Genomic DNA, 139209 nt, shown 5'->3' with positions numbered 1-139209 from the left:
CACTCACTGATGACAGAGGCTGTTATGTGAAGCATCAGTATTAAACAAACCAATGAAGCAGTTTTTGGGACATGTAGCGTCGGGAGCTCCGGTCTCTGCTGAGCCCACAGCCGCCGTCACTTTGTAAATGTAAGGATGTTGTTTGTCCGCAGACTGGAGCACATGTCAGCTGAGTCCGAACGCCGTGTGCGGGGGCGGCATCAAGACCCGGATGCTCGACTGCGTTCGCAGCGACGGCAAATCAGTGGACATCAAGTACTGCGAGGAGGTGAGACAGAAAAACACCTCTTTCTTTCTTTCTTTCTTTCTTTCTTTCTTTCTTTCTTCCTTCCTTCCTTCCTTCCTACCTTCCTTCCTTCCTTCCTTCCTTCCTTCCTACCTTCCTTCCTTCCTTCCTTCCTTTCTTCCTTCCTTCCTTCCTTCCTTCCTTCCTTCCTTCCTTCCTTCCTTCCTACCTTCCTTCCTTCCTTCCTTCCTACCTTCCTTCCTTCCTTCCTTCCTTCCTTTCTTCCTTCCTTCCTACCTTCCTTCCTTCCTTCCTTCCTTCCTTCCTTCCTTCCTTCCTTTCTTTCTTTCTTTCTTTCTTTCTTTCCTCAACGTCCTCATTTCTCTTAATGCCTGAACCACATCACTCATTATTATATATTATTCCACCCTTGCACTACTATTAGGCCCACAGGAACATGAAATATTCAGATCTGTTCCCACGCTGAGATTGTTGTCATGGCTTCAGGCGGAGGGTTTAATTCATTCCTAATGTGTCTCTGCTGCCTGTAATTGTAGCCGGCGGGCTGCGGCACAGCGTCCCCACAGCTATTTAACCCTTGGCCCACTTCATCATCTGGCTCGTTCACAAAAACACATCGTGTCAGAGAGGCTTTCACCGCCGCTCCTGATGCTGCTCAGCAAACTCTCTCCACAACAACAAAGGCTTCTGGGAATTGCAGTGCGGAGAGGTCAAGCAGGTGTCAGCCGGTGACAGATTGAGTCGGCCGTGCTGCGACTGAGCGTGATTTGATGTTTTTTTTTATCCCTCTTCGTTTTCTCCATGTTCTTGCAGTTGAGATTGGAGAAGAAGTGGCAGATGAACGTCTCCTGTGTGGTCGAGTGTCCCGTCAACTGTCAGCTGTCCGGGTGGTCGGTCTGGTCCGAGTGTTCACAGACGTGTGGATTAGAAGGTGAGCTTCACAATACACAGGGGCAGCCTGCGATCATTATAAACTTTCCAAACTGTGCCTGACATTTAGCTGACATTTTTATCCGGGGAAATTGGCGTCCGTGGTCAAAAACTGGGACGGGAGAGAAATCAAATCAAATCACCAAACGAGACGGCGTCTGTGTTCGACGGGTTCGACGTATCTGCCTCATTCACCAAATCTCCTCAGTTTGATTTGTTGGAAAGTTCATAAGAGGCATGATGTGTTCTTAAAGGCGAGGAAGCTGACAAGATGTGAAAAGTAACACCTCGTCACGGCTCTGCCTCCCCCCGTCCTCCCCCCGACTCGTTTTATCTTTCTCTCTTTTTGACTCACACAAACATTGATGTGTCTTCTTCGTCCTACATGAGAGAGCTTCTGGAGGTGGGTTTTATGAGGGGGGGGGGGGGGGGGGGGGTTAGAGAGCATGCATGGAGGGGGCTTTTTTATTCGATTTTCAATTCGGCAGCACTTGACACATACAGTGTATCCATATATGGTCATCGGGAGGTAGGAGGAAGTATGTTTTCCACAATGAGAACAACAACACCCGACGGCTTCTACAGCTGAACCGTTGTCACCCATTATCCTTCCCCATCCACTGCTGGAAAACAAACATTATGAATAAAAAACAAAATCAATAGATTAAAAAAAAACAAAGTTTAAAAAAAGGAGAAATTAAAAAAATAGGAGAAATTAAAACGTTGACAAAAACACCCCCGAGGAAACGAGGAAAGATTGAAGGAAGCTGTTGAGCCTTCAGAAGGAGACAAGGTGCCAACGTGAGGACACAGTGGTGAAGTGAAGGAGCCTTCTGATGACCTGAGGGATTGTTTGGGTTGTTTGGACCGTCAGCGTGGTCACCACCGTGTGTGTGTGTGTGTGTGCGACGGGCTCCTTGTGTTTATTTTAAATCAAACTAAGATCGATTGTTGATCGAGCTCCAGTGTTTCTGGGTTTTTCAGCTCTCTGTATCTTTCTCGGTTATCGAGCAGTTTATCTACACAGAATAAAACGATTCTTCTTGATTTGCTCGATGCCTCCGGGGAAACGCTGTAAAGCCTGTTTTTCTTTCAGCCCGCCATCGTTCGGTGTAGTTGGCGGCCTCCAAGAAGCTCAGCTCGCCTCGCTGCCTACATTTTCTCCCAAAGAAACATTTATATCAAAAATATGTGTGCTGGGGATTTTGTGGCCATGGATGTACTTTTTAATTTTTTTTTTTGCTGACTTGGAGATGGAGCTGTGTTTTTTCCCCAGCCTCAGTAGGTGGGTGAAGAAATGCATCGGACCGAGGTCAAGGCTGCTGCTTGCAATGCATTCTGGTACATTAGGTTTACCGCCGGCACAGCTCCAGAGCAGGAGTCGTCTCGGACAGAACAGCAAGCTCTGAGGAGTGTACTGTACTGCTTTATTTCACTGCATGTACCAGCAACACACAGACTGTGATAAATGTTCTGATTTTAACACTTTTAATGTGCGATAATAAGTTAAATTGACGGAGAAGGCAAAGTTAGATGGAGCAGAGTGAGTCGAGCTGAGGGATACATAACACACATACTTTCATTAAATCCACTTTAAAGAATACAGTCGATGTGTTTTGAAGGCTTTAAATAAAAGATGAGGGTGAATCAATCAGACCGAGCTCAGCCGTCATGATGGCAGCTCTCCAAACACATCGAGTCGATGAGCTGCAGACACAAAGGCCCACTGAGTCAGCTGAATGGGGTTAATCTGTGAAGGCTCACTGGTCTGCAGTCGGTTCATGCTCTTCATCCAAACAGTGCTGACGATGTTTTAAAGATGTGTTCAATATGATGCCACTGACATGAGGTAATAAAGGTGTTAAAAGAGAAACTCTGAAGGCGGGAGTTATCTCACTGCACTTCATCTTTCCTGTGACAGTTTCTGTTTCATCTATTTTAGATTCACTGTTCTTGTATCAGCAGCAGCTTCAGACCTGGAAACAGTTTCACCAGAAAGAAAAATCAAAGACCCGCCCCTTCTTAATTTTGATTGGTGGGTGAGGGTGAAGTGATTCTCAACATCATCATGGTTACATCGTCATGGTAACACTCCCAACATCGTCATGGTTACATCGTCATGGTAACACTCTCAACATAGTCATGGTTACATCGTCATGGTAACACTCATCATCATGGTTGCATCGTCATGGTTACATTCTGAACATCATTGTGGTTACATCGTCATGGTAACACTCATCATCATGGTTACATCGTCGTGGTTACATTCTCGACATCGTCACGGTTACGTCGCCATGGTAACATTGTAATGATAATATTGTCAACGTCGTCATGGTTACATCTTCATGGTTACATTCTCAACATCGTCACGGTTACGTCGCCATGGTAACATTGTAACGGTAACATTCTCAACATCGTCACGGTTACATCGTCATGGTAACATTGTAATGGTGACATTCTCAACGTCGTCATGGTAACGTTGTCATGTTCGTCTCATTGTGTCGTCCTGCTGTATGGTTTTAAAGCTGTTGAAGCTTTTTATCCGTCAGCTGCCGGTTGATAAATTAGACCGTCGTGATTTCAGCTCCACTTCACTCCCAAGAACAACAATGATAATGAATCAGGGTCAGATGCTCCTCTGCTGTGCCTGGAATAAACATCATCATGTTGTCGAGTAGGTGGTAAAAACATTGTTAATGTGAGGGGGCAGACCTGAAGTCTGTTATCATGATTCTCATTATAATCCGTCTAATTGTTCTGTGGGTGATGAACAGCTGGCTGCTTCCTACACGATCATGCTGGATATCGTGTTTCTGCACAAGAACACCGCGCTGAAACAATCGGGACTTTTTGAGCTGCTTGTATTTCAGGTGAAATAATGTGAGGGATCCTGTTTAGTGACACGGTGAGCTGCTGCGTTCACACGTAGTTTAGTCTCCTCCTCCTCGCTCCGAGTCGTCACGGTGATCGCTTTGAACGGTAGCTTCAGTTTGAGGATGAGGAGGTGCAGAGGGCTTTTTAGGACTTTCCTCCTGCTCCTGTTTAATCTGCCAAACAAACCTAACGTTCATTGTCTCATGGTGTTCCTTCACCACCAGCCACCTCTCCATGTTGTCGTTGTTTTTTTGCCGTTACATTTAAGTCCATGTTTGTGGATCGAAGTCGGTGAACAGAAGTCTCTTCATCGCCTTTCTCCTTTTCTTACCGTAAACAGAGCGACTGCATTGACAGTTATTCCTCAATTATAGTCTTTGAATAGAGCGGTAACCATGGCAACCGCCTCCTTTGCAGAGCAAAGATTTTGAAAACGACACTTAAACTACACTGGGATGTATTAGCTCATCTCCTCAGGTTGTTGTTCCCCCCCGCATGTTGTCGTGACTACGGTCACACACGGAGGTCGTTTTCTTATTGTTTTGATTGAGCGCCCCCTGGTGGCAGGATTTACATTCTGTGCGTTCGAAACACAGATATGATGTGAGGCTTGTCTCAAGTTGTTCATGAAATGTTTGAATTTGATGCAGGAAGGTGCAAGTAAAGAAAAGCACACACAGGTCTGGAGGAGCCTGCGTGCATAAAGCTTCAGAAAATATTCGTTCTCTCCGTAAAGACTCATTTATTCCTGGTTTGCTTGAAAGAATCTTATTTCCTCACCGCTTCCTGTGCGTGCGTGTGACTCCACACGGAAGGGCTTTAAAGTGTCGTGTGGCTGAGAAAAAACATGCATGCTCAGCAAAACTAAAAAAAAAAAAAAGTCCTTTTATCAGACACTTCCTGCTCTCACTGGAGGCATTTTGGCCAAAAAAAAAAAAAAAAATCACAGAAAAAAAAATAGACAGAGTGTTTATTTTAGAGGCGTTACAGTCTTCCCAAATGAGCAGTGAAAATGTGTTGCAGGGTTGTTGTTCCGGCGGTTCACAAAAATTGATTCTGTCCCATTACATCTTTTCCTGCTCCTCGGGGCTGCAGGGAGCGCTTTGAAGAAGAGGCAGCGCAGCGATAGTTTCTAAATCACAAGGAATAAGATAAAAGTTTAAGAAAGGCTAAGGGAGCAAGAGGGGACCTTATTTGATGTCTGTGTGTGTGTGTGTGTGTGTGTGTGTGTGTGTGTGTGTGTGGGTGGGTTGTTCTCTTGGTGGAATACAAAGGTGTCGTTGTTTGGCAGAGGTTTACTCCGAGGTGAGCAGATTGCTGGCTCGGCGGTGTGAAAATGAAAGAGGGATGTGCAGCAAATGAAGGGTTGCGAGGTTGACGAGTGGGTGGTTACAAACAGGTCGACTCGAGGGTTACATCTTCAGAAAAAAAAAAAAAAAAAAAACGTGCCGTTTCTGTGCCGAGCTAATTCATATCAACAGCTCTGCACTTAAATCAGACGACGAGCCTCTCAGGTGTTAGCTGCTATAATAATTCATCAGGTTTATTTAAAGAGCTCACGCTGGTTGATGTGGGAGAAAAAAAACATTTGACTTGAGTGTACCAAGATTCAATCGAGACGGCGGAGAGGAAAAAGTGCAGCTTGTCAGGCTGTTTGCAGAAACTCCTGCTCTCCTCCGTGACTCCAGTTTACAACGCCACACTTTCACACGCTCGCCTGTTTACCGGACGAGTGCTGCGTGCTAAACCGCAGCGGTCACCGCAGCGAGCCAAATGAGCTGTTTTGCTTCAGCTGTTCAGCGTGGAGGTTAAAGCGGCCTCTTAACGCTCTCTGCGAGTGTGTTATTGGTGCAAAAAAGAAATCACAGAGCTTTTGTTTGTTTCACGCTGACGGAAAAAACAAAAGATCGAAGTTCACGCAGCTGAAGTTGTTTCAGTCTTAATATCCAAACCAAATTGTTTTATTGAGCCGTTTCAGTCACAAACAGTTTCATGGCGAGACGAATCCTTTGAATGAGAATAAAAGAGACTCCCAATGTTTCCTCTTAAAGCAGCACACAGCGCTGACATTTGTTTTTATTTTTAAGTCAGTCAACCCGATAAAAAAAAAACCTCTCGACGTGTTAAATGTGTGTTTGCAGTAAAAGTTTAACATTTATGAATTCTTCCATCAGCTGTGGGAAGATGGATGAGGGAGTAGCTGAGAAGCAACTCAGAGATGTAAAGCGAGTCCTGGTCCTGGACTCGGACACGTCAGAACAGAACTCGAGTCAGGATCTTCTGAAGTGATGCTTCAAATGTCGACTTCTTTCAGCCCTTAACAAACAAATAAAAGTCTCGTTCTTTGTGTTTCCTCAGGTAAGATGTGGCGGCAGCGGGCGGTGGTTCAGGCCTCTCAGGGCGACGGTCGGCCCTGCCCCTCTCAGATGGAGCAGTGGAAGCCGTGCCCGGTGCGTCCCTGCTACCGCTGGCAGTACAGCGCCTGGTCCGAGTGTCGGGTGGAGGTACGTCAATGAGTCATCACATCACACAACAATTATTAACGAGCACATCGACCACTGTCGGATCGGAGACGTGCAGCTTTGACAGGTCCCCGCCTCGGCTGAGATCGATACGCACGGGATGTTTGAGCCAACAGGATTTCAGAAGACAGAAATCTCAGCACCTTGCAAAAGAAATAATGGAGTCTTTAGCATTGATGAACAGCCCCATCAAATCCCTGCGCGTGCACTTATTCTGTGAGACGCACACTGAAAATCAATCTAATGCACTTGTAATGCTGATCCATTACAGTAAACTGAGACCCCTGCCAAGATATCTGGCAGCAGTTAGTCGTCCGTTTTGCATCGCGAGCCACCGGGTCAGAATAATAAAGCAGTCTGCTGCGTCGTGTGCTGACATAAAACCAAACTTCTCAGGCGCGTGTGTGTGTGTGTGTGTGTGTCGCTTTACGGGCACACGGAGCGGCGTGTCACGTCCAGTTATTCATTAAGGTCATTTCTCTAAATGAAGTCCATCAACTATCCTTCACTCTCAGTCCTCTCAGCTAAAGGACGACGAGAGACAGAGAGAGACACTTCATCAATCCCAGGGGGGAGATTTGGTTCTTACCGTTACCTCAAAAAAAAACACACACACAACAGAAGTGAAGAAATAATTTAGACTGTAGAATAAAATAGACGAGAGATGGAGATGTTTGATTTGGAAACAGCAGGATTCACCATGGTAACGGTGAGAGCACAGAAATAGCCTGACTACAGTGCTCTCTGTGCAGATAGAAATAAAACAGAAGAGAAAGCAGTGTGTGTGCGTGTGTGTGTGTGCGTGTGTGTGTGTGCGTGTGTGTGTGTGTGTGTGTGTGTGTGTGTGTGTGTGTGTGTGTGTGTGTGTGTGTGTGTGTGTGTGTGTGTGTGTGTGTGTTTACACTGCAGCCAAACAAACTCGAGTTGTTTTTCAGGAAGTCGATACAAATTTAATTTGCTCCTTAAAATCTGCTTTCTCAAGTCGTCTGGGAGTTAAAACCTCCAGATGATCCTGAGGTGTTTCTCCTCCTGCTCCTCCTCCTCCTCCTCCTCCTCCTCCTCCTGCTCCTCCTCCTCCTCCTCCTGCTCCTCCTCCTCTTCACTCTTCTTCTTCTTCTTCTTCTTCTTCTTCTTCTTCTTCTTCTTCTTCTTCTGGCGGCTTGTCCCTTTAGTCCTCCTCCTCTCCTTCACCTTAGTCCTCCTCCTGGTTATTCTGTTATTTCTCCCTCTCTTTCTTCTCCTCCTATAACAACACGGTGAAGTGTATGTTGCGTATCATGTGACCTTCGACCCACCGTGTTGTCTCGTGTGTCTTTATTCTACGAAAAACACGGATTTCAGATTCTCCTGATTCTTCCACGCCGAGAAGAGGAGAAGCACCGAGCCTCTTTGTGCAGATTTTAACATGTGAAAGTTTTTTTTTAATCTTTAGAATCTGAGCTGAGAATAACGAGGAAGTGAACGGACACGCCGTCACCGCTCGCTGCTTCTGATGGAGCATCAAACGTGTTGACCGTTACCTTCTACTGCAGCTTTAAAAAGCTTGAATGTCTCATTAATATTACATGCACGTTGTAAAAGGCAGCATGCATTAATAACATCAACATCCACTTTAATGTGTCATCATGATTACAGAGCCGCTCTGTTTGTCCGAGTGAGAAAGATGGCAGCCGCTCGGACCGCTTCGGGTTTTCTAACCGTCGTTAACTCACTTTTCTCTGATTGAAAAAAAGCCAGTGTTTCTTTAATTACCCATTTTTAACTTGCTCCATGTCTGCAGTCTCACTGTGATAACTCCTCCTCTTCCTTCTTCTTCTGCTGTGCTGTCAGAGTGTGGTGTGCGGACACGGCACGCGCTACAGGAACCTGTCCTGCTTCGTGTCGGACGGCTCCAGCGAAGGCGACGGATTGGTGGACGAGGAGCTGTGCAGCAGCCTGGAGCTCGCCGTGGACGGAGACAAGCAGATCAAGCTGAGAGAGGCCTGCACGCTTCCCTGCCCAGGTAACACGGCTCTTCACATCCTGCTTATTTATGAGCTGCAGGAGCAAAAACCTTCAAAGTCATGTGATCCAGACCCCCCCAGCTGTCAACATCTAGTCACCCTGAACTTCAGGAAGTCTGACGCCTCTTCTTGATGTTTCTTTTCAGTCTTGTCGTTGTTTCCAAGTATCCATTTGGGAACCATAAATGAACTTATTTTACATTTTTGAGATCTCGTGTCAAACGGCGTGTGCTCTCACGGTCTGCTCGAGTCCTCCAGTGTTCACCATGACTGTGCTCTCCCACGCTCGTCCACTGTGTGTCCAGCTCGAGCTCCTTTTGCTTTGTCCATATAAACGTGTAAATCATCTTTATTGACAGACTCAGGAGTCCATTAGAAACAAATACAGACTCCACCCACGCTATAAAAGACAGCCGTACCAGTGTCTCTACTGGGACCACTGGTATCACACAGACTTATGAGTGTGCGTGTGTGTGTGTGTGTGTGTGTGTGTGTGTGTGTGTGTGTGACACTCATATCAACACTTTGCTGCAGTTTCATTTGTTTCACAACGCAGCCGGTCCTTTTGTTACCGGGCAGATTAGATGATCTCTAAGCAGCAGCCCTCAGCGTGCATCCTGACCTCCAGATTCAGAGCCCACCTGAAGGCACAATAAATGGACTCCATTAAGGCGGCTTGTGTGGAAGTGCTGTTTAATGCGAGCTGTATTTCATGGCCTGTAGGTTTCTACGGAGAGCCCGCCGCTCTCCTCTGCACGGGTTCCAACTCTTCATTCACCTTTTCCTCTTTCCCTCCACGAGCTGCATGTTGTCGGGCTTCAGCTGGGGTTTGATTCTACGTGCAGAGTGTGAAAGTGTGCAGCGGTCACACACACACCTGAAAGCTGCTCCGGTCGTGCTCGGTGAAGTGGAGGCGACACTGTCAAGAACTTTCACGAGGCCGTTTAGGACCTCGTGCTCTTACTGCAGGAGTGGAAACGAACGAGACGGCCGATCCGAATGAAAAAGCTGTGACCTCTTAAATTCAACGTGTTTTGATTTGTACAGTGAAGGCGGCGAGATTAAATCGACACAGAAGAAATACAGATGAAGAGAAACAAAGATGGAATCAATCATCTGCGTGGTCGAGATAACGAAACCCTGAGGGCTGATAAAAAATAAAAATCACCTCCCTGAACATCAGTGTGGCGTTGTGAGCGTGACGATGACGAGCGTTGTGAATGGAGGTGCTGATTGAGCGGAGAAAAGAAGCGTTTTCTTGCTTCATATAAAAATAAATGCAGCTCCATTTGAATAAAAGCAAGGCGGGTGATGTGGAGCATTTCACACATGAAGGCAACGCAACCTGATTTACATATTCAAGGAAAGACCAATCAAGACCCAGCAGGTCACAATTACACCTCTTGTTCGGGCAGAATTGGCTTCTTAACGTTCAATTTAAAACACACACACACACACACACACACATTGAGTAATCACTGCATCGTTACGCACTGCTAATTAGCTGGAGATGCTAATAGTTCACCTACATGCACAAGCAGGATCCTGTGTGGACGTCCATATGATCCTATGGAGAGACATCGGAGCGAGGAGGCCGGTGGGTTTGACAGAACTTAAAATAAACGGTCCTGTAAGCGTGTTGTCATGATTTAATTTAATGACATCATTTTGAAAACAAACAAAAAGAAAACAAACTTTGTGACTTGCTGAAAACGGCAATTTTGCTCCAACGTAAAAAAACCCCCCAAAGATCTGACTTCCAACCTTTCATTCTTCTGTATATAAAAAGTTCTTCTTCATTAAAAAAACATTTTGTTTGCTGTATAAACTATAAATGCAAACATTTAATGACACCTGGATCGATCTGCAGAGAAACCGTCAGGACAAACACTCTCGAGTCCCCGTAAAAAGACCTGAAAATATTCTCTCTCCTGAGATCTGAATCCGTCCGTTTGTAACCCTTCAGCGTGTGCCATGTGGTCGACGCCTCCTCCCTAATCACCCGTGCCATGTGTGCACACATTTTCAGCACGAGTAGCCTCTGCGGGTAACAAACCCTGGAAGCTGGCAGCGTGGTCGACCTGCACAGGAGGACTTTCTTTAGCTCCGGTGACTGATCAGGTCTCGGTCGCCGTCTTTACGCTGAGCTGGACATCTGCTGTGACGTACGAAGACCAACGACCCTCCGAACCTGTGAAACATAACACGGCACACGGATGTAGAGTTTGATGTCATTGAGTCAGTAAAGTGGTTTATTGCCGTCCGGTCGCCCAGCTGGCAGTTGAGTCTAATTAAACTTCTGCTTTCTATGTTTGAAATAAATAGCTTGAAATCCGGAGCATGTCAGACCGCCAGGTGTCCTTCATGCTCGTCTTCACACGGCGACCTTCAGAAACATCCACGCTCGCCAGCTTCCAGTTTATTCAGTCAGAATCAGAATCGGTACATTCACACGTACGAGGAGTTTGTCTCGGTGCGAAAGAAAAGACGAGGCTAAAATAACAAGTATAAACTATGAGACGCAATTTAAGATATATAAAGTAGAATTTAAAAAAAGTCAAATATAAATAAAAGATCCTGCAGCCTTTCCCTTCCTGTGTGTGTGTGTGTGTGTGTGTGTGTGTGTGTGTGTGTGTGTCATTGAATAACACGATGACTCGACTCTCACTGTTGACAGAAGAAGTTAAAAGTCGTGTTTGTGAGCGAACTGTGACGAAGGAATCAGAAACTGAGACCGTGTGGATGATCGGCAGCTCGCCTGTCTTAGATCAGGACACTCTGAAAATCTCAGTGAGTTTTGTTTCCTGGTTAAATAAAATAAATAATAAATCAAAAGCATTATGTAACTCGTCCCTCAGTGAGCTCAGATATTTTCAGCTCGCAGGGCTTCATGCTCTCGTCTTTGAATCCGACTTGAACTGCTTTCACGTGCTCACGTCGTTCTGCTCAAGGCTGAAAAACAAAACTAGCTCAAAAACTTGAAACCTGAGTGAGCTGGGAGGAAGAGGAGGAGGAGGAGGAGGACGAGGAGGAGGAGGACGAGGAGGAGGTGGAGGAGGATAGAGTAGGAAATCTGAGAGAGGACAGAAATGAGCAGAGTCGAACCGGGGACCACGACCTCCGTACATAGGGTGAGACCAAACCACTAGGCCAAAGCAGTGCCTCAAAATGACCTGTCACATCGTATCATAGATGCTTTTTATTCAAGTCAAATATCTCGAGGCTGAAAAATCCTGAACAGGTGAGTGTGGGAACGTGTATTTATATCAGAGTCATGCTCAATTAAAAACGTGTTTTAGGCGTTTTAAACTCTTAGCTGGGATAAATCCTCTTCAGCTGCTGTAAACCAGCAGGAGCAGAGGTAACCATCGTGCTTTCAGAAGACTTCATCACGACACACTGATTAACAGCAGAGGAGGGGAAGCGCCCTATCAGAGCGGCAGACAGATTCTCACTTCACAGGTTCAGAGTGATGGAGGCTTGTCAGCTGCAGGATTTGATGGAGCTTTTGTGGTGTCGAGCAGAGCAGACAGGTGAGCTCAGAACAAAAGCTGCTGGACTCCCCGTCCATCCACCCGTCCCTCCACCTGTCCATCCATCCGTCCATCCACCCGTCCATCTATCCCTTCATCCCTCCATCCCTCCCTCCATCCATCCCTCCCTCCATCCGTCCATCCCTCCATCCGTCCATCCACCCATCCATCTATCCCTCCATCCATCCGCCCGTCCATCCATCCCTCCATCCGTCCATCCGTCCATCCACCTGTCCATCTATCCATCCCTTCATCCGTCCATCCCTCCATCCGTCCATCCACCCATCCATCTATCCCTCCATCCATCCGCCCGTCCATCCATCCCTCCATCCGTCCATCCACCCGTCCATCTATCCCTTCATCCCTCCATCCCTCCCTCCATCCGTCCATCCGTCCACCCGTCCATCCACCCGTCCATCCATCCGTCCATCCACCCGTCCATCTATCCCTTCATCCCTCCCTCCATCCGTCCATCCGTCCACCCGTCCATCCACCCGTCCATCCATCCGTCCATCCACCCGTCCATCTATCCCTTCATCCCTCCATCCCTCCCTCCATCCATCCCTCCCTCCATCCCTCCATCCCTCCATCCATCCATCCCTCCATCCATCCCTCCATCCCTCCATCCATCCCTCCATCCATCTATCCCTCCATCCATCCATCCGTCCATCCCTCCATCCGTCCATCCACCCATCCATCTATCCCTCCATCCATCCGCCCGTCCATCCATCCCTCCATCCGTCCATCCGTCCATCCACCTGTCCATCTATCCATCCCTTCATCCGTCCATCCCTCCATCCGTCCATCCACCCATCCATCTATCCCTCCATCCATCCGCCCGTCCATCCATCCCTCCATCCGTCCATCCACCCGTCCATCTATCCCTTCATCCCTCCATCCCTCCCTCCATCCGTCCATCCGTCCACCCGTCCATCCACCCGTCCATCCATCCGTCCATCCACCCGTCCATCTATCCCTTCATCCCTCCCTCCATCCGTCCATCCGTCCACCCGTCCATCCACCCGTCCATCCATCCGTCCATCCACCCGTCCATCTATCCCTTCATCCCTCCATCCCTCCCTCCATCCATCCCTCCCTCCATCCCTCCATCCCTCCATCCATCCATCCCTCCATCCATCCCTCCATCCCTCCATCCCTCCATCCATCCCTCCATCCATCTATCCCTCCATCCATCCATCCATCCATCCCTCCATCCATCCCTCCATCCATCCATCCATCCATCCATCCCTCCATCCATCCCTCCATCCATCCATCCATCCATCCATCCCTCCATCCATCCATCCATCCATCCATCCATCCCTCCATCCCTCCATCCATCCCTCCATCCATCTATCCCTCCATCCCTCCATCCATCCGTCCCTCCAGGGTCTAAAATATGTAGCGAGTGTGTTTTGGATATCCGTCGTCACAAACACAGAGTCTCTATGAGCGCGTTCACATGAAAAGGGGCGGAGCTTTGTTATAACCTCGAACACATACTGGACAGTAAAATCCTTTTCATAGAGCGCCGTCATTCCAGCTGAAGCGTCCGTACTGTGGAGGAGTGAACAAGTCTGTCTTCGGGTAAAAAGGTCGAAACTAAAACTGAACGCAGAAAATAAAACTCTGCAGAGTCTGTTCTTCTCCGTGTTCCCTGAAGGGAGAATTAGTACAGTCAACCCACCATTCGTTTTTTAAAGTACGACACTTTGAATTTCTTTTATTTTTCAGGAGTGCGTCGAGTTTGTTTCCACTCGCACATTTCTCATTTCAAATAGTAAGAAGACTCATCAGATATCTGCTGCTGCTGCCTGAGATGGAAACACAGAGAAACACTGCTCCAGATAACAAGCCAGTCTGACCTCTTTTCTTTTTTTTCTTTGCTGAACCTCAGGAGCGCTGAAGTATCAAAACGGCAATCAGAAGCACAGAGCGCTTTCTGAGCAGAGAGAGAGAGGGGCTGCGGAGCAATCTGGAAGGAAATTCAGGCGCAGTTTGTGCAGGACCGGGGACAGCTTGGGAATCCTGGCATCCTGACACACACACACACACACACACACACACCTTCATGCACCGCCACCCTTGACCCGTGTTCGATTTCCCCTGCTGCTTGATGAGCTGGAGTTGTCAGCTGTGATCCAAACCAAGCTGCCCTGCATCCTGATCTTCCACCTTCCTCCTCTTGAAACTCTTCAAAGCCTCTGATCCGTCCTGATAAGATAAAAACATATTCTCTGTCTCTGCTGCCGACCTCAACGTCTCCACCTGATTAGACCGGGCTCATCTCTTGATTAAGAGGGGAAAAAATTGCTTTAGTTCGACCTGAATTAAAGATCAGATTTCCATAAGGATACCCACACTGAGCCTGTAATGAAGGCAGGTGAGGAAAGCCAGAACAGATCTTTAACTAAAGATGTGAAAAAGAGACAAAAATCACTCCAACAGATTTACAACAGAGTTGAACTCTGAGTGAAAACTGGAAGCGTGTAATCTCGTGTGTCGGGCCCTGATGGATAAATCCTGTTCACCTTTAAGTCTCGTGTCTGCACACCGTCCTGCAGGAAATTAAAAGATGTGTGTGATATGGCTCGAGGCCAGACGGAGTCATATTTTCAGACACGGTGAAGACACGCCAGAGAGACGTGATTCAGTCAGCTGTGATGTGGTGAGCTTTAATTACATCGAGCTGAATGTATTAGCGCTGTGAGGAGGTTGCTGGTTTGAATCCCCGTCTGACAGGAGCCTCTCTGTGTGGAGTCTGCGTGTTCTCCCCGTGCATGCGTTCCTCCGACAGCCCAAACACATGCTCGTTATGTTCCCTGCACACTCTGAATGGCCTGTAGTTGTGAAAGTGTCAGCTGTGTGATTGACAGGCGAACGGTCCAGGATGTAACCCCGCCTCTCGCCCAATCACAGCTGGGATTGGCTCCAGCACCCCGACGACCCTGACTGGGTATCACTGTGGTGTGAAGGTGAAAAGCTTCCTCTGGAGCCTGTTGTGGATCGTTTCCTGTCGAGTTCATTAAAGCTGAAACTCCTCACATCAGAGAAATTCATCAGAATCAGAAATACTTGATTATTCCCATTCGGACGTGAGAATATCTGAAGAACAATAAGCTAAATAATGTGTAGAATTATAAATATAGAGAGTGTAGAGGTCGCTGCACAGAAGAGCAGAGGGTGTGTGTGAGCGAGTGTTTACATTAATGAGGAGATCGACGTTCCCCGTTAACAGAACACATCCTTTAAAGCAGAGGTTCTCAACCTGTGGGTCACAGATCTGTTTTCTGTGGGGCGGGAAAGTGTGCGTGTTCTGTCACCTGTGTTTACCACCTGAGCTCCAAACTGCATCTGTTATCTGATTGGTTGAAAAGTATCTTAAACGTTTGTCCCGAGGCTCCAGCAGAAACACGCTGCTTTAAAATGCTTCTGTCTCTTTGTTCTGTTCTTGCAGGTGAATGCTACCTGATGGAGTGGTCGGATTGGAGCTCGTGTGTGAGCATCTGTGTGAAGGGGGCCGGCGTGGACTTCGGTTCCGTTCAGGTTCGCTCTCGAGCCGTTTTGGCCCAGGAGCCTGAAAACCTGCAGCTCTGCCCTGACCAGGCCTGGGAGTCTCAGCCCTGCACAGGTGGGAATCTAAACACAGGTATCTCAGCAAACATTCAACATGACAGAAACACAGAAAACACAGAAAAAGTGCTGGAAAAAAAAAAAAAGGTTGTTTTTTAAAGTTATTTTTTGACTCTTTTGGCTGGAAGTCAGGAAGTGTCATCAGTATGTGTTGGTGTGTCGTGGTTTGAGAGAGTCGTGAATGATGAAACCCAAACGATCATTTTAAAGCTTACTGTGAAAAAAAACAAAAACATTAGCTGCAAAAAATCAGTTTCCAAAAAGTGAATCGTCTGTGTAACTTCTTAAACGTTAGACGAGGACTAACTGAACGTAGCCTCCGCTCGTGATCAGAGGCCGAACATGAAGCTCATCAGAGCGGTCGAGCGCTCACATTTACAGGGAAAGGCCTGGAGGCTGTTTTCAGTCCTCTCTGTGTCTCGCCTGAAGACACAGAATCAGCAGCAGGAAGTCGCTCTGATCTTGTGTTTGTGAAGATCGGGAACGCCCGAGCTGCAAAAGAAACACAAACATCGACTATGACTTCGTGTTTTCCTGTGTCACTGGGTCAATTGGCGCTCTCCCAGATGGGATTTCCACCAGCCCCCACACTCATTTACTGTAGTAATATCTGCAGCTCCGCAGGCGCGTTAATCACCCATTAGGTGCAAAGCAGGCTGTGAATCACCACCAGCACCACCGAAGCCATCGGCTCCGTGTGTTGAGCAAGCATCAACACCCCCCCCCCCTCTCCTCCCTGGCCTCCTACCCTCCTTCCCCGCCCTCCTTGGCTACTCCACAGCCTGACCTGGTTTCTCAGCATCGCTCGAGGAAGAGAGAGAGAGAGAGGGGAGGGGGAGGAGGAGGAGAGGCCCCGCCAAGGGCAGAAAAAGGCGGGGGAGGATGAGAGAGGAGAGGGACAGAGGACGAGGAGGCTGGGGACAGAGGACGCCAGATCAAATAGACACATCAGAAAAAGACTTTTGTGGGGGCGCTCTGCTCGCCCTAATGGTTAAGGCACATACCACAGGACTCCTTTGATTCACAACCATCTCTCAACCCACCATCCCAGTCCGTCCTCGCTGGACTTTATTCATATTTGTTTTCTCAAGAATGTTCTTTAAGCTTTTGACTTTCCTGTTTTCTGTTTCATGGGTTTATTAAATCCATGCGTTTCATATCTCATCATTCGAAGGTAAATAAGAGTCAGAGCTCCTCTTCCTCATGTGTGTGAAGTGTGTTGTTGTAAATCCACTCTGATCCTGTATTTGATCATGTCTATAAACCCCTCTATTTCAGCCCTGCTCAGAACAGGCTGTTTCTGTGTCTGTAGCTTTAAATATGTAAATGAGCTGTGTCTGGCCACGCCCCCTCTCTCTGGAAGGGCTCGGGTGTCTCTGGGTTTTTACAGCCCAGATGAATTGAAGGCTTTTTTATACTTAACCCTCTCTGAGTGCGTCAGACTTTTTCCAAAGCTACTCATATGTTTGTTTACTTAACGGGGAAAAAAAAAAAACACGCGACCTGTTTCTTCAACTCTCTGTGATTTGTGCTCCTAAAAACAGCCGTGGGAATGATTTTAATGGAGTGATCTCAGTTTAAACTGTCACACCTGAATTCCTGCGACTTCTGTGTCTCTCTTCTGCGCTGGCATCGACAAATGAAGTTAAAAGTGGCTCCTGACATCCTCCGAATTTTGTACAAAGTCTGTTCCAGCGAAGTCTTTCACATCATACTCCCACCACTGCTGGCTCTGCTTCCACACACACACACACACACACACACACACACACACACACACACACACACCTCCTCACAGAGCGAGCTGCTCCTTTCTCCTCGTCTTCCTTATCACCTGCTCACAACCTCTCTCTGCCTACGTCTGCACATCAATGTATATATCAAATTGTAAACGCCGACTGCTGCGGCGCTCCGTGTGACAGCTCGGGACGACTTCTTTATTCTTCTTTTAGACTCGTGGGTCATTTCAGGAGCGTGACCGGCTCACTCTGAAATCTGATAAGCCCTCGAGGCTCACAGTGTGAACGTAGAGTGAGCGCAGCCCCCTTTCTATCAATGAGGTAATAAAGAGGGTTTTTAAAGTTAATAGGCTTGAAAATCAGCAATCTCCTCTCGAAGCCCCAGCAGAGACTTTGGTTATGTTTCAAAGAATCCTCTGAATTTAATACAACCGCTGAATAATATCAGCTTCCAGAGTGGCTCTTCCTCTGAGAAATGTTGCTTTAGTTGTAAAAAAAAAAAAGTCCAATCTGCTGGTAAAAGATGGTGGGAAGCTTCCGGCTGAAGTGGGTGATTCAGTGATAAATTTGTCTGGTTTGAGGAAGCGGCCTCAGATGAACCACGGCGAGAGAGAGAGAGAGAGAGAAACAGGCGAGGGGGGGGAAAGAAATGAGAAAAGTGGAGAAACACAAAGGGTGGAGCCGTCTGAGCCGCTGATAGAGCCGCATCATCGACTTCAGCTGCGATACTGTACCAAGCGCCTGAGGAGAACAGATCGGGCCCTTTTGTCCAAGGTTAAATTGTTCATTTGCGCTCGCCAAATGGGCCCGGCTGATGATTGGTTACACAAGACTCCGTAGGGAACTATGGTCATTTACTGCACTGATGGAGATATTGATAAAGTCATAATGGCATTGATAGAAAGTCATTAAGCAAAAGCTCTTACTGGAGATTAAAACATTGAACCAGACCTTTCTGTGGAGATAGTTTTATCATGTGACAGCAGCCTATTACACAATCATAATTCAGCAGCTGCTTTATGACTCTGTCACTCATGTGATTAACTGTCTCCGCTCCCTGCACAGACTTTAGACCTGTTTGTTTTTGATCTGGTTCTCAGGGGGCGAATGTTACGAGTACAAATGGTTCAGCGGTGGAAACTCCAGCCGGCCTTTCCTCTGGTGTCAGCGCTCCGACGGACTCAATGTCACCGGTAAGAAACTCTTCCATGCAGCAGCAGTTAAAAACTGGTTTTATTAAAGGAGCAGCCTGTAGCTCTGCCCCCTACTGTTTAAAATGTGTACTGCAGTCTAAACTCTAAACATCACAGAGAGCTGTCTCCGCCCCTCCTCTCACACAGGTCAGCATGTGGTGGACACTGTAGCTTCAGTGTTTAGCCAGCTCTGCATATGGTGGGCACTGTAGCTTCAGTGTTTAGCCAGCTCTGCATGTGGTGGACACTGTAGCTTCAGTGTTTAGCCAGCTCTGCATATGGTGGGCACTGTTGCTTCAGTGTTTAGCCAGCTCTGCATGTGGTGGACACTGTAGCTTCAGTGTTTAGCCAGCTCTGCATGTAGTGGACACTGTAGCTTCAGTGTTTAGCCAGCTCTGCATGTGGTGGACACTGTAGCTTCAGTGTTTAGCCAGCTCTGCATGTAGTGGACACTGTAGCTTCAGTGTTTAGCCAGCTCTGCATGTAGAGACACTGTAGCTTCAGTGTTTAGCCAGCTCTGCATGTAGTGGACACTGTAGCTTCAGTGTTTAGCCAGCTCTGCATGGGTCTGTAAAGCTTGCTGTGTTCTAACCTCTCTCCATGTTTCATCTCCAACATTGATCCTAGTTTGAGCAGCTTTCTGCTGCTGGAGCTTATTAGAAACATGCAGAGGCTTTTTAGCTCGGGTACAATCACTTCTATCTGAAGCAGTTCCACTGCCCGCTTCCATCGCTGCAACACCTGTTCACCTGATAACTGCTCTCATATCTGGCAAACCCAGGGGCGTCCAAAACGGCCTTCAAAGCCCCGCCTACCTTCTCTGGTCCAATCAGATCCAGAGCATTCAGGAGCAGAATCTAAAGTTAGAAGGAGGACATGCTGGCTGCTGCATTGTTGTCAGAGAAGCTTCAACACAGCAGGTTTCCTTAATGATCACAGAGGAAGAGAGCAGCTCTCTGATTGGCTGATTGATCACAGAGGAAGAGAGCGTCATCCTCTCACTCTGTAGATATCTGACATCATGCTCCTGGTTTAAAAACCTGAAAATCAATAACGTTTGACTTTATGTTACTGCTAACATGTCAATCTTAATCAAATCACTGTTGTACAAACGAACTGTTCATCGATTGGCTCATAAAGTCAGTCTTAAAGAGAACGTGTCGAGCTGTTGTGGGTTCAGCTCATTAATTCAGGGTCTTTTTGTTTCGGCTGAAATGTGAAGACAACGTGAAGCTCTGAACTTTTCATTTCATGATTTATAGTGCGGCTGAATTTATTCTAATTCGGAGAACGCAGCCCCTCGACCAGCAGCTTTATGTAGGAGGTAAAATGCATACGAGGAATGTCAGCTCCACTGTGTTAGTAGCAGGGACCTCTATCTATAAGGAGCAAGAGGCGGTGGGCGAAGGCAGCCTGTGCAGCTTTTCAGCTCCCGAACATGTCGACTCTGAACCTCCCTGACTTTTCCTTTCATAAAGGAGGGAACGAACACACAGGCTGAAAAACGCCGCTCAACGCCGCTTTTCAAAAAAAAAAAATTGTTGGGGGGGGGAACCTGAGGACAGCTGAGCCTGCACTTTTGTGGATTGTCTGTAACCACGGTAACTGTGCCTGAGTTGGAGGTGAACGCTGTTTCTAGAAGATGAAAGAAAGTTTCAGTCGACTCATCTCCCGAGTTTTTTTTTTGTTTTTTTTTTAAAGCTAAATCTGCTTTCTGGATTACACCCCGGGTCGTTCCCTTTGTGCTGCATGTGAGATCCCTGCGAGGGGAAATTTCAATTTTACTCTGCTGTTTGAACATGCTGAACACACACTCACACACACACACACACACACACACCTACAGGATCCTGTGGATATGCACGAACGGGGAGATGAGGGAGCGCTCCTGAGCTGCTGGAGGTTTTGGTGCCTTGCTCAAAGGAACCTGGGCAGAGCTCAGGAAGTGAACTGGCACCTCTCCAGCAACAAGACCAATTAGCAGACTTGGTCCCAGATCTCGTTCTGTCGGTCCTGACCCAAAGCTTGTGACCATCGGTGAGGATAGGAACGGAGATCGCCCGGTAAATCCAGAGCCTCGCCTTCCGGCCTCGCCTAACCCTAACTCTAACCCCCCCCCCCCCTTTCAATGCTTGTTGAAAGAGTCTGTCGTTGTCGTGGTCATGTGTGGGCGGTTACCCAGCAGGACGCACGTTTGTCCCCTTTGTCATTCGACTGTCTCTGTGTGTGTTGCAGGAGGTTGTCCTCCCATTTACCCCGTGATGGACAACAGCTCCTGCGACCCTCCGTGTCTCATGCCCAAGTCTTTCTGCAGCGAGGTGAGCACATCGTCATCGTCATCGTCATCGTACCGACAGATTCATCTGCACATACGAACACGTGTAAAAACAGAACACGCACCAGAAAACACAGGTCACATCTGAGAGATGTTCGACCCACTTCCTGTCGTTCAACTCAACTTTAATCTCAAAGCTTCATATCATGTTTGTTTATTAAACACTGAGCTGAACGTCGACAGAATAAGCAGGTCAGAGCAATCTGATGCGGAGCAGGCTTAGCACCTCCGAGGTCACGAGGTCAACCCCCGCGGACAAGCAGGACACCGCTACACCGAGACGCCAGGTCATTAAAGGGTTAATCTGTCCAGTTGAACCTTTTACTAAAAATACAGACAGTAGATGAGGTTTAACCTGCAGCTGAGGAGCGAGCAGCGAGGCCGAGCACCATGTAGGGAGACGATAGACGTCCTGTTCATGATGTCAACACTGAGAGACATCATTTAATTTTATTTACTGATTTAATGATTCAGATATTTTAACTTCTGAGAGGAAATTCAGACCTTGTTTTTTGTTTTTTTATGTCTTGAAGTAAGATGTTTGTTTGGACCGCTCAGGTGGATGTGGCTTATTGTGAGTCAAAGTATTTCTGGTAAGATCTGAGTGTTTGCGGTGCTTGTTCTGTGTTAAGCTGAGACTAAACGAGTTAAAATGACAGGCAGGGGTCATGTGATCAAACTGAGACCCTGCCTCCACGCCTCGCTCCGTTACAGTATTTTCATCTCATGCTGACTTTCCCCAGAACTCTCACTGTCTCTCAAACCACTAACGAGTCTTTTCTGCCCCCTGCAGGCCAACGTCTGCACATGCGAGGAGGGATTCACAGAGGTGCTGTCGCCCACGGGTCAGCTGGACCAGTGCGCCCCCATCCCCGTCCTGGAGATCCCCACGGCGGGCGACAAAAGAGGGGACGTGAAAACCAGTCGTGCCATTAACCCCACCCTGCCTAGCACCATCCTGCCCGGACGCACCGGCCGGACCTGGTACCTGCAGCCCTACGGACCAGGTCAGACCTCCAGAACCACTCAAGTCCTCCTCAAACGGAGATTAGAAAATACAGAAAATACGAGCGAGACACGCGGAGCCGGAGAGAATTTGCCAAAGAAGTGTTTATGTGCTGTCAAGTGAAAACCTTTAATCTCTAAACTGTCATGTCTCTGGGAACTTAGCCTGCCTTAATGCACTCCTCAGAAGCTCCTATTTTCCACTTGTCAGGTCGTAATTATAAAAACCACCTCACGAAAACGCTTCTGAGTCACGAACGCGGAGGGAGGCGGGAGGATGCAGACGTGGTCGGTTTATAGTTTTTGGCAAACGTTACTTTGACAGTGTAATTAATCTTTCACAACAACAGGAAGAAGAAAAAAAAAAAAACAACCTCCACACAGTGACAGCTTAAAATATGGCTTATATTTATTTACTGTCAATGCAGACGAGCAGTCATCGCTCTGCAATAAAGGCCAGAACATCACACATCACAGCCTTTAAGACTTTTCCTTCACGGGAAAGTTTAGAAGCAGGAACGTCGAATGTTTTTCAGAGGACACGACTTCCCTTGAAGCTTCTCACTCATTTTCTCAAGCTGCAGATCACAGTGTAACAGCTGAGGGACGAGCTTTCCAAACGACAACACAAGAAGACCCTTTCCTTTCAGACGCAGCGTCGTCTAATTATCAGCATGTTTTTGTTCCGTGCGTGCCGTTCGACTCGGCGCATTAAAAACGAAGATTTGCTTCGCACATGTTCTCTGTCTGCTCCAGTCTGCTCTGATGCATGTTTAAACTTCGCTTCCTAATCTCAAACTGCTGCTGTACATTACCTCTGGAGAGCTGCATCTGCACAGAGCGCGGCGCCCGATGGTGCACGACAACAACACAAACATTTGGGACGCACGAGTGCAGAACAGATTGAGTCAGCGTCTGTCAGGAGCAAACGCTCGTTCGTCTTACGGATGTCTTTCCATCACACACAGCCACAAACGTGTTTTTAACTTTCAGGAGAAACACAAAGAAACACATTTTAAGATGATGCATTATATCACAAAAACACAAAAAAACAGGAAACTTTAAAGGAAGAGTGTGCGACTTTTTGATCCAGTACATGAAACCAAAACAAGCTGCTGTTTTGGCCACGCCTCCTCCAGAGACACACCTCCAACCCGTCTCCACTCATCAGTTGGAACGCGCTATAACTCCCACTAAGCGCCTGTGTCCTGCTTTGTTCTGTTAGCATGCTAATGTTAGCGCTCTTCAGTTAAGTGATCTAAAAAACGTTTACGTGACATCCAGATAATCAGTGAGTGTGTTCTTCTTCTTGACTCAAACAGCTTTTATACACAAGGGGAGGAGCCGGCCGTGTAAACACAGCTCTGACAACAACACAGTTTCTCCCTCACTGTAGACAGTCAGGACACACTGGAGTTATGAGTACCAGGTCTCACAGTCTTCCTTTAAAAAAACCCCAGATCAGAACGGGTGTGACACTCGAGTCTTCTGTATGTAAACACGCTGTGTGTGTGTTATGAAGTGCTGCTGGAGGAAGAGAAGAAGCCGTGTGTGGGGGGGGGGAATGTTTTCTGCGTCTGTCTAAAGACTGAAGTGCTGCAGCTTTAGTCGCTCAGCGTTGATGTGAAACACACAAACTGACGAGCTTCCTCCTCCACAGATGGGAAGCTGAAGATGTGGGTGTACGGTGTAGCAGCTGGAGCCTTTGTGCTCCTCATATTCATAGTGTCTATGATATACCTAGCTTGGTGAGTTGAAGAGTTTAATTTCCCCCTTTTTTATCATCATCATCCTCGTTCATTAAACCAATCCCTCATTTCCCCCCCCCCCCCTCGTCTGTCGTCCGGCCCCCCTCACATCAATATATATTTTTGTTCCTCTGTTTGTGCCGTGTGTCGTCTGTGAGGGCAGCAGCTACTGTGCCAAACTGCATCGCTCTCTTAAAGCCCAAGAGTCCGACGCCAACGGGACGGCGGTGTGGTTGGGCCAAAATGCACACGAGATGACTTACACCTGTCCCGACTGCCAAGAGCAGGCTCAGAGCAGCAGCAGCAGCAGCTAATGAGGATGTGGAGGCTTCACACACACACACACACACACACTCACACACACCCCTCCTCTCAAACCGCAAAACACAGCCTCCAGTGTAAACACCTGCAGTCCTTGACCTCTCCACCGTGACCTCTGTAAAGAGTCACACGTCCTGCCTGAGTGTCCTGAGTGAACGTGCTGGTGAAGGTGAGGACAAAGACTCGTCCACCCCGTTAGACTAGAGCCCTGTAGAGTGACTCGTTAGCTGTCGACTCGATCACCTGTGATGGTTTATAAAGTGACCGATACCTGATCAGTGTTTACCTCAAGCCAGTCACAAATATCACTGCAGGGACACGAACTGAAGGCTCCTCTGTTCGTCCCTCCTGCATGGTGTCACACCGCCCTCTTGTGGCTGAAAGAGGAAGTAGGGCATCACACCCCCCCTTTCCTCCTTCCTCCTCCTCCTTTTATTCCCCTCTCATTTCATTCCCTGCCAAATCAAGAGCTCATTATCCCTTTCACACATTAAACATATTGATGTTATTACTCTGTATCCAGCTTTGAAGAACCAAAGTGTTTAAACTCTGAGCAGAAATTATTTTTAAATCAACACTAATGAGCTTCTATCTTTTATTTCGGGTCATTTTTGGAGCATAAAATGTGAAATATGCTCATTCCAGCATCAAAATACAAATTAAAAAAAAATGTATGTGTATGTTTGACAGGAGCATCTCGTGCTCAAAGAGAACGAGAACATTTAACCTCCTGTTCATAGACTTTTCTGTATCGGCTGTAGAGCACATCACTTTTAGTCCTGGGACATTTTCACAATCATTTTAAGTATTTTCAGCAATGTTATGGATTTTTATAAAAAAAAAAAAAAAGGGGGAATAATCAGCGGAAACAATCCATACTTGGAGCCTGAGTAGTATTCCTGTCGGTGTTTGTGAACTTGACAAACGTCGCCGAAAGCCACAGGGAAAAGATGGGGGCTGATTTGTGTGGCAGCGGGAGAAGTGTGCTGACGTGTGCTGACGTTTCATGTTTACTGTGCAGTGATTCTGTCAGCTCATCATCACACGGCGTATTCAGAGAAACGTCCCCAGAGAGCTCGTCTGATTGTCTTTATCCAAGTCCCCAGAAGAGTCTCTTTGAAGAATCTCGACGCTCAGGAGACCATCGTGTCACCTGAGTGTGTGCTGCTGCTTTGAGACTAAGTTTGGGAGAAAGTTTTTTCCACGTTTGGAAGTATTAATTGGACTGTCCTGAGGTGCTAAGTGACGAAAATAAACTATAGAAACAAGGTTGTAAAGATTCAAACTGAAAGAGCACGACTAAACATTAGCTTTACTGATTATCACAGCCGGTCTCTGGAGACTTACATTTATCATGAAGCGTATTTCTTTGTGCTGCTCTTGTTTTGAACACGGAGCTGAGAAGTAGATTTCACATTGTCTTACCTTAAAGAGGACATATTCTCCCCCCTCCTCCACCTTTTCAAACGGTGCTCTAAATGAAACTGTGTTTCTGAGCTTTGGTCCAAATATAACTTGAATCCAGCAGCAGAGGAGGTTTGTGACCCTGCAGAAACCTGCTCTCTCAAAACGCTCCGTTTTGGTGTGTGTGTCTCTTTAAATGCAATTAACTGAATCCCACTGTGACATCACAAGGGGAGCACATTTGAAGCGGAGCATTTCTCCCTGAGTTGTCAGACTTCTGCAGAACACAAACAAAAGGACTGGATGGATTTATTTCACATTTTTGTGGTTCTGTAGACTCTCAGGTTTCCAAATAAATGTAGAAGTAGATTTTTCAGAACATCTCCCCGTTAAAAGGTGCATCCCTCCCCCACAAGCTATCAGCTGTCACGTGCATGCAAATTAACTCACTAATACTTTGAATGTTTTACTCTTGAAGTCACATCAGGTCAAGGTAGAGAGTCGTCCTTTTCTCCCGTTGTTTCACTAAATGTTTCTGTCATAGTTCCCCGTCGTAACGTTATGACGTTACGTTATGAGAATCCAGAAGTAAGCTTAAGATGTCTGTGATGTTTCAGATCATGAAGGGTAAATCTGAAAAGACTGATGGTGTCTAAAACCTATAAGGAAAGTGCTAATTGTACCACATACTTAAGAAAATAATAATATTGTTTTGGGGTTTTTTTTAAAGCAAAGAAATTGCTCTGATGCAGATTCAGTTTTTGAACCAGACTGTAAACATGTTTGTTTCTAATGTAGACATTGACATTTTAGCATTGGTTTAATTTTTCAACACTCGAGGATGCCGCTTCATGCAACCAATGTGGTCGCCCCCTGCTGGCCTTTATTAAAAATGCAGGTTTAAAGTACTTCACCGTTCGCTTTACTTTTTAAACCAAGCTACATCCACTTCCTGTTTAGTCTATGTGTGCAAAGATACAGCTAAATACTTTCCAATAACAAATTATAATTTTAACATCTCCTGGGAATAACAGCCCAGCAGGAAACGTGACTTATAACTAAGATCGTCAGATATCTGATGCAACAACGTAAGCTGAAGTCGGGCAGATTTAAAGTAGGAAGCAGTCACTGGTAGGTTGGCGTGACGTTGATATTTGAACCTGACAAACAAAGCGTCAGGTTCTGTGACTTCATGGTAAGTGTCTCCTCTGACTCTGTTTTAATCTTTCCTCACAGCAAAAAGCCAAAGAGACCTCAGAGACAGAGGCAGCAGAACAACCGACTAAAGCCTCTGACTCTCGCCTACGACGGGGACACGGACATGTAGTCCTCCGGGAGACGCCTCGCCCAGCACTTCACCTGTCATAGAGACCCACTTCATCACAGCCATTGCAGTGAGGGACATGGATGTTTGCAGCGTGAATGGACACGTCACAGAGCGGAGAAATTACAGAAAATCCTCTTAGCGGAGACACTGCCGGGGTTTAACCGCTTCAAGTCGAGCTCCATTCACTCCCCGGTTTGTTTGTTTTCTTTGCTGGAGCCGTCATGACCTCCACCGTGTTCAATGAAATGCCTTTTTTTTTTTTTTTTGGCCCCTCCATCACATCTCTGTAAAGAAAAGACTAATTTCAGAGGCAGAAAAGACTCTCCTGCTGTCTCGGAAACATGGCGGCACAAGCTCCAACTCTTCCCCCACGCTTTTCTGCTTGTCCCTAAAAATGCTGAGTAGCTGGAGGCTTAGGATGCTCTGACGGTTCGTACGTTGCCAAAAGTCACCGCAGGGAAGAGGAGGAGGAGGAGGAGGAGGAGGAGGAGGGAGAGGAAAATCTCCATAAAAAGGTTTGGATTCCTTTTTTCCTCAATCCTCAACTGGGGTTTTGACTCAAATCTCTTTTACAGTCTTGAACAAAAGGGAGCCATTTCTTCTTCTTTTTTTTGCTTGATTTTGAGGCGCACAGGCCTGTGTTTGGGATAAACTGATCTGTGCGATGCCGATGGCCTGCAATCAGTTGTTCATGGAGACTACTGCCTGCCTGCCTGCCTCCACTCTTTCCTGCATTTCAGGCTCTACATTGCACTATATTAGTGCAGCATGATATGCACATGTGACTTCTACCTTTGATTGCCATAAAAAAAACAAAAAAAAAACACTGCCTCTTCCACAGACAGACACTGACATAAAGCAGAGGATCATCTGCGTAAAGGTCAACTCAAGAACATTCAAAAAGGGCAAAACGTGTCACAGCCGACAAACACAGGTGTGAATCTCCGGTAAATATATGTATAGATTTGGTTTCTCACAGCTGACTTTTTTTTTTTTTTTTTGGGGTTGTAGTAAAGTACATTTTGTGGTTTGTAGATCTCGTCTGGTGTTACTCACTTTAGTTTTGCCCCCGAGGAAGTTAAAGATGCAAGTTATTTTAACCCCACTCTAATCGAGACCAAGACAGACCCAAAACCAGAGTGCTCCAAAACCAAGACCAAGACCCATGAGACTGAGTCCAGACCCAGAGATATCAGAGAAAAGTCCTCATCTTGTGTGCCGTGTCACTCGCTTAGACCGTGACCCCGATGATGAAAATCAAAGTACAAATTAAATAAAGTTTTTAGTTTTTTTAGAAAGAGGCGTGTTCCTTCTAACACCAGAAACAACCTGGACAAATAGCCAATCAGTGGTGGTCTCCAAGACCTTTTTAAGAAGTGGTCTCAAGACCAAGACCACTTTGAAGTCTTGGTCTAACCTTTTATCAAAAAAACCTGAAGTTTTGTTTTGAGAAAAAAAAAATAACAGGCCGATAATTTTTAACCCTTCATGTCATGCAAAAAAAAAACTAAATACTAACATTCGTGTGACAGATGTTGATAGTTGAACGGGGCGAGCAGTGCTCATTATATTCATCACTACATGTCGACATGAAGAGGACTCACTCTTCTTTTCTTCTCGAGGTCAGAGGAGCGACGATAAAATCACTGCAATAATGCAACTTTCCTCAGTTTGTTCTGATAATTAACAATCATTAAACCCAGTGGTGATTATTTCATCAAATTATTCGGGGCCCCCCTCTCTCTCTCTCTCTCTCTCTCTCTCTCTCTCTCTCTCTCTCTCTCTCTCTCTCTCTTTTTTAACTCTTTAAGTCCTCTTCATTTCCTTCGGTGACTTTCGTTGACGTTGGTTTTTAAGAGAGAAGATGCACGCCACACCTCGCAGGGCAATGAGAGCGATCGCCGTCACATGGGGCCCTTTTAGGGAGGTTTTCCCATGATGCCTTCGTTTCCTGTTGACCAACAAGCTTCTGATTAAACAACAATTCACCGTCCGCTTTCTTGGACTTCCACTGAGGAGCAAAAAAAAAAAAAAGCTTTAAAATGTAAAAGAAATGATTTGTCATTTATCGATATCGACTGACATGAAAACACTTTGAGTCACATGACTACGACTGTGCCTGACTGACTGTGCACCTCACAGCCTGTCTGGTGGGAGGAAGTGATGTCACGAGTCAAGACATGACGTGAAAAGAAGGACGCAGAAACAGAATCAGACGTGCACGGAGGTTACACGTGCACGTGTACCATCGTGCCCCACGCGTAAGACTTAATCTTCACCCCCCTCCCTGATGCTCGTGGTGAACTTCCTGAATATTTCCTGCTTTCTTCTTGCGTCACCTTATCCGAAGATCGAGCTGCAGGCAGGAATAATTCCAGTTAAAGTTAAAAATGCAGAGTTTTGTGCAAGTGTGAAAACACCACAGTATTATTTTTTTGGTATTTTAAAACGTTCTCATGTAGGTATCCGTATCACAGGTACTCAATCAGTCGACATACAAGGTGGGGTGGAAAAGAAAAGAATCTGTACAAACGACATGTGAATAACGAGAAAAGACGTTTTTAACGTAAAAACAACCTGGTGTGGAGAATGTTTACTTTTTTCTGTTGTGGGATTTGTAAATAACAACGATTTTTTTATTTTTTTGGAGAAAAAAAAAATCAAAGTATGTGTACATTTATTTTGTATCGCACAGAAAATGTTTAGTTTGAATATTGCATAAGTCGAGTGTGTGATATCGCTGATCGTTGTCACCATGATGCAAGCTGTGTGTTGTGGGAAAAACAGAAAGAAAGGGGGGGGACCACAAGAAAGAAAGGAAGTTGTTTTTGTACAGGATGTTTCTATGTATGGGAAGAACAAGAGAAAATAAATATGGACACGGTTAAAAACACAAAGTTTCAGGACAATTTCTGTAATTTGCTTCAACATTTTAGATCTTAAAGTTTCCACATGAAGCTAAATCCTCTTCAGCATGTTCCTCTAACATGTCGACAAACCCCCCAGTGATGAGAAAAGTCCATCCTCTCCGTCTTCTGCCTGCTCCATTTTTCAGAAAATGTGTGCTCAAACAGGCAGGTTTGGAGATTTTCCCCTCATGACATCACAAAGGGCAGTAGCCCCTCCCCCAGGTGGGTGACACTCCCACAGCTAGGTGTTTGTTCTGCCCTCTGAGTCTGCCTTCTCACCGTAAACAATAGGACATGGAGCCAGAAAGCAGCGAGTACACCCGAGCCCTTCCAGAGAGGGGGCGTGGTCAGACACAGCTCATTTACATATTTAAAGCTACAGACACAGAAACAGCCTGTTCTGAGCAGGGCTGAAATAGAGGGGTTTATAGACATGATCAAATCCAGGATCAGAGTGGATTTACAACAACACACTTCACACACATGATGAAGAGGAGCGAGGACACTGATTTCACCTGAAGAGGAGGAGATCATGTGACCTTTAAAGTAGAAGTGATCTTCAGACGTAAAGACATAATTTAAATGTTAGTCGCAGCAGTGACTGTCAGCTGTCTTCTTCACTTGAGGAAGTTAATATGGCAGCTTCATGCTTGTCACTGTTTCTGCACGTGTAGAGGATAAAAATGGCCACTAGATGTCAGCCAATGACGAGGCTCAAAGAAAAAGTTGCTTCTCAAAAACTCCATGATGTGAACCTCCTTCCTCTGCTCCCCCCTTTTCTCCGCTCCTCTCCTCTCCCTCCCATCTTTTCACTCACTCTTATTTGTCTCTCCTCTCCCTCCCCCCCTTCCTCGTTCTCTCTCTCTCTCTCTGAACCTCAGAGCGCGCTGTATAAAACGTCCCTGCACACGGACACTCAGATGTACGATCACCTCGGTTCTCCTCGCAGCGTCTCCAAACCTCACTTCAGAAACTAAACACAGAAATCTCCTCTAACCAAGCCACGTTTTCAACAGCTATCGTGACTCTCCTGAATGAGCCTGAGAAGACTCCTCTGTGCTCTCTCGCCTCAGGACCTCCTTCCCTCACTCTTTATTTCTCCTCAAGTTGGGCAGCTGATACCGGCTCAGTCAGGAGGAGGTGGCTCTTTCTTTTCCTTTTTATTCCCCCGGCTGAGAAGATCAAGGACAGTTTGACATGAGGGGAGACGCTCCACAGAGAAGAGGCATGAAGACCACATGTCTGCGGGCTGCTGCTCTGCTGCTGTCACTCGTCTCTCTGGTGAGTTAAATGTTGTTCTGATTTGACCTTTATTTCATTTGCACTTCATTTGACATCTCAGTGAAATGTGTGATGAGTGTCAGTCTGGACGCAGGACTGTTCAGGGATCTTTACAAACACAAATATTAAAAAAAACAAACAAGGACGAGGTCTTAAATTAATGATGCAAATTCATGTAAAGTGCAGGCTGATGTGAAACTTGTGCAGATGTCCAGCCCCTCCTCTTCAGGAACATTTCACAGGTGTTACGGGAGAGTCAAAGGCTGATTATTAAAATCCTTTGGTGACACATCACGCCTAAAAAGAAATATTTGATTTGTATCTGCTGAATGCAGCGACTCATTTCATCTCGGCACAAATTCAAAACGAACACAAGCTTTCAAAAATCCAAATCTGCATCTTGACAAATCCACCCCGCAAACAGCCCCACTTAAACATCTCCCTCCTTTTTCAATCCTGCCTCTTTGCGTCCCCCCCCCCCCCCTTCCTCCTCCTCCTCCTCTTCCTCCCATTTACAGACGCAGTTGAATGAGGATGTATTTGACAGAGCGGTCGCAGAATCAGCCTGAGCCCATTATGACAAACACACCAGAATGCTCCTAACTCAGCGCCTTGACAGTTTGTGACAACCCAATTCCTTTAATCCTCGGATAGACAGTCACCCCTCACCTGCTGATAAATCTGTCAACAAAGCAATCAAAGGCGAACAGGAGCCACTCCTCGCTGCACCCCCAACCCCCCCCCCCCCCCCCTAAAAAAAAAAAAAGAAGAAGAAAAAAACAATTCCCATAAACTTAATCCCCGCAAACTTGACTGGCCTTAAAAAGCTCCCGTGGTGTTATCTGTGTTTAATTTGCATAGTGATGGAAAGAAGTCAATTACTATTAATTATTCTCTACAACTTAATACCCATTATCGAATTGAATTCACCGTCTTGAAAACCATAAACTCAATTTCACAGCTGACTAAGCGCACTAATCATTTCACCCCCCCCCCCCCTCTTCTTCTTCTTCTCCTTCTTCTTCTTTTTTTACTTCGCGGCACCTCGAAAGGAAAACAAGGGTTCTTTGATTTTAGGAGCAATCAGGCGGACTCTTTAATTGTCACAAACAAAGACGAGCGTGACTCTGTGAGTACGGCTGCTACACGTCCGCAGCGTTATGGTAGTGCGAGCTGATCTCACTGCATCACTAGATGGGGAAGTGTGTGTGTGTGTGTGTGTGTGTGTGTGTGTGTTTTTCTCTTCTTTTTTTTTTTTTTTTTTTTTTCTCAGACTGGGCTGCCAAATTGCTTCGCTATGCTTTAATGGGATGATCATAATTGTTTCGTACTCGGTGCATCCTAAGCTTTCGCCTGCAGCTCCTTCAACAGATTGACAGACCCATGGGAACCTCACAAACTTATTTTGGCCGCCTTTGAACCAAGTCGTGTGTGAAATAATATGATTATGCATTTTTCCTCTGGGTAAGTTGAAGAACTGGTGGCTACGTTTTTTCTTCTTCTACCCCCCCCCCCCCCCTCTCTCTCTCTCTCTACCACCACCACCTCCTCCACCTCCTCCTCCTCCTTCTTCTTCTTCTTCTTAAACTGCCCGGCTCTGATATCCCGCAGTCTGTCCGCGTACAGTATTTATCCTCCTCAGAAGTCATGGTGATAATTGTGCCCTGGCCTCTCCGAGCGCTGCAGCAGTGATAGCGCTCGGCTCCATCCGCAGCTGCCTGTGATGTCTTGACACACTTTGTGATTTGTCATCATCTCTGACCCCCCTCAGGTAACACTTTGATATCACTGCCAGAGTATAGACCTAAACTCTTAGCGGGCATCAAAAAGCCCTAAGTTGATCCATCAGCTCGGCGACGGGGGGACCTCATAAGGCGAGACAAGTTAAATTCACGGTAAACGACTTTGACGACGATCATTTCCCCCGAGAGCGCCGCCGGATCATTCTCCTAAAGACGGCGAGACCCGTAAACACGCAGCTCATGTGGAGGAATATTTCTCTGTCGCAGAGACGCGGCTCCACGTTAAAGATATTTCTGAACTTTTTCTTCTTCCGAGCAGATTTGAGGAAGAAGAAACTTGTGATTTATGGCACCTGGAAGTCATAATTTAGATTTAAATAAGATTTGTGCCGCAGGCGTTTGGAGCGAGACTTCAGATATCACTCACCCGAAAGGTCACAGGTTTGATCCCCACAACATGTCCTTGAGCCAAACTCTAACCTCTCATAGCTCGTCACACTTTGAGCCTGTGCAGATAAGAGCTCCAGTCAGCTTTCCTGCACAAACACTGTTAAAAAGGCCGACGTGCACATTAATATCTGAGTGCTGCAGGTGAACCGTGAAAACACGCGGCGTCCAATCGAGCTCAAATCTGCCATCAGCCGGCTCCCTCTCCATCTTAACCAGCAGCGCCGCGCTCACAAATCGTCCCCGCACAGCAAGCATTCAGGTAAATGAAAACTGACACGCACTTTCATTCTTCCTCGCGAGTTGTTTTTTGTGTACGACCCGCCGCAGAGTCATCCGGCTCCTCCGGTGGCTCCATTAAAGGTGGAATTTGTTGGCTGTTCAGGGGGCCGGTCCATAGAATCTCCCTCCGAAGCTCCCGAGGGAAGCCGGGGGTTGTTTATCTTCCTGTTTCAAAGAGCGGACGCCTGCGCCTTATCACTGCCTCGCCAAGAGGAAGATAGCATTTATGTTCGTCCAACAGCCTGCACGCACGCACGCACGCCACATCTGGCAATCTGAGAGGCGCTTCCTAAAGGAGCCGTGCACGGCCGCAAGGTTTGTGTTATCTTTGTGGAGGGATTCTGCCTCATAAAGCCACACGCGGGAATTATATGAACAGACAGTTTAATGGGGTTTGCAGGACGGGAGAGTCAGAAAACAGGTCAGCAAGTTGGAACATCTCGGAGAAAGGAGAAGCCGAGAGGCATGTTGGAACACGTCCTCACCAAAATATCAGATTAAGCTTCTGTCACAAATTACATGTTTGTACAGCTGAGCTTGAACCGAGACGATTCCTCGCTAAGTTTTTGTACTTTTTTTAAAGTTTGAAGATCTAAAGTTTAAAAACACAAAAAAACAATACGGACAATAAAACAACTTCATCCTTCTGCGTAAAGAATAGTCAGCACATAAATCTGAATTCAAGAAAATGAAACGAACAAATCGAGTATTTACATCTCTGCATTAATACACACACACACTCTATATATACATTAACACACACAAATATTAAATTCATCTTTCACCATCACTGCACTACGGTCACCGTCGTGATGATCATGATCGATAAAGTTTTGTGTATTTTGAACGTAAACCAACAAAGAGTTCATGAAAAATGTTAATTTCAGATTTTAGATTCTGCACTCGCTCACAAGACTCTTCCTCACATTACCGGCTCTTCAGTCTCACCCAGGTCTGTTTGTTTGTGTGGATGTCTGAATGTGTGCGAGGTGACAGTAAAGGCGTCCTTTTCTATTTCTACACAGAGTCCAGGCTCGTTGGAGGTAGTGTAATCACTTATGGGGGGGGGGGGGGGTTGTTATTTGGTTTGCAACAATCCTAAAAACAACACCGAGACATAAATACAGCTCTATGGATATCAGCATGATGGACGCGTGAGTGAACGGTCACAGTACGAGCAGCTGGAGGGACCCGGGTCGGTCCCGATGCGGAGCAGGATCTGGACGTGGGTCTGGAACCTGGAGAGATCTGTGTGAAGCAGCCATCATCTCTCCTCTCATGCTTTTCTACACGTTCTGTTTGTGCACGTGTGTGTGTGTGATTCAGCTTCTCACTAACAGAGCGCCAAACCAAATATTTCCTTCAGGGATTATTGAAGGATATAAAATAAAAACAGACATGTAACATCTTATTTAAAAACCCAGCTGCTCAGCTGTCTGCCAGATTTCGACCTCCAAACACGAGTGAGCTTTGTCCCTGACGGCAGAAAGTCGGCATGCTGAGTGTCCTCCAGGATGACCTTTGCCCTCTGAGTGGCCATTCAAGTCGACGCGGGCAGCAGAACCTTCTGTGCACGGAGTGGGTTTAGGATTTATTTCTATATAGCTGAATGTGCAGACTACACTGCAGCTCCTCCACAACTTCTATCTTCATTTTCTATTTAAGTCTGTTTGTTTTTTTTCAGCTCTCTGCTGCTGTAACCCCGCACACGTCTCCGTCCTGCGAGGAATAAAAAGTTTATCTTATGTTATGAAGTCGAATCTTCCACTCGAACAATCGTCGAGTTTGATGAGCTCACGAGATGTTTCAAAGTCCGACCTGTGAGTGCTTTTAGAAATCTAAGTTAAATAAATAGATTACGCTGCAATTAATAAAGCCAATTAAGTGCAAAGTAAATGTCACTTTCGGGTTACAGCCGGTCGAGTCAGCCGAGTAATAAAAACCTCATACTGACAATCCAATATCTGTTAAACCCAAAGTGATCAAAGTGTGACTGTTGACCTTTACGCTGCCATGTTTGTTTTCCTCCCGCCCTTTATCCACCGCCACTTTTATTCCTTTTCTCCCTGCAGTGTCTCTCTCAGACGCGCTCGTGCGTCTCACACTCTCTTTGTGCCTGCCTGCATGTTTTTCCGAGCTGGCGAGAGGTAAATCTTGGCCCTCCGAGTGTTGGTGCAGTCAGTCGGGGTGTTCTGGATATAAACGTTGCTTCAGTCAGGACTGCCTCTGATCTGCCTAATCTCCCCGGGTTGGATTACAGGTTGGGCCTCTAATCCGTGAAGTGGGGGTCTCTGTGAATGTGCCTCCGAGTGCTCTAATCCAGAGACTGTCAGGTGCTTTAGATGAAAGCTAATTGCATGTCACAGTTTGGGGGACCATAAATAACGCCGGTGACAACAGAGCCAGTTCGCACAACAAGGACTTGGGTCTGATGATGACTGGGCACGCGCTCCAGATGCGCTGTGTAATTTTGATAATCTCGGGAGGAAAATGGAGAATAAAATCCCTTTAGGGGAAAAAAAAAGAAAAAAGATTCCAGCGACACCTTCGCTGACGAAAGTATTCATAACGGAAAGTTACGGAAAATTAAGGTGCTTTTCAAAACAAACTCGAGGAGGAAATCTAATTTCCTGGCTGACAAAATGATAAAAGGTGAACTCACCGTGTGCTGAACCTGCTTGGATCGGCATTGTTTCGGAAGTTTCTATTTCAGCCTCCACCGCCGAATGCTGAATCTGCAGCGTCACTAATTAGCCTGACAGTCACTTAAACCGGCTCAAAGCGGTCCCCTAATATCCCTTGATCTGGTTTCAGGACTCCGTTGAGACTGAAACTCAGTTACAGAGAGACATCAGTAATTACTGCGCGAGAAAATGATATTTCATGTGATCATGAGAGACTGTGGTCTTATCACGACTCAGAGAAGCAACACTCACACAAAGTGAACGCAGCTAATCGTGGGGATTAAAGGTCAAAGGGTCGTCTATCTTTTTGGGAAGTGTGTAAAGACTGAGTTCACGTTTAACTGAGCAAACAGAGTGTTAGGAATCCTGTTTGACACATTCTGCTCCAGTGTTCGAAATAATTTCGCTTTTGAGAAATATATATATATATATACTCAACAAAAATATAAACGCAACACTTTTGTTTTTGCTCCCATTTGTCATGAGATGGACTCAAAGATCTAAAATTCATTCCAGATACACAATATTACCATTTCTCTCAAACATTGTTCATAAATCTGTCTAAATGTGTGATAGTGAGCACTTTTGCTTTGCTGAGACAATCCATCCCACCTCACAGGTGTGCCACATCAAGATGCTCATCAGACACCATGATTAGTGCACAGGTGTACCTTATACTGCCCACAATAAAAGGCCACCCTGAAATGTGCAGTTTTGTCTCACAGCAAAATGCCACAGATGGCGCAAGCATTGAGGGAGCGTGCAATTGGCATGCTGACAGCAGGAATGTCAACCAGATCTGTTGCTCGGGCATTGAATGTTCATTTCTCCACCATAAGCCGTCTCCAAAGGCGTTTCAGAGAATATGGCAGTACATCCAACCGGCCTCACAACCGCAGACCACGTGTAACCACACCAGCCCAGGACCTCCACATCCAGCAGGTTCACCTCCAAGATCGTCTGAGACCAGCTACTCAGACAGCTGCTGAAACAATTGGTTTGCATAACCAAAGAATTTCTGCACAAACTGTCAGAAACCGTCTCAGGGAAGCTCAACTGCATGCTCGTCGTCCTCATCGGGGTCTTAACCTGACTCCAGATCGTCGCCGTAACAGACTTGAGTGGGCAAATGCTCACATTCGATGGCGTCTGGCACGTTGGAGAGGTGTTCTCTTCACGGATGAATCTCGGTTTACATTGTTCAGGGCAGATGGCAGACAGCGTGTGTGGCGTCGTGTGGGTGAGCGCTTTGCTGATGTCAATGTTGTGGATCGAGTGGCCCATGGTGGTGGTGGGGTTATGGTATGGGCAGGCATCTGTTATGGACGAAGAACACAGGTGCATTTTATTGATGGCATTTTGAATGCACAGAGATACCGTGATGAGATCCTGAGGCCCATTGTTGTGCCATACATCCATGAACATCACCTCATGTTTCAGCAAGATAATGCACGGCCCCATGTTGCAAGGATCTGTACACAATTCTTGGAAGCTGAAAATGTCCCAGTTCTTGCATGGCCAGCATACTCACCGGACATGTCACCCATTGAGCATGTTTGGGATGTGCTTGACCGGCGTATACGACAGCGCGTACCAGTTCCCACTAATATCCAGCAACTTCGCACAGCCATTGAAGAGGAGTGGACCAACATTCCACAGGCCACAATTGACAATCTGATAAACTCTATGCGAAGAAGATGTGTTGCACTGCATGAGGCAAATGGTGGTCACACCAGATACTGACTGGTTCTGAGTCCCCAGACCCTCAATAAAGCAAAAACTGCACATTTCAGGGTGGCCTTTTATTGTGGACAGTCTAAGGTACACCTATGCACTAATCATGGTGTCTGATGAGCATCTTGATGTGGCACACCTGTGAGGTGGGATGGATTGTCTCAGCAAAGCAAAAGTGCTCACTATCACACATTTAGACAGATTTATGAACAATGTTTGAGAGAAATGGTAATATTGTGTATCTGGAATGAATTTTAGATCTTTGAGTCCATCTCATGACAAATGGGAGCAAAAACAAAAGTGTTGCGTTTATATTTTTGTTGAGTGTATATATATTCTAAACAAGTACATTTTGTTTGCTTTATTTATGTTCTGCACAAATTGAAAAACAAACAGATAAAACTAAGAACGATATGACATTTGAATGTGAAGGGCCTTCAGAGTGTCGTTCCCCTTCCACAACATTAAAGCAACAATGTGTAGAAGTTCTGTTTGGTGCGTCTTAGAACCCATGCAGTGTCGTTAAACTTTCCACCTCGTTGACAATGTGCGTTAGCTGACAAACAGCTGGAAAACAGACGCCGAACTCCGCTGTCCACTGACATGCTTCAGTGTCTCCTCTGAGGCTACATCTGCCTGTTGATGCTACGACTCCGCTAGTGTCTGCTGCCCGTTGATGCTACGACTCCGCTAGCGTCTGCAGCCCGTTGATGCTACGACTCCGCTAGCGTCTGCAGCCCGTTGACGCTACGACTCCGCGAGCGTCTGCAGCCCGTTGATGCTACGACTCTGCGAGCGTCTGCAGCCCGTTGATGCTACGACTCTGCGAGCGTCTGCAGCCCGTTGATGCTACGACTCCGCTAGCGTCTGCAGCCCGTTGATGCTACGACTCCGCGAGCGTCTGCAGCCCGTTGATGCTACGACTCCGCTAGCGTCTGCAGCCCGTTGATGCTACGACTCCGCTAGCGTCTGCAGCCCGTTGATGCTACGACTCCGCTAGCGTCTGCAGCCTGTTGATGCTACGACTCCGCTAGCGTCTGCAGCCCGTTGATGCTACGACTCTGCGAGCGTCTGCAGCCCGTTGATGCTACGACTCCGCTAGCGTCTGCAGCCCGTTGATGCTACGACTCCGCTAGCGTCTGCAGCCCGTTGATGCTACGACTCAACTACAAACATCGGCTCAAGCCTCGGTTCGTGCCACGTTACTTAGCGATGTGCAGATGTCTGTCGGCAGGAACAAAATCAGCCGATACCGACGCAGCGCTTATCATTGGCAATTCAGACCAAATCATCTTAAATTTATTTCATTTCTGGACTGAGAAATTGGACAAACACTCGCTAGGATTTGAGTTTTTACAGTGTGCATATAAAACATTTATTTGCACCTTTTTAAAGGAGAAAAAAAAACCTTAAACGTCTTAAGAATAAAGACTGAACTGTAATGTCATAACGGTCTTTACGGCTTCCTCGCCGACACTCTATAAGAGACTGTTTCACTGCTCTCTTTTACATCCTAAGGAGCTTTATGTTGGACTATAATGGTGCCAATAAATCCTGCACAGGAAGCCTCCCTCACCCTCAGCCTCACTTTATCTTTTTACAATACATCAGCAGCGGGGCGACATGACAGACTTTTGTTTCCAGCGATGGAAGACAAAAGGAGCAGTTCATTAATACGTTTAACTGCCCCGCTGTGCACAAATTCATATTCCTCTTCACCTCGTCACTGCAGACATTCTTCCTTCGTTTTATCTTTCACAAAACAGACGCACTGCAAAGATCTGGCTTCCTCCAAATGTGGATTTTTTTTTTCACGTTTGAAAGGCTTTGATTTCACTCTGCGTATCATATTGCATTAAAAAAAAAAGGAAGAAAAAAAAAACAGGCGACTTAGGCGACGTCCCTTTTGTCTCGAGAGAGAAAAAGATGCAACAGCCACTCAGCCAAAGTCTCCACAATGCCACAAACGGTTCATCCGCATCGGGTCATTTATCATCGAGGCCTCTGCAAAACAACTGGAGGCCATCTTTTCAAAGTCCTTCACTCTGAAGTTCATAAAACGAAGGCGCGCTCCCTCAGTAGAGTTAAAACGGGGGGGAAAGCTCGGCACGCTCTTTGTTCCAGCGCCACAATGTCACACGGTGAACTTTGTGAATGAGAGAGGAGCTTATTTTCAGAGTATCGATCGCGAGGTGAAGGTGCAAAATGTAAACGCTTCGACCAGATAGATCTGCTGTCACGTTCCTCGGCCGGGGTTCGAACGTCACTGTCACCCGGCTTCTGCAGGGCGGCGGCGAGAAGGGGGGGGAAGGGGGGTTGGGATCTTCGCTCTCTCATCTGTGTGATTGTTAGAGGAGAGACACAAAATGAATCATCAATCATCCATTCAGGCCACATTCAGCAGGTAATAGTCTGCTGTTGCATCACGTCTGCAGCAGCCGAGGAGCGCTTCATTCATCTCGATGTATGGCAGGAATACTCTTAATCAAGATTAAGACGCCCTGCGCACGCTGTAAGCATCGGTTACAGTGTCAACGCCGTTTGTTAAAGGGGCTGACATCCAACCCCTTCTGTGTCATCGTCTATTCTTCCTGTTCGCTCGTTTTTTAATTAGAAGAATATCTCCCTCATATTTCAGCAGACATGTACAAAGAAGCTCATTCATGTGTCTCTTTAACGCCAGACGTCGACATAACGTCGCCCCACGATGGCGTTCTGAAATATCTCTGCGTGACTCAAAGACCGAGGTTAACTTCAAATAAATAAATAAACTAGATGGTGCTTCCAGAAAATTACCAACTAAAAACAGCTCACATCAATAGCTGGCATGCTTTGTGACACATTTCATATTCATGGTTTATCAGGCAGACATGTGCTCACACATTTAAGGTAACATTGAATCCTGCGACTCGGCACCATCAACAAGTGTCTAATTGAAATAGTTCCAAGTGGTAATGAGCTGCTCCACAACACGTACGCAGGAAACACTGATTTTATAGAGAGATCTTTAATTAGTTTTCATTTCAGAAAATACTTTGAATATGGACTGATTATTTCTGTCGTCACATTATTATGTTCCTGTAACATGTGTCTCTAGTCCGTCTTCTGCCTGCTCCACTTGTCAGAAAATGTGTGCTCAAACAGGCCGGTTTGGAGATGTTCCCTTCATGACATCACAAAGGGCAGTAGCCCCTCCCCCAGGTGGGTGACACTCCCACAGCTAGGTGTTTGTTCTGCCCTCTGAGTCTGCCTTCTCACCGTAAACAATAGGACATGGAGCCAGAAAGCAGCGAGTACACCCGAGCCCTTCCAGAGAGGGGGCGTGGTCAGACACAGCTCATTTACATATTTAAAGCTACAGACACAGAAACAGCCTGTTCTGAGCAGGGCTGAAATAGAGGGGTTTATAGACATGATCAAATACAGGATCAGAGTGGATTTACAACAACACACTTCACACACATGATGAAGAGGAGCGAGGACACTGATTTCACCTGAAGAAGAGGAGGAGATCATGTGACCTTTGACATTATAAGTCGCAGCTGATTTCTAACAAAACAGGGACAAGAAGACACCAACCCAGCAAAGAGCTTTACAAACTACGGTCTGAAATTTTACAATAAAGATTTACCATTGCATTCGAACACTTTCAGCCAACGCTCACATCAGCCGTATTGTTTCCAATAAAGTATCCTCTGGAGAATATTGAACCGGGTTTAGAAGTCTCGAGAGAAAAGTTTATTTGAACGTATGTCAGTGGTCATCTCTGCGACCAACGTTATCCACAACATGATGATTTCAGAATGAGATTATTATCTGTTGCTTTCTGCAGCCTTGTTGGTGTTATGGAGCTTGATGGTTGATTTTCTTTTTGTCCTTTCAGGTTAGCAGCGCCGATTCATCAAGTTCAGACAATTCCGAGTTGAGAGAGAGCTTGAAATCCAAGACGAAGACCTACTGGACTGAGAGCAGCAAGGCCTTCTCCATCAGCCGCCTGCTGTCTCAGACGCTCTTCGACAAAGAGAACTTCACCTCTCTGGATATGAACTACGACGACGCAGAGCTTTACTCCAAACGGGAGCAATGGAACTGGCTTTACAACGCTTCCAACCAACGAGATCCTCGCTCCAGGACCAAGCGGAGGCCCATCGTCAAGACGGGCAAGTTCAAGAAGATGTTCGGCTGGGGCGACTTCCACTCCAACATCAAAACGGTGAAGCTGAACCTCCTCATCACCGGGAAGATCGTGGATCACGGCAACGGGACGTTCAGCGTCTACTTCCGCCACAACTCAACAGGTCAGGGCAACGTGTCCGTGGGCCTCGTGCCGCCAACGAAAGCCGTGGAGTTCCAAGTCCAGCCGCACCAGCAGGTCCACCACCATCACCACCAGCAGCAGCAGCAGCAGCAGCAGCAGCAGACGGCTCTGGAGACGAAGGACACCAAGCTGTTCAACTGCAGGGTGGAGTACGAGAAGGTGGAGAAGGGCACCAGGAACTCGCTGTGCGCCCACGACCCGTCGCAGAGCTGCCCGCAGGAGCAGACGCAGAGCCACGTGTCCTGGCTGTGCTCCAAGCCCTTCAAGGTCATCTGCATCTTCATCACCTTCTACAGCACCGACTACAAGCTGGTGCAGAAGGTTTGTCCCGACTACAACTACCACAGCGACACCCCGTACCTCCCCACCGGTTGATCACATGAGCAGACGGAGAGGAGCAGGAGCGGGAGGAGGAGGAGGAGGACGGGAGGAGGAGGAGGGGGAAAAAAAGACGCAGAGACGAGATTTCAGATCCTCGGTGGTGTCAAAGTGTTCGGATGAAAATGGAGTCAGGACACTTGAAACTTGAGATGTGGACTGGCGTTACTACAGCTAACATATCCGGGTGTTGCTCCAATGAACAGACCGACCCTGAGGTCGTTATGAGAGCGTTTATAGGCCTGCGATCCTCACATCATATGCATAGCTGCTTGCCTGCTTACATCGAAAGGAAACTCTCAAGCCAACCGTAAAAATATGTTGATTGTATTTATGTAAATATTACGGATTCTACACAAAGACCAGAAAACAATTTTATTAATGTTTTCTCCTGCTAATTTAGTTGTTTACGTTGATAGTGTGTTTCCGTCTCAATCATGCTTTCTGTCTTTTCCAATCAGTCTCGGGTAATCACCGCAAACGCGTAAATGTCACCGCAAATAAGAAGAATCTGTCAGTTTGCATTAGAGGGTATAATGGGAAAAGCAAACCTATTCTGAGTGGTGTTGTTTTCTGCAGTGTGATCGTTGGAGCGAGTGTGCACCTCTCTGATGTTGTCGTTGGATTCCCGTCCATGTCCGTGCATGAACCGAGTGTGATAAACAAACCGAATAACGTCCATCTATATTTTTGTGTTATTGCAGCTGTCAGAAATAATCTCCATCAAGTCGGAGGAGAAAAAGACCAAAAAAAAAAAAAAAAAATGATGATGTTTAAATGATGTTGTTGTGTTTTAGCAGGTTTTTAAGGCCACGGATGGTGCACGGTAATCAACACCAAAAGAGAGAGCTCCTGTCAAATCACAAATGAGCAACAACATGTCCATAAATGTGAATAAAAAGAAGAAGAAGAGACAAAATGACAGAGGTACTGAACTGCTCCTTAAAAAACTCAAACGTTCCTGACTGTGCTTGAATTCTGCAGATTTCTCGGCCCCCCCTGCATTTCCTTTTTTTTTTCTGTTGCTCATATTTTTACGACTTACAACAAAGTTCAGTCCTCAAACTTTCAACCCCGTGCATCACTTACACGACAAGAAAAGTGTCAGAGCCCACAGTGCCCCCGCAGAATCCCAAAATAACACCGGAATAATCATCGACACAGAAAAAGTGCTTGATAATGAGAAAACAAAACAAGGTCAAGACGAGTTCAAAGTGTTCGAAAAATAGATATTTGAACAAGCGAACAAAAAAAAACAAAAAAAAAAAGAAGTGATGGAGGATTGAGGATGGTTTTTAAAGTTCATGTATCAAAGACTGAATGAGAAGAAAACACTTGTTTAAAAAAAAGTGAGATGTTGTGATATGTGAAACTGTTCCAGGAAAAGGAGGAGGACATACATTAAACCGCAGGTGCTAATCACACAGCGTTCGCACCTCTGGTTATCAGGAGGAATAAAAAAATAAAAATCCTGGATGAGACTAACTCTGGCTGTTAATGATATTGGATGTTCCAATTGGCTATAAAGCTTCATTACACAAATTGGGAGCCAGTGGCTGCATGCGAAGCATTTAGAGGAAATGAACACGGTGTAAGTGGGAGCTCTGCAGAGTCAACACCACAGAAAGAGTGAATTAAAGTCCTGATAGAAAACCTGTGGGAACAAAAAAAAAAACACAAATGTGCACCTAGGGGCGCAATCTCTGCTGCCTATTTAAATTCAGTGCAGTTCACGATGGCGTTCTCGACACCGTTACTGCTAATGGCGGCCTGGACGACATCCAATATGCCAACGCGGGGTGTGTTTTTGTGACGAGGCGGACCAGCAGAGTCGGGGTCCGCCTGTGGGATGAGTGAGCATAAAGAGGAATTTATGATGTGGAGGAACAAGGCTGGCAGAAATCACTGGAAGCACCTGACTCGTAAATTGAGAGCATGTATCTGTCAGCGAGAAGAAGGAATGACTAATGTCTCAGATCGCTGTTTGGGCCAGTTCTTTCATCTCAATAAAGTGACTTTGATTTCTCTCCACCCCTACCCGAAATGTGCCGGGGACAGTTTGTTCAGCTTCAAAGAATTAAAGCAGCACTCTGCCGAGACAATGCAGCCTCATTATGCACGTAATCTTACAAGTGTAAACAGTCTGCCACAGAAGTGTTTGGTGTGAGAGCTGCTGAGGGATGGAGCTGTTTCCTGTCGTCTGAGGGGAAACGCTGCCAATTATCCACCGCGCTGATTAAGGCTGAATCAACAATGACCTTATGAAACACACGCTGTATTTACACGTCTGACTTAAAGCTGCACAAATCAACACTCGCACATCAGACGTGGATGTTTTACCTTAACTGCGTTTGATTCTCTTAAAGGAATCAAATGTATTAGAAGAGACGCCATTCGTACGTTAACGTGGACTCGGTCGCACGGAGGAAACCGGGTAAACACGGATCTTAATGATGTTTCACTTTTACACACAGGTGTAAGTTGCATATTTGGAGGTCTGGTAGGAATGAGACCGCTGACGGTGGAGCACGTCGTCTTTGTTTTGCTGGTACGTGACGAGGAGGAGGAGGAGGAGGAGGAGGAGGAGGAGGAGGAGGACGAGTCTGTGCAGGAAGTCAGCAGCAGTCAGAAACCGGGGAGAAATGTGTAAACGCTTTGTTTGTTTTTCTCCAGGTAACAAAATCAGGATGGCGGATTATCCCGGTTTCTGAAGTTGGTCGATGATGTTAAGATGCACAAAAAAAAAAAAAAAAAACAGGATGTAGTGGCGCCGTCAATTATTGTCAGGCAGCCGGGGGTTACAGTCGGACTCTTTTCCCACTCTAAGGAATATTTTTAAAGTTATAACACAACAACTCTCCGAGTGGAAGTCGTGCACGTCGCACCAGTCTCTCAGAACTGAACTTTTCTGTGGCCATATCTCCTCCGTCCCTCAGGCGCAGCGCCGCCCCTCCATCCCTCGCATGTCGGACTGATCCCTCTTCAGATTTGAAGCTCTAAGATGATTTTGTTCTTACAGTAGTTTGGAAAGTTGGTTTTCCTTTAGTGCTCATCTCGCGTCCCTGAGTGTGTAACACTCGCTGGCTGTAAACACAGATCAGGAGGGCTTGTCAGAGCCGCTGCTCGTGAAGGTCACGTGCTCGTGTCAGAGACACAACTGTTGTGCTTTTAGCAGCTGAAGAGGCGAAATGTTTCCCTCCAGGAGTTTACAGACAGGAAGTAAGCGAGAACCTCGGATGAGTGGACGCTCGCGCTTCTCGCTGGAAGTGTAAATAAATTCATGATGTAAACGTTTATGAGCTCATTATTTGTCGTGTTTGCAGATCAGCCGAGGCAGCTTTTACAGTTTGTGTGTGATTCAGAGTTTTTACCTGAAGAAAAGTTTGAGTTTTACCACATTTATTTAAGAACACAACAATTTAAAATCTTCAGCGTGGGGTTACTTATGTTAAGAACTTCACCCCATGTACGGCCCCAGACCAGTAGGGGGGCCCAAGAGGACCGACAAACTTTGGACCCAAGCAGAAAAAAATGTGCAAATGTTCCTCTGACAGTAAAAAAAAAAAAAAAAGGGGGATCCCCAACAAACCCTCGGATCCGACCTGTGGCTCCTTCCTCACGTCCTAACCCGACTCTCTCTCTCTCTCTCTCTCTCCCTCTCTCTCCGTGACCTCGGGCTCCAAATGAACGAAGGCGTTAAAAGCCAGAAAATAAACCCGAGACAGAAAAACTTCGTCGCTCTTTAAGCTACTTTTCTGGGCATGGCAGCAGTTTCCCAGTTTTATGTTTCCTCTTCTTGTAGCGCCAGGGCAAATCTTTTCACTCTCAGCCCACTGATTGTACCTTCAACAGAACTTAATGAAGTGATTACACAAAGGGGATATAAAAGTCGGGGGGGTTATAATTAAAACGTCGGGAAAATGGCTTTTTTAGGAATTAAATCCGAACCAATCTCAAATATCTAATAACCAAAATTCAGCCGCAGATTTGTTTCCTGGAGACTCATTTGCACAAGTTGAGGACGGTGGGTTCTTTAAATCCTGTTTTAAAGCACACGCTCGTCTTAAATTATGCTAATTTTAAAGAAGAAGTAAAAACATCAGTGCCTCTCTCTCTCGAGATGGCGTGCATTTAACGAGCTCAACGCCGATGAATGGAAGCGGCAGCGTTACGCCGCCGCCGCAGTGTTTGGACCTCGGAGTTATCTCCTCCCCTCGGTTCAGCCGTTCCTGGACCGGAGCCATCCACGCTTGCCGTCTTCTCCCCGAGCTCGCCCACAATCCCTGATTAATGTGGTCTGGGCGGGAGCTGTCAGAAATGGCAGAGAGAATCATGGGATTTCTCCTTCAGAGTCCCAATGACACCCAGCAGCTGCAGGAGTAAACAGATGACTAACCACTGGCCTTTTGGCAGCCTGTGGAGATTCACACGGAGGGAGGGCTGCGAACGTAGCGTTGACATTTAGGTGGATTAGAAAGTTCTTGGGTTCTGCTCTCGTGGTGTCAGAGGTGGTTGGCATAGTAATTATTCGCGACTTGGTTTTTCTTCCTCTTGTGACCCCCCACCCCACCCGACCGCCGCGAAACGTAGAGCCTCTTTGTTTCCACACGTTTGTACAAATTGTGAAAGTGTGAAACATCCCTGCCATCCTCGTGCATAAACAAATCACATCTCAATTCAGCAGGAGGAGAGAAAAGTGCAAAAACAACATTTGTCTCTTCAGAGCTGCTGCTGCAGAGCTGCTCTCAGAGCTGCTGCTCTCAGAGCTAACCCGAGGCTCAGCTCGGCTGTGTGAGGTATTGACGTATTAAAGGCTGTATCAGACAACGGCTGCTGCTGTGGCTTTCTCTTTTCTTTTTCAAATCACAAATAAATTACTCTCTTCAAAACACCATTACTCCTCGGGAAATGAAAACTCGCTCATTGTGAATGTCTCATATCAGGTAAAAAAAAAAAACTAGAGAAGAATTAATTAACCTTTGTCATTTTAATTGCTTTAGTGACAGCTGTCCTTTGGTGCCGGAGCTATCCTAATGCACATACTGTGGGCTTGTCAATTACTTTCCCTGTGAATAGATTAAAACGCCACAGAGGATAGAGTCATTTCATTAGTCAGACTTAATGCCCCGCAGACATAACCAGGTACGAACACTTCACCCCTAAATATGCAGGAAAATGAACAATACAATTAAGCCCATATGAATCGAATGAATTGTGCAAACATGAAATTAAGTTTACGCTCTATTTAACTCCGTCCCGCTGCTGATATCACATTTGTTCGTACACGTTTTCCTCGGAAGGTCGTGGAAATTAGGAATATTTTGAGGCTTTTAATGAAAGGTCCGACGGACTAAAGCGAAGTTCACCTGTGTGTGCAGCCATAATTGCTCTAATGGATGTTAGCATCGCGGCGCCGACAATTCAAGCACGGTGGATAATGGCCGACAGCAGCGACTGTCTAATCCCCCCCCCCCCCCCCCCTCTTCTTCTCTGCTGTTTGCACATCTCTGATCTAAACGCTCCGCAGCTCATCATGAATCTGAAAGAAAATTAGGCCGCTCTCAAATATGTGTCAGCCGGATGTCTCGGCTGCTTTCAACACCAAATGCGCTCTTCGCCACATTATGTGAAGACAAGAGACGTTTTCACATTTCATCAGGGTGCTAAACCCCCTTCCCCTTCCCCCCCCCCCCCCCCTCAATAAGACTGGGACGGATTGAGATGTAGAGTATCATGAACACTCTTATGGAAAACACAATGAGTGTAACAGAGAAATGAGCCGTCCGATTGTTGATGCTACAGAATCACAGAAAGGTGAATTACAGGCAAGAAAGCAACAGTTTGAGATGTTAAATCTGTCAGACACGAGAACACACACACACACACACACTGCGCGGTTCTGCGCACACACACAATATTGGATTAACTTTGAGGCAGGGTAGGAAACCATTCATGCACCGATCTCCAAACGCAGCAGAACAGGTTGTTTTCTTTTTGCACAAAAACACTCAGATGTGCCGAGGAGCACGATGTTGATCAGTTTAAATAACCAGTTATTAAACTGGTAACCAGAGTCGCTGCAGGCGAGGCCGATGTCTGCTTGCTGGCCAATAGGGAGGTGGCCCCTCCCCCCTCCGAGTGCCCACAAACTTTGAACCGCTGCAGTGTGCAAATTTTGCAACGACAGCAGGAAACCTCCCTGAAGGCGCTGACACACCGCGGAGATCATGAGCTGTGGGTCCTGTCACCGTTGGCGTTGGTCGGTGAGAGGAATCTCTCTGATTGGCCGTTTCATTTTTCTCCAGCTCTGCACACAGGTTCAGCCTGTAGTCGCCATGCTTTCACCCATCAGTGTGGTTTCTCCTCTTCTTTCCTTTTTCCACTAAAAGACCAAGAACGGACAACGCCAGCGCCAATTTCAAGATAATAATCTCGATTAGAAGAAGTTATAATACGAGTGTTGAGCGACAGCGGCGGGATCATCTCCTATCATGACAACCGCCACCTGCTGGCCTGGCGAGGTATTTCCTCTCACGCATGTGCAGGTTGTAGTCTTCGTGGTGTGTTCAGGTGCAACTTTTTGGCCAAGACAAAAGTGAACGTCAGCGTCTGGGAGTAGAAGAAGAAGAAACAGGAAGTGCGTCGAGCAGCTGCTGGTGACCCGATTGTTCCCCGGCTTTGAGTAAACAGAATTAAATTAGCTTTATGTTGACTACGGCTGCAATTAAAGACGTTTTTATCACCAGCAGCATTTTCCAATAATTCGACCTTTAATGGGCTGAATGATTCATCAAGTGATCATTAAATGTTTAATTAGTAATTAAAATAACAGTTAATTGAATCCCTATAAAATGTGAGTTTAACAGTAAAGGAGACGACAGGGCGCCATCGTGCTCTTAAACGTGCAGTTTAACCTTCAGAGAGCGTCGACTTCTTCTTCCCTCCGACTTTACCCAGATCTGATCCTGCAGGTCTCCGAGAGAGCGAAACATGTCTGAACATATTTACATGTCAGTACTCAGTGTTTGTAATGACAGGGATTTGAATCGTCCGTGTTTGTGTTGTTTTGTGTTTTTCAGAACATTTGGACGGTTTGAAGAAGCAACTTAAAAACTCAGCAGTACAGACGAGCCGTCATGTGACCGCTAAACCCTTTTTATGTGTTTCCTCTTTTGTGTGTGTGTGTGTTTTCCTGATCCTTTGCCTTGTTTCATCACAGACTGTAAATATGAATGTGCCGTCACCCGTCTGTTCCTGCAGGGGGCGCTGGAGGCTCATCAGCAGCAGCCGCCATGTTGGAAATGCTGTCTCAGGCTAACTTTGAGTCAAGCTAACGACGGGCTGAGAGCTGAAGCTGAGGCGGGTTTTAAGCCTCTTGACAAACCGCTACACCACGCCCACCTGTCAATCATGTCAGAAACACGCGTAACTATTGATAACACGGATCGTTCAGGAAATCAAACGGAGCCATTTTTTCAAAATTTAACCCTTTATAGTGCGTGCCAGTGATGACAACTAATCACGCTGATTGATCTGTACCAGTTACCAGTTGTGCTTTTGTTAGTCTGTGGTGTGTATGTGACTTCCAGCGCAGTCAGCCTCTAGTGGACACTCGGGGAACTGCAGGATTTTACACTTCCTCATCGGCTTCATTTTTCCAGACCGCTTGGTTCGACGTTGTGATTTATTGATTTCACTGCATGACTTAAAAGTGCTATATAAATAAAGTTTGACTTACTGACCATTATACGTGTTATTATTTTATTTCTATTTGCAGGCGGTTTTATCAAACCAGACACAAGTATTGATGTAAAAGATGTTTGCTCTTTCAAAAAAAAAAAAAAAAAAATGACACGAGATGTAAGAGGATTACACGGCTCATGAATACGGCCGCGTCTCTATCCTCTGATTTATCTCTTTTTTTATTTAGTTATCAGAAATCCTCATCTCCAACCAGAACAGGCTGCCACACAACACAAAGGCTGATGTTCTCGTGTCTGAACAGCTCAGATTTAATTTCAGTTAAGGAAGGGGGGAAAAGAAGTTTAATGCTGTCTGAGAATATGTGCATGTTTATGTGTGTGTGTGTGTGTGTGTGTGTGTGTGTGGATGCTAACACTTTGACGATTAGGCTCGTTCACGGAGAAAGAACAGCAAGTGGTTAAGAGTCTATTTCTGTGACGCTGTCAGCAAACGTTTGGTGAAACAACAGCAGGAGGAGGTGATGATTACTGGATACCACCCTGTCGAAAACATCTGGCTAGGTGATGCTATTTATACGAGACAGATCACACCTCAATCTTTGAATGTATTCAAAAGGAGCAGGAAGCTTTGAAAAACAGCCGGTTATGTATTAAAACTTCAGGTGGTTAATGTCTGTTCAAAAAGCTGTCGACATGACGAGCTGCCGCCTTTTTTCTGCGTCATGTTCTGAATATATCGTCCAGGTTTCCTTCAGCGTCCTGTCTCCAAAGCAGGCGGGCAGGTAAAACAATCGGGGGGGCCAGGCAGGGTGCTTCGTTTGCCATTGATTTATATCTTAAACAACCTCTCCTGGTGCTTCCACTGCTAAAGGTGAGGCGCTGCTCCAGTGTTTGTGACAGAGATGGACTAGGCGCCGAGGCGAGAGAGAGAGAGGGATGATGCGGTTTTAAAAAATGCATCACCATTAAATCAAAGAGTAACCTTGAGCGAGTTCAGGCCGGTGCCAGCTCGGTGACACGCTCTGCCCTCAGCGCTCGGTGCCACGGAGCATGCCAAGCAGCGCGCGGGGCGGGGGGGGGGGGACGGCGCTGAAACGCTTTGGTACAAGTTAGGAAGGTGGTGCAGAAGAGAGGGGCCAGATACTCACCGACCAAGGGCACGAGCGCCAACATTTTGTCCAAGTTAGAGCTCAACATGTTGGAGGGGGAGAGGGGGGGAGGGGGGGCGTCCTTGCAGATAAGTTGACAGAACTATTCGTCTCCATGGCAACTTCACATTTAAACTTCAAAGACAAAAATGCAAACACATGTTCTGTACCGACAGAACTCAAACATGACAGGGGGCGGGGCCACAGGCGTGGTCAGCCACCTAAGGTAAAAGTATCTGATTGCAGCATTCAAGCCCGAGATCCGCCCACACACCGATGTTCTCAAAGCTGTACAGACCGGCACAGGGATTAGCATTAGCATGAGTTAGCATTTTAGCTCCATGGGTTCTGACCTCTAAAAGTAAAAGTGGATTTTGAATGTGTTGTGTTTAGACGTCTGAAATAAGGTCTGTGGTTAACACAAGCTGAAGAGATGTTGACGTTTTGTTTGACGAGTTAAACTACGTTAGCTAAGACGCCCACTTGTGATTTTCTTGAAGTTTTCGCGCGTACTTAAAGCGGCGGTTGCTAACATGTGGCTAAATGAGACTACAGCGGTTGTCATGGAGACGTTAAACGTCATCACGCCGGGAACTCTCTCACTAATCCTCCTTTTTGGTTCTTACAGGCTGCTTGTAGGTGTCGTTCCATTTCAATGTATATATATATATATATATATAAAATATATACATCATATATACATGTTAAAAATAACACAGAAAAGTCTTTACACTGTTTACAGTATTCAAGTCTATATTTTATATTTTTAACTCTTTTTATTTTTTACATTATATTCTATTTGACTGTATATACAACCTCTATATGTGTATTTCTAAAATGAGTGTTTGGTGTTATTGCACGGCCTCGGGAACAGTCTTTACATTTCATGTATGATGTGACAAATAAAAATCTTGACTCTTAGGAAAGGATTTCTTCCCGGCGTTTGTTGTGGTTCAGGTTCGGACTATAATGAGAGAGGGTGACAGAGGGGTCCAGGTCCTTGACAACACTTATACAGAGCTGAAGACGATAAACAAAGTCTGCGAGACGACGATGTCCTCGTGAACTGCGTCACAAGAGTTGACGAAAAAGAAAAAAAAATCTATCGTGACTAATCTAAAAAGAAATCAACGATTTCAGACTTGCTTGATGTTTGAACACAACTCTGTTTTCACCTTTTGACTTTGTCTGATTATCCATTTTATGTATTCGTCAAAAAGGAAGAAAAAAAAAAAGTCAAAGGGTTAAGCGTAAAGAAAAAGCTTCCATAATGAGAATTGTGAATAGGAGATTACTCTTTTATTATTCTCGTTTGCTGCTGCAAGACAAACTCCCCGAGCTCTTACACGGGTTTAAGCAGACTAAGAAAGCATTAGAGTGTAGCCTTGAGCAGGAAGAATTAAACCCCCACCGGTGCTTTGGCTACAACAGCTGAACTTTCCATATCACTTGTTCATGTAGATTGCTAAATCAAGCTGCTGCACTTATTTACACTTTTTAATAAGGCACTGAAGCCTCAGAGGAAATATCTCCACTGAACGGACTGGTAGTGGAGTGCCCATATTCGGAGTAAATAACGCCCTGTGGGCTGTTATGGTATGCATTAAATAGCTACCTGTGCGTGTGTGCTGACTGAGCTCATGTGCACACATTAGAGGGGGGAAATGTCCTCCAGATGAGACTTCAGAGCAGAAGCTAGCCGCGGTATATAACTTTTTTTTTTTTTTTTTTTTAAATCTAACTTCCTCCACTTCTCTCACATTCATTGAGACATGTCATCCATCTATCTGGGCCTCCGGCTGCAGCAAGCTCCTCGACCATGAGTGGCTGCTGCAGCGCGGCTGTATTTCAGCATGTTGAAGTGCATGGAGAATTCCCATGAAGGGTAAGGGATTATGGATTTTGGCCTCTAAGCTGCCTGGATGCCCAGTGAGGATGTCTCTGAGCGTAGTAATCTTCAAACAGCACGCAGAGTGATGAGTGGGCACTGAGGAGTTCTACTCAGGATCTAAATGTGTTCCAGCAAGTTACTGGAGAGAGAGAGAGAGAGAGAGAGAGAGAGCGAGCGAGCGAGCGAGCGAGAGAGAGAGAGAGCAAACACCATTTGGTGCAGAAATGGAAAGGATCGACTCAGTGGCTCCTCCAGGCAAAAGACACTTTTGATCCTGTGACCTGTTTTGAGCTATAGTCTGTGTCGAAAACTCGCACCGAGCATGGGATCATATCGGAGTGGCGCAAATGTAAATGTCATGGTTCCCCATCAGCACACATTACTGCTGATGGAAAAAGTCAATTGAGCAATATTTGGGGTCGGGTCGTGTGCTCTCGGGGGGGGGGGAGGGGCTGCAAACATTCATAATGAGGGCACGCTCAAGACGGGTTTAGATCGTGTCCCAGAAAACAGGATGACATGTGTCGGTCAGCTGGCGTGCAGATGAAGACGGCAGAGTACGACAGAAGTGTGTCTCAAACGAGACGAGAATCTCGAGAATGAGCACACGAGTCGGAGTCAGGAGATGTCAGAGAGAATCACTGACGGGCACGCCGATCAATACGGGAGAGGGGGAATCTCTCCGACTGATTGAATTAAACCCCCCGTAATGTAAAGCCGGATCCTCCTCTTGTCTTATTTAAGTGCTTCTGTACTATCTCCTACCTGAGATAAGGTCGAGGATCAGATGGGGTGAAGGACGCCGTCTTTATGGAGATCAAATCCTCTTCTTAAGAGATGTAACAAAAGCCTGGAGGTATGTCAGAGGTCAAGGTTTGGAAGGGCGCCGAGGCACGCAAGAGCGCTCGCTTGGGGAAATCAGAAGTATTCATGACTATAAAGATGCAAAAGAATCTCATAAACACAACATGCTGGTTTCCATATCGCACGCAGGATGAAAAAGGTGCTGTTAATGTGCAGAGAGTGTGACCTCGGGGGGCGTTCAGGGATCAAAAGGTGCTTCGATCGTACGGTGAAAAATCAAATCCAATCTGCATAGGAGTAGATGAAACACTTTGTCCAAATATAAATCCATGATTTAGCGGTTCAGTGTTGGTCTGTGTGCTGATCTGTGACGTTGTCTGAGCGCTATGCTGCATGCTCACACACAACCCCCCGAGAGTGTGCGGCACAAATACTGTCCAAGGCTGCAAACGGCTACATCAATTTGGAGCATGACAAGAAATTCCCTTTAGGTGACAACGAAATGTACATGCTATTAGATCAGCTGCGCTATAGTGTGATGAAATAAATTGAAGCCAACAGATGAAAGCTCGGGGGCCCCAAAAAACAGGAGAAGGACGGCTGAGAGTGCAGCGGCCCTCTTTTATGTTACACTGCCATCATTTGGACAAACGCAGAACTGAACGCAAGGAGGAGGTTTCTGCACCGAGTCTGGCAGAGAGGAAGCAAACCTCTCACGCCATTTAAAATCGTCAGTGTCCGGTTCACTTTGTCATGTAAATAACTACAGAGTGAACACTCTGAGTCTGGCTTCATATGAGACGATCTTGAATTTAAAGACGTGAGGACAGTTTCCACTTTGAATTGAGCCTCGCCCCTGATCGTGTTACGGGCAAAAAAGAATCAGGCCTAAAATCGTCACGGTAACCTGACAAGAGATGTTGTCGTTACATCAGTGGCGACTGCAGATTCTCCATCAGAGCGTCCTGGTTGTTTCTGCCCCGGCGGCGTGAGGTTCCCCTCATACCGGCGCGGCTTCTCGTTTTGACTTTTAAATGACTTCGACTTTTCACAAAGTCGTGACACTTACAGTCTAGAGAGAAAGAGTTGATATAACGGCAGAGAAAAAAGGTGAGGTGAAATGTGTCTCATTAAAAAAAAGTGTTAGGGTTATTAAAAAAACAGAGATAATTTACTGTGCAGCCATCTTGCTTTGCATCCACGTGACTCCTCGACAAGAAACAACAGGATGGAGATTGTTGAAGCGATAATTGTCATGGAGAGTTTCACACATGCTGTCAGAACTTACAAAAAGGCTTTTTACAGATGCAGCAGAAAAAGTACTAACTGTGTGTTTGTTTCACTGTTTTAGGAAATTGAATATAGTTAAAAATCAATCCTATCAATCTAAAGAGCGATCCTTAAATGTTCTGCCCATCCGATTATCTGACTCATTAAGTTTCTTCTGTTTCTTCGGCCTTACATGATCCAAGGGGCGGCTTGATTAATAATCACAACATATGATAGAGATAGATACTTTATTGATCCCGAGGGAAATTCAATATTCAATATTAAAAGGTCCTTGTTCTTTTGCATGCATAAATATTTTATTGCAAAGTAATAAGTGAAATCTACGGAGCCCCTGAAGTCCCAAAAAGTGTGCAGAAGAATATGTTTGTTTTTGTGCTTTTTGGGTCTTCAGGGGCTCCGTAGATTTCACATAATAAGAAAACATTGTATTATAATAAAGCAGGGAGACAATAAGTGCTTGAACCTACATTACGTGTTTGCACGAGACAAACATTTTAGCGTGACGTGCAGGGGGCGCGCGCCCTGCATGACGTCATTGTGTCGTGCAGCAGACTGAATGAGCAGCTGTGTGTACACTTCAGTAAAGCGGGGGAACAGGAATCTACGAGGAGGCTTTTTCTTCATGTTATCAACACGGAGAGGTGAGTGTGGATTTATTCTGTCGATTATTTGCTGATATTCGTGCGAAGATGAAGATGAAGGAGGAGGAAGAGGAGGAGGAGGAGACGCTGCTTCTGTGCAGAGTCAGGCCGGGTGTTTATTCTGGTGCGGTGCGGATGTACGCTCGTCATATTTGAACACGGCTGCTGCTTTATTCTGATTATTTAGAGATTATTCCCTGTCGACAAATTTACAATATATTCCGTCTTTGTTAAAAAAAAAAAAAAAAAAAAAAAATTGAAAAGAAAAATCCTCTTCATCACAGTGAGTCGAATCGTGACGCGCGAGCTCATTATTGATTCATTTCCTCCCCGCTGCTGATGGACAGCATGAGGTGGAAAAACGAGAGGCGGAATGAAAACGCGATGTTTGCTGCTGGTAGATGATCGAATAAAAAAGGGAGGATGAGTAGAAACACAAACGAGATCTCAGTTTAACCTTTAATATGAAAAAAAATGTACACAGTCAATCACACTATTATAAGCACTAGATGTAACCCTGGACTTCTGTTTGAGTAATAAACAGAAAATGAACTTGAGCTCAAAGCAGGTCACACCTCGGCTGCATTCACACACATACACGCCACCAACGAAGCAGCGGGAGCAAGTTGGGGTGAAGTGTCTTGCATGTGGCTGTAGGAGCTGGGGATCGAACCCTCGACCTTTCTGGTTTAGGGACGACTCTACCAACTGAGCCCCAGCCGCTCCCTGTACTGTCACACAGCTTCATCTCTTGTCTGTAGAAAAAGGATCATCTGAACATTTTAGAGGCTAAAATCCTCATTATGTAAGAAGTAGGTGAATCGCAGAGTAACTCATGATGTTGGTCCGCCATAACGAGAGTATGAAGATAAAGGAGCTTTGCAATAATTGCTATCAGTAAAACATATATAGAATATCTGACGAACTGTTTGATACAAAATGAGCGCTTAAAGTGAAAGTTCAGGACTGATGTATTTATTTTTATTTAACTTCCTTTCAGCGCTTTATGACTTCATCCCGCTTCTTCTTTGGACATTTCACTGCTGCACACAGTCATGCCACATTAACGCCACCTTGAGGAGTATTTAAGTAGTGACGCGTCTAGATTTGACATACAGCAATGTGGCGATATCGCTCCAGCAGAAGGATTATCTTTGATGAGGTTTAACACAGGGAAGATAAAATACAAAAACTATGCTGGGTTTGTATCTTCCTAAACATCTGATAAAATGTTTCCTAAAACCGTCTCCGAGCCTTCGGATGTTTTCAACGTTCCTCTAAGTCGCTCTGCTTTCTCCTTTTAGGTAATCGTGAAAAATGGAGGGAGGACATTTGTGAGTCCGGCTCTTTGTTTACGCTCACTTCTTCTTCTTCAGATATTCTGTGTTTCTGTGAAAGAGTCACAACATTAATCCAACCCCCCCCTCCCTCCCTCCCCCCCCCCTCTGCAGCGGCTACTCCCGGGATTATCTCGACCGCTTCATCCAGAGCCAGGACTCGTCCGTGGTGAACAAGTTCCAGCAGAAATACTGGAAAACCAAACAGACGCTCATCAAGGTGACCGGGAAGAAGGAGGACGAACACGTGGTGGCGTCGGACGCCGACCTGGACGGCAAGTTGGAGGTGAGGAGGGAGAGTTTGGGAGACTACTTTAGGATTCAGTCACAGTGCCGAGACGTGAACAAACACTGGAGATGCTTTGGCCCCCGGGTCGACTCTGCACACTCTTAAATGGCTTTTTGATTCACACGCTGACAGTTCTCGCTCCGGGCTTAAATCTTACATTAAGCTGCCTCTCCAGCTCGCGTCTCCCCCTCGCCCTCCATTTCAGGAGGGAAGAGAGAGTAAGGGCTGAAATCGATACCCCCCAAACATCCAACCTTTATTTAAGTCACGTCTTTGTGAAGGAGACCATTTCAGAACGGGAGGTCGACGTGCTGAATCAGAGCGGCGTCTAAACACAGGAAGTCACAAACAAGCATAATAAACATCTTCACAGCCTGGGACAAAAAAAAACTAAACGGGTCTGATTAGTTATATTCATCACTGGGGGGCGAGTTGTTCTGGACGCTGGTTATCCGGAGTTAGGCGTGTAGCTGACATGATTGACAGGCGGGTGCGATGATGTCATGGTTCATTAAGACGCTAACAACCCGCCTCAGCTCCAGCTCTCTTTCTTTAAAAAAAAAAAAGACGTTTTTCGGCACCTTCATTAAGTCGACTGAAAGTCACGCCGAGGCAGCGTCCAGATCCCCCCCCTGCAGAAAACCTCCCTGATCACACAGAGGACCCCTCTCTCCTCCCACTCACCGCCATCAGGACACCGCTACAAAGTCGGTCCGTCCCAAAGTCTCGTCTCGCTGACAAACACGCTCTGAGTGAGTTTCAGTTCGGAGCTCATGTTGATGTTCTTCCTCTCTGCAGGTGTTCCACTCCATCCAGAGGACATGCATGGAGCTGCTGAAGGTCATCGAGCAGTACCAGAGGAGGATCTGCTGTGAGTCAGCTCACTGATAAAAAACTAAACTTAATGGGTCTGCAGAGTTTGGCTGTGTGAGGGCAGAAGTTCACGTTCAGACACATTTAAAAAAAAGTATCTTAATTATTAAGAAGTTGCTCGTTCCTCTTAAGCGTGAAACTCCATCTTCCTTTCCTACGTCGTCCCCGTTCTGCAGTTCTGTCCCAAGAGGAGAACGAGTTGGGTCGTTTTCTGCGCTCGCAGGGATCGCAGGATAAAACCAGGGCGGGAAAGATCATGCAGGCGACCGGGAAAGCCCTCTGCTTCTCCTCTCAACAGAGGTGAGCATCATTCATGGACACTGATGGGTTGGGAACTAAAGGGTTAAACACATGTAAAGCTGATGCAACACTGTCATGTGGAGCTCGAGCACGTTGACAAGCGTCTTCATCCTCCATGTGCTTCCTCCTCCTCCTCCTCCTGCAGGATGGCTCTGAGGAACCCTCTGTGCCGTTTGTACCAGGAGGTGGAAACGTTTCGCTATCGAGCGATCTCGGACACGTGGCTGACGGTGAACCGGATGGAGCAGTCCCGGACCGAGTATCGAGGAGCGCTGCTCTGGATGAAGGACGTGTCTCAGGAGCTTGATCCAGACACCCAGAAGCAGATGGAGAAATTCCGCAAGGTTCGAGCTGCAGAAATCTCAACACCAAATCAAATCAAACCAGTAACAGGATACGGCCACTAGAGGGCGTAGTGCACCATCACATGGTCTCTCCTCCGCTTCACTCTGAGCTGTAACTTTGTTTTCTCATTGTTCACAGCTGAGCGGTACAACACAAAGGCTTGTTTGCTTTCAGTTGGGACATTTTCTTATCTGTCACCCCCCCAGGTTCAAGCCCAGGTGCGCACAACCAAAACGAGCTTCGACAAACTGAAGACCGACGTGTGCCAGAAGGTCGACCTGCTGGGAGCGAGTCGCTGCAACCTCCTCTCTCACGTTTTAACCACATACCAGGTGAAACCTCGAGTCTGGGTTGTTTGCATTCACTCCAGTGAGCTCAGTAAAAGGTGTGTGTGTGTGTGTGTGTGTGTGTGTGTGTGCTCAATGGATTCGACCTTGTGAAGCAGGAAGACAAACATGGGGAGAACTAAGGATGTTTCATGGTTTAACACGATAAAATAAATAAAGAGGAGAGTTATAAAACGCAGGCTGAGGACGAACATTTCTTTTAAACGTCTTCTTTGTTTTTGTTTAAACAGTCTTTAAAATGATACGACCCACCCTCTTTTTTGTTAAATGGTCGGTAGTACCAAAAAGCTCTAAAGCTTTAGGGGGGGAAAAAAAGGTCACCTGAGCCCTTCCAGAGAGGGGGCGTGGCCAGACACAGCTCATTTACATATTTAAAGCTACAGACACAGAAACAGCCTGTTGTGAGCAGGGCTGAAATAGAGGGGTTTATAGACATGATCAAATACAGGATCAGAGTGGATTTACAACAACACACTTCACACACATGATGAAGAGGAGCGAGGACACTGATTTAAACTGGCTGATGATGAGGAGGATATGTGATCTTTTAATTGACAACACAAAATGCAAAATACAAGAGGAACAAATGACGTGTGTTTTGGCCCTTTCCGCTTTTTCAGACGACACTTCTGCACTCCTGGGAGAAGACGTCTCACACCATGGCAGCCATTCACGAGAGCTTCAAGGGCTGTCAGCAGTATGAGATCTCCTCACTGAAGGTCAGAGCGTCTTTAAACCCTGTTGCACACGAGAATGTTTAACTCTTAAAAACAGAAACGCGTCATTGCAGTCAGAGGCTTTGTTCTTCATTTCAGACCTTGAGAGACCCGGCGGAGAAGTCAGCGAAGAAGAAAGGGAAGAAGAAAGTCAAAGCGGAGAAAGAGGACGCAGGGAGAGCTGAGAGCGCAGACGAGCAGTGAGTTATCTCATCTTGTCTCATGCAGGTAGACAAAATACCTGCGTACCAGGACTGAAACTGAACTGGATCCGACTGAACATGAATGGAAGTTTTTTCTGCTCCAAAGCTTTCGAGATGTTTTAAACTGATGTTCTTTGTTCTCCCGTGTTTTAAAGACTCATCTCACTGAACGAACACGCCAGCGATACGACCCGAGAAGGTAAGAGAGATAAGGCCGCCGTGTTTGTACAGCTCACGATCATGTGTAGTAAACGTGCTTCACTTTGGCTGCAGCTGTCCTTTCTCCTTTTATTCAGCTCTTGAAAACGTTTGTTTTTTTTAATTGAAAAGAAAATGAAATTCATACTCTTAAAACATTTAACATCTGGGAAGCAGCTGGAGGTGGAACATCAAATTTTGGTGGCCCGTTACTCAAAACACACAAGATCTGTAAGAATCGATACGACCTAACTCCTCCCAGGAGCTTTAAAAAACTGACGATGATTTTGGCTTTAGGAATGAAGTGTAACATATTTGGTATATTAGTGAATGGTTTTTTTAAAAATCTGCATTGTTGATGTGGTTGCTGTGATGGTTCAGGAGACTCGTTGTGTAACTATCCAGACCTGGAGGCCGAGGAGAAGGACAGCATGGCCTTACTGAACGAGATCCTGGGCAGCATGTCCGTGGACGAGGGCGACTTCTCCCGGGAATGGACGGAAGTTTTCGGGGACGACGAGGAAGGAACGAGCTCGGGCGAACGACGGGAGGAGTCCTTCTTCCTGCCGTCGCAGCTGTTTGACCAGAGCTTGAATAATCTGCAGTCTTCCATGTCAGGTATGAAAATGATGAGAGTCCTTCCGCTCAACCAAGCAAACGTTAGCCTGACGTCGCTAGCATCGTAGCTCAAACTTAAAATAACTGGACCACAGAGCAGAGACACAAACAAGTGAAGAAGTGGTTTGAAGGCAGGAGAGCACACAGGCGGGGACCGACTCGCAAGTCTGACAGCTGCATGTCACAAACAAGACGTCTGAACACTTCTGAACACCCTCACTCGGATTTAGACTCAACTTCATGTTGCTGTCAGTACCCAGCACGCCGTAAAAAAGAGGAATATGGCGAGCTTTGCAAAGGTCCAAGAGCGGTCCGTGATATCCGAGTCATTGGGCAGGAAGTAGCTTGTTCCTGAGGTCACTCTAGATAACTGAAGAAGCAGACGTCCGGGGTCTGTTTGAAACATACTGCAGGAAGAAGAGCGTAGGTGAAGCACTGGCAGGCTTCGAGAGAGTGAAAGAAGCCGCAGAGCTTTTTGACCTCCGTTTGACCTGACTCTGTTTAAAGCCTCAAAAAAAAAGAAAAAAGGAGGCAAATCCTGCGAATAAAAGTGGTTCATAGAGTTTGAATAACTAGACGGATCTGGACTGAACAGCCCTTGGCTCGAAACCAAGAATGTGAAACAAAGCTTCGACAAATCTACAAGGAAGAAAATCCCTAAAAATCCCCGTGAGTCAAGCACACTCAGATAATGCAGCAATCCCACTGTAACATGACAGAGTTTACACAGTTCTCAGATGGGAGGAAACGTCTCTGAGAGATGTTTCCTTCGTCTTCACCAGGACCATCGGAAGGTTCAACAAGTCAGAAGGTAAAGTAAGAGGAGGACGCGGGGGGGGGGGGGGGGGGGGGGCGGGGAAGATTAAAAAGGTTTGTTGGTGTTTGAAGCCCGTTGAGCTGCTCGACTTCGGAGCTTGTTTGGTTCTGAATATAACAACAACACATTCCTGTATCCTCCCCGGTGTGTTGCAACATCGCCAAATGTGTTTTTCTGAAAGCAAAATAAATGTGCCTGAAACATGAGCACATGGTTGTTGTTTTTGTTTTTTAAATCTGACTTGTACTTCTAAGCTTGTAACGATGTCTGATGTGTTATAAATGTTTTGATTGATGCCGTTTGTCCGCAGAAAAGCGACCGGCGAGGGAGTGCGATGATTTATTTGTTGATTCATCTTCTGGCACGTCGAAGCGTCCCCCCCCCCCCCCCCGTTGATGAATCAAAATCTGCCTCTCTTGTTTTTTTCAGATCGGGCTGGGATCAGTCCACAGCCGGTCGCCGAGGCAACCGAGCCCTCATCTGGAGCCAATCAGAATCCTCCTCGGCAGACGGTGAAAGGTATGAGCCGGCCTAACGAGTGAAACGTTAAGTGAGGGCTGAACCTGTGTTTATGGGTACTTTTAAAAAGAACCCGTGGCTTTGTTTTGATTCTTTGGATGTCAGACAGATGCAGGGAATGTTTCTGTTCTTCCAGCCTTACTGCGTGTGCAGACGTGTGTCGATTCCACCAAGCGGTTTAGTTGGGTTCATCTCGGTAGGCGCAAAGTTTTGTGGCTTTCCCGTAGACTACAGCCGACACGTACCGTCCTACTTTTTGGTAACCTTCTGTTGGGGTGCCAAGTATATCGAGCCGACCCTGAAAGGTGGAGCTGAACAACGAGGTCCGTTGATTTCAGTGCGACCCCGCCGTGTTTAAATACAAAAGCCAATAAATTCCACAAAGAAGAAAAACGTGTAAACAAATATCAACGATTCCTCAGAAGGTCTACTCGATGGATCTCTTCATCTCGGTGTTCGTCCACGTGGCGGTGCAACGCGTGATGTTTAAACACGGTGCGTTTTACGTTTTTTCCTTTATGACCGCTGTCGTGCGGGAAGTGAAAGTTCTTTCGCTGAATCAACAAACTGCAGTGCCAAGCTTTAACCTTCAGGGTCGGATCGGTGCTCTTAGGACCCAGAACCCAGAACCCAGTCACAGAAGGGTACCAACAAAGTAGAGTGTTTGATCCCTTTCCCAACTTTTGATTGGAAACGCCAGTAAATGTGTACCGTACCGATCCAAACTGAACCTGACCTTTAGTGACCTTTGTTAACTTTCATTTTCCAGAGACGGCAGCAGGGACATCCAAAGACCTCTCAGCGTGGTTCAACCTGTTCGCCGATCTGGACCCCCTCTCCAATCCTGACGCGGTGGGGAAAACTGACAGGGACCACGAACTTCACAACGCGTAGTACTTCCTCAGCGCCACCAGGGTGATCACAAAATGGCCACTACGGTTGGAAGCGGCAACAGCAGAATAAAGCCGCCGCCAGAAAAATCTGATCAGCAGACAACACACACACACACACACACACACAGTCGATGAACAGACTCTTGGTCATTTAACTCCAGCGGTGGAAGAAGTACTCTCACATCTTTTACTTGAGTCAAAGTCGCCGCACCACGCTGTATAAAAGCTGAGCTACAAATCAAAGCCATGCATTTAAACTGGCACTTAAAGGAACAGTACGTATAATGCAGATTAACATTCACCACAGATTACAACGAACAACGCTTCAATCGTCGCTTTAAAGCTGCAACTGCTAAAATCGGGGCTAATTGGAATTACTCTTATAACACAAAGTAGTTCTTCATTTTTTAAGGCTTTCAAGTTTCATTCTATGAGATAAATTCATTGGTTTGGGTCTCGTTTAAGTTTTAGGTAACCAGGATAAGCCCTGATCCTAAATTTGTGAAAAACCAGGAACACCTTACCCCAGTTTGTGCTAGCTGCCGACTTTAAGCGCTGAGTTAGCATTAGCATCAGCGCAAGAAACATGGCGGCGTCTCATTTCTGGAGCTCTCTCGTCCTGGTCTCTTAAAGTGAGCTGGATCGTATCTTCAACGCCATGTCGGCACTTAAAACGGTCACAGTTTTATCAGATTTAAAAATTTGTCGCAGTTTGTGTTGTTGAAAAATAAAAAATCATCGGCGGCCTCACAAATAAGACGCAGTGATCAGAACCCGTGATAGCAAAATGTATTATTATTATGTCTACCCGGATATGTTTAACCGTGTTTCTCTGTGTGCATGTAAACGCCATATCCTGAATATGATCATACCGTTTAACCGTTTACCAGGAATACTTTTATCACGTACTACAAGCGTTTCATTTGGAGCCAAGTTTACTGTATCAGGAATCTGGTCAGATTTGTCTTCTCTCAGGCCTCGTTCACAGTGACCACAAGCTGCGTTTTAGGTCACTGAGAACTCCTCGCAGGGTGAAGATCTTCAGGCTCTCCGTTTAAGGTGAAGACGGGGGAAAAGTTGCGTTTCAGTTTTGTTGTTGTAACGTCACGGCGTGCGCCGACTTCTCCTTCGTTTTGACGTCATTGTGCGACGCTGTCCCTTTGTAGTATTCGTAGATCGGTCTTGGTCTTAAGACCGGCCTCGAGACAACTTTTTGACGGTCTTGTCTCGGTCTCAGACTGGCTGGTCAGGACCATCACTATTTTAAAACGCCATTACTTGGATCAGAAGGTAAAGGCCTCTTGCTAAGAGAACAAATAGCTTAAATTCATGTGTAGTTGGATTCTTATCCCCTGGTTACAGCCGCAACCTTCCCGGTGTTTTGGTCTAAGTGAGAGACGCACTCTTGGTCTTGTCTCGGATAGTCTGGTCTTGACTGCAGCAATACTGATCAGACATGGCAAAAAAATGTCCAGGACATCGTTTCTGACTTGGAAAACATAACAAGCCTGAAGGTGGACGAGGCTGCAGAGTCACCGCTCAGCTGACGTCTTTTCCATCATGAAAGAAAAGAAACATTTACAGGACGACCTTGTTCGGCCTGTTTTCACATGTTCAGCACGGATACCTCAGCACGAGTTTGGAACAAAAAAAACGCCTTCTGACGTTAGCTGCCTTCGAAAATCTGTCATCATTCATGCTTTAAATTCTGACTTCCTTTACTTCTGATTTCTAACGGGTGAATCTTTGTCGCGAGGTGCAAAGAGCGAAGACAAAGACCACAGAACTCGTTCAGAAGAAAGCAGGACACGTTGAATTCGGCTACAGAGAACTGTTAGATCAACGAGTCCATCGGTCAAACACTACGAGGAGGCCAACTGAACAGAATCGTGAGGGAAATATTGCTCATGAAATTTAAAAGGTGAACTGATTATTTTTGTTGTTTTTATATTTGTTTGGTTCACACTGTTTTGTTTTTTCTAAAACTTTTGTGTTAAAGGCAGAGTTGGTAGTTTTCTAAAACTAGCATGATTCTAAAAGTAGCATTCCCTCAGTGCTCCTTCTGCACCCGCCCCCCCCCCCCCTTTGTGCTCCCTCTAAAGCCCCACCCCCTCCCCCCTGTGCTCCCTCTAAAGCCACGCCCCCTCCCCTTTGTGCTCCATCTAAAGCCACGCCCCTCCCCCCTCTTTGCTCCCTCTAAAGCCACACCCCCTCCCCCGCTTTGCTCACTCTTAAGCCACGCCCCCTCAGTGCTCCCTCTAAAGCCACGCCCCCTCCCTCCTCAGTGCTCCATCTTAAGCCACACCCCCTCCCCCCTCAGTGCTCCCTCTAAAGCCACGCCCCCTCCCCCCTCTGTGCTCCCTCTTAAGCCACGCCCCCTCCACCATGTGCTCCCTCTAAAGCCACGCCCCATTTCAACCAGAATCTGAAAAAGTGGATCTGGAGGAAATAACCAACCCTGACTTTAACACATCAATCATTTGTGTTAAAGCATGTTGCATGCCTTGTTTTATGTCATCAGAAAAAGAGTGCTTAAATGGACAATATGTTTTTTTTTTTATCAGTGTAAAATTTTTCATCAAAGTTGTTTTTATCTGCACAGCTCAGTAGTTGGCTTTAATGGGAAACGTTTAAATGACTGCTTTGTTATTTAGAAGATTTACTCTATTCATCACGTGAACACACGTGATCCTGTGGACACGCATGACGGAGAGATGACAGAGTGTGTGTGGGGGGGATTATAATTCAAACAGTGGTATTGGTGTGATCATGCAGTGCTGCAGGAGTTGAATATAAACACATCGAGTTAATGCCTTAATCAGATCTCACTTTAACATCATTATTCTATAATATTTGATTCCTTTATTCATTACGTTGCATCTCAAATGACTCATTTTATACACGTTGAGGTCACGTGACATCATCAATATGCGATCATAACCAAACTCATGGACTGCCTTACCGTGACTTCCTGTTTGTGTATAAATGCTTCATATCACTAACTGATGTACCTGCCTTTAAAAAGATTACACACCGAAACAAATCATTCTGTTTTCTTTATTGAAAAACACACACACATACACACACACACACACAAGATCTACATAAAAATGTGTAATACACAGGAGAACTGAATCATCGATGGCGAACAAGGCGACCATTTCTTATCCGCACTGCAAAATGAGCTTGTGAAGTGAAATCAGTTTGATTGAAACTCCTGAAGCTGTGAGCAGAGAAAGTGTCATTCATCCGACCTGGATGTGTGTGAGAGTGTGTGTGTGTGTGTGTGTGTGTGTGTGTGGAATATGTTGCGTATTGTCCATATTTGTCTTTTTTTAAATCCAACGTTTTGGAATCGAACGTTTCGCAGATAACCGAATCCGTCGTTTGGTTCTGTTCTGGTCATGTGACTCGTGCACGTCGGATCTGTATGTGACTGAGTCACACAAACATCGTTTCCTGTAGTTTTACTTCAAACTAAAAATCAATTGCACTCTTCAGTTCTGATTGTTTTAACTTAGAAATTGGTCTTCAAATAAAAAAATAAAGAAAGTGATTATCATCTCACGTCCTCGTTAAGTGCTCCGGCGTTGGTTTTAGGATTTTTGTGTTAGAAACATTAGAAACCAGTGTTTACATGTCGCTGACAAAGTGCACGTAAACTTCCTGCTTCTGCAGCAAAAAAAAAAAAAAGAAAGAAAAAGGGGGGGGGGCTGTCTTGGTCCCTGATATTCTACAGTCATTTCAGCTTTTTTTTTTAACGTACTTTGGTTCAAGTTTAACGAAGGGGATTCGTAACGAACGACACATTTCGTCGTTTTCTGAATTCAAGCGGGTGGAGCTTATCGTAGCTCGTCGCGTTTACGTCTGACCGATGCAGCGTTTGATCTCTCTGGAATGTTTCAAAGCACCTGAAACTGAACCTGAACAGGTTAATTCATGAAGTCCTCCACGTCACAAGTTTGGGGGGGGGGGGGTCAAACACTCTGAAAGGCAACATCGTCTGAGCGAGTACATTCCACTTCACCTGAGTTACTGTTCTACGTAAGGGCCGTTGAACCAGGTTATAGGCGGGGCTGTGTGCTTGTTTGGTCACTGAGGAGATAATAAAACAGCTGATGTGCATGTTGAGTCGAGCGAAAGAGACCACACTAGGAATGCAGATCTCAGGCTCGGCTCGTCTGCCTGTCGGGGGGGGCGGGGGGGGGGGCTGGTTTCACATAAAGACACTGTGCTACAAACACGATCGAATAAACAGAAAACAGGCCACGGCGTGAATCAACGTGAGCCAGGTCTTAACGAGTGCAAACATTGCGGTGAATGTGGCCGATGTGCTGCGACTTTAAGACATCCTGATGTGGTAAAAATCTGAAAACTAAATCTACCTCCTCATCCTGTCAAAAAAAAAAAAAAAGCTTATGTATACAGTACATACTAAAGTTGTTAGCTGGCTGAACACTGAACAGCTAAGAAGCTGATTAGATTACGTTAGAGTAGAATATGTTTCTCTTGTGAACGTTTCATTTTATCTCGATTAAACTGCAGGCACTATGTAACACAATATTTGGAGCTGTATTCTTTTTTTTCTTTTTTTTTAAATCCTTTCTGCAAAAAAAAAAAAAAAAAAAAAAAAAAAGCAAAGCTATTTGTTGTTCAGGGTTCTGTCGGGGGTTCGGAGGAGAAGGCTAAGTTAGTTGTGGGTAAAGGGAAGCTGTGCCCAAGGTCAGAACACTCAGAGCAGAGTGGATCGCACACGGACCGAGCCAAAGCGCTGGTTGGTGTTTTTTACCTTGGGCGCTCCCTGCTGGCTGGCGTTAGGATTAACGGAGTGCAAGGACTATTTTTTGCAGTTTTTCTTTTTTTTTTTCCTTCTTTCTTTTCTTTGATTTAAGACCAACCTACCCGACGCGTCCGAGCTGCAGGCGGGTCGCTCGTGAATACCTGAGGACTTAGCTGGCGAGGAGTACGTGTGCGGCGCCGTCTTTCCCCGTGTCTGCGTCGGGGCTCTGGCTGTCTGTGCTGCTGCTGCTGTTTGTTTTGTTTGCGCCTGTGCTCGTCTCGGCGCTCCGGTCCGCGCAGGCCGGAGGAAAGGTAGCTAGTGGTGCGGTGGGTTGAGTTGGGGTCACCTGAGGCCCTGGGCTGTCGTTGCCATGGAGACCAGAGTTGGCGGAAGAGCAGGACAACGGAGAGACGGGGGAGAAGAGGGAGGAGCAGAGGAGTTTGACGGGGCAGAAGGCAGAGCCCCTGGGAATGAAGTTCACCTTGTTTTTATCGGGGCAGGAGAAGAGGGGGAAGCCTTTCGATTTACCAGAACTGAGAACAGAAGAAGAGTTCAGGATTAGTTTTTATATGTGGGACTGTTTAATAAACGACGTGATTTTACTCCAAACAAAGCCACCGTGCTCTCATCTCTACCACCCACAATGCAAATAAGCTCAACAGCCGTGTTGCTTCGTCCTCCAGCCGGATAGAAAACTGAAAACTGAATCGTTTTTCATCCTTTCGTTCTTTTTACACAGAATAAAACAGGAGTGACTGATGGTGGATGGATTTAACAGAATAAATTAATCAAATTAAAAACAAGGAAAATAACTTACACCAGCTCCTCGAACACTTTGACCTTCTCGCAGCCCTCGGGAGGCTCCCGTTTGAACATGTAGCTGTTGTTTGGTTTTGGAGAAGTGGCGAACTTTGGGAGAGGAGAACTGCACACGCCGTCTGGAAATACATTTTAAAAAAAGAAGAAGAAAAAAAGGTTCAAGTTTTACTTTATTGTCAATTCCAAAATATGTCAGACATACAGTGAGATTGGAACTACGTTTCCCCCCCTCCCCACGGTGCAAAATCAAATAAGGTAAAATAAGATGAATAATATTTACACTAATAAAATCTAATTAAAAAAAGGTTAGATCAGGGGAAAATTACTTTTAAAAAACAAACAAACAAACAAAAAGACGGTGTGTGTACTACACTGAAACTAGTTCTAAGGTTTAATAATAAAGAGTGAAACGTGCGCAGGCTGGAAGTGTTCACACTGGTGTCCGTGTATCTGCGACCTTAGAACAATCAAATGAAGTCAGATAAAAAGGTCACTTTGGACCCGTGCAAGAAACAATCAGCAAATGAAAGTGAAGGTTGTCACAACACCCACATTATAACCGTTGATATGATAATAAAGAACATTTTATAATATTGATGGCTGTTTTGACTCCTGCACACGGACATGCAACGTATCGCTAACCGCACTCTGGTGCAAGAGAAGAGAGCGAGCGCCAGAGAGAGATTCTTCTACCAAGCCAACTACATAACCCACAATGCAACTGGACAGTTCAGTCAGAGCTGGCTGAAACAGCTCGAAGAGATTTCCCTTTATTGGTTTAAAAAAAAGGATCATCTGTCAATCACCTTTGTCGATCTCCTCAGCAGAACACGGGCTCCCGTCAGGGGACTGGAGGTGGTCGGAGCTGAAGGGGCGGGGCAGCGGGCTGGAGTCCCCGCTCGAAGGTGCCTGCGTGTCCGTGTCACGTGTGTCCGCACTGTTGCTGTAGTGATGCGGGGGGAAGGGAGCGCGGCGGCCATCTACCACATCCATGGTCTGTGGGGTCAGAGAGCGGAGCGGTTTGTGAGGGGTCGTAGCGTTTAAAGACAACCATAACTCCAGGGTCAAATTCAATCATGCAGGTGTCGACGTGTCCCTGAACGCCCCGATGACCTGTGTGTGTCGGTTAAAAAAGGCTCCCAAATGTAAAAACGACCCGAGGTAAAACTCCTCCAGTGTGTGTGTCTGTCTGTTTTAAAGAGACAGTTTGGAGAGTAAACATCAGAACAGATGGTAACACGTCAATGAAGAAGATCGGCGTGATGTGCGCCGTAGTTCTTCTTTAGTACAGCCGGGAAAAAAACACCAAACAAACAAACAAAAACAAACAGCCTTGGTGCACAGCCGATGTAAATGTAAATGTGTGTGTGCACGTGTGTGCGTTACTTTCTAAGAGGGGAGCTTCACAGAACCCGCCGAGGTTTACGACCCACATCAGACAAGATTTACAGGTCTGTCTCCTCGCCTCGGGGCGGTTTGATTCAACGCGAGTGAGAATCGACGGCGCACAGCTCACGATACTGTTCGTGACTTTACAAGACTGTGCTTGTGATAAAAATGGAAAGATTCTTACGTTTACGTCTGTCAAGTTTAACTGAGACAAGAGAGAAAACATAATAGAGTCCAGATGAAACACGTCTGTTCTGGTTCTTTATGCACTCTTTTTTTTTTTCACCATCTTTATCAGCTTCAGAAAGAAAGCTGCAGCTAAAGCTCGAGACATCCGACAGCGTCCTCAACATCCCGTTTGGTGAGACTGACTTATTGAAATCTGAAGTCCAGTAGTTTGCAGATAAATGTTCAGAGTTTTGAGTCTGCGGCCTCTCAGGTGTTCGCCGCCCTTCAGTCTGTTGAGTGAACCGCAGTGCAAGCTCCACTTCCTGTTGTGAACGTGAAGCACTTTTGTTTACACTGATTGAGGTTTTAACTGCACTCGTGCCGAGTCAGCAGGATGGAATAAAAAGGGGGGGGGGGGGGGAAAGCTCCTGATGTTGTGGCTTACGAGCCTTATCACAACATCACAAGCGCCAGCCTTACACTCACAAGACACAAACAGGAAATAATCCTCATTTAGTTTTTCTTTGTTTGTGATGGATGACTTTTAAAAAAGGACAGACGTGTTTGTGACGGGACAGAGACAGAAACTGGGGGGGAAAAGGGGGCAATGAAACATGGGAGGACCCACAAGTTGGACCGCCCTCCTAGAACCTCCACACATGGGACACATGCACCAACCACTAAGGCCACCATCTCCTGCAGCGCTCCTGCACACGTTCTAGATCAATTCCCTGATCAGACTCAGGAGAACAGAGGGCGAGGGTACGAGACCCGACCATACCTGTATCCCGTGCTGCCAGTCCTCTCTGATAAACACGTTCTCGAGCTCGTGGTTGATGCCCTCCACGCTGCTCGGCACTCTGCAGATGAGGGACTTTGGCACCGGGACCACCGACAAGGCTGACGAAGTTCCCTTGTGCTGCAAAGACAATTTTAAAAATGTGTTGACATTAAGGAACGTACACAAACAAAATCTGGATTTATGGTGCCATAAAACACAGAACACGCACATGCATTTATTTATTTTTTTTATACTGATTTCAAGAGATTTATTTTGGGGTGGAGGCGTTCAGTTTAAATACATGTTACAGAACCACTGCTGTGATTGAGATCTAAGTGGAGCTGGAATAAAGCGTTGAACATCATTGTTTATGTCATCACTGCTGGGAGAGGGCATGTCCAGACACATTCCCAGTCTCTTTAAAGAACTGGTAAGAATGGGGACTCAACAACTAGACCCTTGTTGCACCTACCACTGGAATAAATGTTGACATCTTTATACCGTCCTTAAAAGTTGGATCCTGTAAATCTAAACCACCTTCATTCCCCGTGCTGTGCTCATGTTGTGCTCTCTTATCTCGAGCAGCTGCAAACAGTCCGTTTCATTTGTATGCTTTTTGCCCCGCTGCTAAGCTACCTTATCATATAAATGCTTACAGGTTAAAACCTTGAATCAGCCGTGTCAGGGTTGGTTAATGTTTGGCGTTTAAAGAGCATGCTGGTGACTCAGTTGGCGAGGCGTGAACACAGAGGTGAATAACTCACCTGTGGTTGGCATGCGGCGCCGTGCTGCTGCGTCTGTTGGGACAGCTGCAGAGAGCTCTGCTCCCTGTCTTTGCTCTGCCGGCCGACCTGTTTGCTGCGCTGCAGCTGCAGTCTCAGTTTAGCAATCTGCTGAAAGAAAAGTCACTTCATTTCAGAATGCGACAGAGATCACTTTCTTTTTTTTGTCGTTATCAGATCAGCGAGGGGTCGAGATGTTGGAAAGAGCCGAGGTCAAACAGACGATGACAGATTATCTTCTTATATCTCACCGACTCACAAAGTGTCTCATCATATATTAAAACTTTACATCAGTGGTGTCACAGATCACAAATCCCACGGCACAGATCAGAAAACTAATTTCTGTCACTGCCTCATTTCAAACTGTGATTCTGCTTCACTTGCCGACACACTTTGAATCATCACGTGTCACTTTAACTTTTTATAGCTCACTTTACTCCTTTATATAATAGCTGTATATATAAACCTCGGATTTTACTCATCTCATCTATTCTGAGCCCATTTTTGTTTGTTCTAAGCTGCTGGATATTTGTCTTTGTGTTGCTGCAAACTTCCCTTCAGGGGATCAATAAAGTTTTATCTTATCTGATTTTCTGTTGGCTGACGGTTTCATAAAATCAACTATTTAACGGTTGTCATCGAAATGTGTATATATATAAAAACTAGTCGAACAGTTCTGCAACATTTGATGATTGGTTCTGTATTTTCATCAATACGTTTTTTTTTTTTAAACCAAATAGTTTTGAGGACTTTTTGAAGAGATCCAAATAGAACTACACACCATGCACACAAATACACAAAGTGCAAAATGCACAGTCCACAGGTAACAGAGCTGAGGTGCATACAGTGTGCAGGTTCCAGTGCAAGTTTTGCAGCAGCTGCAGGAACAGAATATGATGTTATCTCGAAGGACGTCTGCATTACTGCAGGCTTCACTTGTATATCTATGATCAGGCTTTATGATCACCCGTGGTGCCTCATTTGACTTGACTATCATCGGAGCCAGCAGCCGGCAGAGTGCGTCTAAAAATCAGCCGTGCATGTCTGCCGATGAAACAAGCGAGGTCAACGGGTGTTTGTGCATGTGTCCCAGAATCTGCCTTTAAAAAAAAAAAAAAAAAAACAGGATAGCCTTTGTGAGCCAAACAGACACAGTTGTACTGTGCAGACAAAGGTGTGGTCTTCTCTGCTGATCTTGTAATCCTGGCAGCACAGTCAACAAAGAGACTCGCTCTTCTCGTGGATTTCCTCCCACACGTGGAGCTGCAGAGGTTAAAGGAGGTGAGGAGCTCTTCACTACATTCATCCAGTGACCGACCCCGGAGGCCTGCGAGGACATGTCCAGGCAACGTCCCCATGCAATCTCAGAGGAAGAAGACAGAGTCTTGTGTGTGTGTGTGTGTGTGTGTGTGTAGGCCAAGGCTCTGGAGTTCCTATGAAAAGTCGAGGTTCATCACATGGCTTTACAGATGATGAATCTGATAAGATTTGATCCCAGTGCTGCAGCTTTTAAAGCAACATTTACTGACATCCAGTCATAATCTCTAAATCGTCTGCTCATCTGTTTCCACATGTCAAACTATTTCTGCATGCATCACACGGATTCATTTCCAACTAAAGACCGAAGATCTAACATTTACTTTCTGCTTTTAGTACTTTTAAATAATTGTACTATTTTAAACACGTGGTGTTCAAAGATATGGAACACTTTGATAACCGTATTATGCATTAAAATACTTATTTTTACCTTCTGAAACTCACACAGAGGTGAGTTATGATAAAGTAATTTGTGGTGTTTCTGGCTTGCCTCCAGACCACTTCCTGTCACCGGCACATTCTGCTTTCCAAAAAGAAACCAAACTTTAAAAATAGGATCTGAATTTGAGTTTTTTTTTTTTTTTTTTTAAAGGTCAATACAAACTGAAAAACAAGACATCTGTGTGACATTATTATTCTGGAATTTAACAGCGATGGCATGCAGCTCTTGTTGCCATAACAGAAAAATATAATCATGTATTGTTTTGTGCAGCTCTTAAGTAACACGAGCGACGATGAATCAGTGCAAAAATAAAGGAGGGAACAGAGCGGCTGTTTCCCCCTTGGAGAGCCGCTCCTGCACGGCGTCTCAAAAACAACAGGCCATAATGAGATGTAAGTGTGCAGCCGAGTGGGAAACAGAGGGGAGAACGAGGTTAAATTTAGACGGAGGTTTGGAGACCTAATAGCTCCGTGTGGTTCGGCTGGTTGGCCACGAAGCCCAGCAGATAGACAGGAGTGGAAACCGACCCTAAGCAGCGCGATATTTAGGCCAACCTCAGACTCTGACGGATGAAACACACACTTTGAGTGAATGGAATAAAACACTGTCTGTGCAGCGGCTGTGTGACCATCCAACCGTTCTGAAGCAGTTTTGACAAAATGCAGATTCTCCTGACCGAGTCTGCTCCGAGAATTTAAAGTTTATTTAAAAGCAACCTAAAGCACATCAATATTGTTTTAAACCACCGATGCAAAAGTGAGAAAAATCTGACAATTTAAACTGAATTAGGCCGATCTCCCTTAATTTTTAAGGCCCAGACACAGGCCCAGTTAGATTTTCTGTTTTGTTTTTTTCCCACTTATCTCCAGCTCTCAACACGATTCAGAAAAGCCCCTCGCTCTTGGCCGCCCGCTTGGTGAGTCAGAGCCTTTACGCGGACCTTTCAGCTAAACGTTTATCCCGTGAACCAGAGATTCAGACGGCTGAATTTACCTCTTTCAGGTGGTCGGCGCTTCCCCAGGAGGCGGACCGCTGGTGAGGACTTCCCACTTCTGCTCCCTCATCGATCCAGAGACCCGGAGTCTGAAACACACGTTTATGTGGTTAATGGCGTTCGTCTCTATACGTCAGCCCTCCAGCGAGTACCCTGCCTCTCGTCCAATGAGAGCTGGGATGTTGCGTACGCCCCTCCTGAAGTCAGAATTGAAACTTCAGTTCAGAACCTTCAGAGATAAAAACCCAACATGGCTGCTCGTTGCATGAACAGTAACGATCGAGTAAGTACGACCACGTGGTGTGATGTTAGCGTCGGAAACAACCTAAAAGCCTCCTCTAAGATCTCATGAGACCTCCCGGTGAAGCCCTTGAATATTAACAAGTCATTGTTACAGAGACTCGGGACGTGAATATAAACCGAGATAATCTGAAATAAAAAAAGACGGGAGAGGCGGTTATGAAAGATGGCGAGGAGGTAATGGAGCGCCGTGTGCTCGAAATTAAAGTTGAAAATGTGGAATCAATAAAAAAAAAATCTTAAGATGAGGAAATAAAAAAAGACAAAGCGTGTTCGAGTGCTTGAACTGGTCAGCATGGTTAAAATCCATAAATCTGACAGGACGTTTAAGTCTACTTAATGACTGCCATCCATTTCCCACGACAAACACGGTCTAAGGGAATAATGACAGGGCGACTAAGTAATATCTGCTTATCTACGACGAAGACAGCCACAGGTGACATTTACCAGGACTTAACTAGCAGCTGTTTCCCCACAACGTGGTTCCCCTACTTTACCTGCACACACACACACACACACACACACACACCAATGTGGTTTGGTGTAATATGTTCTGCTCGCACCAGGTCAATGAGTGTGCACAGAGATCTGAAGTCGTTAGTACTCCAGTGAGAAAACATCTGAAGTACAAAGCGCTCCCTGCCAGAGGACATAGAGGCCGTTCTGTCTCGCTGAGCACGTCTTTTAGACCTCTGCTGCATCAACCAGGAAACGGTTAAGTTATGTAAATGTATGCAAAAAAAACAGAAAACAGACTGGAGGATGTTTCATAGGGTTGTCTGACTGAGACCACATACTTCCCCCCCCCCCCCCCCTTGATTATGCATTTTATCAACAGTGCCTCTGGTGCTCAAACAAACCCTCAAACATCTGACCGTTTTGTGGTCGGCACAGTGGTGCGAAACATCTAAAATGTCAGCGTGCACACACTGCCTCATGCCTGACCCCACATGAACAGAACAACCTCTGTGGCTCCCTGGTTAACGCACAAGCCTTGCCCTATGATATGGAATATCGCGCTGTGAATAATGAGGAACACCCGTGAAGCCGCTTGCACTGGAGCGCTGCCGCTGGTTCTCTCTCTCTCTCTCTCTCCCTCGTGGAAAAGGACAGCGTCTTAAATGGGTGCTTGTGCTCTTATAAAAAGGGACTACTGTGCTTGGCCACGCTGGACAGCAGATGTGGCGCTCGCTTTTAGCATTAGCATTTCGAGCATGGCCCATGGACTCGCTTGTGTCGTTTGATGCCTTCGCCAAACATGGAGGGATGCTGCAGCCTCATCAACGCAGTTTCCTCTAAAAAGGGGGCAGAGAGAGGCTTTATGGAGTCTATGACGTTAAGTAGGGCACGCTGCTCACCACCTGTAACTCAGTTTAATGTGCAACGCTTTCTTTTCGCATTAAGCGGCACGTATGGGGTTTCTACGACCTGTAGTGAAAATGAAGCATCCAGCCTTCTGCTGCAATCTCAGTTTTCTGCTGAGCTGATGTGTTGATTTTAAAACACAAGGATTTAAAGTCTTACGAGGTGTCATGTAGAAATGAAGTTGACTTAACTCAGTTTGCAATTAAACACTTTTTTTCCCCGCAGGTATCCACGAGGCAGACAAGACAGTTAAAAATACTGCAGGCTATCTTCCCTGATTGTCTCTGACCCCGCCCTCAAACCAAGTCTGTAAACAAGAACCCCCACCTTTATTTACCTCACAGGCTTTTTTTTTTTTTTTTACCATGCTAGCTCTTCAACTTCCGTCCTGAGCCGCGTGCTCGCCAGGTGTCGTTCCTGATAATGTACTGCTGTACAAGATAACAACTAGCCTGCAGCTCGCTTCCCATTATGATTCCCACCCATCGGGGGTTACATGCAGACAACATCCTCAAGAATCCAGCGCTCCGTTCCAAAGCAGGAAATAATGACTGGGCTTGGATGGGAGTAGCAGTGGAATCTGTGCGGGTTTTGTTTGGATTGCATGACGAGACATGCGAGCGGATCGTTTGGTTCAGAGGCGAGACGCATTGTGTGACCTGGTGGGTGACTTTTCAGTTTCTCCTACGAGTTTGAAAACTCACTCAGCATTCAAGACCATGGACACACATTGGACTTGACATGGTGTGAACTACACAAAAGTTGAATTTTTCCACTCTTCACTTGTTGATCAAAGCAGAATGAAAGGAATTTTCAAATTGCTAAATGGTGTAAAGAAACACAGTAAAGAGGCAGGTGACAACCCTGGCTCTGCGATCAAAGCGTATACTGATTTAACCCGAGCCTCATGATCACAGGCTGCGGCAAAAAAAACTAAAAAAAACTGGTTCAACCGTCTCACTAAAAGGATATTTTTACAACTCTTATCAGCATCATCTTGAGCAGGGAGAGAGACTCCAGTGATATAATATCTGTAGAAAATACAACGAGTCAAATCAAGTGTTGTACAAGATGTGAAAGTCTGTAAGGTGGAAAGATAAGTAATAAGATAAAAAGTGCCATAAATACAAGATAATCATCGATGATCACTTTTGGTTTTAGTTTACAAAAACTGACTTGATGAATTATTTTCCTGTCGCACAGTTTCGGTACATTTAGCTGCATCGGCTCGAGCACAACTTTTAGCGCTGAACGCGAGGCGACGCAGGGTGTTTGATCAGCCGGTCTTTGTCGGCGCTCGCTCTTTGAGGTGGGCTTGGCGTGTCAGGACCCTAATCTTCATGTATACAGACGTTCCCTGTGTTCTGTAACCACAGGGCCCAGGGCACACAGACCTATCCCGGAACAGCCATTAGCATATGTATGGGCCCCTCTGCTCCTCCACTCCCACACAAAAGGCAGGCGGGCCGTGCAGCCACGAGGGCCAGGTGGTAAGCAGTGGGATTTCTCCCCGCCTCAGCCGTGGCCTGGGGGACAGGTGCAAACAACTTCACCTCCATGAGAGGCTACATTACAGCTCAAAGGAGAGGCTGTCTTGAACTTGTGCAAAAGCACGACAAAAGAGGCCAAAAGGACCTTTTGTCTGCCGCTCTCTGCTGTTGTTGTCTTCTAAAAAAAGAGCTGCGCCGAGGCATAGCTTGTTAACAGGAAGTGGTCTCCGACTATCCTTGGGGGAGTTTGTGCATTTCATCGCTCGAGGACTGTCAAGTGTCACTCTCTCCCACATCATTACAACACACTCGAATGTTTTCCAGCTCATATTTCCACAGCACTGACACGCATAAATCTCTTCACTGGAGTTTCATTCTGGTCGGCCTTCAATGGGACGTCTGGTAAATACAGTCAATGTATAACAGATGCAAATATCACAACGTGGCCAAAAAACGACAAAAGTGACGCGTGTATACGTGCACAGACATTTTTTTTTTTTTTTTTTGCAATAACATTTTTTTTACAGCCCCGATGATTATCAAAATTTTTCCATTTAGGTCCAGACTTTCCAGGGCTGTGCAGGAACCCTGCAATTAGGAGGTGTTTACTCTGCATACAGCCACTTGAAGAATTCTTGCAAGGCCCTCCCACCACTTCCTCAGCCTACACACAAAGAAGTGTGAGGGCAAGTGAGGGGTTAAAGGGACGAAGCCCATGTAAATGAGGCTTAGCGGTTCTCATTCAGACTCATGAAAGCCTTCTATAGGCAAAGGGGGGAGCAGCCCTCCTCATTTCATAGTCCATTTTTTTTTTTTTTTTTTTTTAAATGCAAACACAAATCCAAACCAAACCGCAAAAAGCGATCAACAGAAAAAGAAATCATTTTTGTTTGAAAGAGGTTCTGCGTTTAGATGACCATCAGTCACATGGCGTAGTGTGGTGAGTGATGATGTGTGACTGCCATCTTGGCTCACTTTGAAATCCATACATAGATGTAATGAAGTGTTATAATGAATGAAAGAAGTGTGTATCGTGTGAGAAGCTTGTAATTGGTCTCTTCTAACAGCCGCTGTTACAGAAACCCAAAATGACCAACGACCGCAAGTTGCAATAAAAGAGAAAAAAAAAAAAAAGGTGAAGTAGGTGTTGGACTTGGGAATTTATCAGAAACTTGTGTATGCGGACCACAATGCCTCAGGTCCCGTGTCCACCTTGCATTTTTTTTCAGAGTAGAAAAGGCTGTGTGCTGTGAAGAAAGTTCTAAATGTCCGTCCTGTCTCTATGGCAACAGGGGGATGTCCCAAGACCGACACTGCTGCATTGCTTTTTGCTTTATGTATTTTTTATTTGATGTCGTTTTTATCTCAGCAGACACGGAGCAAAGAGGATGTGGGTATAAGACTCCGATCTACACGCTGCAAAAACACGGGGAACATCTAATATCGTGAACCAGCGGCGTCAACAGATGTGAGCTAAGAGCTAAACTACTGTAGCAGCAGCAGCTAGCAGCTAGCAGCGGGACTACAAACTCCACATGGAGAAAACAGTAGAAGAAGAAGTGCTAACAGAGCTGCACATGTTGGACTTCACTGAACGTAATTCTAATCATCACACAGTAAGACACTTTTAACCCTTTGTTCACTCTGGTGGACCCCGAACACACACTGGTGATTCTGCTCTTTGGATGTGACGGTAATTTATTCAAATTCATCAACAAACAGTTTTTGATAGGATCTGCACTTTTTTTTACAGGCTTTATCGCCATGGAAACGGCAGCGTTTATAATCGATTAAACACAGAATTGGGAGAGACTGGCTCTGAGGCCTCTGGGGGGTTTTGTACCTGTGTGGCTTTGTCTTTCATACAGGAAGGGTAGGGTCCATGGGAGTCCCGGGGCCACTGGCCGGTGAGGTATGGTCCCGTGATGGCGTCGAGCGAGGATGTCCGCCGGATGGCGCTGGAACTTCGAACTTGTAACTTGGACCGTTCTGCTGTGAATTGCAAAATAATAAAAGACACAGAATTAGGTACACACACAGATACACACACACACGAAGGCGTCGGCTACAAGTGAGAAATTCTCTCCGACCCCCTGAGGCATCTTCAACATTCGATGTGCCAACTTTTCCTGATTGTGTCATTAATGCTTCAAGTTCAAAACGCAGCACTACGATGTCAGGGTGCAATAAATCTACTCGTGCAAATGTGCATCCGAGGACTTGGGGGCCTTTTTTTTTTTTTTTTTTTTTTTGAGTACAACAAAACCGTTAATGGTTTACATATTTCACATGAAATGAAAAAATGTTTACTCAAAGTCTAAAAGTGAACTCCAGTTAGTTTCCATGGTCCTCTCTCTGTCTGTTTGTCATGGGAGCACTGCAGGAATTGTGCATCGACATTAAAATATTTCATCCAATTACAGAATGAACTTTGCACTTCCGCCACTGCACGCACTTTCTACGACAAGACATCGACTTGCAGAGCGTTTTTCTGATCCAAGCTGGAGTGCAGGGTGAAACGCAGGCTTTGCAGAGCAGAGGCCTGGAGCAAATGTAAATGACTGAGCAGGAGTATCTGACGTTATGAGAGCAGTCTGCTGTGAGCCGGAGCAGTTAAGCACACACACACACACCACCCACATAAGAACTCATAAACAACCACAACACAATGCACATCAATACTGCCTGCATCCACTCAACATTCCTGCAGAGACACGCAGTAAAAAAGCAAAAGAACGGGAGGAAAACAAAACGGTAAAAAGACGTTCGCTCGAGAGGGGAATGACACTGAAGGAAAATCTGGGTTACATTTTTTTTCCAGCCTCAATTACACTCACTGATTGTTTACAGTAAACGAAAGCCTCTCCATAACCGTGCAAAAGAATAGCATGTTAGTCAAGAAACATGCTAATTTACTCTTTTCCTTTTGTGCGAGTAGGCCGAGAGAGGCCTGTCTGTCATGAACACACAGACACACACACACACACAGACTAAACTATCGACATGAGGCACCCCTCTCCTCGTAGAACTACACAGCCAGTCATTGTTGTTCTTTGTCCGTAAAATACACAAGCCTACCCACCCAAAGGTATTGCCTAAGTAAGCTTACTGGGCTACAGTAAAATTCCCTGAAGCATTGTAGACAAAAGGAAGCAGGCTAAATTTCCATCAATATTGATCTAGGCCAAGCCAGTGCTCTTAGAAGCAGGCTTGTGGTTATTTTCCATCGTCTCCCCCACTAGAATAATCTCCTGATGAGAAAAAAAGGAAACAGTGTGAAGCACAGCCAAGACATCAAAGCAGTCCCACCATGTGCTGCTTTCAGGGAACCACCGAGAGGTAGACGTGATATTTTAAAAAAAGGAGAAGGTTGACTTTTAAGAAGAAGAACTTTCCTCTCTTCAGCAAGCTGTGAAAACTCTCCTTCACCTCTCCAGGAACAAACGGGCGGTTTATCAAGTGCAGAGCAAAGAAAAACAAAACATGTGGTCCAGATCAGTAAAGCATGGCAGAAGGGTTTCCTGTAGGTTTCCACAAGGCTGAGAGGAAAATCACAGTCATTTAAGTTTTCACTCATGAGTCGCCCAAAAGTAGAGTTTGTCTTTATCGTAAGATGCATCACGAGTAAAGACCGCCGTACGTGACTCAGTTTGATTTTCACTGCATCATGACGGTCAGACTTTCTCACACAGTGACAAGAAAAACACGGGAATTCCTATTCCCAAGCGGAGCCCGACCAATAAACCCGGTCAGCCTTTTGCAGAAGTTGTCATCAGCATGCATCTTTTAGATTTGTGCTGTTAGGTCGACTCTTTTAAAAAGACGATGACGTGCCAGAAAAACAGATGCTTGAGTTGTGTTAGAAATGTTGTCTTCTTTGTCCTGCACTGCTTCCTCAGACAGATCACTTACAATCACTCTCTGCCATGTCAGGCGGTCAGTGTTATATCTTTGTTTTTTTGCAACTTAAACTGTAGTCCTTTATCATGTGATCATGATCCTTCAGCATTGAGGTTATAATAATAATAATATAGATATGACAGCACCGACTCCGTCTCACATCAGCTGTGCAGACTTGCTGCAGAAACTCCAGATGAAGTCAACAGGTTTGAATACTCGGTGATTCTGAAACTGTGTTTTTCTACATGGTGCAGATAACGGGGGATCTTTCTAACCGCCCTGCAGTTCTTCTTCCAGTGACGCTCAAGCTAATAAACTGTTGAGAACTACAAGCTGCTCTGTCACCAGGGTCTGTTTTTAATAGGTTATAAATGATGAGTGATGATATTAAATCCGGGTCGTGCTCTTTTTAATGTCATGAGTTACAGCATCTGCTCCTCAGCTGGTCAGGAAATAGGGTGTTAGCATCATTAGCATCAGTCAAGGAGTCCAGAGGGTTCCTCCCACCTCAGGCTGGCTCAGTCTGTGTGAGTGTGTGTGTGTGTGTGTGTGTGTGAGAAAATGGATGAAGGAGGCATGCTTAAAGTGTCAACTGAGAAGTGAGGAAGGAGTAAAGGTGATGTCAAAGTTAAGGTTCAACCACACGCTACAGTCGATGAAAGTGCAGACGCCTCAGACGTTCGGGTCCTACTCTGCTCTCTGAATGGATGATAATAAGGCCGGCCTGTTTCAGCTCAGCTGGCACTCTGACAGGAGAGTGGGACGTTCATTGTCCGGACAGTGTGCTAAGTGAATGATGTCATGCTGGGGAACCTAAAAAAAAGGACGTGATGTTGGATATAATACTGTCCTCTCTGTGATGTGACCTGTTTCAACACCACTGCGGATCCTTCCGGGCTCCAACACTGCTGGTACTGTAAGGCACTGTGGAATGACTTCACCGACCAAATGGCAAGCATTATGTCCGCGAGTGGGTTCAAAGTACTGCAATGAATGTGAAATTACAAAGCCTAGTTCTGCAGTTTAAACCGAGCTGGACTCACACTGCTGTCCCTTTTTTTTTTTTTTTAAGCTGCTCGTCCGCTGCCAGCCGTTTGGACTGTGAGGTCGCTGTAATGAGGGAGGTTCAAGTCTCCATCATCACCGCTGACATGGGACACTGGTCTGGGTTAGAGGTTAGTCCTCTGAAAGAGGACTGAGGTATGCGTGGCATGCCACTGGGGTGGGAAATGAAAACCGAGGGGCTAGCCAAACACGCCGTGCCTGGTGAGTCTGCCTCGCTCGCTTGTTGTGGAACAGACTTCGTTTCCTGCCTTTGCATGGTACACTGCGCTGCAGGTTGGAGGTCACCTCATTCAAAGAACTGAGGAATGTGAGGCACGTCACAAACACACAACTCTGTAACAACCACCACGCCGTCTGACACAGGAGGGCTGGCGTTTTTTTTGTTAAAGGTAAGCGGGAGGAGAAAACAAAGGTGAAAGATGACGGGTGTGCTGCATGTGATGTTATTAATGGTACAGAAGACTATCCTGGTGCTTATCATGGGAACTGATGCAGAGGCTGAAATACTGGCTGAGGTTAGCAGGACTACATTCTCTTTTTTGTCTTCAGATACTGGAAAGACAGGCTGTATTCAGACACATCCATATAACAATGTGCCTTTAAAGACTTGTAAGAGAAGGAAGGAAACTGCTAGAGGTCTAAAAACAAAAAAAAACAGCCATGGTGTTGATATTTGGCAGATGGATGTGTCACAAAAGGAGGTTTACCGAAGTACAGCAGAATACTGATTCAGGTCTGCGTAGGCTCTCAAGTCCTCCTCCAGATGACTTCCAGAGAGCAGCTGAGCCTGACACACCAAACGACACACACACACAGCTCGCCCATGGTAGCCACGTGCAAGGCAGCGAGGTGAGGCTCAAGCATATGGTCTCTGAATATGACGATTAGTCTATGCTGCATGTATGGAGCGAGGCAGCACCTGATCGCATTAGCTCAGCGCTGCTTCCACTGGGACTGACGTGGCTCCTTTTACAACTGAAAGCACGTCTTTCTGCCAATTCTCTCCTCCCCCTCTCTCTCCCGTCAAAAGTCCATAGGAAATAAGAGAGCCAGCAGTGCACTCTACTCCCTTTATAAGTGTCTAATTGCGCGATTGGACGACGGGCTCGATAGTTAATGCATCAACCTGCTGCGAATGAAGAGCCAACCTTGTTCCAGACTCACAGAATACCCCTTTAAATATGTTATTAGACGCCTAGTCTGCATAATTTAAAAAAACCAGGATGAGTCTTATGACTGTAAACCAAATATATCACGAAGACGGCGGGGCGAGAAATGCGGTTCTGGCCAAAAAGAGGAAACCGCAGCTTATTTCAAAAGCTGACACTGTAATATTTGCTCTTTTTTTGTAAGCATTTACAGAAAATCAAAAGTAGATAATTTTATGTACACATGAGACCAGCATGCTTTAAGAAAATAGTGTGATTACTTTCTTCAGTATTTCAATTACGCATTTGAGTGCAGTAAATGTAAAAAAAAAAACAATAAAAAAAGATTATGAGGGCACTTTAGCTTCATCTCTGTTTGCTTTATCTTCACGTTTACACAAACAGCAACGTGTCGCTACCTGAAGTCGTAAAATCTGCAACAATACATCTGAAAGGGAGCCGATGTTTAGTTTCACCTGACTCCATTAAACCTGGGTCCAAATCAAACAGGTGAACTACTGAGTGAGCAACAACTTCTACTTTAAATATTTGTGTGAGACAGATTCAGACTCTTGCCATGTGCAGCCCTACCTGCCACCAGAGTGCAGAGCGCTCTTTGCACTGAATCAGTTAGAAGTAGGGATGTAACGATTCATTAAACTCACGATGCGATTTATATTACTAAATGAGACAGATGTGTTAAACAGATCCCTTTAGAGGACGCTATCATGCTTTTCTCTCATTAAGGAGATGTGATTCTCATCGAGGTGTCGATTAAATGCTGCATCGTGGTGATGGTGTGGTTTCCCGTCTTTTTGCAATGTTTGCACGCAGATCTCTCTTCTCACCTCTTTTCATTTATCTGTCTCAGGGAAGACAAAAAACGCTCCCATGCCTCCGATTTAAAAGATGGTGGCGTGTTTACCAGTTTCTAAATCTTGCTCTGCAGCTGCCAACTGCATCTACTGGCACTCACCATATTATTGAGATTCCTCATTCAGAATACCTTGACACATTTGAATCGATTAATCTGCACATCCCTTGTTAGTAGAATAGTTAATGCACCAATCTCCTGCAATCAGAAACTCCTGTTACATGGAATATTTTTGCATGTTAAGTATTTAAATTGAATTTCACAAGGCAGAAAGGTACTATTGAAAGATAACCTTGATATGGAATGTCTTACTTTTACAAATTGGCGTTTTTACCTTTTGAAACTGGAGAGTCTGGGGGCCAGGAGGACTCCTTACTTTCGGGGGACAGTCTCTGCTTTGCTATAACACTTCCTGAACTGAGGATCGGGCTGGATGGGGGGCTGGAGCCCCGGCTGGTCGTGGCTCCTCCACATAGGTTCTGAGCCCGCGTGGGGCTGCTCTGACCCGCACGCAGAAGCTGGTAGGGCACGGTGGCACGGATGGGGTGCAGGCGGCAGCTGCTGCCGGGGGAACCCGCGTTGCTGCGTCTGACCCGCGGCTGCTGCTGGAGCGAGTTGCCGGGGGCTGACATCCTCCGAAAACTGGCTGTGAAATCCTGTCGCAGTAAGAAAAAGACGTCCTGCCAAAAAAGCTGCTGCTGCTTCTCTAAATGAAGGAGGAGGAGGTGGTGAGATAAACATTAGCTTGTTAGCAACTACAAAAAAAACGTTAGCTTCCTATTTTTTTTAAATTTCAACTCATGCGCTCGAGCGCACCGAAACCCTCAAACACGCATTAAACGTAAACAACTTACCTTCAAAACACTAAAACATGCCGACGTAAGCAGAAAACCAACACACAAGTAACTTTTAAAAGTAGTTTTAGATACTTTTTTAAGGCGTTATTTCGTGTTTTCCAGCCCCCTCTCTGGCTTCCCCATCGTGTCCACTCTCGCTCTAAATGACACTTGTTTCGGACAGACTACTGGCTGTTGCGCGTGGGCGGGCTTAGCTCCTCGCTTCTGAGCGCGTGATTGGATAAAGAGCTCTTACAGTAACGCTGCTGATTGGTCCACATGGAAATAGGGGGTTGTACTTTCGTCCAATCAGGATATGTGTGATATTAGTATGGGTAAACTTCTCGATGAAAAAATGTAAGAATAAAGGTTTTCCAGTATTTTAATATACATATATTTACTGTACATGAATATGAAAACTGATTAGTTTTCATTATTTCTTGTTCATAAAGGAGTTTTTTATTATTATGACAGGATAGTTCATTCTCAATATACAGAAATTTAGTTTCTATTTCCAGCCCTTCTAATGGACCTAATAGAGTGGCGTACATTATTTATATGTATTCCTGTACTGTACTGTAAACACATCTTACTGTAAAATCCTATGAATGTAGACAGCACAGTATCTGTTGATAAGTATTTGTTCATGCCGTGTAGATGGTGTGCAGTACTCTCTTCCTGTTTAGTCATTAATTTGGACACACTACAAGGTCTACATTTTCACACTGTAGGGACTATAATTTTGAACATAAACAATCCCACAACAAATGGACAATCTTAGATTTTGTGGAGGAGACGGAGTTGAATAAAAACTCCAGAAAAAAGTACTCGTTAACATTTTGGTACAAACACATTTTCACTGGAGAGCAAAATATTTAGATTTATTAACCGAGTGATTCTTAAGCAATGAACATGTTTTTTTTACTGCTGTCAATCTCTCTGCCTGCAATGATGTCCTGTAAGTTCCCACAGGAGAATAATGTTATGAATCAATGCTTTTAATCAAAGATAAAGAACGTACATGACTGAAAACCCACGCCATCTGCGTCTATGAAACATGTAAAAAAAAAAAAAAAAGCAAACTTATGGAAAACAGCCCATTCAAGCAGTGCTCCGATTTGTCAGCCGGAATTTATTTAAAAGGCAAACACAACAAGAAACAGTGAAAGGATGAAATTCCAGCCTCCTTGTTTTTTTTGGGACGCTACACGGCTCGCCAATTTGTCAGCTCCACTTCAAAATAGTTCACAAAAGGGCAAGCAGGCCTGTAAATCCTCCCACACCGGGATCCTGGTGAAAGCAGCATACAGTAGGTCCTGTACCCCCCCCCCCCCTCCTCGCCACCCCCTCCCTACTCCATGACTAAGTGATTTAGCCAGCTCTGGTGCAAGCTGCCTCTCACTTACAATGCCTCCCGAGGTTGGTGACAGAGCAGGGAGGGTGGCAGAGAAAGACAGAAAAACCCCCACGAACAATGCTGCTTACACACGACCGTCCCCCCACAGACGGCGCCCATCCTTGGATTGATGTGTGGTTTGCATAGTTTCGGGGTGCAATTTGGGCACCAGAGAGAAAGAGAAAGAAAGAGAGGGCACGTCTGTGTGTGTGTGTGTGTGTCAGTGGGTGCAGGAAAGGAGGGGAGGGAGGTGAGAGGGCTCAGGCTGTCTGTTCTCTCGCCCTCTCTTTGAGTCAATAGTGTTCCGGCAGCTGAGGTTCTTTATGAGGGGAACAATCTGGAGGGTCTTGTCAGAGTGCCGAGCAGCTGCTGTTTTCTGGCGAGCTTCTTTCACGGACCACAGGCCCGGAGTGGGCTGGTGAATACAGACGCACCCTCCTCCTCCTCCTCCTCCTCACCCCTACCTTCTTCAATCCCTCATCCTCCTCAGCCCACCCCCCCACCCCCACCCCCCACCCCCCCCCCCCCCCCCGAAACCTCCCCCACGCTGGAAGCCCTCCTTGCCTGCACAATGCCAGATGTAGAGTGGCACATAGGAACATGAAGAGAGCTTCGTTATTGTGCGCTGCGCTCCGTCACCCGGAGTGACCGTGCGTTCACCTCCCGAACGTCGGCGCTTTTCATGAGGTATGTGAAGACTCGTTCGTGAGACAAAACACGAAGACGTTAAATGTTAAAAACACAAAACGACGAAAACGGACACGTTGGCACCTGTGATCACATCTTTACAACCGGATGTGTGACTGAACATTTGATTCTTTCATAGATAACAGTTAAAGCATAATAAGCCTGATTCAGGTTAGATTGGAAGAGACTGATTACAGCAGAGCCTCTTGTGCTTCTCCTGAGTAGGATTCTTGTTAGCAGAGCGGTGAGTTTGCATTTGCTCCCTTTCTGTCGTTGATTCAGTTAGTGAGATCAGTAACACACACACTGCCTCCCTTCTTCATATAGGGCTCTGTTACAAACATTACATTCACTAGGCTATAACTTAACAGTATGTCATTCTTTTCAAGCAGCCGCTCCAGAGGAAGACGCTGCTGGCACCCCTTCGTCCCTTCGGCCAGTTGTCGGTGCAGCGGGTGCAGCAGAGTGAACCTGTGCTGATTGGCTTCATGCTGGTGTTTGGCTTCAGTTTCCGACAGGCGTCTTCTGTTTAGCTGCTGTCTGAAGGCACCAGGTTCCCTGTGGTGTCCAGCTGCATGCATTTACACGTACAGGCCGACACTGGGCACTCTGTGTGGTCTCTGGAACAGACGCACAGACACTACGTAAGTACAGTGGATAAAACGTTTTGACATCGTGGCCACGAGATTTTCACTTTCAGACTTTCGGGTCGTTCGTGCAACTTGTCCGTTTAAATAACAACCAAAATAAAGGAACTGTCAGAAATTCATATCATGGCAGAAAAGAGACTCATCAGTGCTTTCAAACATCCTTACATAGTCTTTAACCTGAATGAAAAAAAAAAGGTACAAAAGCTTGTGAAATGTATTTTCCACCGATAAAAACAAAAAAAACAACTAAAGTAAAAAATGTTCCACTGACAAAAAAACACAAAGAGTCCAATGTGACCAAAGTGAGTGAGATTAAAGCTTGGTCACTTGTGTGTAAAAAAAAAAATATTGATGTCACCTGAACCAGCTGAGCATGTGACCGGCGTGGCCTCCGTGTCGACAGTTGTGACACCAGGTGAACCAGTTGTTGAACTGAGCGAGTTTGTTCTCCCTCGTCAGGTCCATCTTCTCCTCTGACTTCCCCGTTCCTGTAAGAGGAGACAAACCCACGAGTCCACACAAACTGTCAGTATGAGTGAAGTGTGTTTGCAGTGGGGGGTTTTTTTATGAGGGATATCGCAGATAAAAAAGGAACCTCATCGACTTGATGCAACGGCCTTTAAATGGCGATCAAAGTCCTGACGTTCTTCCATGCATGTTAATTATTACAGACGCGTGAGCTGCTTCCAGATTCCTGCCTGTTACTATAAAGATCGGCTTTACCGGTTTACCTGGGCAGTTGGAAACAGGTGTGCCCATGTTCATGAGGCAGAGCGCGCAGCGAGGCAGGGGCTTCCTGCAGCCGGGGCAACTGGTGACTTTGGACTTGGTGGGCGAGCCGCTGACGCCGTACTGGCTGAATCCGCGGCCCTGGTGGGGCATCGCCGAGCAGCTGTAGGAGATGGACTTCCCACAGAAGTTGCAGCTCACAAACACCTGTCGCACAAGAACAAACACAAAGGTCGGGTGATAAGGACAGGTGAACGTGAAGGTGGAAGCGAACGAGCACACGCTCAGCAGCTGTCTGGTTTTCACTTCGAGAGAGGCGGGAGATAAGAAACAGAAAATACAGCAATAATCCAAACATGCTTCACTGGAAATACATGCATTTTTAAAGAGTTTAACTTTCACATTAAAAGTTCATTCATCGCCAAAAACAGTCTCAGTTTCAGGCCTTCTTAAAAAGGGCCAATCAAAGGTTCAGTATGTGCACCATGTGGGACAATTCTCACCCTAAGAGGGGAAAAAACAGAGATAGCTAACTAGACAGGCCAATAATATACTATTCAGATTGCTTAGCACAAAAAAACCTGTCCTGTAAACAAGCAGCTTGTTACAAGGATCACTCTGTGACCTTTGCTAAAACTTGGAGGGACATCAAATGAAAAGTTCTGAGCTGATACCGACAGACGAGAGATCGACCGATTAATCGGCCAGCCGATAATATCGGCCGATATCGGTGACGATCGTATCGGCTAATTTGAGATGCGCCGATATTACAAGATTTATTCTCCTGTCAAAAAGTGTTTTATTGGATTACACTCACGGCTCTCTGTCACCAGCAGAGGGCGCCGTATGGAGCACTCTGCAGGGTGTCGAGCGTTGATGCACGAACACGCTCAGTTACTCTCCAGATGAGCGAACGACTTGTCTTCATATCCTTCCAAACTGCATTTCAAAAATCAACACAATAAACCTGTTCAACTTTATCTATCAATACAGAACAAAGATTTAAAAAAAGATATCGGCTGATAATACTTTTTTTTCTCTCTTCCCAATATCCAATATCGTTATCAACAAAAAAAATCCCAAATCGGTCAAAATAAAAAAAACACCCCGCGAGTTTTAGTCACATCCAGCGATGTGTAAGTCTCTTCTCTAGAGGAAGTGCTACGTTGACCTCTTCACGACCTCTTGCAGAAATAATCTGGGTGAAGCTGGAGTACGTTTCTGCATTCACACACATGCAGCTCATCTTAAAAAAAAAAAAAATCTGGAGGTTTTCAGTAGTTACTAAAATGTGCTGCAGAATGATGTAAACAACGGAACAATGTTGTGCTACAAACATTAAAACAAGCTAAGCATTGTATTCAGCATTTTAATCTCTGTGGCAAAAAAGTGAACGTGTCTTATCAGAAAGCTCACACTCTGCTCCCCTTGGATCTGTGATAAGCCTGATAATTCTGCTGCGGCGTTACTCTTCTTTAGGTTTATGTCATAACTGGATGATAATTATTAACTGTGTGGTGTTTTACCTGAGCCATTGGTTTGGAGCTGGCGTCCAGCTTTCCTCTGTGGATGTCGAACTCGGCCCGTTTGTGCCAGAATCTCCACGCATCCAGCAGGTTGCGGTAGTTCTCAATCCAGCATTGGACTCGAGGGTCTTTCAACACCTCCCCTGGAGAACCCTTAAAAAAAAATATATAAAAAAAAGGAGGTATATCACATTTCTGCACAGGCGGGGAAAGCTTTATAAAGAGCAGATCTGTATTCATGAGCAGGTCACAACAGGCAAATCAAATCTGACAAAACGAGAGAGTTGCTCGACAGCGAGATAAAAAAAAAAAGTTACAGACCTGTTCAACCACTGGATTTGCTTCAGGGTGTCTTTATAGAGAGACAAGCAGGCCGACGAGGCTCGCTTCGCATCGTTAGCGGAGGCGGTAATTATGTTCAGAATAACAGCTGCGACCTCTTACAAGTGAACAGGCGAGTTTTAGCACGAGCCTCCATCTTTCTGAGCGAGAAGCCGGACTCACAGATCAGTGTCACGAGTCGCATGAGTTTTCTTAATTAATTTTTTAGCGTGTATCTGAGGGTAAAACACTTTCACCTGCTACAGCAGAACTCACTTCAACACATAAAGTGATATGTGCTGCAAACTACAAATATATGAACGTCTTTCTGTGGCACGAGTTGAGATAAAATGTAAATTTAATGTTCAGCACTTTGGTCCTGTCATAAATGTGCTTTATAAATAAAGTTGACTTGACTTCCTGTGGTTGTGTCCTCAGCAGGTTAAAGCGTGTTTGTGTACCTTCAGCATGCAGAAGCTGGCGGTCTGGACATCTCCCGTGCGGTCCACGTAGCTCTCCATAAGGTCCACGCCATCTTTAGTCAAGCCCGTCAGCAGGATGCCCTCCAGGTTTCCCGCCTCCTTCATCTCTATGGTCAGTTTGTCGATGTAACGAGGCAGCTGCCGGCCAATCAGAAGCAGAGAGAGGCGTGATGTCACAATGGGGCTCGTCAGCGCACAATGCCGCTGCTGAAAGATCGGCTTTAAGTCGTTACCTGGGCGTCACTGAGGAACATGCACGCAAAGGCAACCCGGTCCCGCACAGCAACGCTGCTTTCATTCTGCAAAACAAGACAAAGAACTTTATCTCCTCCTGTCAAAGATAAACTCTTTAAGCTCAGCATGCATGTTTGTACTTTTTCTGCCCTGAGACACAAACATGCATGAAGACTCTCCTGAAAGCTGAGACTGCCAACGTATATATATACACACTGTCTTTTCTTTCTACTTGCTGTCCTCGCGTTCGCAACTGAGCCACAACATTTCCAGCTAGTAAGAGCTCCAGTACCAGCACGCCATCGTAGGCTCCGGGCTCGCTGGTGAGAAAGGCAAACATGACACACAGGTAGGGGTTCTTCAGCTGCAGCCTCAGCGAGCTGCACATCTCCCTCCACAGAGACGACTTCTCGTCTGTGTAGCCGGACAGCGCCATGGCGACCACGTTCAGGTTCAGGTCACCTGAGAGAGAGAGAGAGAGAGAGAGAGAGAGAGAAGTCAGACGAGCAGCACATTAAAGAGAGAGGGGAAAAAAACACTGAATTGGCGAAGTGATGAAATGAAAGTTTTGTGCAATCTCAAGGAGACTTGCAAGCTTTCGTCATCAAAACAAGAAAAGACCCTTCAGTAGGTGCCTCGTCTTGAACGAGGTGTGAAAACTGTTTTGTCAGCGATGATTGGCTACAGCCCCGGTGCGTGACCTATTTCCTGTTTAAAAAAAAAAAAATGCGTCTACAAAAGGTTGTGTGGGGACAAAAGTGATGGCGACAGAGTTTGAGAGAAAAACAGTGCAACTGTGGAGAACGCTCTGTTGACACACCTTATCTAATGACTCAGGAAACACTCATTAGAGCACACAGCAGAGAAGCGTCTGACCTACATAGGTGGAATAGTTCTTTGTCAAGACGTGCGTAAACAACTCTTTTTATTAAAGCTCAGCGTGAAAAAAAAAAAAAAAGGCTCCACAGCTGAAACAAGACGAGTGTTTTGTGCAAAACACGGCTCTCCTGCTGTTACATGTTTGGAATTCCTGGAGATGTTAAATAGTTTTAGCGAAAGGATGTGGAGGGGAGAAAACAGGCACGACATGTTCATCAGGACTTTCTCTCAGCGAGATCGAAATAAAGACGTTTTAGAAGATTCTGACTGTTCGATGCTTCGTGTTGATTCTCTTAAAGTCGACAGTTTAAACACACGAGAGCTGCAGAGTGGATCAGTGTTATAAATGTGTTGAAAGGACGTTTTTTTTTTTACTTTACCAAAAGTTTAAAATCCGTTTTAAAGCTGATTTTAGTTCACGCACTCCCTCCTGACCTGGCTCCTCGCAGCGGGAGACGTCCACTGAAGTGACGACACGGAGTCCGCCACACGACGCCATCATGGAGAATATTTGTCTTTATATCAAAACGGAACCACGAAGAACGTGCCGGAGAACAGAAAACGTAACGCGTGTAAAAAAAAAAAAAAGATCGTCTCGTTGGAGTCACGGGAACAGAAACGTCCCTCCCCTCCCGCTCTTATTGGCTCCAGGCGAATTCTCCACAGAGTATCCTGCGACGTGATTCCCGTTACCGTGACAACACATCCGTCACTCAGGTGGTCCCTGAACGTTCCAGATTCCTCCGTCTCGCTGGTCACCTCGGCGAAGCTGCAGCACTCACTCACCCTTCTCGGCCGTCGCTCCCTTGTTGAGGATCTGGATGGCGCGGCGGATGTCCAGGTTGAACAGAGCCACGGCGGCCGCCCGCTCCCACTCTCGCTCCTGCTCCAGAGACCGCAGGAAAATCTCCACGTCGATGTCGGGACCCCGGCCGATCCAGCCGCAGAGCCGCAGGGCCAGGAAACGCTCCTCGCTGTGGAATCGCGTCACATCCGTCTGCCGGTCCGAGCCGCTCCAACACCGCCGGCTCTCCGTGGTGCCTGAGGGACGCAGGGAGACACACGTCGGTCCTTCAATCAGGGTTTGAGCTCCCGTGAGGACAGAGATGAATTCTGAATGAAGTGAATCTTAATCATATATTTTATAATCAGCGACTCACCCGAGCTGCTCTTTACGATGTTCTTGATGCCGCAGTAAACCACCGCCTGTTTGTTCGCCTGCAGTTTCAGCTCCAGATCCTCTGCACACTGTTTCATATGTGATTCTCTGATAGGAAAGTGATCAAAAGTTCGACGACCACTACAGACATCATTACATTATGCAAATCCAAACGTGGCGGCGGTTTGATTACATTCACGTCGTTTACCGTTAAATCCTCGAGACGGACGAGATCTCTTCACAAACTGTAAACCAACATTCATGTGAAGGATATAAAACAAGTCGAACCACAAAGACTTGAGCTGAGGGTCGTTTCCGCCCGCCAGCAGGTGGTTCCTCCACACCTGGACCGTGTCGTGTCCGTACCTGGACTGCGCCCTCTGCCTCATCTTGGTGGCGATGTCTTTCTCGACGGCGCTCTCCGCTCCCTCGGCGCCGTCCTCCGCGCAGTCGTACAGGTGTCTGCCGCACGCCCACATCAGCGAGGTGGTGGAGCTCCAGGCCAGCGAGATGCGCTCGAACACCGTGAAGTCGGTCATGACCCGATTGGACGCCGAGACCACCACCATGCGGTTCTGAGACGACGGGTGCCAGGCGAAGCTGCCGATCTGACTTTCGCACGGCTGCACGCTCCGCTCGATGATGGTGGGCTCCGTCTCGTCGCCGATCGGCGTGGGAGTGTGTTGCATGTCGTACAGCCGGATGATGTTGCTGTCTCGGGTGAGAGTGGCCAGGAGACCGGTGCGCGTCGGACACCAAGCAACCTGACAAGCGAGGAAGGAGAACGTCAAGTTATCAACCGTCAACCTTTAGACGATTAAACTACATTTAAGATTTTACAAATTACATCTTCAGACTCCGATCGGGCCTTTAAAAAAAAATGAGCGTTGACATTTTGATCTCGACTTTAAAAAAAAATAAAAACCTGAACCACACCTTTGTGAGCGGCTTCGGCTGCTCCGTGAGCGTGAGCACGGGCTTCTCAAACTTCCTCAGGTCCCAGATGGCCACCTGTCCCTCGAAGAAAGAGGCCACCCTGTCATGGAAGTGCGGGTCCACCGCCACTCCCTGGATGGCCTTAGTGTTGACGAACGTTTTCTGGCTGGTGTTTCTGAGGTCAAATATGGCGAGGTTTCTGTGCATGCCGGCCAACAGCAGCTTCGGGTCGCGGAGCAGCCAGCAGAGCGAGAGACAAGCGTCGTTCTGGCCCAACTCATACAGCGGCTTGGTCACTACCGAGCTCGAGTCCAAATCCACAGACGAGAGACGGATCTTCTCCGCCGTGACGCTGGCCTCTGGGGAAAACTTACTGCTGATGTCCCATATGAGGACGGAGAAGTCTGCCCTGTGTTTGTCCAGCCCCGCGGCCAGCAGGTTACTGTCCACCGGGTTCCAGGCGAGCGTGTTGCACTGGCGGGCGTGCTTGGGCACAAACTCCTTCCCCACCAGCTCTTTACACGCAGAGTTGTGGCTCTGCCCCAAGCTGGTCAGCACCACTCTGCCGTTCGCCTGGCCCACGGCGAGCAAACACTCGGGCTCGTGCTTTGGATACCAGGCCACACATTTCATGTACGGCGTGTCGGAGTTAATGGCGAGGAGGGTAGCAGCAGTTTCTTCAGAGAGAGGGAGAGTGCCCGCCTTGGTTTCCGCACTGCCCACAGTGCCGATACGGTAGAGCCCCAGCTCAGAGTCACAGATGACGTACCGGTCCGGGTGGTGGGGGGACCACAGGATGTCCGGCTTGGAGCCACTCATGATGGAGAAGCAGCTTAAAAGGGATCTCAGGGAATCTGACTCCTGCAACCTGCGAATCAGACAAAGAATTTAAAACCTTTAAAAAACAGGTGACAGACAGAGCAAAGGCAGGAGAGCAGGAGAATAATACAACAGCAAGCCCAAACTCAAATATCATGTTCATATAGAAGTGAGTCCACTTTTAGATTACATAACTCACCTGGTCCAGGTGAGCGCCTACGTCAAAAACAGGTTAATGACTGTTTATCTCAATGTTAACATTATTATTATCATTATTATTATCATCATTATTATACTACAAGAGAAGTAATCATTGTAGTGTAAAATAAAGCACGTGTTCTAATGTTTCGGTATTTACAACGGCATTTCTAAGTTTGCCGTCATGCTAAGCTAATGCTGCTAACGAGTGAAGGGCGAGCTGTCGCGCGAGGCTTCAGCGCACAGACCGGAAACGTTTCAGTAACTCCTGTTGCTATGAAACATGTCTGAGTTACTTACAAACATGCACGATGTTTGAACGAGCAGCTGAATCACGTTTTGGCAAACACATGTCGTCAAGTGTCACTCCGAGCCCTGTTCTGTGTGTTGTGTGTTACATCAAAATATGTCCGAGGTGTCAGAAGAACGTCGGCTGCAGAGAGTTCCGGTGTAGCGTCGAGAGTTACGTTCCTGTCCTGAGAGTTACAAATATGGAGAGATGTCGGTGGTCAGGTGCCTTGCTCACGAGTACCTCGGCAGCAACCTTCGGAAGTGACCTGGCACCTCGAGCCTGAAGCACCCAGGCCACATGAATATACATTTTAATCAGCCTGTGTAAATATGAGTTGCAGAGTGTTTAACTCTGAAGTCTCTGTAGATTTACTTTGAGGGTGGAGGTGAAACAACAATACATATATCCACCAGAGGGCGCCTTGACCACATTAAAGAAGAATCAGAATTGGCCAGGTATGTTTAACACAAGGAAAATTTAATTCAGTAGACTGTGCTCTTTTTGTATATATGTAAACATTAAATATTAACAATGAACTAAAAATATAAACAAGTATTGAAAGTCTGATATGTGCAAGAGCAAATGTCATCAATAAGATAGACGCATCATCAGAAGAAATGATTAAATCAGACCAAATGTTTATTTGTTGTGATACTTTTTTATTGTGTTTTTTTAACATACACCACAAATCAAGTCATGTGCAAAGCAAGGGAAAAAAAACAGATAACAAACCATAACAGTTAACAAGAAAACAAGAATGAAAAAGAGATCAAATTTGATAAGGAAAAAGAGTTTATGAGGCAAGAACACAATATAATAGTAGATCAGTGTGGCTCCACATTTCTACAACTGTAGCTATGTAGTTCAAAGATGAATTGAAATTGTGTTGTAGCTACAGTACATGGGAATCCTCCTTCAAATCATCTGTCTTTCACATTAGTGGGCGAAAGTGGAAAAATAGAATAAACAAACATGGGACTTTTACGCACGCGCATCCAAATTGTCTCCATGCGCAACAGCCCAAAACAAAACAGGAGAACTTCACTCCATGAACTTCTGTACAAAAGTGACATCGTTGTGCTCCTGTAGTGTTTGAGTCGTGCAGTTTACTTCTGCAGCTCTGTTTGGCTCATCAGTGGTGAAAGCGTCATAATAACCGTGTGCGCGTGCTGCTGTGATACTGAAAACAACATTGCGGATCCTTGCTCTTACTATGTCAGTGAGCGGGAAAGTTTGGAGAATAAAAAGTGGACGCTGAAATGTTGGAGCGGCCCCAGAGCCCCCCCTCACCCCCCTCACTCACTCCCACCCCGGCTACACTCACAGCACAGCAGCCCGTGATCCGATCCTCCACGGTTCACCTCCACACGGGTTTTAGGGCGCAGATTCGCGGCAGAAATGCCCCCAAAAGAGTCACAGCCAATCGGACTACGAACACTGACAGCACCTGAGTGAGATTAGAGGTAAATAATTGACTATTTTTATTTTATTTGCAGGCCGTTAACTCTTCATTTATTAACCTGAACAATTCAATTAACATGTATGCGTGCAAAACAATTTATCTCTGCTTATTAAGAAGAGCCTCTGCTTGATGTTATATATTGTGTTTTAAAGAGGCCTGTTTACTGTACGACATTTATCACATGGAGGCAGCAGGATTTTATGTTTGTCAAGTAGACTAATAGGGAGTATTTTGGCTGTGTAATACTGCAGGGATTTCATAAAGCACATTATAGGGAACAGAATCATTTGAATAAATTGAAGCTTAATTTTTTCATCATTGTGAGAAAATGCAGCTCCCTGTTTGGGTGTGGTTATTTCTGTGGATGTGCATGTTAGAAAGTTACAGTGCACATGAATGTTATATTACAGCACTGGCACTGTAACTTAAAGCCCTTCTTTACATTGATAAACTCTGTGACCGTTTTTCTTGTGCTTCAGGATGGAAATGTTTCAGAGGGGAAAGCTGAGGAGAGGAGTGGCGCTCTGCCTTCTGTGGCTGGCTCTCACTCACGAGGCCACAGGCCAGAGAAGAAACACAGGACGCAGGAACAACTACAGGCTGCTCGAGGACGGAGGAAATGGTAATTCTTTATATTTGAGGTGTCCACATGTTGGTGGTGATTGAAGGTCAGGCTCTCTGAAATCTGCTGTGGGTGTGAGCAGACGGGAGGATCGGACATTTACTGATTTCCACAAATCAAGATTTTTCATATTACAGTGAGGATAAAAAAATAACCTCAATCAACATCTGCTGCTTTTATAGAAGCGTGTTTGAAATATATGTTGCATGATGAACAGAAGTGAAGCAGTTTCCCTTGAATTTCCCTCGGGATCAATAAAGTATCTATCTATCTATCATCTATCTATCAGTTTGACTTTAAAGCCGAGTGTTCAAACTATCAAACATCCGTCAACAAATCCGTCGACAGTCTGCTGCTTTATTTCATTTTTGGGGCGGCAGTAGCTCAGTCTGTGGGGACTTGGATTGGTCACCGGTTCAAGTCCCGACACAGACCAAATCCAGAAACTGGTTTGGTATCTAGAGAGGTGCCAGTCCACCTCCTGAGCATTGCCGAGGTGCTCTTGAGCAAGGCATCAAACCCCAAACTGCTCTGGAGCTCTCACTGTGGAGAGCCCCGTCACTCACTGCGATCCTGTTTGTGCATGAGTGTGTTTCGGCCTATGTGTGTGTGTGTGTGTGTGTGTGTGTGTGTGTGTGCGTATCATGTTCAGCGTGTAAACTGATTTTCCCAATGCGGGATTAATAAAGTATCAATTATTATTATGTTTATGAGGAAACATTACTTTGATTATTTCAACTCACATGCAACAGGTCTCCAGATTTGCAGGTTAAAAAATAAAAAGTAAAATCTCTAAATCAGTCTTGAGGCTAGCTCTGCCTTAAGCGTCTCCTCCCGTTAATCGTATCGTAACGCCGGCCGCCATTATTACATGGAGAGTCGTTTTGTCTGAGGGTTTGTTGGATTTCTTCCCCCCACAGGCCTGACGTGTTCTCTGGAGGTGGCCTTTATCCTGGACAGCTCGGAGAGTGCAAAAGTTTTCCTGTTTGACAAGCAGAAAGATTTCGTGCTGAGCTTCAGCAGCCGCCTCGCCATGCTGCAGGTGAGCGGCTGGACGCTGAACGTGCGAATGGCCGCGCTTCAGTACAGCAGCTCGGTGTCCATCGAGCACAGATTCTCAGACTGGAAAGGCTTCGATTCGTTTCAAGGTCAAGTCGGCACCATGAGCTACATCGGCCACGGCACGTACACCACCTACGCCATCACCAACGCCTCGCAGCTGCTGGTGCAGGAGACGCCGGCGGACAGCGTCAGGGTAGCGGTGCTGATGACGGACGGGGTCGATCATCCACGAAACCCTGACGTGATTTCAGCGGCAGCAGAGGCCAAAGGTCATGGCATAAAGTTTTTCACTGTGGGTTTGTCAGACATCGCCCAGCAGAGTCAGAATAACGCCAAGCTGCGGGCCATCGCCAGCACGCCCGCTCAGCAGTTTGTCCAAAGTCTTCTGAACCCTCAGCTGGAGGAGGAGCTGCTCAAAGAGATGGTGAGTGTGGCTTCAGGTGAGATGACCTGAGTTATCACGCCGATGAGCGTGTGTTTAAACACGGCGGGGTTGTTTTTGTCTTTTAATGCCGCTGTCGTACGAAACCAATCAACGGACCGCAGTGTTAAGCTCCACCTTTCAGCGTCGGATTGACATACTCGGCATCCCAACAGAAGGGTCCCAAAAAGTAGGACGGTGCGGGTCTGTAGTTTTGGGATCTTTCCCGGGTTTAGTCTATGGAAACGCCACAAAATGCGAGCCGTACCGAGACGAACCGAACTGAACCGCTCAGTGGAAACAGAGCTTCAGTGGGCCGTGAATGTGTGTCTGGGAAGAAATGGTGTCAAATAGTCTACAAAGACAAAGATGTGTAATGTTGTTTACCTCCTTCTGCACAATTTTTCAGTAAATAAATCTGATTGGGCCCGAGGTTTTGGGCCAGCTCAGAGTCGGCGGTGGGTCCCCGAGGTTAGACGAGTTGAGAACCAACTGAGCTAGAAGATGCTTCAGTGACTATGAACTATGTGACACTGATGCCAAAGAGTCTGCAGGCTTAATCACAACCAATCACACTGATATAACACCATCGGATTTCATGTTTTTTCTCCTCCTCTTACTTTGTTCAAATTTTTAAAAAAAAATCTCAGACAGTGGAGCGTGTATGATCTACTGCACGTCCAGAGTGTCTCTCCACAGTGTTCGTGTTCTTCCCTATTCTCTGCACCGTCTGTACTCACGTTGGGTTCACATCTCCCGGTTCCAGTTGTGTGTGTGTGTGTGTGTGTGTGTGTGTGTGTGTGTGTGTGTGTGTGTGTGTGTGTGTGTCTGCGCGAGGGGCTTTCCCGCCTGCTTTGCATTTTCCACACATTTAAATGTCGGGGTCAGAGCCTTTCTGAGAGAGTGGCCACGCTTGTTCTGCTTTCCAGAAATGTGTGATATTATTCACTCACATTTCTTCCCTCCAGAAACAGAAAATCAAAATAATCAATTCGTGACGCACCGCTAATTTAGGATTTTATTTCAGAGAATTTGATTGAAAGCCAACATTATAAAAAAACAACAAAGATGAGTCTGAAAAAACAACAACAAAGATAATAAGTAAAACCCAAAATGAAACTTTTTTCACATTTTGTGACTTGATTTTTGAGATATTTTTAATTGAAGGTTTTCTGTTATTCTGTTAAAAAAAAAAAAAAAAGTAAAGTTGACCTTCAGGGCCACCGTAGGATACCCTGATAATGAACTTGTAACTAAACTGTCATCTTTGCTTATGTTTTTTCAGAGTGCAGTGGCAGCTGAGGGGGTAAGTCTACCTGTACAATAAAAACGTCTTAATCTGATGAAATCATACTCTGTATATAAGAAGTGGACGCAGCCATCCGTAAAGAGGCTAACACCCTGCAGTTCCTCTAAAGGCCAGCAGGGGAGACTCCTTTCAGACAGAAGTGATTGTACCCGAGCTAAAAAGCCTCTGCATGTTTCTAATAAGCTCCAGCAGCAGAAAGCTGCTCAAACTAGGATCAATGTTGGAGATGCTTTTGAAACATGGAGAGAGGTTAGAACGCAGAAAGCTTTACAGACCCATGCAGAGCTGGCTAAACACTGAAGCTACAGTGTCCACCACATGCAGAGCTGGCTAAACACTGAAGCTACAGTGTCCACCACATGCAGAGCTGGCCAAACACTGAAGCTACAGTGTCTCTACATGCAGAGCTGGCTAAACACTGAAGCTACAGTGTCCACCACATGCAGAGCTGGCTAAACACAGAAGCTACAGTGTCCACCACATGCAGAGCTGGCTAAACACTGAAGCTACAGTGTCCACCACATGCAGAGCTGGCTAAACACTGAAGCTACAGTGTCCACCACATGCAGAGCTGGCTAAACACTGAAGCTACAGTGTCCACTACATGCTGACCTGTGTGAGAGGAGGGGGGGAGACAGCTCTCTGTGATGATTAGAGTTTAGACTGCAGTACTCATTTTAAACACTAGGGGGCAGAGTTACATACTGCTCCTTTAATTTGACTTATTTTGTCTTTTTCTTCTTGAGTAAAATCATTGAGACCTGTTTTATGGTCATTGATTACGGCTGCAGTTCAGGTTTTAGTTTTAAATGACCTATACTCTGATTTCCATTGAAATTCTACATTTTGTCCAATATGGTGTCATCTCGTTAAAAAAAACAGTGAAGGTTGAAATACCAAATTTAAGATACAAATCCGTAGTCCACAAACATCCACTTCTTGTATTCAGTATAATGTGTGAATGACTTTGTATTTGCCTCTTTGTTAGTGTCCGCAGGCTCAGGTGTGTTTGTGTGAAAGAGGGGACCGGGGCCCACCAGGAAGTCCAGTGAGTTCATAAACACAAACACAGTTTTAAAACATACACAGCGTCAACTTGACTTTAATTATTGTATTATTATTTTAGGGGAGAAAGGGGGACGCAGGTTTCAGAGGGGCTCCTGGTCTGAAAGGAGGCAGGGTAAGTCCAATCACTAAGACCTTCTTTCGAGTCTGAAGTCATGCAGCTTTGTAAGTCGGTTTGTTTCTGTATAAAGGGCGAGCCCGGCTTAAACGGGCGACCTGGAGGTGAAGGACCAGAGGTAAGAGAACAAAAAAAAAAGACCTTTCCCACTTCATCAATAACTTCCTGTTTGATGACATGAAGATTTTATAAAAACTGTTTCTCCTGTTACAGGGACGCCCGGGTCACAAGGGCAACAAGGTCGGTGACGTTTAACGTCAGCGTTTAGTGTCTGAGTCGAGTGATTTAACAACGTGAGTGACAGATGTGTTTGTTTGCTGTGTTTTTAGGGGGAGCGAGGAGACTGTGGCACTCCAGGGGAAAAGGGTGAAACTGTATGAGCATCATCTGACACATTATCATTTGAATTAATACCACGCAGACTTTTGGTCTCATAACGAATGAAGTGTAACCTCACAGGGACCCGAGGGACCTCCAGGACAACGAGGGTCGAAAGGAGTGCAGGTACAGTGCTTCCTGTCAACGTCACACATTACAGGTCTAACTTTTGATCATTTTAATTAAAACAAAAAAAGAAGGCTTGTAAACATATTTTTTTTACGGCCAACTGCTCAGAAAGCTTTCACTGCTGAAGCGCCATCATCAGAAAAAAAACCCATACTTTTATGATGTTATTGGTTTGATTATGTTGTATTTAGGATTTTTACATTTGTGCTTCAGGGTGTGTCAGGACCATATTTCATGTTTGCATGCAACCACATGAAATATTTGATAGGGTAGAATAGAAGAGGGTACGATGGGATACCACACCATCCAAAAAAACGATACCATACCTAGGTTAGCTACTGTGTGCTATCATGTGATGAAAGGCGACACAAAAACAAAACCATACTGTACACAACATGACAGGATTCGATACCACAGGATCTGATAGCATGCCGTGTGATACAGAAAAGAAACGTACTGTACATGAGACAACAGGACGTGATGCTATAGGATGCAGAATCAGAAATACCTGATTAATCCCAGGGGGAAAATTCTGTGCAAAAAAGTATTTTACAATACGTAAAGATTGGATACGAAACAGTAAAAAAAACAAAAAACATATGATACAATATGAAAAGTCACAGCGACACGTTAGACCGGAAACGTCTCTTTAGCGTGCATCGGTAGGAAGCGTTTCTTTCTCACCAGGTGGGCGGAGCCACATCACGTGAAACTTCAGCTTTATTTGTCCCTGAAGAGCGACTGGTTTCAAAGCTTTGAATTGAACTTTCTGAAAATGTGACCGTGTCACTAAGAGCGTGTGTAGCTTGCAGAGCCATAAGCCGGGTCTTCTTAAAACAACAACAACAGAAAAACTTTAATTCATTAACATTTCCTCCTCAGATCCGATAATCACTTCATTTGATCTTTGGTCCCTCCATCATATATTAACACAGCTCTCTGTTTTCATGTTGACGGACATCACAACAGCTCGCTCTCCAATATGAAAAATGGAAGTGGAATTTGTCTCTTATTCATCTCTGCACTAATGGAATGTGAATATTGGATTATGGGTAATCCTGATAGTAATGTGGCTGTGCAAAGCAGGGAATCCAGGCTTGCAGGATATTATTCTTTTGCAGGAACAGACTTTGTGAGGTGGGATTAGTGCAGCCCTGCACAACTCTTCCTCCTCTGTGCTACTGGCACAGTGTCAGTATAACCTTGTTATTTCTTCCTTTTTTTTTTTTTTGGTGAGCTCGGCATGAGAATTGAAGGACATGAAAGCCACGAATGTTGATTTTAAACCCTGCTGTATTTTTCATTCAGTGACGAAGGGTTTGCTCTTGACGCTCACTTCGGTCGTGACACGAGGTTCTCGAGCTCATGTCTCCAACGTGCAAAATAAAGAGAATAACCTCAGTTTATTGGGATAAAAACTATGCATGCTTTCAGGTTGTTATGGATTTGATTAAAGGATATGTTTATTCGGACTAAACTTTAAAATCGATTCATAATTTACAAAAATCTACGTTTTTCTTTTTTTGCTCTTTAAATCAGTCGAATGCGAAACAGAGCAACAAGAATTTGAGCCAGACAGATGACTTCAGTAGATCTTGCAATATTTACCAATTCAAAAATATACTTTGAATCCATGGATCATTAATTTTAGTGCTTTTCTACTTTTATTCAATGACATATATTGTTTTGTTACTAACATTGTGTGTTTGATGTCCTACAGCTGTAACAACAATTTCCCATCTTGGGATCAATAAAATTCATCTGTCTATCTGTGAATCCAGAATCGTTTTGGATTGAACATCAATTCTGAATCGAATCTTTAGCCCTCGAGTTGAAATCCAATCGAATCATGTGACACCCAGATTCCCTAATGTGTACAGTATGTTGTATTTAGGTCGTTTACATTTGTGTTTCAGGGTGCTTTAGGACCAGCGGGAGACATGGGTGCTGAGGGCCCAGCAGGACCTAAAGTAAGTTTCATCTGCCACGCGACAACAGCGGGAGACATTTAAGATGGTTTTTAAATGAGTTAGAGCAACAGTTCAACACGTTCCCACAGGGAGCCAACATAAAAATGACCTTTATAAATACATGCCCCGGGTTAATAAGAGGCCGATTCCTCCATCACTACAGAGCAGCTTTTCAACAAAGACGTCTTTATACAGAGGAAATACGGTATATATAGAGAAAGTTACACAGCGGGAATAAAAGGCAGATCTTTATTTCCCCAGAGATAGATTTCACAGCACTTAGTTTGCACTGAAATTCACTTTCCCATATTCTGCAAAATACACTTCACCATGTTTCTCCAACATGTGTCTCTAGTCTGTCGTCCTCTCCGTCGTTTGGCTCCTTTCCTGCATGTCATCCCCCACTCGCTCTCTCTCTCCTCACACTGACTCTAAACACTGTCCCATCAATAAATAAAATCATAAAAAGCCCCCAAAACAAGAAATAGGGAATAAGATCTTTGTATAAATATGGTGATATTTAAAAAGGGGACAGAAGCAGATGTGTTTAGTAATATTTTCTCATTTCACATTTTTCTACCTCTCAGTGATGGGCTACTGATAAATTCTGTTTCACTTTTCCTGATAAAGGGGGACAGAGGACCCAATGGGGCTCCTGGACCACAAGGGGACATCGGTATCGGATTCCAAGGAGCAAAGGTAAGTTATTTATATCGACCTCGACACCATGGCAACATCCTCCAAAGTTATGTTTCTTCATAAAATCCTGAATGTTTCCTGAGGCGGGTATGGATAGATGAGTTTTTTTATTCACTTGCACTTGTTGACTGCTGCTGTGTGATGCTCACAGGGGGAGAAAGGTATTCAAGGCAGACCGGGTCCCACAGGTCCAGTTGGTATAGGAGAACCAGGACTACCAGTGAGTATGAGCATTAAAAAGTTAAATAATGTACGAACAGACGAGTGTTAACAGTACAATTTCAGACCTGGAGTCGTTTGCAACTTGAATGGAAAGATAAATTAAAGTTTTTAGGGTTAATGCATTCAGGAGGTTAAGAGCTGGTCACTTCCTGTCTGCACCTCTGGTCACTTCCTGTCCGTACATCTGGTCATTTCCTGTCTGCACCTCTGGTCATTTCCTGTCTGCACCTCTGGTCACTTCCTGTCCATACATCTGGTCATTTCCTGTCTGCACCTCTGGTCATTTCCTATCAGCACCTCTGGTCATTTCCTGTCTGCACCTCTGGTCACTTCCTGTCTGCACCTCTGGTCACTTCCTGTCTGCACCTCTAGTCACTTCCTGTCTGCACCTCTGGTCACTTCCTGTCTGCACCTCTAGTCACTTCCTGTCTGCACCTCTGGTCACTTCCTGTCTGCACCTCTGGTCACTTCCTGTCTGCTCCTCTGGTCACTTCCTGTCCGCACCTCTGGTCATTTCCTGTCTGCACCTCTGGTCACTTCCTATCAGCACCTCTGGTCACTTCCTGTCTGCACCTGTGTGTCTGATCAGACTTAAAGCTGTTTGTTTGCACTTCCTGACGCTTGTGCTGTTCCGTCTCTTTGGATTAAAGCGTCTGCTAGATGAATTGTAAATCAGAGTGCTGAGTAAGCGTCTCGTGAAGCTGAATCACATATGCTTGCTTCTGTCTGATTTTCCTATTGTCAGGAAGAACAGACTGGTTAAATAATCAAACATGAGCTGTCTTTACTCACAACCCCCGCCTGCAGGATCTCATTCTCTAACCCCTGCTGCCACCTGGAGCAGCAGCAGTGTACTCTCTGACTCTTTTTCATTTCTCTGAAATATCTCAACATGTTTACATTTGTCCAACAGGGTGCCTCTTGCACAGCCAGCCGACACGCTCAGGTGCTGCTCGGTTGCAGGAACATACAATGAAAAATCCAAATCAATAATCTGTGGCAAGCTGAACATTAATTTACTGTCACGTGTTTCTCCCGCAGGTCCGTCAGGCTCGTAATTATTGAACGATGAATGAGCATGATTAAGCTGGGCGAAGCTGAGGAAGCTACAGGCAAAACCTGTGGCAGAAATATCCTCCTCAGCCCGCCATTAATGATTGTTTTTTTTTTTTTTTTAATGTAAAGATTTATTTAAACTTTCTTGGTTCAATAATTCAAGGGTCCTCCAGGACAACTTGGAGCTCAGGGGAACGCCGGACCACCTGGAGAGGGCTTCCCAGGGCCAAAGGTGGGTGAAGTTTTTAAGCAGTAAGAGATCACCTTCAAAGATCAGAAACGTTTTTAGTTTGGTCCTCGTTCTCTTCTCAAAGGTTACCATGGAGACAGCGTTGCTTTTTTTGCATGAATTTGAATTTGTTTCATGTAAAAGCTCAAATTGTGTCGGGAGTTTTTAATATTTGCTTAAACATGAGTGTGATTTGTCTACTTTCACGTCTAAACATTCTGATTTTGTTGAAGGGCGATCGAGGTCACGAGGGTCCGAGAGGAAACCGAGGACTTCCTGGTGTCGGGGCCAAAGGCGACAAGGTGAATGTTTCTGAAATGATAACAAATTATAACGGTATCACAAGTAGGGAGAATATTTAGCTGAATATCCACAGAGGGTCTTTCCTTCCACAGTGTCCTTTAAGGAGTCGAAAAAACGTTATCCTTCAGGTCATCCAACGACTGTAAATATGAATGGACGAATCCTGAGTGACGTCATAGATTAGTTACTGAAGGGGGCTTGGGAAGTCCAACGATGGCAGTCAGCCTGCTGTGATCCTGTCTCAACCTGTTGACAGGCCGAGAGCTGAAGATGAGGACGGTCTAATCACGCCTCATTATCAGCACGCTACTGAAACAGCCAAGATTTGTGATGCTTTTCACTGTTAAAATAAAATCATCCCGCTGTGCCCACAGGGGGGCGCCAAAGTCCTCACAGGAGCTTTTAAATGGAGCTTGATTGATTCCTGCAGCACAGATTTTTAATCTTTCAGACACATGAAGATCCATGATAACGGTTTTTGGTTCATTCAATTGTGAAACTGTTCAAATCTGTTTCCAGGGCAGTCTTGGGCCACCTGGGATTCCAGGTCCTGTTGGTTCTCCTGGTTTTGGATTTCAAGGCGAAAAGGTAAAAGTTGCATTAATGTGACACGTTATATAACGCTTAATTACCGTATTACTGTGTTTTTATTGTTGACCTATTTGGATTTTATTCTTCTGTTCTGCAGGGCGATCTGGGACCAGTGGGACCTGCAGGCCCCAGAGGAGCTCCAGGTGTTGGAGTGACCGGACCCAAGGTAAGAAAAGAGCGTGTGGGAACCAACAGGATGATTATTTCTTCTCACACATAGAATTAATCAACTAACTGTGACTGACAGTCAGCTGCTTCTCTGCCTGATTGCATCTAAATTGTTTTGCATATTTTAACCAGACAAACACACCCGATGAAAAAAAAAAGATCTGTCAATCAAACGTCTTTGTGAGTCTGTCGACCTCTCCATCACGAAGACAACACAGACGCTGCGATTGGTCGATAGTTTTTATTTTCAAGTTGCTTCGGGTTCATTTGAAGTTACATTTTTTACGCATCTCGACTTCCACTTCCACCTCCATTTAAACCGACCAATTATCATTTTTGATGGGACACATTACTCTCTTACGTACCCGTCTTAGTCTAGTTTAGACTAAAACGTGATGATAACCACAAGACTGGTCCATGTTACAGGAAGAATGTGCGATATGTTACAAAAAGACCCATCATGAATCCAGTGTGTCCTGTGTAAATGTGTGTGTGAGTCCTGACTGTCTCCAGTGAGGGAGAAGCTGGAGTCCTGCTGGCTGTGTTGTTGTTAGAGCTGTGTTTACATGGCTCCTCCCCTTGTGTATAAAAGCTGTTTGAGTTGAGGACTAGAGAGAAGCAGAAGAACATACTCACTGATTATTTGGATGAAGAGTTTTTGGATCATTCTGTTTCAGTTTTCACACCTAAAAACAAACTTCTGTTTTCAGGGGAATCAAGGACTTCCAGGAGATCTTGGACCACCGGGTGAGAGAGGAGTGGGACAACCGGGACCTAAAGTAAGTGAAGTGGACAGTGCTGTAAAACTCACTAATGTTATACAGCAGGGGTGGGCAACCATCTATCAAATTCAAATATTAATAAATTATAGACATAAGGAAAATAAGACAGACCGTTCTTGCTATACAGTGTGCTTTAATGTTGTAACACTTTCAAACTGTAATTGTTTAGTTTCTTACCTTCGCTCTTTAGTTGACTTCCTTCTTCATCAGACTGCGTCCCACTGATGTTGTCCCTCTCTCTCTCTCGCTCTGTCTCTCAGGGTGACCCCGGGTCTGAGGGGCTAAAAGGAATACCAGGTCTTCCAGGGGAGGACGGAGTCCCGGGTCAAAAGGTGACTTCACGATGTAGAAAAAGATGTTTTCTGTGTTTGAACTGCTCCTAACCAGTTACTCCCAGAGGGATAAATAAAGTAGTTTGAAGTGAATTCTTATCGGTCTGCTGCTTCATCGGATATTTATCTGACCACAGGGTGACATCGGGTTACCGGGGCCTAGGGGACCTGATGGTGCTCCCGGTAAAGGTGTACCTGGAGGAAAGGTAACAAACTTTTGTTAAAGGTCACATATCATCCTTCTTTACAATCAGTTTGAAACATGTGTTGTAAATCCACTCTGATCCTGTATTTGATCATGTCTATAAACCCCTCTATTTCAGCCCTGCTCAGAACAGGCTGTTTCTGTGTCTGTAGCTTTAAATATGTAAATGAGCTGTGTCTGACCACGCCCCCTCTCTGGAAGGGCTCGGGTGCACTCAGTGCTTTCTGGCTCCATGTCCTATTGTTTACGGTGAGAAGGCAGACTCAGAGGGCAGAACAAACACCTAGCTGTGGGAGTGTCACCCACCTGGGGGAGGGGCTATTGCCCTTTGTGATGTCATGAAGAGGACATCTCCAAACGGCCTGTTTGAGCACACATTTTCTGAAAAGTGGAGAGACACACGTTAGAGTTAGAGGAACATGGTGAAGTGGATTTTACAGAATATGTGACCTTTAAAGATAAGGATATATTGTCATAAATTAGTTCAAAGATGCAATAAAAATCAACTCTGAGGACTGTAATTGTGTTATTTTGCAGGGGGACAGAGGTGACAGGGGGACGAGAGGCCCCCCAGGTGCAGTTGGTCCTGTGGGACCGATGGGTCCAAAGGTACAGTATGTGTATCAAAAACATATGATAATGTGACATCAAAGATTTTATATAATGACCTGTTTGCATGAAAATAAATTCTGTAAACTGACTTGTGTCTTCTCTTTTAGGGATCACCGGGAATAATAGGGCCTCCCGGAGTACCTGGACTTCCAGGGCGGGGGATAGCTGGTTCTAAGGTGAGTTTACGTAAACAGTCGATTCAAAGAAACTACAACAATTGATTGACCTTTTTGTGGGGGCGGGGTTTGTTTTTGTTTTTTTTAGGGAGAACCAGGTCCTCGGGGTGCGACCGGAGCTGTAGGAGAGCCAGGGATCGGTTTAACGGGACCCAAGGTGAGTTCAGCTCAGGTGTGTTCTTCACTGATCATGTGCAGGATGGTTCTGATTATAGAGGCGGATGTTTGGTTTAACAGGGAGACAGAGGGTCACCAGGACCCGCAGGACCACCTGGACTGAAAGGTGAAGGTTACTCCGGCCCTCCAGTGAGTGTCAAACAAACGTCACAGTCTCCGTCATCACAATCTCATCACGTCTTTGTCGAAACGTTCAGCTTCTGTTCTGTGGTTTGACCCCCCTCTGTATCTCAGGGACTTCCTGGGCCTCCCGGTCTGCTCGGAGAGACTGGAGCTGATGGTGTTGGTTTACCTGGACCAAAGGTAAAAGTTCATCCAGGGAATAAGCACAGACTTTATGTCTCAGTGAAGTCACAAGTTAGTTTCTGAAGCTGAGGTTGTTTTCAAATTTGCCTACTGTAAGTATGCGCACGGAAGATGCAGCAACCCGCAGTACGCCTAACATACCTGACCTGGTGGTCGCCATATTGGAAATCTTACTATAATTCAACCTAGAAACAGGTAAAGAGCTGGAGCTGAGGCAAAAAACCGCTTCTATGCACTCGCCTGTCAGTCAGACCAGACGTGGCCTTAATTAAAAATGACCTCGGAACAGTTTGGATCAGACAAGGACAAAGTACATAACCTTGTGACTTTAGTCAAAGGCTCGAGTTATAAAACGCATCAATCCCTCACCACCTGTTTCCTGTTCAGGGGGACAGAGGCCTGCCTGGACCACCTGGACCTGCCGGGCCACCAGGAATTGGCTTAATTGGTCCAAAGGTAATCTGTACTCTTCATGACGTTGCCCAGTCGTCCTCTTAAACATAACATCTGTTTCCTCCTCTGATGCCAGCGCTCAGGTGTCTGGGCGTGTATCTGGCTCATGTTGCAGTCTGAACAGTGTAAATTATGTGGGTCTGTTTTTTTGTTATGTCACAGATACATCCATGTCATGATTAAAACTTCCCGTGTGCTGTCCTTTGAGGCATCCTTAGGACCAAAGATGAAATGTAGCAATTACAGCATATTGCCTTTGGCGGGTATTGTTGATAAGCTAGTTAATGTCCACTGTACTGATTAAGTAAAAGAACTGTTCATATTGGTATCCATGAAGACAACGTTTTGTTTGTTCCTGCAGGGCTCAGTTGGCAGAATGGGCCCGGCTGGCCAACAGGGATTACCTGGAGAAGGCATCCAAGGACAAAAGGTACCACGCTGAGCTATCATGATGCCCGACTGGACTCACAAACTCAAAAGAAATGTTACAAACTGGACACAGCAGAGATCAGGTTTTGGGTTTTTAAGAGAAAAAGATCCCTGAGTCACGTGAGACAGGTCAGGAGCAGCTGATCAGGCCGTTGGCACACTGCACGGACTGAAATTAGCGGGATTTCAAAATTAGTATTATGACCCCAAAAAAACAAGTTTAAATAGGTTTGAAGTTGTACAGATTTAAAGATGCGTGAGATTTTTAAACTGCACTGTCCCGTTCACTCCTTTAAGATTGGTACTTGGTGTAAACGTCAGTCAAAAGACACGTCCCATTAGTTCAATCTTTTTCTATAATTTCTACTTGATAAGGACTGTCCTCCGTTTGTTTCAGGGGGAGCCTGGCTTTCAGGGGATATCGGGCCCCAGAGGTCCTCCAGGACAAGGTCTGCAGGGGGACAAGGTAACGGTATAATAAGAGCAATGTGAAAAACTGCATCATGTTAAACAGATCAGTGTCAGTGGTACTTTTTCTGTCCTCCTTCAGGGGGAACGAGGCTTCAGAGGTGAGAAAGGCATAAAGGGAGACAGAGGAGAATCTGGAGAGTCCGGAGCCGTCGGACCTTTGGTACTGGATTCTGATTTTAGTATGATTCATGTGCTTCAAAGCAATATAAAAAACATCCAGTCAACAATGATTTCTTTTCAATCACAGGGTAGAGTAGGACAAAAGGGAGAGCCTGGACTCACAGTAAGTAAAGAGCATCAGTCAACAAACTGAACATCATTATTCAGGACGTCTTTAAACAGTTCAAGTTGGACTTTCAGATGTAACATAATAGTCTTAAATAATTTTAATAAAAATGTTGCTATCTCTGGCCCCATTTAAGTATGACAGTCGAGCCCATTGCCCACCAATCTCTGAACCCATCAGTTTATGTTTGATGAGGATAACCCTCTGGGAGGGACACTTTTGGGGTTCTGATGTCCAACAGTTGGCCAAAAAGGATTTTCAGCCAAAGCTTCCTGATATGTTTTTGTTCTCAATCCGATTGTCAAACTAAAATCTGAGAGGGAAGCACTGGCAGCAATGGGAATGAACAAATTCAGGATCAAATGTGTTTTGAATTTTTCTGCTTTCAGAGGGAAGAAATCATCAAAATAGTGAGATCGATCTGCAGTGAGTATCAAGTGCTCAACTTTTAAATGTCCATTTGTCCATCATAACTCTAACTTTCATTTCCTTGTCCTTTTTCCTCCTTTCTCTAGGTTGTGGAGTGACTTGCCGTCAAACCCCCTTGGAGCTGGTGTTTGTGATTGACAGCTCCGAGAGCGTCGGCCCCGACAACTTCAACGTGATCAAAGACTTTGTAAACTCTGTGATCGACCGTGCCTCGGTCAGCCGGGACACCACGCGGGTGGGTGTGGTCCTCTACAGCCACAACAACATGGTGGTGGTCAGCCTCAGACAGGAAGCCGACCGCGATGAGATCAAGTCTAAGGTGCGTTCAATGACCTACATGGGCGAGGGGACGTTCACAGGGAGCGCCATCCAAATGGCCAACCAAGTGTTCAAGGACGCCCGGGCAGGTGTGAAAAAGGTAGCCATCATCATCACAGACGGGCAGGCGGACAAAAGAGACGTGGTCAGTCTGGAGAGCGCCGTGTCGGAGGCTCAGAGGAGTAACGTGGAAATGTTTGTGATCGGGGTGGTGAACGAAAGCGAGCCTCTGTATGAAGAGTTCAGGAAGGAGCTCAATCTGATGGCGTCTGACCCCGACAGCGACCACGTGTACCTGATAAATGAATTCAAAACACTCCCAGGTGAGCCCAATGGAAACATTACATCATTTTTCCTCAACATGGCAACCTGCATGAGCATCGACTTCAGGGAGTAGAAGGCAGGGACAACAGCTCTTTCCAATGTTTCCAACTGTTACAACTGTTATTCCATGAGCCCAACATTTTGCCTATCTGGTCAAAAATTGTGGTAGTTCCACTGCTATGTGCAGATCTTCATTGCATGGTTTCACTTTGTCACTCTGGGAAAAGATAGATAGATAGATAGATAGATAGATAGATAGATAGATAGATAGATAGATAGATAGATAGATAGATAGATACTTTATTGATCCCGAGGGAAATTCAGGACAAGGGATGAGGAGAGATTTGGAAAATAAATCTACTCCCGCTTGACTGAATGTGTAAAATGTACAGAGTAAAACTGTATATTTCTGGTGTTCTGGTTGTGTAGCTTTGGAGAGGAAACTGCTGAGTCGTATCTGTGAGGATGGAGAAAGGCGCTTGTTCAGTTCCATTCCGAGCTCTGGACTGGCTCCAGGAATCCCTGAAGTCTCGAGTAACGTTGTTGAACCCCCATACAGGACCGACACACCCACGTTCACTGGAGACTTCAGAAGACATCAAACAGGGGTGAGCAAAACATTCATTTTCTTTGCATGGTGTTCACCTTTCTAAGACTTAAAAAAAAAAGGTACAGCAGTTTAGATGGTTCTATGCTCTGCTCCAGCCCGGACCTCCTGCTCCACAACCCGACAGAGAACCCATCGATCCACAGAGACCCAAGACTGAAGACATATCTTTCTCAGAAACAGAGTGGCTTCCGCTACCCTTCAGACCTGTTGAAGAGGTCGGACAACAGTTTGACGTGAACGACCCCAACCAGCGTACGGTGATGATAGAAGCCCTGGGACCTGCGGGTCCAACTCTGAAGGTCCCACCTGAGAAGCAGACACCGCCACCATCAGCCCCGACTCCTCCACAGCGGCCTCCTGACACCCAAAGATCAGGTAACTGCAGAGAGTCTGTAAAAAAAATCTGTGATTGATTGCAAAGTTATGTCTTGTGTTTTCTTTTACATTTTGAGTATGTTTCCTGTTTAGCCGTATTATATTATATTTGCTTGGACTGCTTTAATATTTTTTTTCTTTGTTACATTAGGAGAGCCACTCTGGGTTTAATTAGCACTTTTCTTTCTTTCAAAAGTCATTCATTCATTATTAATTATTGACAAAGATGGAGAAAAACTGTCTTAAAAAAAGAATAATGATAAATTCAATAACAGCGTGTTAGCAGTGTGCGTTAGCATGCTATATTAGCTTAAAGTTGTTTGTAGTTCGACGCAGCTGCTAGCATAACTGTTAAGATGTTGAATAAAGTTAAAAAACATACTTTACAAAACTTTCATAAAAGTGGAAGAACATTTATTTGAAGTTAGAAAGCTGGGCAGCAACAAGCAAAATTGATAATTTGTGATGTTGCTTGCTTGCTAACTTTGCTGAGTCATGCTATAAGTAGCCTGTAGAAGTCACCGGGACAACCTCAGTCCCCACTGTGGTTATTCCAGTTAATCTGACACAGCCTATGTTCATTTTTATCTTAATTTTGTAGATCAAAATCCTACTAAACAAAGCTGAGATGCTATCCGTTCGCTGTCCTTGTTTACATCCAGGCAGTAGAGCGTGGAGAGCAGGCCATTCACTGGAGTTACAGCTAGTCTGTGGCTACATCCCCGACTAGTGGCTAAGATAATAACTGTTTAACCAACAAGTTTTTCTGATGATGTTGAGTCGACTTTACATGCACATCCCTAGCTATGTAGTATGGTGACTGATGTTAGCTCAAATGTGCAAAACGGCAGCTTTCATCCATTTTTATACTTACACTTGACAAACACTTTACCTGTCCTTCGTTTCTCTCAAGCAGAGAGTTGTAGCCACGTCCTGGATCCGGGTCCTTGTCGGGACTACGTGGTGAAGTGGTACTACGACGCCACGGCTAACTCCTGCGCTCAGTTCTGGTTCGGAGGCTGCTTGGGTAACAGCAACCAGTTTGAGACTGAGAAGAGCTGCAGAGACACCTGCGTCAGAGCCTGAGACACGCACAGCTGTGGTCGCAAGCACCCAGATAACAACGAAACACTTTGCTGTGACTTCATTTTGAAGTCAACTTCAACGCCTAAGTATTAAACTTGTAGTATTAAAGGTTTTAAATTTCTCAGTCACTGAGTACTATTCAACATGTTTTCTGCCTCCTGGTCTGAAGGATTTGTGTATTAATCGTGTCAAAGCAGTGGTGATAAACACCTCTGTGGTGTAACATACACACTGTAATAAATCGTCTCCATAACCACTAACCTTTGTTCTGAAAAACGTAACCTTCTGTCTTGTGTCAGGTACAACAATGTATTTTTTTAAATTTTGTCCAAAGTTTTATGTTTTTTAAACCTGTGAAATGTCATTTAATAAAAATGGGAATAAATGTGACTTCTTCTTTGTGCGTTAGTGGAGGTCAAATGGCCATATTGTGAATCAATTTGGACAGGGTTGGTCATTTGGTCATTGTAGAAGGAGCACTGAGGGAATGCCACTTCAAAAATCATGCTATTTGTCTGCCTTTAAATGTAGGTTTTGCATCCTGTGGAGAAAATAACATGTTTTCATGCTTAATGCAGTTAGGTCTGGTTCCATTTGCTCCTTAAAAAAATATAATGGGCTAAAATGGCAGAGTCAACAGCATTGTCCAAAAAATAAAACCTATGCATACAAAAATAAGTGACGGGTAAATGGTGAAAAAAAACAGAAAGAAGCAAATCTTTGTGTGCTGAAGTAAAAATGATTCAACTCTTGATGATGCAACTGATACTTTCTTTTTCCTAAAGTTTCGAGTTGGACGTGATTACGTGTAATTAGAGGAGGAGAGGCTGCTCTCAGAACAATACATCTTCAGCTTCTTGAGTACCTATTGAGCTCCGGCTAGGCTTCTTCATGTCGACTTCAGGGGGACAACTTGAGAAACATCCTAATGGCTGTCGCACTGGGAGAACATGGCAGGTGATATTGTGCATCAGCGCTGCTTTTATCTCCCCGCCTCGGTAAATTGATGAAATAGGAGCAAGAAGAAAAATGGGCGAAAAAAGCTTTAAGAAAATAGACTTTTATTCTTTGGCTTGATTTTACATTCAGTGTTTTATCCTTCCATCCGTCAGAGATGTTCAGACTTTAGAGTTTCACAGAGAGGCTTCATTTGTAGAAGACGAGAAAAGAAGACATGATGATGTATCCGGGATCCTTGGATGGATTGGGATCCGTCCCGTTGAAGAGGCCGAAGTAGATGACGGTGTTCGATTCCGACCCGCTGATGTCCAGCTGAAGGAAGAGAGAAAATTTTCAAGTTATCTGATCTACGGCTGCACACGCTGATTACGCGATACACCGTCAGGAGTTTAGACAATCACATCAAGAGCCTTTCAGCTCTACAGATCACTTCGGGACAATTAAGCACTTCTGAAATCTAATTGGGCTTCCTTCACTTGAATGTTTGACTCCAGCGTGGCCTTCAGTGGAAGATTTCTGTAAATCTGAGGGAGGACCAGAAGCTAACGGGGTTCTTCCATAATCCTGAAAATGTGTGCACAGAGAATAAAAGTGAATTTGAAAACTGCCAGATCTTCAAACCGCCATGTCTGTCAAATTTTTAGCTCCATTTTGGTCTCCTCCAACTCTTTAAGATAAATTAGCCCTTTTAGCTTCTTTATGATGCAAAATTATTTTTGAGATACAGCCCGAAATTCAACCAATGAGGTCAGGGAATACAAAGCTAACAGCTATAAGATGCTTAAAGCTAGCATGGATACAAAGGACTACTGAGTGTTATGATGGCGCAGCGTCCAGCTTCATTTTTTTAAACCACTCTGCCTTTTTGCTGTGCGGCTACTGCGAATGCTTCAAGTTAAAAATCGTCCTTCCAGAAGGATGCTGTTGACGTCACTGCCACTCTTTTTCAACCAGCCAATCACATCACCGTCACAATCGTTTCTTGTACCAACAACCTGCCTCGCTTAGTCCGAAAAACGTTGTTGTAGTCCTGGATTTTACAATCAGTGCATCTCTACTCTGAACATCAGGTATTGGAAAGAAAGCGAGATGGTTTAAAGGTACAGGACGACACAATGGGGATGAGGAGTCTTTACCTGTTGGGTGATGTCGAGCCTCCAGGGATCGACCTGCAGCCCGTCACACCAGCCTCCTCGCCCATACAGCCAGGTGCCGTGTTCGTTTGGCACCGCCCCTTCTTTCACCCGCATGGCACAGCCCAGAGGTGATCCTGCAGGTTCCCCACAGCGACCCCAAAACGAATGAAAACAAAACATTAAGTGAAACGAATCACCCTTACTTTACCGGACGCTGAGCCGGGGACTCGAGCGTAAATCAAGAGAGAATTTACTGACAATCGTGAAACAGCTGTGATTTTTGGAAAGAAAGTCCTCCACCCGTTTGTTCAGATTATTGAAGTTCTCCGTGTGTTAGTGTCGCTCAGTCGTCTCAGAGGCGACATTTCTCACCTGCAGAATCGAATAAGAGCGTGTTGTTATAGTAAGCGTTGAACAGGAAGTGATGGGAGGTGACGCAGAACTCTCCACAGCTGTTGTCGTCGCTGCCGTGTGCCGTGATGACGGCGTACAGCTCCACCTGCAGACAGTCGCACGGCAGGTGATGAGACAGAAATGAGGCCGTTCAAATGCAACGACCATCAGACGTTGTCGTTACCTTCTTTGTGGACACGGGGATGGAGAACTTGATTGGCTTGAATCTCTTGTTGTAGTTTTTATCGAAGGTTCCCCCAGTGTACAGAGGCATCACTCTGAACGGGTTCAGCTCCTCTTCGTCACCATCGTCTGTAAAGTTTCCTGAAGCTTTGGAGCAACAAGAAAACATCAAGACCGTGTAAATCGACTCTGATCATGTCTATAAACCCCTCTATTTCAGCCCTGCTCAGAACAGGCTGTTTCTGTGTCTGTAGCTTTAAATATGTAAATGAGCTGTGTCTGGCCACGCCCCCTCTCTGGAAGGGCCTCGGGTGTACTCGCTGCTTTCTGGCTCCATGTCCTATTGTTTATGGTGAGAAGGCAGACTCAGAGGGCAGAACAAACACCTAGCTGTGGGAGTGTCACCCACCTGGGGGAGGGGCTACTGCCCTTTGTGATGTCATGAAGGGAAAATCTCCAGCACAGTCACATAGTTTATACCTGTCTGATTGCTGACGCTGAATCTCAGATTGAGGGAGACGAACCACGGCATCGCCCAGGCCACCGTCTTCATGGTGAGGGTGCACTTGTTGCTGTCCAGCAGGGGGCGCAGCGGAGACACGTCAGTTAGCCAACGCCCGATACCTCTATCAAAATAACAGAATCAGGTCATCAGATTAGATGTATAAAATCTTAAATATAGATATTTAAAAGTGTTCAGGATGTTTAACGACACTCAGAGAGCGCGTGTGGAAGCGTGTTGTACCTGCGGAAGGCGGTGATCCATCGGCCCAGCTCGGTGTTGCAGTACGGACCGGTGTGATCGCAGCACACAAACAGCTGCACTGTGTGATCCCAGTGAGCGCAGGTCAAGTCCCTCCTGCCGGGACACGACAGGGACGCGTCCAGCTCCAGCAGGTCATAGTCCCACAACCCTGACGAGACACGAGGCGTTTAAATGTCGTCCTCACGCCGTCTAATGCGGCTCTAATGCACAATTTCTGTCTCTCTCTCTGCAGGCTCTTGATGTTTTCACAGAAGTGTTGACTGATATTATTATTATTATCTCTAATGGATGTTTTTATATGAAAGAGTCGAATAAAAAAAGGTAAGAAAAGTTTCAGCATCAGGTGATGGTTTAAATCAAAACACATTTCTTCTCATTTTGAGGAACATTTTTATTCCTAAGTTAAAAAAAAGTGTTGATGAAGTTACCTAACGGCAGATCGACTGTGGCCACGGCTCCTTTCTCCCCCTGCATCAGCACTTTGTCAAACACTGAAATGACCTTCGCAGGTTTCTGAAGCTTCGTCTGCAGGTCTGCGTAGAAATCCAACCTGGACCCAAAAACATTTATTGTTTTTTTTTAAGGTTGAAGTAAAATACAGTGTGTACAGTGATATGTGTGTTCTTACCACTGAGCCTGCCAGTTAATAAAACTAAAGGAAGGATAGAGAAACCAGCCCATCTCAGCCAGCGCCCCCTGCTGGTCAATACTGAGGAAGAAGCTGGGTGACGGGGTGATCTGAAAGGTCACGTAGACCAGCTGTCCAGACCTGCAAACCCAAACAGACATAAACCATCAACACCAGAAAAGTAACCAGGTTTCATGTGAGACAAATCTAAGATTCAGATTCTTTGTTTTTTTTAAAGACCTTTTGCTTCCATTAATCATGACTGAAAGTGACCCGGTGACGACCATAATCCAAGAGGAAGCACAGTGCGACTGATTTTAACCTTCAAAGTGTCGTCACGGTGTCGCGGATCAAACTGAGGAGGTGTTTAATCCTTACTGCAGCGCCTGAGCCACCGACGGCTCCAGGTGCACCATGGACGCGGGGATGTTCAGCGTCGTGTTGCAATCGTCCCCCTCGCAGTTCATATCCTGGAGCGGGTTACCAGGGAGAGCGTAGACGAGGACACCGGAGGCGTTGGATTTGGCCATGTTCTCCACCTGAAAAAGGAAGCGTTGGATCGGGTGATTAGGTTGTATCATGTGACCTTGAGGGATTCTGTGTCAACGACCGGGACCGACCTTGGTGAAGAAGGAGCAGTTTCCCTCAGACACCCAGGCCACAGCGCCCGCCACCGCAGGAGAAGGATCACACCCGTCATCCGCATCCACCAGCTGATGCGTCTTCGGACCCCATTTCGTGCTGAGCCAATCGTACCTGCCGTCAAGTCTCTTGATAATAATCGGCAACGTCCACCCTGTGAGCGGAGAAAAGGACATAACTAAAAAAGGGAAACACAAACCGACTTACGCTTGAACCAACGCCAAAAGACTCCCCAGTATGACCTCTGACCTGTAAACACTTCTTCTTGTCAGCTTAAGCACAAAGACACACCTGGCAGGATTTCAGTTCAGACGGATTTACAGGCTCACGCCAAGAGGATTATTCTGTTTGAGCTCTTGTATACAAAATGCATCACTTAAAAATATCCAGTCTTACAGGAGGAGTCAGGTGATCGCGAAATCTTCAGAAAGACTCTTCCGTGAATGTTTCTTATGCTAACAGTTTTTTATACCTCTATGACCCCGACATGCTTCAGTTTATTCCCCGTCTGCCCGACCTCCTGCGGCTCAGCTGAACAGGCGAGTCAGACACAGAGTCGGAGCAGCGGTCTTACCCTCCGAGGTGAAAACCGCCTGGGTGACGACACAGCTGCGGGACGAGCAGCCCCAGTAGTACAGCACGCTGGGGATCCAGTTTCCCAGAGTGAAGACGGGCAGAGGACAGATGTGCAGCCTGGACAGGACCTCCTTCTTACCGCTGAAAGAGAACGTCACATGTGGATTGTCAAACGTGTGAAATCAATCGTACTGATGAGTGCAGCTCTATCGGCCTGTGAAGGACCGAACCTGTGTCGAGTCATCGACAACACATGATCCAGTATTTTAAAGTTGCACAGATTTGTTTTTCCTGTCGATAATAAAAGGACGAAGCCTGAGTGACGTCACCCGCCTGTTCCTGCAGGGGGCGCTGGAGTCTCATGGATGGCGGTCTCCGTGCTGGAAATGCTGTCTCGGGCTAACTTTGAGTCAAGCTAACGACAGGCTGAGAGCTGAGGCGGGTTTTAAGCCTCCTGACCAACCGCTAACAGCGCTTAGAGGAAAACGCCCCTTACAAAAAAAAAACAATGAATTATTTCAACTCATTCATAATTAAGTTTCAGCCGTGTGAGAGACACACCTGCTGCACACGAGATCAGAATTTTTTAATGATATTTATGGTCTTGGTCTCGTCTCTTTCACGCTCCACCTTGGTCATGGTCTTGACTCGGTCTCCCTAAATATCTCGTACTTGGTCTCGTTAGTGTGGTCTTCACTATCAGGCTGCAAACATGTCAACAAGAACTGGCTTTTTTTTAAAGGGTGTGTATGTGACTCCCTGTGCTTCTGCCTCTAGTGGACACTCTGTGAACTGCAGGGATTTTAAAATATTTGATTTACTGTTTTTATTACGACTTAACTGGCAGACAAAGTTGTGTTTAAAATAATAAACCGTTTAACAAAAATGTGCACGCAAACATACACGTTTATAAATGTGAATAGCAATCAACTATCATAATTATTTTGATTATTGGTGTTAAATTATTTTAGGTGGTGAACTTACTGGGGATATGTCTGTATATTAATTGAAAGTAATAACATATAAACTCCTTTTAGGACACAGTTACATGTTTTGTTTTGTTTGCAATTTATTATCTTATTTTAATTTTTTGGTTGGGAATAAAGTCTGTCATTCATTAATTCATTCATAATATATATTTCAAAGAGTCCAAACTGTGTGTCTGCAGAAATATACAGATCAGACATTTCTAACCTAATGTTAAAATTCAAATCTGCTCAAAACTGAAACGAGTCATTTAAACATCTGATCTGTTTTCAGCTCATTGCTGTGGAGATGAATGGGTTAATCATATTTGATAACGTTGTATTATTCTGTGTACATATGAGGGTCTCCTCTGGGTCACCTGTGCAGGGCGACCCGCTGCAGCTGCTCCCTCATCCACAGAGCATCAGTGACCGCAGAGTCGTCCAGGGACAGGAAGAGGACCTGCGTGCTGTCCGGCAGGTCCTGCACCAGGCTCTTCAGGGACGACTCGGAGCTCCACATGCACTCCAGGAAACCAGACTTGTTAGTGAAGGCGTGGATGATGAGCGGACCCTGCAGGGCCCCGGGCTTGAAGGCGAACTCTCCATCCAGAGTCCGGACGGTAAACGGGGCAGCAGGGTCTCCAGGTTCCGGTCCGGAGGAGGAGTCGGAGGTCTTCGAGGACCTCAGGCTGATTGTGTTTCGTGGGGAGTCACAGGCCTCATCCTCTTCGGTTAGTTTCGATTTCTGTTCCGCTTTAATCACATGAGCTGTCAAAGCGACGAGGCACCAAAACACCGACAACTTTGTGCACGTGAACGCCATCATTCCTCGGTGACGGTGAGTGACCGTGAACGCACCACAGGTCAGTCCAAACCGAGCATCCCCCTCCCAGAGCTGATCTGGATTGAAAAGGTCAGACTGCTGCTGCTGCTGCACACTTCCAGAGGGCGTTTTGACGGACTCTAATCTTCCTATGAGACATTTGAGTTGTAGGCGGGTCGAGCTGCTGACTACGGCGGCTCTAATAGGACAATACTGTTAAAACCCGCAAAACCACAACACTATAAAAACTGGGATTCAGGTTAAAGTCTACCAGGAATGAGTGATGTCTACTAGTGAACAATTGCTGACAGTGCAAAGCTCATGAACTTACAGTGTGACAACATTAAAGTGAAAGGACAACCTGGGAAACAAATATATAAAACACAGGGTGGAAGGAAAACCAGCAGGGCTGCTTCACTTTGTGTTCAGTAGTCGATAAGAGAGAGATAAAATCATACATGTCATTAAGGTAGCTGGAAATATGGTTTAAGTCCCATCTAAATAGAAGTCATGCTGTAATCAAGGGGGCGCTGTGTCATTTTAATGTGATGTTGTTCTCACTGTCAGAGAGTCTGAAGGTGAATTTATCAGCTTCTGATGACTCAGAACAAATGGCCCAGTCTCATCTCCATCTGGTTTACACTCCGCTCACCTAATAAGGTCAAAGTTTACAGAACAACATTTCCTGCAGGTTTGTCTGAGAAGAGTGTTTTTCATAATTAATGTCGAAATGAAGCCTCGTGACTCACAGACTAATCACCGGAGAGGACCAACATCATCCACTCCATCAGTGCGTAAAAGCCCCAGTGCGCAACAGGACCACTGGAGACCAGTCTCTGCTCAGTGTTAGCTTTCAAAATTATACAACAACGAGCTGTTTACAACCTGCACACAAATATTTATTATCATAGTCCACGCAGAAAGGTTTCAGCATTTATATTTTTACGCGGAGGAATTGAAGTGAAATTACGCACGGCTCTTTTGGCATCGATGGAGCTCGTTAAACTTGTTTTAATAGCTGCACTGCTTCTTACAAATGTCTGCGGTCGTTACATGGACGTTGACAACTGGACAGAAGGCTCCGAGGAGGTAAGACCCCTGAGATTGGAGAAAAGACGTGAATGTGCCTGTTTGTACAGAAAGATTTTTACGCACGTATTTTACGCGTTCGCCTCCAGATCGAGCTGATGGAGCAGTAATTTCTGAAACACAAAATAATTCACGATAATAGCCTGGAAGAGGTTTTGATATGGAACAAGTCTTTATGGGACAATTACAGTCTGGAGGATCAGGGTAACTATTCTCTCTCTCTCTCTCTCTCTCTTGAAAGAACAAATGGCCAAACTCTGGAGGAATTCAAGATGTCTTTGGAAGGATGACCAGAAAACTGAGACCACGCCAACATCTGGGACTCTTGAGGAGGAAAGAGTTTGGTATTTGACGTAATTTCACACCGATTTAAAACCTGATTTGTATTAAAGAAAGCTGCACACGTCTGATTTTTTTTTAATTTACCTCTAAACAGCAAAAACGCAGACAGCACGTAAACGTAAGTTGTAATTTCTCTTGCTCTCAACATCAAATAAAAAAACCTGGACTGACAATGAAACATTCAGACTTGTTTTCTTTTCTAGGGCATAAGTTTCAAACCTTCGTGGGTCTGATGGGTAAAAGAGGCTCTGAGGATCCAGGTAGGACACTTCTGTGCTGACGTGAAATCAACTGGAGTGAAGTGTGATTCTGGTAACAGATGATTTGATCCCTGCAGGAGCCTTTTGAGCTGCGAACAACACTGAAGATCCACAGTCTTATTTATTTTATTACTTTGTTTTATTTCCTTTTTTCAAGGTCTGTCAATGATTCTTCCATTATAACCTGTAAAATGTGACACAGTGAAACTGTCTCCAATGCTTGTGAGAAACAGCGCCATCTAGCGTTGGAATAAAATGTTGAAAACTGTCTTCTGTAAAATGCATCTCTGAGACTTTGTAGTTTTGATGTAACCTTTAGATGCATAAGGAGAGCTCGTCTTCTTGCTGTCTTGTTAACTATGAGCTCCGATCATTTCAGATTCCAGCTAGTCCAAAAAAAAAAAACGTTCTGATATGACCGTATTTACCTTTTTATTTATCGTTTATACATTTAAGAAATATTTAAAACGCTAAACCCGAGCGTCTATGACCTGACATGCATTTCTTGTTGAACATCATGGAATCCTTAGATTCCTTAAACTCAAGCTGTCAATCAGGGGCGTGTCCTGATCTGGCATGGACCCCCCCAAAAAACCTGACAGACCCCCCCAAACATCCTCAGCTGCGGTCGGCTGTTTGACTTTTCATTAGTGGTTAAAAAATGTTTGACTTTCATTCATCCGACACGATCGGCTCGGCCTCGACAGTGAATACAATCAAAGTGACTAATTACACTAACACAGTGATAATAGTAAGGGTCACTACTGAGGGCCAATCACGTGCAGATCGGTAAAAAGAAAATGCGTCAGTCTAAATAAAAAAAGGCTCTCACTTCTCGGTCTCATCACAGGTTTATTAAGTGACTTTGTACAATACAAATGAAAAATAAAATTAAAAATACAGAGATGGAGTACATAGCCAAGCAGATTGCGGTGTCGACTCTTCATTTCCCACTGATCTGATCCTGCAGTAATTCAAACACTGAGGTTTCTTGAAAGCGTCCGAGCTCACTGTTGGAAATGTGACGCTGCTCTTAAGTCTCTGAGGAAGTTTCTAAACATACAAAACAAAAACAACAAAAAAAAAAACCTTCAGCTGGCTCGGTATATATAAAAATAAACTAAAGTGAAATATAACACGCATGACGTTATAAATGGTGGTCCGAGGCTAGTGGGGGAAAAGCTAAACACAGAGGAGGAAAGAAAGCGTTACACTTCAGGGAGAGAATTAAAAAAACTTTAGCTTTTTGTTGAAGTCTAGAAAAAAAGGCCCAAGGTGCTTTTCTTAGTTATTTTTCTTGAGTTCAGGTTTTTCTGTTGACACTTTTTTGAAGCCGACGGGTTAGAACCAGATAATACACTCTAAAACGACGCCTCGTCCTCCTCTCACTTTAACACACCACAGAAGAAGAAGAAGGAGGAGGAGAGGGTTAAACATTACACACCGTCACTTTCATCATTTTGCTGTAAACAAAAACAAATCACCAGAACTTGATTGTACAACAGTCACACGACTCATGAGTTAATGTCACTCCAGAAAACTGTACACATCCGTCCTTCACAAGCGACCTTGGGATAGAAAGAAGAGAGCAGCGAATCGGGGCGGGGAAGGGGGGCGGGGCCAGTATTCAGTTATAACAACAACAATAATAATAATAATAATAACATCAATAATAATAATAATTAAAATAATAATGTGGGTTTGGCCTTTCTATAAACGGGGGGTTTGTCTGTCGGCACATTTATCACATTCTGTCGGGAACATGAGTCCCGAGGCAGCGAGGGTCGGGGGGGGTCTGTGGTGGCAGTTCTGATCGGGAGACCCCCCCCTTCACCTCCTCGCTTTACAGGCTCTAGTGCTCCCTCTGGTGGCGGGGAGTGGAAGCTGAGCTGTGCTGGCAGACGGAGCTGGGAAAGGGAGGGGGGTGAAGGGGGGAGGGGGGGGTAGAAGGGAGAAGGAGGAAGGGGGTGACATCAGCGCCACGTACTGGCGTCCTGACCGGCAACGTTGGCAAACAGAAAAAAAAAAAAACAACTTGAGTTGGGGCGGTCCTGGTCCAACAGTCTCTTAAAAGATCTTTCCTTTCTTTTTGTTTTTCTCCAGAGTCCTGCAGAAGACGAGAGACACAAACCAGATTTCATGGTCAGTAACTTTTACTCAGAGCTGCAGATCTGAAGCGTCACGGCGCGGAGGGATTTCATCTCACGGGAACGTTAAGAGACAAAAGGACAAATGTGAGACTTCGACGTCGGGCAGCAGAGAAGTTAAAACAGCTGAAGAAATGAAAACAATAAATCAAGTTTGATCAGACGACAAATTGACTTTTTTGCCTTCCTGGTGGATTAAAAAAAATCTACCAGTCACTAAAATGTTTTACCCACCAGCAGCATAATGTGACACATCATGATGAAGGCTTACAGTATAAAGCAGTGGTGTCCAAACTTTTTTTCTTGCGGGCCAAAATTGTCACGTTAGAATCGCTCACGGGCCACAGGTTTTTTTTTTTTTTTTTTAATATTGGAAGGAACTTTTTGTACTTTGACCTCTTCAAAAAATAATGTAAATACACAATAATTAATTGCAGTGGGAAACTGTTGTGTTCTAATTTTTTGGAAAGAATAGTCAGGCTTTTATAGGTCTCCCTCGCTAACATGAAAAAAAAAAAAAAAAAGAACAAAATATGCCATCTGATGAGGCCTGGGGCCAAAATCTTCTGATTCTTCGATTTGAAGTCAAGGGCCACAAAAAAATCCACTCAAGGGCCACAAATGGCCCCCGAGCCGCACTTTGGACCCCCCTGGTATAAAAAGGAAATACTGACAAGAGGAGGAGGCGGGGCTACGTGAGCCTGCCGGACCAGCTCAGTCTACGTCTACAATCACTCCGTCACATGACGTTTATTTACCAGCCAACACAGCTGGTAGGTTTAGCAAATTCACCTAAAAAAAAACCAAACAACAACAACAACAAAAAAACAGCCATGTTGGTTGGCAGGTGACGGGTGCTAATTTCCAAACCGGATCCTGTGTATAGTTTTGTCTGACTGTAATGGAGGTTTCAAGTCCAGACCCCCTGATCCGTCCTCCTGCAGCAGGTTCATACGGTGGGGACTGTCACTCAGCCAGACAGCTCATGACACCTGCTCGTGTGTGAACGGGACAGCAGCAGCTCATGACACCTGCTCGTGTGTGAACGGGACAGCAGCAGCTCATGACACCTGCTCGTGTGTGAACGGGACAGCAGCAGCAGTGTGAAGGCTGCGACAGTGAGAGCGTGCGTCGTACCTTGAGGCCTCCATCTTCTGCTGCTCCAGGCGCTGCTGGGTCTCCCAGTTTGCTCTCTCGTCCTCGAACACACGCCTCTTCTCCTCCAGCTCCTTGTGCTGAGCCTCCAGGTTCTTCTTCATCTGCTCGTGACGCCGCTGAAGCTGCACGCGGACACAAAGAAGACGGAGCAGGACGTCAGCACAGCGGATCGCGAGGCTTTCCTCTTTAAAGATGGAAGCTAAATATTTCATGTGTCGAATCTGGTGAACGGACTTCAGCTTCTCGTGTTCGGACTACTCAAAGTGCAGTACGTAGATTCTGCCTCCAGGGGGCTCTCAACCAAAACCATAACAAGAGATGACTTTGAGGTTGGTGGGGAATCATGGGAGTGGTCTGGCAGCCACCACGACAAAACTCGCTCAGTTAAAATATGTAAATAAAAATCTGTTCTTAATTAATTTAGATGTTTTCATGTAAACATTTTAATCAAATTCTACGAATTCTACGAAACTTTGGGGTTAAGTGCCTTGCACAAGGACACATCGGATATGTAGCTACAGGAGTTGGGAATCGAACCCCCAACCTTCAACTACCAACTGATCCACAGCATCGCAGAGCTGAAATGTTAGCCAGGGGTCGTACTGACGCTGCAGTAACTCTGTGTGTGTGTGTGTGTGTGTGTGTGTGTGTGTGTGTGTGTGTGTGTGTGTGTGTGTGTGTGTGTACCTCTGCTTCAGAGTCCTTGAGCTTCTGCACTTTCTCCTTGACTTTCATTTCAAACACCTGCTCCATCTCGACCTCCATCTTCTTCATCTTAGTCACGTGCTCTCGCCTCTCCTCCTCCATCTGCGCCATCGGACTCCTTCACGAGGAGCGCAACACGCACACACACACACACACACACGGAAGACACACAGGTTTAGATCAGCACTGCAGAATGAAGACGAAGTCAACAAACATGGAGCAAAAACAGCATTTTCAGGTGCAGGAGGGAAAGTTTGAGAGGAAGATGGGATCCCACGAGTCTGAGACGGGAACAGAGCCAGAAGCTGGATATGCAGACCACCTGTCTGTTAGTGCAGGAGGGAGGCTCACATGTTAGGGAAGCTCACGGGATGTTTGCTGCATTAGAGACCTGACGTGAGATATACAGAGAGGTAACACAGATTCACATTTGTTGGCTTTTTTATTTAAATATTATTATGAAAAAGACTCAAAGACGTCGTCTTCTCGGTATAATCTGAGCATGTGTACGTTTTAAACTTCAGCACCCTCCTCGCTCGTTGGCACCAAAATCTGAAGTCGCTAAAACACTTCTTTTTTTTTTTTTTATATCTTGGCCCTCGATTCCAGTCCAATTTTTTGCTCGTATTGCAACACAGCTAACCGCCACTAGGCGGGGCTGTGGTCATGGACTCTCAGGAGCTCTCAGTCTACGTCTCATAAGGTGTGGAAATGAAATTTAAATGTACAGTTACAGCCGATAATTTAGCCGCTACCTGATACAGAAGCTGAAACTTCAGAGAGATTTGGGTAAAAACTCTGAAACCCTCCTTCAGGTTTTTGGAGGTTGATTTCAAACGTTACTTAGGTTTGAGAGGGATTTTTTTCCTCGGGTCTTCATGGGTTAAAGGGCCTGCTCTCTCACCATGAAGTAAACAAGCAAAGCAAACAAACAGCAAGTTTCACCTTCAGGTAATTAAGTCATAACGACATGTTAATAATTAACCCGCGGTGCACACCTCACGTACAGGTCTTTAGTTTGTTAGTAGAAGCAGCAGGTGGAACCAGCGCTGAATGAACCAATGAAAAGAACAAGAGAGACCATCGGATTCATAGCTGACAGGACGGATTCAGAGATGTGGTAATTCACACTTTTCTCCTGCTGTTCCTGGAAAAATCTGCTGACAGAGGGAAGTTGGTTTGGAGTTGGAGGGAGGGAAGGAGGGGGGAAGGAGGGGGGGCGCTAAGTCAACACTGGAAGGGAAATAACCCAAATGCAGCCAACAGGAGAGAGAGAGGGGAAAAAAGGAAGACTGGAAGGGAATAAAAATCAAACACGAGGGTCTCGAAAAATAAGGAAAAAAATGACCACTTACATTCCTTCAACTGTGTCAAGTCTAAAAAAAAAATAAAAAAACACACAGAGACACAGCATGCTACAATGAGCTCATGCACAAAACATACTTTCACTGCAAAATGGTCAAAATCAAAACAAAAGCCTTGAAATCAATGAGTCGCTCCGCCTCCGTTAGCGGAACACGCTCTAATGCGTTAGCGTCAGCAGTGTGAGGCCGCTCGTCAGCTGGCGTGCTACGCTTTTATAGCCGAGTGAGTTAGCAGTTTGTGGTCGGCTTGTGTCGTCGCCAACGAGGAAGCAGCGTGGCGTGATTTTATGCAGAGTGGTTTATTAATAGGACACAACAAAAGCATGATCAGTGGACGATTGTCCGTCTTCACACAGAAACGTTTTCTAAGGAAGGAGGTTTAATTACGAAGCATCAGGGAAAAGAATTCTTCATCAATGTGTTAAACTTTTTCAAAGTGTTTCTCTGCAGTATTTAAAACTTACTTAGAAAAGAGGAGGAAAATAAGTTGGATTGGTAAAACGGTTCTTTGACTCTTTTTAAAGGTAAAATCCTCGTCTCCATGTGTCTCTAACATGTGTCTCTAGTCTGTCTATAAACCCCCCAATGATGAGAAAAGTCCATCCTCCATCCAGCTGTTTGGAGATTTTTCCCTTCATGACATCACAAAGGGCAGTAGCCCCTCCCCCAGGTGGGTGACACTCCCACAGCTAGGTGTTTGTTCTGCCCTCTGAGTCTGCCTTCTCACCGTAAACAATAGGACATGGAGCCAGAAAGCACTGAGTACACCCGAGCCCTTCCAGAGAGGGGGCGTGGTCAGACACAACTCATTTACATATTTAAAGCTACAGACACAGAAACAGCCTGTTCTGAGCAGGGCTGAAATAGAGGGGTTTATAGACATGATCAAATACAGGATCAGAGTGGATTTACAACAACACACTTCACACACATGATGAAGAGGAGCGAGGACACTGATTTACACTGATTGAAGAGGAGGAGATCATGTGACCTTTAAGCTTCCTGACAAACAGCTACCAGTTAGTCAACTCTGCGACGCCATAATTACGCATATCCAAAAACTCCTCACTCAACCACTGAGGGTAAAAAGACGATCAGGTCCCCTGCCTGATCTTTGTCTGTTACTTACTTTGTGGACAGTTGACCTTTAGCTCTGTTGTTGTCCACTCCGTTGTAGGTGACGGCCGCCAGCTTCCTGCTGCGGTAATTCTCATAATGGACGTTGTTCGTGACGTCCTTCAGGTCCTGCATGTGAGTCCTGCACACGCAGAATTCAAAACAATTTCAGACTTCTTAAGACGCAAACCTACGACCTGATGAACACACCAGCTTGTTATTTTCAGTACCTGATGAGCATGTCCCTGAGGATGGTGAAGTCGCAGTGATCGCTGTTTTCAACTAGAAGAGAAAAAACAGAAGTTAAATATGCAAAACAACAAAAAAGGTGACTTTATTCACAACCGTGCAGGAGAAGAAGGAAACAGAAGTAAAATACACTTCCTGTTGTCGAATCACGACTCTTAGATGTTTTACAAATGATCCTCAGCTTCCTTTTCCAACTCGGCGAGTCGCTGATGATCAGCACAGATGCACGCTCTCATTGTGTTTCACTCAGAGCTAAGCGGTCGTACCTTCTGCGACTCCCCAGGGATACTGTCTCCCTCTGACCCGCTTGCTGTTCACCTCGATGATGGTGTTGCTTCCTACGACGGCCAGCGGCAACTTGTCCTGCGTCGAAAGGGGGAAACAGAACATTTTCCATGACGGCGTCATTTGAGTCGGCGCCGACGGAAGCAGCGTGACACGGCGTGCGAGTCGACGGGATACCTTAATCTTCTTCACCAGTCTGTTCTCCTCTTCGTCGTCCGTCTCGGGGAACTCGTAGATCTTTATTTTGTGCTCTTGGATTTCCCTCATGATCTAAAGGTGGAGGAGTACAGAGTCAGTCGGGGAGGCTTCGTCTTCACTTCCTGGTTGTCATGACAGCGAGGGCGACCACAGTTAAATAAACGCCGACACACAACCGACCTGCTTCTTGAAGAGCTGGCACTCCTCTGGGGTGAGGGTGTCTGCTTTAGCGATCAGCGGGATGACGTTGACCTTCTCGTGCAGCCGTTTCATGAACTCGATGTCCAAAGGCTTCAGCCTGCAAAGAGACGACGACGGCTTCATTCAAACTTTTAAAAATCACGTCATAGCTGAGCACAGTTCATCTTCAAATAAATGTTAAAAGGATGTTTTTTGTTTTTAGAAAGCGTGCACACGTGGGGCTGTTTCTGTGACGTCTAAGAATCTGGTCGTCGTTGGACAGCACGCCGCTACCCGCTGGATGAATAGTCTGTGATGTCAGAATTTAATGAGGTTGAAGCGCAGCATTGTTCTGTAAGAGATCCTCGAGATGAGACGCGAGTCGTGGATATTTCACTGCGAGTCAAAAAGGAAGAAAAACTCGATGCTGTTTCATTGAGAGTGGGATGTTTGTCACGTCGTGCGTCGCCGAAACCCGGACGAAAAAAAAAAACCCTGCGAATAGCAGCTGAGCGCACACACGGTGGTAACCTGCCAGAGGAGCGACGATCACAACCAGTTCAATGTTTTAATGTAAAACTCTGCAGAGGACTCGACTCGTAACGTGTGAATATTTCAGAGACATCCAAGTGAAGTGAACAAACTACATCCTGCTTTATTGACAGTGAAAGCAGCCCCGCAGGTCGGCCTGGAGCCTTCAGCGAGACGCCAAAAAACACAACAACCAGCGAACACGTCTGCTGTTCACATCATTTATTCAAGGAAGGATAAAATATCGATTCTGTCTAAATTAGTTTCCAAAAACAGAAACTTCTTTGAGGTTTTTTTTTTAATGCGCGAGCAAAAATCCAGCCACCTCGTGTGTCAGCGTTGGAGATCAGTGTGTCTGTGTGTGAGATCATCCAGCTGCTGTGTGTGTGTGTGTGTGTGTGTGTGTGTGTGTGTGTGTGTGTGTGTGTGTGTGTGTGTGTGTGTGTGTGTGTGTGTGTGTGTGTGTGTGAGAACATACGCTGCCCATCCTCAGGGCTGAAGTACAGCCTGAGTGGTGACAGAGGACGGGCTTGTACAAACAGCGTCTCACAGAGAGGACGGACGCACCGACGCACAGACGGGAGGAAGAGGAGGACAGAGGCTCCTTCATCGTTTACAGTCGATCACGCTCGACAGCTTTCAGTGCACGAGGGGTTAACGCTCCGCTCGCACAAACACAACACTGTCCACCGCTGTGAAGAGCGAAGCAGCACAAGCTCCGTTTGTCTCTGAAGCTGAAGATGAGTGATGAAGGCCGAGCTGTCACATTAGAATCACATGAAACTCAAACATGCCTTTAAGAGAGACGGACGCCAAATAAGTGATTCTAACAGGGCAGGAAATGACCTCCGAGAGTGGCTAACCACGAAGCGTTAAATAAAGGGAGAGACTGAGGATCTGCTGGTCTGGAAATAATAAGCACGGATATAAAAAAAAAAATCCACAAAGTCAAGTCTTCTTTAAACATTTGGCGGGGCAGTCTGCCAGCGTCTTCAACCGCATCGCCGAGCTCCTCCCACTTTGTTTCACTTCAAAGTTTAACCCCCCCCCCCCCTCGGTCTCACGAGATCATTCGGAGTAACGGCCCGGGGGGAGTCGTTGTGAGATAACAAATATATTTACAGCACACAGTCAGGAGCTGCAGAGCGTGACCTCGGATTCCTGCCTGCAAAGAACCCGAGAGGAAGAAGACTTACGAGCCGCCTTCGTCTTCCAGGCTGCGAAGCTGCTTCGGATTTTAGAGACTTTGATCGATGACGATTGTGAACAAATACGAGTAATCGCTTATTATATACGTCGATTCTGCTGTTTTCTTTGTTCAGTTGTTTTTAATGAGCGGAGAGCGCTCGCAGCAGAAAGCGACACCGCCGAGCGTCTTTTCGCTCCCGAGCGCTCAGGTTGAAAATCTTTTTTAAGTCTTTTTTTGTTTTGTTAAATGTACGCAATTCCCCGCCGTTTTGCCGCCTACAGATCGTGTCTCGTCCTCCCGTCCTCTTTGGCTCGCGCCTCCGTGCGACTGTCTAAAATTCGACTGTTGTCATGGAGACAGGACGGACGTGCAGGGCGCTTCTTTTCAGCGCACAGTTGGCGTTGGGGGGGGCGGGGACACTGAGGTGAATGGTGATTCGTCCGATGATGAAGTCAACTGGACTCATCTCTGCCCGTGAGGAAAACACAAACCCGCTGATCTAACGAGATAACCACGCAGAGGTCGCCCGAGGGCTCGGTGCGTTAGCGAGTAACCAGATTAATGGTCGTGTAAAAGATTTCACATCGTTAGCTTGTTGCAGAAAACCGTCGGCTCTGATCGGCTGCAGATAATCCAGGAGTCGACACGTACGCCGCTCGATGAACTTTGTGAAAGCACGACCTCCGAATCACGGCGAGCGTCGCTCTCTGCTTTAAACGTTGATGGCGTGAGGAGGTTCGACACACGTTTACCTGTGATAGATTTAGATCGAGGCAGGAACACCTCACGATGTCACAAAGATGCTTCAGGGGAGGTCGAGATCCTTTTGACCCTTTCTCTCCACGCGTGCACGTTTTGACTCATCTTCCTGCTTTTTGTCTCTGAAGTGACGCGACTCACCCGTGTCCCGAGGGGGCGATGAAGTACAGGCAGCAGTGGATCCGGCTGTCCGGCATCTGTCGCCTGTTGACCCGGGACTCTGAGTTCAGGTAGTCTTCAAACTTGCTGTCTATGTGGTCGATGATCGGCTGCCAGCTGAGTCGTAAAAAAAAAAAAAAAAGGACAGATTTAGTGAAGACCACGAGGATCCAGAACGCTCGAATGTTTGAGATCAGTTTGTGATCGACCGTTCTTACCAGTTGCTGTTGTCGACAGCATCTCCGAACCCGGGGGTGTCGACTATCGTGAGGAGCAGCTGGACGCCTCCTTCTTTTACTAACACTTTACATTGTTCAACCTGACGCCGGGGGCGAGAGATTAAAAAAAAGAAAGAAAACATTGACTCTTCTCATTTATGCCACAGACTGTGAAAAACACGTCCCTGCAGGGAGGGATGCTGAGCGGTTCTTGGAGGAAGCTTGATAGCATCTGAAATCACATATTTCCTCAGAGAAAAACACTTTGAGCTAGCAGCGTGTAGCGACACGCCGCCCCACACCGTGCTATTAGCTCGCTATGCCGGGAAAGCAGAGGAGCGCACGTGGCGTCTGGAGACAGCAGAGCTGTCAAGTCAGCAGCCAGACGGATAAAGTGAAGCACTCGAGGCACTGAAGTTTGGGAACGACGTTGTGTAATTGAGGGAGATGGCATTTATGGCCGCAGTTGTCTGACAGTCGGACTTGTTTCAACCAGACGGAGAAAAAAAAAAAGAAAACCATCAGGGAGGTTTTCGTCTTCATTTGCTCAAATATTAAAACAATATTAAAGCTCGCCATCGTGCGCATCATACGGGGAGAAAACAGAGCGCCACATCAGAAAACGTCGAGGCTCTCCGGTGTGAGGGACCGAACTCTAAAACACCGATCATTACAAAAAAAAACACCAAGTTTAACCTTTTTATAAGCTGCGAGAGCTTCATCGTGCTCGCGTTGCTGTAACCACGGAAACAGAGAAGCGTGACGTTTCTAGGTCGAGCTCAGAGGAGTTCAGGGACCAAACTGTTCAAACTGTTGACGATAAATAAAAACCTCTGCAGACTTTTACAAACCAGTGACACCGTGTACTCGGGTCGTCAAAACGTGCAAAACGGAAGTACATTTTTTTCCACCACGTGTTTTTAAGAGTGCGTTCACACAGACTTGGATTCAGGTTTTTTTTAAGTACCTGTTCACATCAGATATTTGTGCCACTGAGACAGCGTGCAGGAGGTTGTAATTCAAATCAAGAAAGCACCCAACGCTGGGTGTTGTCACAGAATCGAACCCGGTCGATTCATAACAAGCCTGCCGTGTATCTAAACTAAGACATCAAAACGCACCTGTACTGTCTTTTTAATACGATGGGAGGGTCCAGGATACTCTGCAGAGTACAAGTCCGTCAGGAACAGAGAGTTGATCAACGTGGATTTGCCCAACCCGGACTCACCTGGGGAAAAAGTGAAAGAGGAAGAAGAGTCGGTCAGACCTGTGAGGCTGCATCAGGGTTTTATAAATCACTACGTAATGTTGAATAACGTTTAGAGAAGCTCGGCGTCCTGCGTTTCATCACTGTTGACCTTCTCGGGACAATGGGAAGGGCGAGTGTCTGTCCGAGGATGAGGCTGACATTTGTCCGACACATTCGTCTAACTGGTTTAACAGCTGAGAGGAAACAACACACACAAAAGGCGCTTGTTATTTGCAGCTGAGCGGCGGTGTGGTCGGGGACGCTTCTCAAGCTCGGTCAGTATCCCGGCTCCCAGTGAAAAGGGTCATTAGTAGAAATGAGCGCTGACGCTGCCCGCCTTGGCCGACGGCCCACGAGTCAATATTTAACAAGCCAACATTTACACCAGAGCGACGGTCAGAGCCCGGCACGTAGCGTGCATCTTCAGGCTGTCATGCATGTTCCGTGTGGTGGCGTGCGGTCTTTTTTTTTTTTTTTTTTTTTCTTCTGCGGTGACAGGCGTGTGAAAAAGAGCCGCTCTGCTAAGTGTGAAGTGAACAGGTTGTTGGGTCATGTGTGTCACATGGGCAGAGCGGACGTGCCAGTCACTGCTGGTGATTCTCTCTCCCTCTCTCCCTCTCTCTCTCTCTCCCTCTCTCTCTCTCTCTCCCTCCCTCCCTCTCTCTCCCTCTCCACACACTGCAGGGACATGTGGGCTCACAGCTTGTTCAAGCCAAGAAAGAAAAGCTGAATATTGTGTGATGAGAGCAGCAATAAAAACAATGGCAGGCATTGAAATACCACCAAGCTTCAAAAAGGACCCCCCCCCCCCTTCTATATTCTCTGTTATTAGATACACTGCCATTTGTCTTCAGCTTTTTGTCACAACACATCTGAGCACTAACAAACCCCGAAGGACCGCTTAGTCACCAACCAGCAGCATTAACAAAGGACACCGCAAAGAACAGGAAGTAACCAAACTGAAGGACTTCATCATGAGGACGAGTGAACGCCACCTCCCAAATAACCACATAAAGGCTGAAAAAAACCCAACGTATTATTATTATTATTATTGTTTCAAAATGTCCCAAAGCTGAAGAAAGCCTGTGTCAGAGTCTTGTTCTGTCCACAGCCTGCAGAGTGACAGACAGGAGTAAATAAACCCTCACATGTTAGGAGTGACAGAATGTAAACACGGTAAACATGGCGTCTGTAGAAGTGAAGTGCACAGAACGCCGCGGGACAAATGTGCTATTCTTAGAGGCATGCTGGGTTAAAAAAAAAAAAAAAAAAAAAAAAAACTGTTGGTCCCACCACAGGAAATGGTTTTGACCCGAGGACTTTTTCCCTCCAAACAGGGACGGATCAGCAGAGGAGGACTTTGGCCTGTCGTCAAACACCACATCCAGGGCTTTTTTTTAAGAATGTCCGCACTTTTGATTCGCTGAGAGCGGCTTTCCATAAATCCATCCGGAGTGACAGTTTTACCCGACATAAAGATTAAATTTTTTTTTTTTTTTTTTTTTCTAAAGCAATACACCCGTCTTCTCCTCTCCGTGTATCAGCACAGAGCTCGGGGCGCACATGCAATATCTGCCTCGCAAAACAAACCGCAGTGACGGACTTTAAAAAACCAACCGCAACAAAACACAAAGAAGTGATTCTTTTATAACGAGGGCGAGCGGAGGGCGAGCTGAGCAGCGTGCGTTCTTCTTACCGACGACCATCAGGGTGAACTCGAAGCCCCTCTTCACAGACTTCCTGTACACTTGGTTTGGGAGGCTTGCGAAGCCAACATATCCTTCCAGGTTCTTTTGCTGCTGTGAGAGAGAAATAAAAAGAAAACACTCATCAAAGTGAAGAAGACATCTGATATGGTTCCTTTTGAATTCCTTTCTAAAGCAAACAAAAACATTTCAATTCACACCTTTCCTTTCCAGCCTGATGAAACAAACCCTTATGAAGACTAAATCTGACGACTTCGACAAAATTATTCCTCAAATTCTTGACTTTCAGTGCGTTGCATTTGATCTCGGGAGACAGAAAATCAAGTGTTTTGTTCTGTTCTGTATTCATTCTAACCGTCTAACCACGAGTCGTACTATTTTAAAAGACGCAGTTCTTTAAATGTAAAACATCACGTTTCAACTGTGTCTGTTACTTTCATTATTTTTGCAGGGAGGTCAGACAGACGCTTTACTCACAGCTGTTTCGTGCAGATCGATGTGGTGCAGTCCCATCCCGGAGCGCAGGGCGAGCCGGTGTTTGCAGGGTCAGCCAGCGATGGGGGAGAGAGAGAGAGAGAGAGAGAGAGAGAGAGAGAGAGAGAGAGAGAGAGAGAGCACAAAAACAAAAAGCAACAGGGAATCAATCTCAGGCCATCTGACAAACAACCCATTCTCTCTCCAGAATCACTTTCCAAAGCTGAGAAGCCCGGGGGGCGAAATGATTCACGATCCGGGCTACGATAACAGCACAGACAGTTGGCCACTCCACTTGCTCCTTGAATGTCAGTACGACCATAAACAAGAAGAGGCCCATTCTCAGATGCTGCTTTTTCTCTTTTCGCCTGTGGCAAGGAGAGGGTTTCTGGAAGTTACACTGGAGCATCTCCTGCCTACTTACAGCAGCCCACGTCTCCCGCCTGACGCTGCGACTTCATGTCCTGATTTCATCTCTGCAGAATCACACTGCAGATGTACGAACTACAAACCCCCCACCATGGTTTTTTTTTTCCATCGTTGCATACTGTATGGTAAGCTCAAATGTGTCATTTTTGAAACGACAGCTGTCTGACAGGTCTGCGGCAGGAAGTGGCTGCAGATGGATGACGTAGCAACGGTTTCCTAATGCAGATCTTTTTTTAAAAGGCTCTCATTAACAGAACAGAGATTGTTGTTCTACTTGGAGTACACAGTATAGGGTTAATATTCAGACTCAGAGTCGTTCTCTTTAAAATGTCACCAGAAGGAGACAGCTTGACTTTATGTTAAAGTTATTGCACTTTAATTAACGGATCTTACGTCAGTCTCCGGGCGTCTCCTGGATAATTAAAGTCCATCGCTATTCCCCCCCCCCTCAACAAAACACACGAGCATCAGCAAATACACAATCTATTAAAGTCTGTGGTCAGTCATAATCGCTCCATGACATCTCAGCGTCAAAGTAGCCGTCGACAGCGTCTGCCGTGTCCATGGCAACCAAGACTCAAGCATGCTGCAAACTGGGATAGGTTACAAATGCAGTGCAGCTTCTATATCTATATTCTATATCTCAAAGGAAGGAAAGTTAAAAAGAAAAAAGAAAGAAAAAAGTGGATCTTTGTAGGCTTGATAGTCTAGTTTACGATGCTGGGGTAAGAGTAGGATGCATTTAAAGTTACCTAGCTGCACTTCCTCCAGCAAGGCTAGTTAACCCCTCTTAAATCAGTTTAAGCTTTTCAGTTGGATTTTTAACAAATGCATTTAAAAAAATCTGTATTAAGCAAGATAAAGTGTAATTTCAAG

At 45.8% G+C, this 139209-nt stretch overlaps 9 protein-coding genes across 13 annotated transcripts in view; 5 read left to right on the top strand and 4 right to left on the bottom strand.

The window, feature by feature from the left end:
• The window catches only part of thsd7ab (thrombospondin, type I, domain containing 7Ab), a 174498-nt gene extending 145465 nt beyond the window's left edge, over positions 1-29033 (top strand). Inside the window, exons 23-32 of the mRNA XM_079343602.1 lie at positions 153-268; positions 1061-1178; positions 6410-6555; positions 8404-8575; positions 15564-15737; positions 18579-18671; positions 20907-20989; positions 21800-22013; positions 23672-23759; positions 26721-29033. Of these exons, the coding sequence (XP_079199728.1) occupies positions 153-268; positions 1061-1178; positions 6410-6555; positions 8404-8575; positions 15564-15737; positions 18579-18671; positions 20907-20989; positions 21800-22013; positions 23672-23759; positions 26721-26811 (1295 nt within the window). The 3' untranslated portion in view covers positions 26812-29033. The remainder of the gene's footprint in view (positions 1-152; positions 269-1060; positions 1179-6409; positions 6556-8403; positions 8576-15563; positions 15738-18578; positions 18672-20906; positions 20990-21799; positions 22014-23671; positions 23760-26720) is intronic.
• Positions 29034-30611: 1578 nt separating this feature from the next.
• On the top strand, positions 30612-45594 carry LOC306823537 (neurexophilin-1). Its single transcript, XM_079343126.1, has 2 exons — positions 30612-31001; positions 41774-45594. The coding sequence occupies exons 1-2, from the start codon at positions 30918-30920 to the stop codon at positions 42581-42583; spliced, it is 894 nt and encodes a 297-aa protein (XP_079199252.1). The 5' UTR covers positions 30612-30917; the 3' UTR covers positions 42584-45594.
• A 10276-nt stretch (positions 45595-55870) lies between these two features.
• ica1 (islet cell autoantigen 1) lies at positions 55871-64238 on the top strand. The gene is made up of 13 exons (XM_079343629.1): positions 55871-56063; positions 57368-57397; positions 57515-57686; positions 58488-58560; positions 58739-58862; positions 59008-59206; positions 59414-59539; positions 60175-60273; positions 60370-60470; positions 60629-60672; positions 61053-61289; positions 62536-62625; positions 63395-64238. Exons 2-13 carry the CDS (start codon positions 57381-57383, stop codon positions 63517-63519), a joined length of 1407 nt encoding a protein of 468 aa, XP_079199755.1. The 5' UTR covers positions 55871-56063; positions 57368-57380; the 3' UTR covers positions 63520-64238.
• Positions 64239-68132: 3894 nt separating this feature from the next.
• On the bottom strand, positions 68133-86171 carry glcci1b (glucocorticoid induced 1b). Of its 3 annotated transcripts, none has more exons than XM_079343614.1 (9): positions 85987-86171; positions 85467-85838; positions 79989-80137; positions 74990-75079; positions 72220-72348; positions 71456-71593; positions 69924-70113; positions 69116-69236; positions 68133-68831 (listed from the first exon to the last, which is right to left on the bottom strand). In XM_079343614.1, the coding sequence occupies exons 2-9, from the start codon at positions 85762-85764 to the stop codon at positions 68468-68470; spliced, it is 1479 nt and encodes a 492-aa protein (XP_079199740.1). In that variant the 5' UTR covers positions 85765-85838; positions 85987-86171; the 3' UTR covers positions 68133-68467. The 3 variants fall into 3 exon arrangements, with proteins under 3 accessions (XP_079199740.1, XP_079199741.1, XP_079199742.1); XM_079343615.1 differs by having other exon boundaries at positions 72220-72345; XM_079343616.1 differs by having other exon boundaries at positions 79989-80134.
• Positions 86172-86950: 779 nt separating this feature from the next.
• Positions 86951-96435, bottom strand: mios (missing oocyte, meiosis regulator, homolog). The gene is made up of 12 exons (XM_079343391.1): positions 96285-96435; positions 94968-95835; positions 94306-94795; positions 94033-94131; positions 93659-93913; positions 92286-92455; positions 91993-92058; positions 91739-91897; positions 90957-91109; positions 89433-89637; positions 89060-89189; positions 86951-88671 (listed from the first exon to the last, which is right to left on the bottom strand). The coding sequence occupies exons 2-12, from the start codon at positions 95784-95786 to the stop codon at positions 88581-88583; spliced, it is 2637 nt and encodes an 878-aa protein (XP_079199517.1). The 5' UTR covers positions 95787-95835; positions 96285-96435; the 3' UTR covers positions 86951-88580.
• Positions 96436-97591: 1156 nt separating this feature from the next.
• On the top strand, positions 97592-115841 carry LOC306823779 (uncharacterized protein). Of its 2 annotated transcripts, none has more exons than XM_079343608.1 (35): positions 97592-97739; positions 98218-98360; positions 99281-99846; positions 101129-101149; positions 102141-102200; positions 102279-102332; positions 102409-102453; positions 102549-102575; positions 102665-102709; positions 102795-102839; positions 104759-104812; positions 105443-105511; positions 105663-105731; positions 106953-107021; positions 107252-107320; positions 107841-107909; positions 108010-108078; positions 108791-108859; positions 109123-109194; positions 109332-109400; positions 109937-110008; positions 110119-110187; positions 110276-110344; positions 110425-110493; positions 110599-110667; positions 111058-111126; positions 111485-111553; positions 111950-112018; positions 112103-112183; positions 112271-112306; positions 112699-112735; positions 112825-113379; positions 113810-113988; positions 114086-114365; positions 115282-115841. In XM_079343608.1, exons 2-35 carry the CDS (start codon positions 98219-98221, stop codon positions 115449-115451), a joined length of 3576 nt encoding a protein of 1191 aa, XP_079199734.1. In that variant the 5' UTR covers positions 97592-97739; position 98218; the 3' UTR covers positions 115452-115841. The 2 variants fall into 2 exon arrangements, with proteins under 2 accessions (XP_079199734.1, XP_079199733.1); XM_079343607.1 differs by having other exon boundaries at positions 115279-115841.
• A 654-nt stretch (positions 115842-116495) lies between these two features.
• Positions 116496-122728, bottom strand: LOC306824328 (uncharacterized protein). The gene is made up of 12 exons (XM_079344424.1): positions 122081-122728; positions 120734-120876; positions 120138-120313; positions 119896-120056; positions 119518-119658; positions 119318-119439; positions 118869-119037; positions 118604-118749; positions 118125-118270; positions 117920-118046; positions 117548-117681; positions 116496-116723 (listed from the first exon to the last, which is right to left on the bottom strand). Exons 1-12 carry the CDS (start codon positions 122527-122529, stop codon positions 116598-116600), a joined length of 2040 nt encoding a protein of 679 aa, XP_079200550.1. The 5' UTR covers positions 122530-122728; the 3' UTR covers positions 116496-116597.
• Positions 122729-123272: 544 nt separating this feature from the next.
• Positions 123273-124458, top strand: LOC306824296 (protachykinin-like). The gene is made up of 5 exons (XM_079344381.1): positions 123273-123615; positions 123857-123959; positions 124052-124075; positions 124161-124217; positions 124295-124458. Exons 1-5 carry the CDS (start codon positions 123517-123519, stop codon positions 124303-124305), a joined length of 294 nt encoding a protein of 97 aa, XP_079200507.1. The 5' UTR covers positions 123273-123516; the 3' UTR covers positions 124306-124458.
• Positions 124459-125049: 591 nt separating this feature from the next.
• On the bottom strand, positions 125050-137523 carry septin7b (septin 7b). Of its 2 annotated transcripts, XM_079343632.1 has the most exons (13): positions 137421-137523; positions 135597-135703; positions 134476-134576; positions 134240-134374; positions 131620-131737; positions 131419-131511; positions 131223-131319; positions 130938-130989; positions 130721-130849; positions 129583-129603; positions 128210-128345; positions 127502-127644; positions 125050-126324 (listed from the first exon to the last, which is right to left on the bottom strand). In XM_079343632.1, exons 1-13 carry the CDS (start codon positions 137428-137430, stop codon positions 126285-126287), a joined length of 1182 nt encoding a protein of 393 aa, XP_079199758.1. In that variant the 5' UTR covers positions 137431-137523; the 3' UTR covers positions 125050-126284. The 2 variants fall into 2 exon arrangements, with proteins under 2 accessions (XP_079199758.1, XP_079199759.1); XM_079343633.1 differs by lacking the exon at positions 129583-129603.
• Positions 137524-139209: the final 1686 nt, after the last annotated feature.

This window comes from Symphodus melops, assembly GCF_947650265.1.
Source record: "Symphodus melops genome assembly, chromosome: 5".
Lineage (NCBI taxonomy): Eukaryota > Metazoa > Chordata > Actinopteri > Labriformes > Labridae > Symphodus > Symphodus melops.
Note: the sequence above shows the minus strand (reverse complement) of the source record. Positions and strands in the feature narration are given on the sequence as shown.

What these genes read in the sequence shown, in the direction of transcription:
- glcci1b (XM_079343614.1), bottom strand. Translation starts at nt 85,764, where the DNA reads ATGTCAGCCCCCGGCAACTCGCTCCAGCAGCAGCCGCGGGTCAGACGC. An exon ending in TGAAAGACAAAGCCACACAG is followed by an intron (nt 75,080 to 79,988) that starts GTACAAAACCCC and finishes CGTGTGTTTCAG; the next exon opens with ACTCCGGGTCTCTGGATCGA. An exon ending in AAAGTGTTCGAGGAGCTGGT is followed by an intron (nt 68,832 to 69,115) that starts GTAAGTTATTTT and finishes TTCTGTTCTCAG; the next exon opens with TTCTGGTAAATCGAAAGGCT.
- LOC306824328 (XM_079344424.1), bottom strand. Translation starts at nt 122,529, where the DNA reads ATGATGGCGTTCACGTGCACAAAGTTGTCGGTGTTTTGGTGCCTCGTC. An exon ending in TCGGTGGCTCAGGCGCTGCA is followed by an intron (nt 119,659 to 119,895) that starts GTAAGGATTAAA and finishes TTGGGTTTGCAG; the next exon opens with GTCTGGACAGCTGGTCTACG. An exon ending in TCCCCGTGTCCACAAAGAAG is followed by an intron (nt 118,047 to 118,124) that starts GTAACGACAACG and finishes GACTGTCTGCAG; the next exon opens with GTGGAGCTGTACGCCGTCAT.
- ica1 (XM_079343629.1), top strand. An exon ending in ATGAGATCTCCTCACTGAAG is followed by an intron (nt 60,274 to 60,369) that starts GTCAGAGCGTCT and finishes TCTTCATTTCAG; the next exon opens with ACCTTGAGAGACCCGGCGGA. An exon ending in TCCTCGGCAGACGGTGAAAG is followed by an intron (nt 62,626 to 63,394) that starts GTATGAGCCGGC and finishes TTCATTTTCCAG; the next exon opens with AGACGGCAGCAGGGACATCC.
- mios (XM_079343391.1), bottom strand. Translation starts at nt 95,786, where the DNA reads ATGAGTGGCTCCAAGCCGGACATCCTGTGGTCCCCCCACCACCCGGAC. An exon ending in GAGCCTACGATGGCGTGCTG is followed by an intron (nt 92,059 to 92,285) that starts GTACTGGAGCTC and finishes CTTGTTTTGCAG; the next exon opens with AATGAAAGCAGCGTTGCTGT. An exon ending in GCTCCAAACCAATGGCTCAG is followed by an intron (nt 89,638 to 90,956) that starts GTAAAACACCAC and finishes CTTGTGCGACAG; the next exon opens with GTGTTTGTGAGCTGCAACTT.
- septin7b (XM_079343632.1), bottom strand. An exon ending in GCTGTCGACAACAGCAACTG is followed by an intron (nt 134,375 to 134,475) that starts GTAAGAACGGTC and finishes TTTACGACTCAG; the next exon opens with CTGGCAGCCGATCATCGACC. An exon ending in CTTGACACAGTTGAAGGAAT is followed by an intron (nt 128,346 to 129,582) that starts GTAAGTGGTCAT and finishes CTCCTCGTGAAG; the next exon opens with GAGTCCGATGGCGCAGATGG.
- LOC306824296 (XM_079344381.1), top strand. Translation starts at nt 123,517, where the DNA reads ATGGAGCTCGTTAAACTTGTTTTAATAGCTGCACTGCTTCTTACAAAT. An exon ending in GGACAGAAGGCTCCGAGGAG is followed by an intron (nt 123,616 to 123,856) that starts GTAAGACCCCTG and finishes CTCTCTTGAAAG; the next exon opens with AACAAATGGCCAAACTCTGG. An exon ending in CTTGAGGAGGAAAGAGTTTG is followed by an intron (nt 123,960 to 124,051) that starts GTATTTGACGTA and finishes ACCTCTAAACAG; the next exon opens with CAAAAACGCAGACAGCACGT.
- LOC306823537 (XM_079343126.1), top strand. Translation starts at nt 30,918, where the DNA reads ATGAGGGGAGACGCTCCACAGAGAAGAGGCATGAAGACCACATGTCTG. An exon ending in TGCTGTCACTCGTCTCTCTG is followed by an intron (nt 31,002 to 41,773) that starts GTGAGTTAAATG and finishes TTGTCCTTTCAG; the next exon opens with GTTAGCAGCGCCGATTCATC.
- LOC306823779 (XM_079343607.1), top strand. Translation starts at nt 98,219, where the DNA reads ATGGAAATGTTTCAGAGGGGAAAGCTGAGGAGAGGAGTGGCGCTCTGC. An exon ending in CAGGGGAAAAGGGTGAAACT is followed by an intron (nt 102,710 to 102,794) that starts GTATGAGCATCA and finishes GTAACCTCACAG; the next exon opens with GGACCCGAGGGACCTCCAGG. An exon ending in TTGGAGTGACCGGACCCAAG is followed by an intron (nt 108,079 to 108,790) that starts GTAAGAAAAGAG and finishes TTCTGTTTTCAG; the next exon opens with GGGAATCAAGGACTTCCAGG.